The sequence below is a fragment of the Phyllostomus hastatus genome, unplaced genomic scaffold (assembly GCF_019186645.2).
Source record: "Phyllostomus hastatus isolate PE091 unplaced genomic scaffold, TTU_PhHast_1.1 phas_contig_34, whole genome shotgun sequence".
Taxonomy (NCBI): Eukaryota; Metazoa; Chordata; class Mammalia; order Chiroptera; family Phyllostomidae; genus Phyllostomus; species Phyllostomus hastatus.
The window spans coordinates 20,109,827-20,254,005 of NW_025333857.1; the positions used below are offsets into that span (position 1 = coordinate 20,109,827).

Below are 144,179 nucleotides of genomic sequence, written 5' to 3' on the forward strand. Positions count from 1 at the left end.
TTTTACTTATGGCATTTTTGTCGACGCAGACAGAGTCCTCTTTTTTACTAAATCTAATAGCCTTTATTGTTCACTATCTCCTTAAAACATCCCATTCATTTCCTGCTCTGGCAACAGCTTCCCTGGTGGTCTTATGTCTCTGCCTCCTCTTCCTAGATTTTCCTTCATGAAATATTATTTATCTACATACCATTAAGTATATTCATCTCCAGGGTTGCTTTTCACATCCTCTCATATTCATATCTCACACTCCATACAGTGATATTTACTCCCGTGCCTTCACATACCCATACATTAATTTGATTTAAGTGCACTTTTCCCATTATGACCTCTCTCTATGTCTTGTGTGGATGTGTGTGTGTGTGAATGTAACCACTGTTCTCCAAGCTTCACTCCTTGATTCTCTTTTACCTTGTATGGTCAACCAGTACCAGATATAATAAAGTATTTTTTTAATATGTTATTTTTATTTTTATTTATTTTTTTAGATTTTATTTATTTTTAGAGAGGGAAGGGAAGGAGAAAGAGAGAGAGAGAGAGAGAAACATCAATGTGTGCTTGCTGGGGGCTGTGGCCTGCAACCCAGGCATGTGCCCTGACTGGGAATCGAATCTGCGGCACTTTGGTTCGCAGCCCACGCTCAATCCACTGAGCTACGCCAGCCAGGGCCAGATATAATAAAGTATTTAATGATTCATGTATTCAGTTCCCTTCCTTTCTTCCTCATAACTATTTGTTCAGCTTAAGACTATATAAATTCCAATGTAGATGTTCGTATTTGCTTTGTTAATGGTCTTTCTTCCCCTACTTTTCCCCTCTTTACAAGTTGTTCTCCATACTGCTGCTAACATAGCCTTAGTAAAAGCAAATCTGACATCATCCTATTCCTAAATCCTTGGGCATCCCCTGACCTTCCCAATAAAATTCTCATTTTTCCACATAGCATAAAGTTTCTTATGATCTGGTTTCTGCCAAATTCTTCAACCTCATCATTTATAAGTCCTCCTTAAAATGCATGTTCTAGCCATGCAGTCATTTTTTACTTCTGAGCAAGAAAACCTTTTCTAAACATCCTTCCTTGAGGTCCTATAACTATTGCCTAGGATACAGTTTCCATTGCTCCCTGACCCCTGTTCTATCATCATTTATTCTTTCTAACCCTTTAGGAACCTTGCCCTGCTATACCTAATTGGGTTAGTTGTCATTACCCTTTGTTCTACTGTCTAGTGCAACCTTTGTAAGCATCTAGACTGTAAGCTTCCTGAGGACATGAATAGTGTCTAAGTAATACTTATATTCTTGACACCTATCACAATGTCTGCTGGTATATAGTAATTACTGCTAGTAGTTGTTGAAAAAACAAGCAGGGGAATTGAGACCTCTAATCAACAGTGACAAAAGACCCACAAAGCACTAATGGAAAAGATGATGAAATTCAAATAAAGTCTCTATTTTGGATAATAATATCATGCCAAGGCTATTTTTTTTTATTTTGATAAGTGTGCTATAGTTCTATAAGATATATCTGGGGAAACTGGTTAAAAAGTATACAAGACTTCCCTGCACTATTTTTGCAGCTCTTGTATAAAGCTAAAATTATCTAAAAATTAAAAAAAAATTCTCAAAACTGCAAAAGTATCCACTCCCTCTTGCCCATCTACTTTCCTGGATTCATAGAGAATCTTCACATTCTTCAATGAAATATTTATAAAACTAATGTTGCTGCTTGCAATCCTTTACCTTTGTACTATTTATTTGTCTTTTAATGATGTCACTTATTTATACCACTTTGGGAGTAATGTGAGTAAAATTATCATTATAAGTGACTTTCCTCAAGGCTGTGATCACTTAATTATCAATTCCCTCACTATTACCTTACAGTTCCTTCCTTTTGATTCTTTTCTGCTTATCAATAGCTCTCATTATAGCATTATGTAACTTTTGAGAAAGTGTTTTAGAAAACATAATTTTATTATGAATCTTTTCCAAATTATTTTTATACTAGATGAACACATCTCCTTCCTCAGTATAGCAATGACCCATGATATACAGCTCAATTAAAATTGTACTTTTTGGTAACATGGAACTCATAAGTGGGAAGAACCTGCAACTGTAACTTTTTCAACTTTCTGCTATTCTGTTAGAGAAAGATGCAGCTTTATAGAGTATGCTTGCTTTAAGTCATAGGTTGCCTGGTGAGGCCTACAAAAAGTGTACGCTTTATAGCAACCTAACACCCTTTATTCTGGTTTTCTGCAGGTACATCTTTCCGTTGTTTCTTGATTACTCACTGGTGGCAGGTGGGAGCTTCACAGCTCTTTGATTCAGTGGCTGATGTGTATATTCTTTGAGAACACAACTGGCAGCTTGGCAGTCAGCATTCTTCAATGATCAGTGGAGCTCAAACAGAATATCTTGTTTTATGCAGTTCTTTTGCGAAGACTTCAATATCTGTGCCAGCTGAAAAATATCATATATAATGAGCCCTAAACTTTAAATCTAGTGAAGCCTAATTGCCTCTCTTTGGAATACTGTCACCGCCAACTACAACAGCACTTTTGTAGTACCTTACATAAACTGAATGAATTTGAATTAGACTACCTTAATCACATTGAAAAACCAGAGTGGAGGGCATTTATATTCTTCTGGCAGACATATTACTTGCTACTCAAATTGAATGCCTGTTCCTTTTAAAATTTTCCTTTTTTTTCCTTTGGCAAGACCACAATTTCTGACAGTACCCTAACATCTCTAGCTATGACAGCTGTTGTATTTAGAATTGACAGGGTGTCTGAACAATTCAGAATTGCTCAGTGTGTACACAGAGCCAACATTGTAGCATGTAACCAATGTCACAACTCAGCTTTCTGGGTACCTCAGCAGCCTCATCTTTCACCCCTTTCAACACTAAGCCAGGCTCATGTTCAGCTCCTGACACACTGGCAAGAGAGTAGTTTCCTTTGGGGTGAAAAGTAGTCCTTTTGAGTGAGGCAGGAAAATGGAAAAGAAAACATGTGTTAGGCATAAGACTTTAGTACATAGAGCCCCACTACTTAGCTTTATTTCTGTGGATTAAGTCATTTTATGTTATCAGTTTCAGTTTTTTTCTTCGTAAAATGTTAATAAAAGGAACTATTCCCCCTACCTCATAGAGTTTTTCAGTAATGAATTTGGAAGAGCTGCTTTATAAAATGGACAGTTCCAAGCACATTTAAGTCAGTATTGCTAGTGTTTCGCTATGCACGTGATATGGCTCTGGGCTCTGGCTTCTACCTCTAAGTTCTCATTTTTGGCAGTTTTCACCAAAGGTTCCTGAATGTCCAAATTTTCTGTGGCAGTATTACTAGTTGGCATCAAATAAAATAATTTGTTTATTACTGAAATTAAATGCATGTGGAAGGCTACTGAGCAGAACAAACTTGTTTTCCCTCATTTAAAGCTGTGAGTGGATTTTCTCTAGGTTTCTTCCTTTCCTTTCCTTTCCTTTCCTTTCCTTTCCTTTCCTTTCCTTTCCTTTCCTTTCCTTTCCTTTCCTTTCCTTTCCTTTCCTTTCCCTTTCCCTTTCCTTTCCTTTCCCTTTCCTTTCCCTTTCCCTTTCCTTCCCTTCCCTTCCCTTCCCTTCCCTTCCCTTCCCTTCCCTTCCCTTCCCTTCCCTTCCCTTCCCTTCCCTTCCCTTCCCTTCCCCTCTTTTCCCTTCCCTTCCCTTTTCTTTCCTTTTCCTTTTCTTTTAATAAAAAAATAAGTGTGGACACAGGGAATGCACTGATAGATCTCAGAGGGCAGGAATGGATGAGGTGAGTAGAAGAACACACATGCATATACTCAGACATGCTGCAGCCCAGGGACGGGGCAATGATGTGGTCAAGATGGGGCAGCAGGAACTCATGGCTGGGGGACAGGGGAGAAAGGGAGGACATCTATAATAGTGTCGATAATGGAAAGATAAAAGAGAAAAAATAATTTTAAAGAATAAAATAACACTAGAGAATTTATTTGAATATTAAACTTAATGCTGACTTGCCATGATATTCATTTTAAGACTACACGTAGAAAGGAGAGAGTTCAACATATGTATCATCTTTGTTTTAGCAATTGTCTCCTCCTCTGGATCTGGACTTCAAAATCACCATCTCAATGAGATTTTCTCTGTGTATCTGTTCTAAAATCACAGTCCCTTTTCGCAACCCTGAAGCTATTTTTTTACTTGACTTTATTTTTCTCCTTGACACCTATAATTATCTTACTATGTGTTGTATTCATTTATATTCTTTAATGTCTGTCTGGCCCCTTAATATGTAAATACCAGGAAGTAAGATAGTTTTGTGTCTTCTTTACTGCTATGCATTCAGCAGCTAAAACAGTGCCTGACATACTAGTGTCTCAAACATATTTGTTAATTAAATGATAAAGTACTAAAAATTCAGATTAAAATATATTTTCTATCTTGAATAATTTAATAATATTTATTTGAAAACACCTCTTATTGTTAATTTGACTATAACATGAAATGGTGATTTTCTTCTAGATTGTGATTAATTTTATAATAGCATACTGATAATTAATCAAAATTAAGCCCAAAGTTCCATCTTATTGATTCTTCTAAAACCAGTGGTTTTCATCTGCTAATTAGAATCTGCTGGGGAGCTTTAGAAACAGAGATGTCAAAACTTTATCTTGGACAATTAAACCAGGATCTATCACTATGTGAGGACAAAGACCAGGTGTTTTTGTTTTTATTTGTTTGTCTGTTAGTTTCATCACTCCCTTGGAGATTCTAATGTGCTTCCAGGATTGTGAAGTATTAGTCCTCACCCTCTGGGTTAGATTTGTTAACAAAGTAATTAAGGGATATTTTCTTTTGTAATTTCAATTTAAAGGATGTCCAATATAAAAAAAGTTCCACTTTTCTCATATATCCTGCCATGTTTCCTAATCAGGATTAGAAACACATCAATATCTCATCTCACTGAAGTGGGAGATAAATGATATATTCTCAAAGATAACTTCCTTTTTCTTTAATTCCTTCAAATTGTTTCTTTCTTATTTTGCTGTCATCTTCAGCACTATTTACAAGTGACATGAAATTTAAGGTTGCTGAACTCTGCTAGGTGTGAGTGACTATGTAGATCACACCTTAATATGACAGTTTAGATTGCCATTGAATTCTCTGGAATTTTAAATTTGTGTGCATTTTATATGCATTATTTTTCTCTTGGGAAAGCAACTGTACATTTAATTAGGTAACAGTCTCCTGCATGGAGGCTGTGACCTTCAAAGAAGTGAATAATCATAGGACTAGGTGATCTTTGAATGTATTTTACTCCAGAAAGTTAGTTTTCTGACTCACAGAATGCTTACAAGGATCAAATGAGATAAATGTGTATGAAAGGAAATGTGAATGATAAATACTACACACATATATATCATGACAGCCATGGTTTCATGTGGGAGAAATCAATTATTAGAAATATATATATATATATTTATTGAATTAAAATAGAAACATTCTGGTCTTGGAAAAAAGTGTGTGGTATTGAAAAGAGCAAATTTGCTCAGCGGACACAGGAAGAAGCTGAGTTTCATGAGCAATGCTCCAAAGCTAATGATATAACTATTCTTTGTCTGCAGGAGGCTCTACCACTAAAAACAGGTTGCAGAAATATAAAAGTAAGGTTTATGTTTTAAGATAAATCTAAAACCTATTAGAATGGCTATTTTTTAAAAAATCTATCCTTTGCCATGTGAAAGAATTTACTACAAAAAGCTTCTTAATTAATGGAAAATAAAGCAGGAAAAGTGAAGTAGAATGTGGTGAACTTAACAAAGGGATGAAGAGAAATCTTCAAGAATGTTTAAAAATCAGATCTCATATTCAATTTACAAATGGGTTTATATTGCCCCTTTAATTATAGTGGCTGATGCATGAATTTAGAGTCAAGTTCACTTCTATTTAGCAATTATAAAGCAGTCACATAGGATTTGATAATTTAAAAAATGCATTTTAAAGATAGTTTTCAGAGTTCTGGCCAAGATGGAGGCCTAGGTAGAGACCCTTTGCTTCCTCGGATAACCAAAAGGAGAAAAACAATGAATCTGAAATCAATAAACAATAAAAAGTGCCATCAAATCAAACTGCATGGAACTCGGAGAACAAAGGAATTAAAGAAAAAAACAACCAGAACAACTAGGCCTGATAAGGCTGCCAACCACATGGGTTGACTCAGAAAAACCTCAGTGAAGCTTTGGGCCTTGGGGGCGGGGCTGGCTGCCTAGCTCAGAGGGCTGTGTGAGAGGGGCTGACTTAAGGGGAATTAGAGGTGGCTGTGGGCAATGTGCTAGGAGAAGCTCCCAGTCTCACATGAGAGTTCATTGAAAAGTGTGTTAGAGACAGACAGGCAAACTATATTTTTCCCTCTCTGGCCCCTCCCCCACAGGCAGCACAGCAAGGAGGGTTGCCCTGCCCAGCCCAGGTGAATACCTAAGGCTTTATCCCCTTACAATTTAACAGCTGCGCCAAGACAAAGAAATATGGCCCAAATGAAAGAACAGAGCAAAGCCTCAGAAAGAGATCTAAGTGAGGAGGAGATTGTCAACCTATCTGATGGAGAATTTAAAGCCCTGGTAATCAAAATGCTCACAGATCTGATTGAGCTTGGTCAAAAAAATGAATAAACAAATGAAGGATACCCAAAGTGAAATAAAGCGGAATATTCAGGGAACCAACAGTGACAGGAAGAAAACCAGGACTCAAACCAACACTTTGGAGCAAAAGGAAAAAAACAAAACAAAACAAAACAAAACAAAACAAAACAACATCCATCCAGAAGAAAATGAAGAAATAAGTATTGAAAAAAGTGAAGAGACACTTACAAACCTCTGGGACAACCTGAAATGTTCCAATATCCGAATTATAGGGGTGCTGAAAGGAGAAGAGGATGACCAAGAAATTGAAGACTTATTTGAACAAATAATGAAGGAAAACTTCCCCACTATGGCAAAGGAAATAGACTTCCTGGAAGTCCAGGAAGCCCAGAGAGTCCCAAAGAAGTTGAACCCAGAGAGGAACACACCAAGACACATCATCATCAAGTTACCCAAGATTAAATATAAAGAGAGAATCCTATAAGAAGCAAGAGGAAAGAAGAGAGTTACCTACAAAGGAGTTACCATTAGACTATGAGCGGATTTCTCAAAAGAAATCTTGTAGGCAAGAAGGGGCTAGAAAGAAATATTCGAAGTCATGAAAGGCAAGGACCTACATCCAAGATTACTCTATCCAGCAAAACTTTCATTTAGAATGGAAGGGCAGATAAAGTGCTTCCCAGATAAGGTCAAGTTAAGAAGTTCATCATCACCAAGCCATTATTATATGAAATGTTAAAGGGGATTGTCTAAGAAAAAAATAAAAAAATATGAATAGTAAAATGACAACAAAAACTCATAACTATCAACAAATGAACCTAAAAGAAAAGAAAAACAACAAAAATGAAAACAAAACTTAGCAAACAACTAGAGCAGGAACAGAATCAGAGAAATGAACATCACATGGAGGGAGTTCAGTGGGGAGGGGGAAGGGATGGGGGAAAGGGGGAAGGGATGGGGGAAAGAAGTGTAGATAGTCGGTATAAGTAGAATGGGAGAGATAAAAAATGGTATGGGAAACAGAGGACTCAAAAAATGTATATGTTCAACCCACAGACATGAACTAAGTAGGGGGTGCTGGAGGATTGGGTGGGGCAGGGCAGAGGGGGAGTAGAGGGAGAAAAATTGGGAAAACTGTAATAGCATAATCAATAAAAATATTTTTTAAAGTTTTCAAACACTTTAATATTCATTCAACAGCTCTGTAAAAATTAATAATCTAGACATTTTTCAGAAAAAAAAAGGAGCCCTGGTTGGTGTGGCTCAGTGGATCAAGTGCCAGCCTGCAAACCAAAGTCACCAGTTCGATTCCCAGTCAGGGCACATGCCTGAGTTGTGGGCTGGTACCCACTCGGGGACATGTGAGAGGCAACCACACATTGATGTTTTTCTCCCTCTCTTTCTCCCTTCCTTCTCCTCTCTCTAAAAATAAGTAAATAACAAATATTAAAGAAAGAAAAGAAAGAAAATGGCATCTCCTTAACCTGGCCATATATTTGGTAGTAACTGAGATTTTTAAAAGGTTTTATGCAGATTTCAAGAATGGTGGAGGCAAGTTGAATATATCATCTTTGGAACTTACTATCATATGCTTTGCTTTACTTTGTTCACCTGCTAGGCTATTATCGGGAAGTAATTATTTAAATTTATTGAGCCTCTTTTTGTTTAAAGGTAGACATTAGAATTTAAAGTGGCATGTTAGGTATCCAAAAAAATCATGTGTTGGTGCTCATTACAAACAGTATTCCTAAAGGGAGTTAAATGAAATCCACGGAACAGCTGAATGTTAATTGTAATATTGCTCTGTAGCCCATTTAGTTCAAATGGGTTATAAATTATTCATGAAGTGAGCACCACACTAGCAATATTTCTGTTAACTGAGCTTATGACCCTTCTCTTACCTAATCTTTTAGTGTGAAGGTAATAATAAAATGTCCAGTTATTAAGTAACATACTAGGTAAGCAATTCAGGGCATTGGTACATAATGATTCCCACATTACAATTTTAAACATTTTTTACTATTAATACTGTTTTATGGCCAATTATAAGAATGGGAATATTTTTATAAAGTACTGAATGTTAATCTTAGGATAAGAAATAATATAGAATAATAAACAAAATTAATTTTTGGTATTTGTCTTTCTGTCTTGTTTTGCCTTACTATAAGAGATGGGGGGTTCAAAAAACTCGGAATTTATTTATAAAAAAATAGTGTATTTCTTCTTAAATGTTTAAAAAACAGTCACCTTCAAAGTACTCTCCATTGTACTTGTCAAGTACAAGTCAAATACAACTATCAAGACATTTTTTCTACTGCTCAAAGCAGTTATTGAACTCATTACTTTCATGCATTTTAGTGCTTCTGTTCTTTCTGTTTCACATCTTCCACATCTGCAACGTGTTTCCCTTTGGGGACTTTTTCATATGGAGAAACAAAAAAAGAGTTGTTTGGGATGCGATGGGTTGAATAGGGTGGGTGGGGCATGGGTGTCATGCCATGTTTGGTCAAAAACTGCTGAACCCTCAGCATGGTGTGGGCAGGTGCACTTGCGAGTGACCCATACAATGAAATGGGCAAACACATTGAAAGAGTCTTTAGAAAAATTCACTGAAGCCAAATACAGCCTCTCCCAACAACACCAGCTGCTACACTGATACAGACGGGTTCCCAGAACACTCACCTAGTGAGGGAAACCTATATACTACAAGTGGCCCACCAACCAGAAAATAATTCTGTTATTTTTGAGCCCCCCTTCTATATGGCATGTGATGAAATTTACAGAAATGAATACAGGTATTTAAGATATTAATGTTTTGTATGCCAGCTATTCTTAAGGTTAAAACTAGCTTGAATAAATTAGTTGTTAAATAATGTTGACACTTCTTTTTCTACAAATTAATTTTCTAAAGCAAGCAGCATCTATCTTGGCCTGATGCAATGGATTGTGACGAGTGAAGTGTGTATTCAGACAATTTTATTGCTCTGTACTTAAATGTGCTTTTGACTTAATAGGAATTTCAGAGAATAGCTTAAAGTGCTTAATAAAAAAAAATTAAAGATTAAAAACACTCTGAATTTTATAGTCTTTAAAAAAAATGTGTTTTTTGGCATCATAGCTGTCACTAAAATTAAACTATGATACTGAGAAAATCATCAGCAATTATGAATATTTTTCTCAATGCAGTTATTAATATATATTATACACAAAAAACAGTTAAGTTTTATTGAGAATGTAACCAAGAATACACAATACTAAAATAAAAATCTGATAAAGTGAAAACTCAGCTAGACAGTCTGTGTTCTTTCCACACAGTATCAAAACCACGTTAACTATTTTTTTCCTAATCAAGGAATTAATTGATTAATAATACTCTTTTTAAACAAACCCAACTTCTGGGTGACATTCTATACCAATAAGTTGTAATTTTTCACATTTTAAATATTCTATACCAGAAATCAAGTTATATTTTAGTATTTATTATTTAAATTTATATTTATAGTTTATAGAAATTTTTCAGCCTTTATCTCTCTTTTTAGGAATCACATGTATTTCTAAGTATTTTAGAATATTTTTATTAATATTGAAAAATTTACCTCAATTATATAATTGCCTGAACTTAGACAATAAATACAATGCTTAGAGTAGTTCATCTTCACAGTCAAAGCTGTTAGAGTTTTCGGACATTATTATCACTGGGACAATTCTAAGCAGATCCTCCTCCTATAGAATAACAAAAGGTGGTATGGATTCATTGTAGGTGAGACATTCTCTTATCACCATAAATGTGACATCTGGAAGACCAGATTCTTCCTTAGCAACAGGAAATTTGTGAAATCACTATTGAAGTGAAGGTTCATACTTTTCAACTCTGGGTGGTTTCTGACTTGACTTTGAAGAAAAGAGACATTTCACTGGAAAAGTACACCAGTGCACTCTAATTCTAAGACATTGAGAATGTTTTAGAATTCTTGCTGGTTCCTGATAATCTATTCCATTTCTCGTAACCCTCTTTATGAGTGTACATTAAGAAACTGGAATATAGTGTCAAAGAAACTTCTTTCTTACTAAAAGATTATGAATTATTTTTCTTCTGAAAATGTATTCCAATCTTTAAAAATAGTTCAGTAATTCATTATAGTCATATTAAAAGGGTTGCAAATTAAGAGGTTATTTTAGTCTAATTTTCTTTATTTTTTAATTTTTTTAGATTTTATTTACCTTTAGAAAGAGGGGAGGGGAGGGAGAAAGAGAGGGAGAGAAACATCAATGTGTGTTTGCCTCTTATATGCCCCCAGCTGGGGACCTGGACCTCAACCCAGGCATGTGCCCTGATGGAGAATTGATCCAGCAACCCTTTGGTTCACAGGCCAGCACTCAATCCACTGAGCCACACCTGACACAGCACATTTTCTTTAAAAAAGTTACAGGGTACTGATGGCCACCTAGGTTGCTTCCAGCACTTGGCTATTGTAAATTGTGCTGCTCTGAACATTGGGGTGCAACCTAGGTGCCCATCCATAAATGAATGGATCAAGAAACTATGGTACATTTACACAATGGAATTCTATGCAGCAGAAAGAAGGAGCTCCTACCCTTCGAGACCCCATGGATAGAACTGGAGAGCATTATGCTAAGTGAAATAAGCCAGGCAGTGAAAGACAAATACCATATGATCTCACCTTTAACAGAAACCTAATCAATAAAACAAACAAACAAGCAAAATATAACCAAAGACACCAGAAATTGAGAACAAACTGACAGTGAACAGAGGGGAGAGGAGAGAGAATTTCAGGGGAAAAGGGGAAATACTTGTTAATACAAGTATAAATACTTTATACTTGTTTGTAGGAACAAGTATATAGGACACATGGACAATAACAAGGGGGGAGGTGGAAACAGGAGAGAGGTGGGGAGGGCTGGGGGGTTGGCTGGGATGGGGGTAAAAGGGAGAAAACTGTACTTGAATAACAAAATAAAAAAATTACAAAGTAGACAAAAAGAAGCTTAAAAATATTAATAGGTGTTTCTCACGTATGTAAAATTTACTTCACATTTTATTAATTATTTACATTGAATGAAAACAAAAGCATTAAACATATTTTAGGGCATATTTCTTGTCATTATGTAGACTTTATCAATAATTCCAATAAAACTTGAAAGCCAAATATATATTCTAACAATATGTAAATATGTCTCCTGGAATTTTTACAATAATATATGCTATAATTTGCCCAACCTAGAATCTTTTGGAAGTGAAATTATATGTTAATTTTACTATTCTGATGCACATTATTGGAATTTGATATTAAATATAAAATGATTAAAATAATTTGGAAATCATCAGATTCAGCAGTAACATTTTTGATCAAATGATATCTTATAGAGGCTGAAAGAGGCAGGCTAACCCTGGGGAGCCTTGGCTCTTATACAGAGCTGCCATCACCTCTAAGCAGGAAAGAACTGCCCCTTTCACACATATTGGCCCCTCACATGAAATGCACAGCTAATGCTAGAAACTATTCACTACTGGAAATAATCTTGGATAGAAAAAGATGTGTCATGCAAGAATGGGGGAACACACTGTCATCTTCCTTGAACAGCTTCTCCCAAGAGAGATCCAGGGCTCCCATCCTCCAGATTGCACCAGAATCCCTCTCAGAAACAGGTCAGCAGCTAGGCTAAGACTAATGGCAGGACTGCTGATAAGAGGCAGGTGCAGTGCTTTCAGTCATTAGGTGACCCACCCTGGGTCTTGTGTTGATAAAAAGCCAGCAGTATAGAGCAGCAAGGACCATCCCAGATGCAGCCAAGCTTGAAGGAGATAGCCACAGACTGTGGATTGCTTGTAGCTTCAAACAGGCTGCCTAGAGCTAGATGGGAACAGCATCTGACATTGGCTTCCACCAGACAACACCAGACTCATATCCAGAAGAAGAACCCAGCAGGCAAGCACTAAACTCTGCTGAACCAAATTCCACTTCATTCTTTTCCATTATTTGCATTATATTTTCTCTTGCATTGCTTTTCAACATTTTTCTTTTTCTTCAATACTGTTCCAGTTTTTCACTGTTTTTACTTTAAGTCTCATACTTTACTCTTCACTTTTCTTACCCCATTTTACCTTTTTCCGTCCCTTTCTTATTTTTCATTTCACATTCTATTTTTCCCTTTCTTTGACCTTTTGTAACGATTCCTTTTTTTCTATTCCTTACTCTTGTTATTTCTCCTCCCTCTATCCTCTCACAATCATGTTTCTTTCCTTTAGTCATCCTATATTATTTGTTTCTTATAATATTCTTATTCTCTTTATTAATGTTTGCTCATTTGTCATTACTATTGCTATTGTTGTTGGGTATTTTTGGTTCTGTGGGTTTTGTTTTCTGTGCTGTTTTGTTCTATCAGCAGCTGTACAACAGTGTACAAGAAGTACTGAGGGTTGAGCTCTTAATCAGCCAGCTGGAGGGGAGGACCAACCAATGTACAGGAAAACACCAGTCAAAATCCAAATACAATAGTAGAGCCCACATAAACTGCATAAAGGGCATCCCTATAGTATCCAAATCAGGAGATCAAGGAGACTGCACCACTGAGTCCCACAAGACTCCTACCCATAAACCCACCCTCAAAGACAGGGAGTCAAACAGATGAACATAATACATAGAAATAAACAAAAAAAGCCAGCTAACATGGGAAGACAAAGAAACAACCCCTAATTAAATGGAAGGGAGGGATCCCCAGAAAAAGAGCTAAATAAACTTGAGACAAGAAATTTATCAGACATAGAATTCAAAGTAATGATAATTTGAAAATATTTCTGCCCTGGCTGATGTAGCTCAGTGGATTGAGCACGGGCTGTGAACCAAATTGTTGCAGGTTCGATTCCCAGTCAGGGTACATGCCTGTGTTGCAGGCCATGACCCCCCAGCAACTGCACATTGATGTTTCTCTCTCTCTCTCCCTTTCTCCCTCCCTTCCCTCTCTAAAAATAAATAAATAAAATCTTTAAAAAAAAGAAAATATGTATAAATTTTACAGTTAACTGTATTCAATGACAGTATGTTAGAGTGGAAAGAACCTGGACTGGGAGAAAAAGACTGAAATCTGCTCTTATGTACAGCTGGAAAACAAAACAAAACTAAACTCTGATGAGCCTAGTAATTCTTACCTCCCAATCAAGTCACCTAAACTTTTTGAACCTGTTTACTTAGTGGTTAAATGTGAATGTTTAAAAAGATGATTAAGCCAAATTCTATGGAATAGTTAAAAATATATTAAAAAATTAAGTCTATACACATATAAGTTGTCTGATCATGTTGATAGTAATTAAAGTATCCCTGTTATGGACTTACATAAATGTTATAGACTTACATATCTACACATTTTTTCTTTTAAAATAAGTGCGTATACTTAGAGCATTTGATTTTATGTTCATGATAAGTGTTTTGATTAGGAAAAAAAGGAGAAAGAATTAAACTTCACCTTGATTTACTTTTGACTATCTTTAGGGGATACAGTTTATAAAAATGTAAGAAGAATGTATAATCTGGGTTTAAACTGAACTGATTATGTAAATATATTGAAAGTGAGTTGGAGGTATAAATCACAGATGTCGACTTGATGGAAAGTTTGTTAAGAGCAAAATCTACTGCTCCCAAATCCTAACATGTTAATTACAAGAAGGCATCTGGTATACAGATTTATGCTAAGAAACATACAGATTAATGTTGAATACAGTATGTCAAAGAGATATGTTACTGTCTCCTATAACTTGCTGGATGATTTGAGATGTCATTATTGCATTTGTGCGTGACAGAAACAGATTGTGGTTATTAAGGACAATTACTAGTATTATAGATAAGAGGTATGTTTGTGTGTATGTTGTACACTTCAAAAATAAACTTAAAGAATTGAGAGTTCAGGAAGAAGAAAAAAGATTTTAAATGTGAATCATACTCTTGGAAAGAAAATATTGTTAACTTTAAAAATAAAATAAAAATAATAATATCAGCATAGGAAGTATTGAGGCAATTTAATATTAGCCAAGCACAGTCCTCAACAATTGATCAAAAGCTTTTTAAAGAAAACCTATAAATGTTGTGCTGTATTCATCAGAAGCACTGCTTTCCCTCGAAAAATAAACCTTGATGTCTTTTTATGGGGCCTAATATTTTCTGTTTCTCTATTTATAGATCACCTATGTGGATATGTTATTACTTACCTGACTTGTCATAATTTATGCCATTTAAATATTTTTTTCTTGAATAATTCATATAGATTTGCAATGGAAAAGACAGCATTCCTACCCAAAGGTTCCATGTTAACTTTTATTTTCTCACTCTTCACAATCACTATTACAAAGTAAGTGACTTAAAAAAAATCTCAACAGAGGTCTAATCCTTATGTCTTAACTGATATAAAAATGCAAAATAAATTTAGAATTGTGCATTTTTAGTGGTAAGAAAGAATGTTCTATTAATTTTATGAAGTCAAAGCTAATTGTTTGTGATTATATGCCATAACCTCGATTGTGAGCATGAATCTTGTCAATATATCACCTTTGAGAATTATTTGTGACTACACATTTTTATGCACTCATTTATCAATTACTTGTTGAACACAGTATATGCTTGGTATGCTTAAATGTGTTGGGTACATAACAGTGAACAAGATATTCTCACTCGATTGCACTCAGGAAGCTTACAACCTAGTGAAAATACCAAGACAGTAAAGTATTTTCAGTCAGTATATGTATATAAAGCTGGTGATAGTTCTGTGCAGAATATTAATATAGGGGAATGTGAAAATAATACTAGGTAGGAGAAAAACACTTGTAATCTATGTTTTTCCATAACATACACATTAGGAGAAGTAGTGAAGTTTTAATAACTGACAAAAAGATATTAAAAAGCAGATCATGCTAAATGACAGATGATACATAAACAAAAGTTCCCTGGGACATCAAACCCAGCAGAAGTGTCTGCCTGAAATATATGAGGAAACATAAAAGTAACATGGTTTAGGCAGGGTGTTTTTGCATGGACAAAACTGAAGTGTCACAATTTGAAGACAAGAAGGAAAGCATAATTTATATAAGCAGATAATAGAAAAAATAACAAGTAAATTGGGGCCACTTTGTAGAATGACTTGAATGCCATTCCCCATCTCCCCTATTCCCGCATGCCAAATGGCTTAGGCAGATTAATCCAGTGGTTTGATACCTGATTGATTTGAGATGGGGGAGAGAAAACTGTCTATAATAACAGGGAGGTCATTGAAATATTAGGGAATAATGCAAGAACAGTATAATAACACTTTGCAATAGGATGATGGCAATGGTTGTCTTTATGGAAACTCTTTCTATAAAGTGAGATTTTTTTTGGTATTCCATTGTAGATTAATATATAGGTTGGAAAATATTTAAATAATCCATTATATATTTTTTAATGTCATCACATACTGCTTTCAGTTTTACCTAAAGAGTGTCCATAGTTTCCTAATACTCATTTTTCCTATCCAGTATTTAAGTTCCTTTGTAAAAAAGGAGGCTGATATAAATGAATATACACTAATAGATTGGTCATTTAGATAATTAGGTCTCCCTTAAATGTACATCTCTTCTTGACACTAACACCCATCATATCACATGGGTCATATCTATATATATTTGGTTGGATATGAGTATCTCAAATATGTAAACATGTGTAGGAAATATTATAGCACATGTTAAATTGCATATTTTAAACAGTTAATGATGACAATGAGAAACTATTAAGGAAATGATATTAGTAAAGTTAACCATAGTGACATAGAACTGCTTTATTCACAGTATAGCTATTAACAATTGGGGATCTGTCAGAGTTAGGTTAGCATTTGATAAAGAGAAAAATGGCAGGAAAGATGAAAAGACCTTTGCTAAAAATGGAATAATTTGAATATCAAATGCATTTTTGAAAAGCCTTTTAGAATACAAACAATATTTAGAATATTTTTGCAAAATTGAATGTGTTGTTAGAATTATATGTAAATAGTATATGACTAAATATAGGATTATTTGTAAGTATACATATATATATATAATTAATTATAAAATAATATTTAAGTAGGTACCATATACTGTTATCAGAAAATTGGGGCAAAAATCAACACTTAATATTTTAAAGGTCATGGGTTTACCATTACTATGATAAATTCCTATTACTTATTGGTGGATAGACCAACTTTCTTTTTATCTTTTGAGGACCTTTGTAAATTTTTTGTGATACGGCCTTATTTCTTTCTAATTAAAATAGTTAACATTTATTTATTTATTCTCTGTGTCAGTATGACTTATATTTTATTGCAGCAAGGTCTTTATTCTTAACAATTGCTTACTGTGTAAAAATATACCTGCTTATGCAATAAATAGCTTATGAAATAAAAATCTAATGAGTATTTAGTTGAAATTAGAACATAGTGCCAAGGAAATCTAAATAAATATTGGAGAGGATATAAAGTAGTCAACTGTGTACAATGCTGTTAAAAAATGAAATACAAGGAGGACTAAATTTGTCTCATTAATCTGCTTTACAAGAGGATAGAAAGCATTTAGTGACAGCAGCAGAAGCAATTTCCAAGGAGTTGGGAAGGAAAGGGGGACTATCCTCGGGTGGGATAAGGGTTAACGATAAAAGGCAAAGGAGGGTAATAGCAGCACACATACAGATTCCTTTCTATATAATTTTAGTTGTGAATGAGGCTAGGGAGAAATACTGATGATATGTTACAGTATTTTTTTAGTGTTGATGATATTTACTTGCTTTTGCTTTCTTCCTTGTTGCACTTGTTTCTTAACTTTGATCATACTGTTTTCTGCCTTAAAATCATTTATGTGTTTATATAATATTTTAAAAACATTTTTTAGATTTTCTTTTCATAAAATATGATGCAAAAGTTTTCCCCATAAAGAATATAAAATATTTTCTTATGATGTAGTTATGTCTTTGTTTTTGCATTTATAATTTTTTAACCATAACATTTTATTTTGATCTAACAAATGAGGAACAATTTTTAAGGTTAGAATTCATTGTATTTTTCCTTGTTGCCTTATACACAAGATGCATTTGGGTTCTTTGAAAAATCATCAAGTGTTTCATAGCAGCATGATGTAACAATTTAGGGTGGTTTTCACATATGTTTGAAAAGAAGGTGCATTTTCTATTTGAAGAATAGTTTGAAGATGAACCTTATTGATTAGATTATTCAGACCCTATATATAAAAATATGTTACATTTGATCTCTCCAGTTTGTTGAACCTAGCTACTACAACATTTACATAAAATTCTTAGTATTTATATCATTCTTTGTTTTGTTTTTAATTTTAGAGAAAGTGGAAGGGAGGGAAAAAGTGAGGGACAGAAAAATCAATGTGAGAGACTAACACCGATTGGCTGCCTGTTTGTATGGGCCCTGACTGGGACTGAACCTGCAATCTAGGCACCTAGACATGTGCGCTGACTTGAAATTGAACTGGTGACCTTTCAGTTTATGGGACCATGGCCAACCAACTGAGCCACATTGGCCAGGGCTATATCATTATTTGTATACAAGTATACTTTGTTATTTTATTTGACCTTTTTTTTAAACATAAAGTTTCATGGCTGGTAAAGTTTCAATTATTTGTTAAGTATCTTTGTCACATTTAAGATTTAAACTTTAAACTTTATCATTTACATTAACATTAATAACATCTTTCTCTTTGTACTTGTGTGGTACATAATTCATGCCCTTTTGTATTCCAGATTTTCCAGTTCACTTTTTTATACCTATAATTCTTCTCTGTAGCATATAGTGTTTTTTTCTTAACTCAAGTAATAACTTTATATTATTATTTATTTGTTTTGGTAAGTAGATTCTTTTTACATTTATTATAAAATAAATATAACTTATTTTTTTCTTTCTTTATTTTACTTTTTATTCATTTTTTCTTCTCTGGTTTTTTACTTCTTTGCTCTTACTTTTGTTCATGTCTTCTTTAATTTTGTCTGCCCCGCCCCCCCCGCCTCTGGAAATCTGGAAAGCATGAAGTCTATCTTTGAAATATAGTTTTGTTCCCTGTTAAAAATTAAGCTTATACTTAATTTTCCACTGCTGTACTTCAGAAGCAAGCAGAATCTGCGGGTTGCATTTTCTCTGACAGACTATAAGTGAAGCAGTGCAGTTACACTATTACAAGTCCTCACCCCAGCTCCACTGCTACTCTTTCTGGGAACTGTCTATGCTCTGTGCTTCTACCCCAGTGTGATATCATTAACAGACACTTACACTGCATATTATACCTATGAAAAGTTTTAACATTTAATGTTTATGGACTAAGTGTTCACCTTAGTTCATGTCTGTCATGGCTTATTCATTTATCCTCACGCTCCTATTCTTTGTTGAATTTATTTGTATAAATTTTAACTTCTCTGGTATGTGTCAGTCAATGAATTAAAGATATAACAGAAAAAGCAGACAAATCATTGTCTTTTTTAAGCACATCTGTGAGTCTTTTTGTGATTAATTTCACATTGCTCAAGTAAAGTCTTTCAGTAAGGATAAATAGATGACACACTTCCTGAGTCTGTCATATCTATGAATATTTTTTGTTACATTCAATATGAATAACAGATTACCTGTAATTTGAGTTGTATGCTTTTTCCCATGAAAACTCCAGTAAGATATTGTTTTGTAGCATCGAAATAAACTGTAGAGAATACTGAATACTGTTTTCCTCCCTGTATACTTTGTTTCCTTGTTTATATGTAGGACTTTTGCTTAAATGTCATGATTCAATGATGTCATTACAGTGTTTTACATTTGAATATATCTTACTAAAATTTCTTGAAATTTGTAGTAGGCCTATAAATCTTCAAATCATTTCTCTGTATCATGAAAGTTTTTTATCATTGTTATTATTCATTGTTATAGCTTTCAATAGAGGCTTTCTTTTTTTGTTTGTTTCACATATATAGTCTTTTAAACAGACACAGAAATGACCTATGTTTTGAATTTAATTTTGTATTTCAATATTCTTCTGAGTTTTTCAGTGTATTGATTTTGTTTTTTTCTATTAACTTACTCTTGCCTTCTCCAGCTTCTCTTCTATTCCTTAGTTCATCAGTTCACAGTGTACAATTGGGTGTTTTAAATCTAATTCTCCACTTGTATTAATTTTTTCTCAATTTATTTTTGTGATTTCTACCTCTATTTTTCATTTAATATACTCATTTTCCCCTTGTTTCTTTACAGTTCACATTTTAAAAACACTTTCCTATTTTGTTGTCATTGTACTTATTTACTATTTTCTTCTTGGAGAGACTGTTTTTCCAATTATCTATTTTTATTGTCCTCTGAATGCTATGTTGTCTTTTTCTTCCTTATTGCTTCAGGGGTTTAAAAAATATTGCTGTCTTCTATTTATTAATCTTTTTTTTTAAAGATTTTATTTATTTATTTTTAAGGAGGGAAGGGGGGGTGGGGGGAGAGAGAGAGAGAGAGAGACATCAATGTGCGGTTGCTGGGGGTTATGGCCTGCAACCCAGGAATGTACCCTAGCTGGGAATCGAACCTGGGACACTTTGGTTCCCAGCCCGAGCTCAATCCACTGAGCTACACCAGCCAGGGCTTAATCTTTAAATGTATCATAAAATTTGCCACTCAAGTAGTGTTTATAACATCACATTAATTCATTCCATAAAGTATATAAAATTTCCTATTTCATTCTCCTCTTAGTAATACCTGGACAGCGGGAATTTGATGGTTTCTAGTCTCTGCTCATCTTTCTCAGCTAACTGATAGAGGATGAATAGGACTTAGGTCCACTGAATCTCCACTGGAATCAATTCTATTATTTGCACTTATTTTTGGAAACTTTTGTACTCTGGCCACATCAGGCTGCACATGTAATGGTTTGGCATACAGGTTCATTTGCCAGTGGGTGGTAGAGTTGGATCTTACATCCTGGTTTTTACCTATACCTCCAGGAAAAGAGCATAAGTAGGTGGACTTTTGTTTACTGGAGTCCACTTTCATCTAAATGAAAACTCACTCATACATGTATTCTTGCCACCTCTTGCCTCAAGACTTGGGCCTTCTTTCAACCCCCCAGAAAGGCTTTGAGTTTTCTTCAGCATCTTGCCAAACACAGCCCCCTCAAACTGGAGTCTTGAGAGAGTCCTTAAGAATATTCTATATTATTCTCCACCACAACAGTTTCTTAATGGAGTTTTGAGTTGATTTCTCATGTCATGTTCAGCATTTTTCAAAATATACTCCATCTGCCTGTGATTCTTCAGAATTTGTGGTATAAGGTTAAAATTATGCCAAGTTAGAATGCAAATCAAGGTTTGGATTCACTTTATTTTTTTTTCACTATCTTTCACATTGTTTGTTTATATGCATCCCTTTGCCTCCATCTTTCCTGAAAGATGTGTGCTTGATTTAAAACTGGGAAATCTGTTTATTCTTTCCTTTATTTCTTTTGCTCTAGGAGACAATTGTATTTGAACAACAATAAGAAAATGTTAAAAAAAAATCTTGAAATCTGAAAGTTAGCCAGTGTCATCTCCATAACAGACCAGTAGTTGTAGTGATAGTTGTTCTATCCTTTGTGTGGATGCCCAGGACACAGATTCAGAATATGGCATGACAGGATGCTAATTTGAAGGCTGAAAAAACTGAGTCGTAAGTTCTTAGCATTTCAAGGACTCTAAGGCAGTGAGTATGCTATTCATTCCATTTATTTTAGCCTACTCAACATTCCATAAACAAAATTATTACCAGGAAGCTTTGTTTCTGATTTAATTACAAGGCATTTTTCCTGAAGTTCCTTTAAAATTTAAAAAGCATTTATTGGTTTCAATGGGGCTTTTAAAAACTCTTTGTCCTGTAAACTTAACTGATTACTTTAAGTAAACTTAAAGTGATTCATCCATTAATTTCAGAATTATATTTTAGGATCTTATTGTAAAATATTTTCCAATATTTTGTTCAATTTTCTTATTTGTTACATTGCTCTTATCATAAAGTAAATATAGCTTTTAAATCTATAGACAACAGAACTTATTTCTGAAATTTGCCTCAACTTGATTGAATGAATGCTTATTTGAAAGTTATTATGGAGATATGATAAGTGGCTTTTGATATGTATTTTAATTAAAAATGAACACCAAAAGTGATGAATGGAAGGTTAGTGTTTCTCTCAGCTAGAAAAGAAATCAACCTGAATAACTTCTGTAGTTCATTAATAAAATATGACTTGTATAATTTAATTTTCTATTCCTCAACTTTCTCATCTTTATAATAGGCACAGTGCAATGGAAACATAAATCTTGTAGGCAGGATGTAAATAGAAAGATTTTTATGGATAACTGTGGTGGATAATGGCCAGCAGTATCTATCTCTGCTGTGGATGCTTGTCGAAACACGAGAAAAACATATATAGAGACAACCAGGTCCTGTGGGGAAATAGGGACAGAATGGCCACTCTCTCTAGTGAAGAGCACCATGGCCACCTTCTCTAGTGGAGAGCGCCATGGCCACCCTCTCTAGTGGAGAATGTGGGCATTCTGTCCCTATTTCCCCACAGGACCTGGTTGTCTCTGTGTATGTTTTTCTCATGTTTCAATGAGCATCTGCAGCAGAGATGGATACTGCTAGCCAGTATCCACCACAGATAACATTCTTTAAAAAGTTTGAAGTGCTCTACAGATGTGAATATTCCCACAGTGTTCATATGTGAATGCTGTTTCTTGGGATATTGACATTGTTTGCCCAAGGTCACACAGTAACTGGCAGATTAGAATTAGAACTTTATATTTTGTACAACATTGGGTTATTTGTGATTAAAAGATAGTTTTTTCATTTCCTTGAATGTGTAACAATGTTTATTAGGTTTTAAATGGGTGATAATGACTAATTTACATGATTTAACTAGTTTAGTATACTGTAATTTTTAGTTAGTATTCTGATTAAAGTCTTGGATTGTTAAAATTTTCCCTTCAAGGAAATTACAATGTTGAATACAATAATAAGAAAAGCTGCTCACTTTACTCATTTTGTAGTGACAACAGCAATGATAGTTTATTATAATCTTTTCACAACTCTCAAGAATATTTAGTGTCCACTCATATCATATCTCTTGGAAATTTTTAAACATTAAGATCACTGAGCACTAATTTATTTTTTAATTATTTGTTTCCATTTGTCATAGGTGGTAAGATTTTTTAAAAAAGTGAATTTGTATAAAACAAAATGTCAATTAGAAATGATGCTACTGATAAAATAAGCAAACATTAAAATTTGTCATTTTATTTACAAAGTGAATAAATATAATGCATATGTGACATATATAACACACTGATACACATACACATATGTGCATGTATACATAATGTTATCTTTTTATTAATTTCTATATTACAAAAATGATTTTGTCAGATTACTTTTCTCCATATACTGTTGTAGATTAATAACATCATAATATCTCTAGATAAAAGTAATGTATGATGACATTAGAAGTCACAAAAACAGCCCTGGCTGGCATAGCTTAGTGCATTGAGCACGGACTGCAAACCAAAGTGTTGCAGGTTCGATTCCCAGTCAGGGTACATGCTTGGGTTGCAGTCCATAACCCCTAGCAACCGCACATTGATGTTTCTCTCTCTCTCTCTCTCTCTTTCTCCCTCCCTTCCCTCTCTAAAAAAATAAATAAATAAAATCTCTAAAAAAAGGTCACAAAAACATAACAAAGCTGCTATTCCAAGTTCACAAATCTTTATAGTAATTACTAAATTTACTCTTTGGTATGTGAATCTGAGAGAAACTTGGCTAGTTTCAAGGTGAATTTTTTCTGAATTATTACACCTTTTGTTGTCTATGATAAATTTACTATGTTCTGCTATTTTCAAATTTTTGTTTTCTTAAAAGCCAAAATTACCAAAAGCTGATTGAAATTAATATGATCACATGTATCAGATAAAGCTGATTGAAATTAATATTATCACATGTATCAGATAAATGGCTCCAAATTTTCATGTAGGGCAATTTGAAATGCTTAAATAAATTTTAGGTATTATAGAAGGCAATAACAATTTAAATTTCATATGGTCTTATACATTAAAATCATCTTCGTATATTAGATGCACTAAGTGCTCAATTTATTCATAATATAATCTCTTGATTTAGTCACATTTAATTATTGAAAATGTTAAACATATTTTACTTAAAATTTTTCTCCATGCATCTCTTTTTGAAATAATTTTAGATATAATTTTTGTTGTAAATATGATTATTTCCTTAATAGAAATAATATTTAGGTTTTCATTATCAGGTTGACATTTAATCTGAGTCACTTCTAGGATGTCATTGGTCTGTTCTTTATGTTTTTTCACTTCACTTCTATTGTTGACACTATTACAGATATTCCCCATTTTCCAGTCCTTTGTCTACCTCCATCCAGGCCCTGCCCTCCCATCCCTCTGGCCATCACACACTGTTGTCCCTGTTCATGAGTTATGCATATATGTTCTTTGACTAATCCTTTCACCTTCTTTCATACAGTCCCCCACTCTGACAGCTGTCAGTCTGTTTCACACATCCATGCTTCTGTTTCTGTTTTGTTTGTCAGTTTATTTTGTTCATTGGATTCCATATATAAGTGAGATCATAGGGTATTTATCTTTTCCTGGTGGCTTAACTCTAGCCACCTATGCACAGGAAAAATAAAAGGAAAAATAATATGTTCTTGAATATTTTGTGTTATTCCCAACATTGGGTAAGTAATGTTACAAAGAAGGTTGTTACTGTATATAGCACAGTTAGCCCTAATATTGCAAAGATGCCCAGCAGTTCTTGCTCAGCCTTGTCAAAACCACAGTATCCTGCAGATGATGGTTGCTGGTACTTCACTGCCACTGCTACACATCCCTCCCTGCCAGCCCACATACTCCTACCTGCTTAAAAAAATGTTTCTTTATTTTTTTAAATGTTAAGTAAGTTCCAGGTTTGCGGACCACAGTTTAAATTATTAAAAGCAAAATTCCCAATTTCTATAATGTGAATCTCAACAAAAACTTAATAGCACAGCCATCTAAGTTTAAGATGTCATTCTGGATTAAAAAATAATTACTACATTAGTGACTTAAGAAGTCAGGAACATGTATAAAGGACACATGGACAAAATTAAAGGGGGAGTAGGATCAAGGGTGGGAGATGGGGATGGCTGGGGTAGGAAGAAAGGTGGGGAGAAAATGGAGACAACTGTACTTGAACAACAGTAAAAAATAAAAATAAATGAAAAAGAAGTGTTGGAAAACAGGTTTATATTTATGGAGTGTGAAAATCAAACATTATTTTCATACTTTCCTTTTTCTAAACTTATTCTAACATCTAAATAAGGACTAATGAAAACCAGTTAACTTACCCTGTTCTCATTAAAGTTATGAATTCTGTAATTTAAAATATATGTTAAACATCCTTCATTTACTACCATGCAGCAAGATGTGTATATTTTATAATATTTCAAAAACTGTATAAAGTTTATTTTCAGGTGTGTTTAAAATTTTTATTATTGTTGATATACAATATTATATGAGATTCAAGTATATGGCATAGTTATTCATTTATATATTTAACAGAGTGATCACCACAATAAATCTAATAACTGTCATTGAACAAAGTTATTATGATACCATTGACTATATTCCCATGCTGTACACTGTATCCCTGTGACATTTTTTATAACTGGAAGTTTGTATTGCTTATTTTTCTTCACATTTTTCACCCATTCTCCCATCTCTCTAGCAATCATCAGTTTATTCTCTGTATTTATGAGTTTGTTTCTTTTTTGATTTGTTAATTTATGTTGTTTTTCATATTTTACTTATAAGTGAAATTATATGGTATTTGTGTTACTTCTATCTGATTTATTTCATGCAATACCAAAATCCGTGTTGTCACAAATGGCAATATATCATTCCTTTTTTATGGCTGAGTACTATTCTGTTGTATGCATAGACTATAACTTTTTATCCATTCAATGATCAATAGAACTTAGGTTACTTCCGTATCTTGACTGTTGTACATAATACTGCAATATACATAGGAGTACATATATAGTTTCATTTTCTTTAGATAAATACCCAGAAGTGTAATTACTGGGTCATATGCTAGTTCAACTTTTAGTTTTTGGGGAACCTTTATATTGTTTTCCACAGTGGCTGCACTAATTTGCAATCCAACCATCAGTGCACAGGTTTGTTTTATACACACCTTCACCAACACTTGTTATTCGTTGTCTTTTTTCATAACAGCCAACCTGGCAGGAGTGAGTTGATATGTCACTATGGCTCTGATTTGCTTTCCTTGATAATTCATGATGTGGAGCACCTTTTTGTGCATCTGACTTGTTGGCCATCTGTGTCTTCTTTGAAGCAATGTCTGTTCCAGTCCTCTGCCCATTTTTTTAATTTAATTTTTTGATGTTGGCTATATGAGTTCTTTGTATATTTTGGACATCAACCTTTTATTAGATACATCAATTGCAAATATATTCTCCCATTCAGTGAGTTGTCTTTTTGTGTAATTGATGGTTTCCTTCACCATGAAAAAGACTTTTAATTTGACATAATTTCATAGTTGTTTCTCCTTCTTCTTCCCCTTCTCCTCCTTTTCCTCCTCTGCCTTCTTCTTCTTTCTTCTTTCTTCTTTCTCATTCTCGTTCTTCTTTGCTTTTTTTGTCCTTGCTTGAGGAGACATAAAAATATATTTATCTTAGCATGATGTCAAAAAGTTTACTATTTATGTTTACTTCTAGGAGTTTTATGGCTTTGTGTTACATTTAAGTCTATTCCATTTTGAGTTTGTTTGTTTGCTTTTGATGAGGTATAGGAAAGTGGTCTAGTTTTTGTTTTTTTTTTCATGTAGCTGTTCACTTTTCCCAATATTTATTGAAGAGATTGTTTTTCTCCATTATTAAATTTTTCCAAACTTTGATGCAGATTAATTAATTATATATGCATGAGATTATTTGGGGGCTCTCTACTCTGCTCCATGGATCTATTTGTCTGTTTTTGTGCCAATACATACTATTTTGATTACAATATCTTGTAGTATAATTTGAAATCAGGGAATGTGATACCTCCACCTTTGTTCTTTTTCAGGATTGCTTTGGCTATTTGAGATCTTTTGAGATCTAGTGTGGTTCACACTAATTTTACAATTATTTGTTTTAGTTCTGTGAAAAATGTCATTGGTATTTTTATAGAGATTGCATTGAATCCATTAATTGTTTTGGGTAATATGGACATTTTTATCAACAGTAATTCTTCTGATCCATGAGCATAATGCATTCTTTCATTTATTTACATCATTTTCTACTTCTTTCATTAGTGTCTAGCAGCTTCCAGAGGTCTTTCACCTGTTTGGTTAACTTTACTCCTAAGTATTTTATTCTTGTTGATGCAGTTGTTAACGGAATTGTTTTCTTGATTTCTCTTTCAGATATTTTGTTATTAATCTATAATATTATCATCTTTAGTTCTGATTGGTTCTTTTTACATTTTCTCTGTTTGTTGAAGTTCTTTCTGCATATGTGTTTCTACTGAGTTTATTGAGCATTCTTATGATCATTACTTTGAATTTTTTACCTGGTAAATTGGTTATCTTAATTTTGTTTAATTCTTTTTCCGAGGTCAGATTTTTTTTTAATCTGGAATGTATTCTTTTTTCTCCTCATTTGTCCTAATTCTCTGTGTTTGGTTCTGTGTATAAGATGTGTCAGCTGTGTCTCACAATATTGAATGAGTGGCCTTATGTAGAAGGTGTACTGTAGGACCCAGTGGCTCAATCCCCCCAAATCATCATAGCCAGGTGCTTCAAGGGTGTATCCTGTGTGGGTTGAATGCACCTTCCTGTTGTGGTTGTGCCAAGACTCTTGTGAGGATGCTGTTGGGGGAGACTGGCCCTAGGCCTATCTGGCTGCAAGGTCAGGACATGACTTCTGCAGGTACACTGTTGTGTGAGGCACACCATTGGCTTGGCCATCTGTGGTGTTCAGCTGTGACTGCTACTGATGCTCTGGTGTGTGATATAGGCATCTGGTGGGGTGCCTGCAATGTCCAGTTTCCATTGTTGGTATGAGAGGACCAGCCCCATGAAATGGGGCACTGCTCTGGAGGGTCTCTGGCACCAACTTCTGGGTGATGCAGGATAAAGCGCCACTTTGGAATGGCTTTGATGCATGCTGTCCGGGATGGGAAGGTTGGGCTGAATGAGTTAACCAGGGAACACTGGTGGGGTGAATTTGTAGCAGGATAATGGAGAGTGTCAGAACTAGCTCCCACTAGTATGGGGCTCGCTAGGTAGAGGCAGAATAAAACAAAGTCAACCAAGAAAAATGGTTCCCATCATTAACTCCAACCTGAGAGAAAGTTCCAACAGATCCTCACCCCTCTGGCACATGTACCCAATTTAGTTAGTGTATCTGCTTTACATATAACCCAGGGGGCTCCTTTTCCTTGTGCATGTCCCACATCCCCCAGCTGCAGAGCCCAATCTGGGTCTCCAACACTATGCTCCTCAGGGGGAACTTAATGGCTGTGATATCACTCGCACTGTGGGACTGAATGTGTGGGTCCTGACCAGGCAGTGTTGCTGCCCCTCCTACCCACTGGGATGTGGAGTTTTATATTCTTTATATTCTCAGTTGTAGAGAATCTTTTCCTCTGGTCCTCAGGTCATTCTCATAGATAGTTGCTCTAAATATAGTTGTGTTTTTGTTGTGGTGTTGGGAGCAGGTGAACCAAAGGGCTTCCTATTTTGCCATCTTGACCCCACCTCCCAGGTGTGTCTTTCCTGAATTGAGGCACAAACCAAAAGAATCACAATGAAGATCATTCTTTGTCTAGTATGTGGCTTTTTCAATATTTAACCCCTGCTGATATTTTGTGTGCTATTTTTATCATATTTTTTCCATCAAATAACTCCTTTCTAGTTTATATTTTAAAGATAAATGACCATACAAAATGTTTTCAGGTATCTCTTTAATTAAGAAAAATATATTATGGTTATTTCTATACCTGTAACCATGATTTACCCATATATCATGAATGCTTCTGTAATGACCTTATAAACAAAGTAAATTAATTGAAATTGTAGGGGAACTTTGTTCTTTGTGTGTGTGTGTATATATATTTTTTGAGCATCTTCTATGTTATAGGCACTGTGCTATGACTGTCATAAGGGTTTTTACATTTAATTTTTACAGCTACCAGATCTGAAAACTGAAGCTTGGAAACAATAGGAAACTGGTAAAAAGTCATGAAAATGATAAAAACCAAGTCAGATTGCAAACTGAGACAGTCCTAAACTGATTTTTTTAAGAATAGGAGGGTTTGCTCTGGCTGGCATGGCTCTGTGGATTGAGCATTGACCTGAGAATTGACAGGTTGCTGGTTCTAATCCCAGTCAGAGCACATGCCTGTGTTGTGGGGCAGGTCCTCAGTTGGAGAAAAGCAACTAACTGATATATCTCTCACACATCAGTGTTTCTCTCCCTCCCTTTCTTCCTCTCTCCCCCTCTCCCCCAAAATAAATAAATACAATCTTAAATAAATAAAGCTATAGCAACATCCTTCTAAGGTCTAGGATGTGGGATGATGCTTCCTCATATAACTAAAATCCCAAGGCCTATGTAAAAAAAATAAAAATGTGTAAAAAGTTTTTAAATTGATATTGGTATTGATTTGTCAGATAATTTTTTTTACTATAGCTGTAAAATGAACATTTATACCTCACAGGTGAGTCCCCCCTTTCTTATTGCTATCTTGACTTTTTACTCTTCCATGAGCTTTAGCGTGAGCTATTTATGCTAGATAACAATCCCCTTGTGATTTTAAACATGTGCACTACATTATAGTTTAATTAACTTTTTGATTTCTTTAACTGCAGTGCTTCCAAACATTATTTTCTCAATTTATGCACATCTTTTTCTGTCCTTATACTGTATGTGGTAAATTTCTCTACCTTGTTAACTTTTGTGCCCAGTACTTTATTTCTTTGCTCCTTCTGTGTGAATGCTACCTTTCAAAGGTATTCTGTTTTTTAGTTATTGATATGCAGGAAAGCAAACTTAGTGAATATTCTTATTTGCTGAACATGCTTCAGAATCATTTAAATTTTCTGTGTGCACAACCACTTTATTTTTTGGTTGGTTGTTTCTCTTTTTATTGTTCTATCTCTTTTGTCCACTTTGAAATCAAGTATATTGTTAAATAGAAGCATGGATAGTGTACTGCCCTATCATTTCCCTATTTTTAAAAGGAATCATTTTCAATTTTACCATTAGTTTTGTATTATTATAGGATTTTAGTAACCATTACTAGGTTAGGGGACTTCTCTGCTATATACATTCCATATGTGAATATTAATTTTTGTCAAGTGACTTTTCTATATTTACTGTAAGGAACATATGGTTTTTCTTCTTTAATCTAATACCTTGAAAAATTAATGTATATATAAGATAATGTTCAACCACTTTTATATCCCTGAGATTAACTCTGTTTTATCATGAGGTGCTATTTATAAATGTATGGATATACATTTTGATCACTTATAAGTTCGTTTGCTATTGACAAGAGGCATTCCTTTAAGGGTTTTATTTTTGTTTTGTTTTGTTTGAATAAGAGTATTTTTCCCACTCTGGCTAGTTTTACTCTCTGCCTGTGGTGTTCTGCATTTACACTTGTATGTGTCAGGGTGTAGTTCTTCTTGTCAATTAGTCTGAAAGTTCAGTTTGAGAATGCACATCTTTCATTACCTCTGTGAAATTTCAGCCATTAGTTTTTTAATATTGCTTCTCCAATGCTATTTCCAGTTTTTCTCACTATAGCTAATATTAGGTAAATTTTGGATGTTCTTCCTTAATCTCACTTAACTCTTACATTTATATGCTAGGTGATTAAGACAGCTCCACAAATTCACAATCCACAAATTCTGTCTTCAAATATAATGAATTTTATTATAGTTATTATATATTTCATATTAAAAAGTTCTTATTTGGTTTTATTCCATTTTATCTTTTAATCATTATACTTGTGTTTTATCACTTTTAGTGTACTGTATTATTATTTTAGGCTTACAGGTTTCATTTTTTTTTCATCTGCTGATACTTAAGACAGATAGTTTTGTATCTCTGTAAATATTATATGCCCTGTTATATAAATTCCTCTATTATGGATGTATGTTTGCTTCTACCTGGTATCCTGGGAGAATGTCTGGGTCAACATTGAGTTATATGTTAGATTTTTGGCAGGTTGCTTTTCACATGAGAAAAGTAGTACCCAAGACAAGTAATGACTAATTTCTATACTGAGGCTGTCTTTTTTTTCAACCTAGAGACAAGGTACAAAAGTTTCTTTGTTTTATGGTCTTTCTGAGCCAGTGAGCACAATTTTCTATTCAGTTAAATGAGGATACTATCTTAAGTAGGAGTTTCTTTCAACTCCCAGCCTTGTATATACCTCATACTTATATCCTGTCCTTATATGGACACTATATCTGAAGGATACAGATCACTGGATCCACTTCCTCTTTTTCACCTATTTCAAAACAGCAGTTCATTCATTAATTGTTCCTGTTTTTATTTCTTTTCTTTCTTGCATCTGAGATTTCTTTTTTCATGGTTTGTGTGACCTTTAATGCTTTTTATTTTTTTATTTTTATTTTTCAGTTACAGTTGTCTCCACCCCCCCATTATTCTCCTGTGTCCTGCCCATCCCCCATCTTCTACTTTAACCCTCCCCCCTGTTGTCTTTCTCCATGGATCCTATATACATGTTCCTTGATGACCCTTCTCCTTCTTTCCCCTTTTATCCTCCTATACCCTCCCCTCTGGTCAGTGTTAGTTTGTTCTTAGTTCCATATCTCTGGTTCTATTTTGCTCACTTGTTTGTTTTGTTGATTAGGTTTCACTTATAGGTGAGATCATAAGGTATTTGTCTTTCAACGCCTGATGTATTTCACTTAGCATAATGCTCTCCTGTTCCATCCATGCTGTCTCAAGGGGCAGGAGCTCCTTCTTTCTTTCTGCTGCATAGAATTCCATTGTGTAAATGTACCACAGTTTTTTGATCCACTCATTTACTGATGGATACTTAGGCTGTTTCCAGCACTTGGCTATTGTACATTGTGCTGCTATGGACATTGGGGTGCATAGGTTCTTTTGAATTGGGATTTCTTTTTCTATCTTGTATTTAGCTATATGTATGTTGAAAAGTTAGTTACTTTTCCCCAGGCTGAAGGAATAGTTGGTTGGACAACAGAGCATCCTCCTGTGTACCAGAAGGTTACTAGTTTGATCCTTACTTGAGGCATGAATGGGAGGCAATTGATCTCTCTCTCTCTCTCTCTCTCTCTCTCTCTCAAAGCAACAAAAACCTATCTTTGGGTGAAGATTTAAAAAAAAGTTACTTTTATCCAACATTTCTATATGGTTGTGGTGAAAGTACTTCTTAGTTAGTTTTGTTCTTCAACTTTCTGGAACATGAACTCCATAAAAAGCAAACTAGAATTACTCCTTTGATCATGTATAATAACATAATAATATATAATAATAAATATTATTTTTAAAAATATAGTTACTGAAAAGAAAGTAGAATAATATAAAATACTTTTGTGAATTATGAAAACCCAGAATCCATTAATTATGTTGCTTTATGATATGTTTTACATAATTCCTTCCACATTATATCTAATTTATCAGAACTGCAATTGTAGTTCACATGGCAGTTTGTAGTGTGTTTTTTAACACTGTGCAAAATTTGCTCTCCTTCTCAAAAGTATATTTTAAAATCTACATCAAAAACAGTCACGGCATTTTTAGTAATTGGTTATATTATCATTTCTTAATGTTAAATTTTTAGTTTGCATCTGAAATTTGACATTACAGAAAATGCTGCAAAAACATCTTCAAACATATTATCATTTTCTGTTTAAATTTTTACCCTAAATAAAGTCCTAAAAATAATATTCTTTGTCAAAGGACATGTTCATTTCTTGTGGCTTTTCTTACATGTTGCCTATATTATATGTCTTCTAAAGCATGGTTCAGATATATACAGCATTCCTGAATAGCTATTCAATTTTAATACATTACTTTCAAAACTTATTTTATGTTTTTGACTTTAACCATTACAAAACATTAGATTTATTTATAATTTTCATTTTTTCCTCATATAAATATTTTATGCATGCTTTCCTTCTATATATCATTTCTGTGTTCCCTGCTCCTCCTCTTCCTTCCCTTCCTTCACCTTATTTTCTAGTACAATTTGTTTGTCCAGCTTTGTTCATTATATACTCATATGCATTATTCATTTATTTTTGGAGTTGATGTTTTTGTCATCTATTCATATGTTGATGTAATTGGTGACCATTTTCAATCCCAATTATTGTTCTTTTATTTCAGCCCATGCACATATGCATCTATATTTTATTTTTTCTTTTTATTTTCCATATAAGAAATAAATTTATTTGCATTTATTTTCCATGTTTCAAATGGAAAATTGTGGATTTTATTAAGATCTGTGATCTATTTACAGTATTGGCAATATGGAGAGGATGCTGAGTATGAGGGGAAGAGTGCTGTGGAAAAAGAGTTGTTTCCTGAGTAGGTAGAGGTAACATCAAAGAGACTGATGCAAAGACTCTGCTCTTGGTTGCTTCCAGTAAGAAGGAAGCAGGAAGTAAGTATTTTAGGGAACAGAGTCACTAAAGGACTGGAGGCCAAGAGTATTTCTGGCAGCAATTACATCTGCTTACTATGTAAAAGATGATAAAATATTCTTAAAGTCCCTTGTCAGAATTTGCTACTCTCATCACATCTTGCTGATCAGCATTCTTTTATATTGCCACTGTATCACATTATCTCTAAAAGCGCTTCTCCCTTTTCTTGGACTTTTCCAATAATAAAGAGTTTGATCATCATTATATAATAAAATCATAAGAACAAAGGGCTGTTCCAGGAATTTTGCAGATACTTTACATGGAAATTGCTTCTGATTCTTAAAACAACACAATAAATTTGGCAATATTATCACCTTTGTGCAGATGCAGGCTCTAAGACTGGGATCCACAATAACTCATAGTAGATCCAAGTTTTTAGTCCACTTTTGTGCTGCTAAAATCGTGTGCTCTTTTCCCCACTCTCCAATATTGACATTAGCATTGCACAATAGAATAGCACCTTTTCTTGGATTTCCTCATAGTTCTTGGGCAGGGCAGACATGAGAGTGATTGGCCATTCGTTCTGAGTGAGGACAGATAGGTAATGTCTGGGCACTGGCCGGGTGCATAGGGCAGAAGGTGAACCTTTCAATGGTAGACTTGTGCCACCATCCATGAATCTCCAAAACTGTAGTCCTTTCTATCATACTACATACTCTCATAGTTTTCTTTTCCTTTTTTCACCAAAAGTGCATCTTTGGACACTCAAAATCTACACTATTCACACCTGCTTTCTAGTAAGTTTTGATGTTAAATGTGAACACTATTTTAAAGCTTTCTATGAATTATGCTTCTAATTTCCCCCTTTCTCTGAATTGCTATGGGTTGTCATAATACTATCTATCTTTAACAAAGCTCACTTTCCCATTTTAATAATTGTATGTGTGGTTTTCAAATACCTGACCTGCATTGTGTTTTACATATCTGATATTTTGCTTACAGCCAGGCCCACAATGTCAGGAAGATTTTTCTCTGATAGGATTTATTATTCACTTACAAATAATTGAGCAGCAGTGGTGTCTATCTGCCTTCATTTAAACATTGACTTCAGTATTCCTCCTGTGTTTTTTCAGGCAAGATATTAAACTTCACAAGCATCAGGTTTTTTTTTTTTTCATATAATTTTAAGAAGAGCCATAGTAGCCCTGATTGGTGTGGCTGAGTGGATTAAAGGCTCACCTGCAAAACAAAAGGTCCCGAGTTGATTCTCAGTCACAGCACATGCCTGGGCTGTGGGCCAGGTCCACAGTAGGGGGTGCACAAGAGGCAACCACACGTTGATGTTTCCCTCTCTCCTTTCCTCTCTCTCTAAAAATAAATAAATAAAAAATTTAAAAAAGGAAGTGCCATAGTAAAAATAGTATGCTCCTCGTCGGATTTTTGGAGGACTAAAACAAATACTGTGAGGAAAAGATCTATCATTCAACAACTCAGAGGCTGATGCCATCATAGTGTTTGTATTATTATCAACAACAATGGCACAATGAATGACCATTATGTTTAAAGTTTCACTCAATATTTTTTCCATGTGTATTTTTCAATAAATAATCATAGTTTCAAAAACTATATTTTGAATATATTTAGAATTATGCTATACCTATATATTTATTACATCTACATAGTTTCTATTATTTGGAATTATGTAGCAATTAGTCTATAGTATTTAGAGTCTACATATAGTTTTTAGTTTTTGGAATTTTGTTAGCCTGTTTATTTACCACTTTTGTATCATATTAATTGGAGGATCCAGGTCCATTATACATATTTCCATCTTCTTCTAAATCTCAATAAAATGTTATCAGTAGCCTCTTTTTTATGTGTAAAAACTTTGTTGCTGCTAATGTGAGGTGTGCCTAAGATTTTGCCATCATCAAATTTGCTCTTGTGATATTTTCTGTTGTCATTTGTCTTTTCTTAATGGTCTTTGCTGAAGTACATGGATGCTGGATTATATATCATTTACAAGGATTGATTATTAAGCCTTTTTTATTATTACTAGTAGGAATTTAGCTGAATCTTTCCCATGTTTTCAGGGTTATCTATAAATAATAGTATTCATCTCTGTAACGAGTAGCTCTATTCAGTCTCCTACTTGATTTAACAAGAGCCTCTCTAATACTGAACAGTATTAACAGCAGTAGGTAGCCATGTTTGTTATTGAACTAGAAGAGTTATTACCATCACTTTGTCATTATTATGGTTTGGGGGTTGTGGTTATTACTAAAAGGAATTCTTCTCTTCTTTGAAAGTATTTATTGGGTGATATATTAATTTTTTCATTCAATAAAAAAAATGATCTACAGCTTAAATTTAATGACCAACAATTTAATTTTTTTTACACATTGACATATTAACATTGTTCCCTGAATTATGCTTTCATTTCTGTGGTAAATGACACCATTAATTTGTTGTTACATTTTTAATATTCAGTTAACTAATAAAGTTAATCCTTGATTTTATTTGATTTTGAATATGGAATCATAACTAATTCACAAGGAATATTTCTTGTGGTAGGGGGTACATGTCTTTCTGTGTGGTTTGTCCCCTCACAGCATTTATAATGATCAAAAATATTTCCTATTTCTAATGTTTAAATTGTATATATTTATAACTATATATCTAGTTCATAATGACAAATACTCATCTTTTATTTTTTAACAAAGAGTTATTTCCCAATCTTTGTGTAATCAACTTCCAGGTCCAGAGATCTCTCATTTATTATTTTATGTTATTTTTAACCTCTGCAGAATAGAAGGGGTGGCTGCGTGGTTAATTTTATGAAAGTTTGCAGTTATGAAATTGTCTTTATCTCATCTTCATATATAAATGACAGCTTGCTTGGGTAGAGCAGAGTTCTTGAATGACATTTTTTTTTGTGACTCTGAAGTCATCTATTACCTTCTGATATTGATTGTTACTTCAGAGAACCCTGTAAAATAATGCTTTGCCTTCTTTGAAATATATTTGCTTTTATCCTTTTAGAGACATAGGGGAAAATTTCCCCTTTCCTTGAAATCTGAGTTTCCTTGGTAATTTTCTTGAGGTCATTGTGAACTAAATCTCAATTCTTTGTAAAGTTCTGGAAAATTTTGTTTAATTTTGTACTTCCACCTTAAGTTCTTTTGTGAAGAGATATAAACAAAATGAATTTCAATAAGCAACTTATTCTTGAATATTAATTCAATTCTATCTTTTCTGTGTTCTATATTCTGTCATTTCATGTGTTCTTGTCTTGCTATTAAATTGGGTTTTATTTTATATGCATTTTCAGCTTAGCTTCTGATTTACTAATACATATTTGTCTAACATAAATTCTAATATATGCTTCTCTGAATGACTTTTCAAGTAAATGTATTTTTAAATTATAACAACACCTGTAAAACCAGCATTCCAAAACATTAATGAATATACAATATTCATAAGTATAAAAATACATGCAGATATAACATCTACATTGTAATGCCTTAGAGTTCTGCATTCACTTTTGACTCAGCATTATGTCACAGACATTATTTACAGCATCGCAAAAAGTGTTGAAATTTTATAAAAGCAAGAGGAAAATATCTATGTGATGACATTAAACAAAGACAAAGACTACTATTCAGTTGATAATCACCAATGAGAATATACCTAAATTTATATGGTATTCCTATAGTCTGTTGATTTTATTGATCCAACATATTTTATTTTTATAATTTTATACTTTAATCATTTTCATGGATTTAATAAAACATTGCATTGATCTGAGTGGCCCTGTTAATATGAAGCCTCTGTTAATATAATGTTTGATGTATTAGTGTCTCTTTTTACCTATTTCTATATGCACGTATAAATGTATGACTATATGCGTATGTGGATGAATCTATGTGTGTGTATAAAATGAATAATGCTGCAAAAGACCTTACTAAACAGAAATCCATGCAAGCATTTCTACCCATTCTCTTAGGAAAGCTATTTAGAAATGACACGTGCATCTCCCTTGTGTATTTTTTCATAGCTATAGTGTTTCTCTGTCTCTCTGTCTCTGTCTCTGTCTCTCTCTTTCTTTCTCCCTATCTCTCTGAATCTAGGAGTGGATGATTGTACTTTCTAATAAATTCTACTTCATTTGATTGCTAACAGAGTGAACTATCTAAGTTTATTATCATATGATAGTGGACAAGCCATTGCTGTACAGCTAACCCAAAGTACCTTGAACACTGACCATAGGGGAGAATGAGAACCTACTTTCCTGTGCCTGTGAAAGTTCCAAGCCTCTACTGCTCAGGAATTTGGATGTTGGCAGTATTTTTTGCACTGAGGAAGCAGGCTGTAGTGCTGCCTTTACACTTTTCTTTCTAAGACCATGACACAGTTCGTCATTCCATTAACCATGTCTACACCATGAATTCTAAATGTAACTTGTCCTGAACCAGTATTGCAGGCATGCATTTGTTGTTACTTCCCATTTCCCACTGGAATGGTATTTTGTATCAATGCTTATAAGAATCTGGATTTTTGTTTTAAGGATTTTTATTTATTTCAGCATATGCTGCATATTTCTGTGTGCATGCTAGTGGATGTGAATTTACTTATATCTCATAGATTTCCACTGTGTATCAGGGAACAGGAATGATCAAAAGGAAAAAGAGACGCTATTTTCCATGGCATGCTAGTTTTCACAAACTCTTAATAGGTGCTCCTTGGAAAAGTATTCTCTTATCAAATAATTTAGAAATGATGGATTGTACAAATTTAAGAGGAATCTATAGAGGATTTAATACACTAAAATGCATTTTGAATTTTTAGAATTCATTTTAACAGCATTCACTACTTTTCCCAGAACAGCAAAAAGTATTTCCTGTAACTAGTGTTCCTTGAGGCACCGTTTACCCATATTGACTTTTTTCCCCTAGATACCTTGCCCCATCTCAATGAACTACTTCCAGATAGCCCACTGCCACTATATTGAGGGGAAACTGGTGGAAATGAGGACAACTCACAAATGTGTTCTAAAGAGAGATGTTTCTGATGTCTCATTCCTCCCCCCACCACAGTTTGCCACATACCCTGCTTATAGCATATCATGTACTGAACACTGTAAGATGTGCTGAAGGGGACAGGCTTTTGCATGAGACAGTCTTAACCCTGTTTCTTCTACCATTTACTAGATGTGTGAGATTTGGTGAATTATTTTACCTCTCAGGATCTCATTTTAATCCTTATTAAAGTGGAGATTATAGTATTTTTCTCAAAAGTCACTAAGATAGAGAAGACCCATTTCTAGATTATAAAAAGTACTCCTACAAACATACATTTAAAAGAAAGGCTATCTAGACACCTAATGCTTACATAAAACCTTTTTCAACATATAATTTCTTCAAGAGGGAAGTGCAAATTTAAAGTATAACGAGATATTATGACAATGTACCCAATAGCATGACTACTGACAATATTAAATTTTGGCAAGATCATACAGAAACGGAACCTATACTGTTTTTCTGGTGGGAATGAAAATTGCTACAACCATTTCGGAAAACTCTCTGGCAGTATCCACTAAAAGTAAATTACTAGTAACTCTTACTCTAGGAGAACAACCCAACAATTATACTCCTAGAATATTAAGCATTCATAGCAGTTTTAGCTATAGATAAAATCAACAAGAAATGGGTTAATATGGCATGTCCCTAAAATGGAAAGCTACACTACTGATACATGTAGGAACTTTGAAGGATCTTTCAGAAAGAACCCAGACTTGATAGACTATATGATGTATAACTTTATTGATATTAGGTTCATGAGCAAGAAAAACTAAGCTGTGGCAACAGACGTACAAAGAATAGTTACTTCCACAGAACTGGATCTGGATGGGCATTGAGTAAAAGGCAAAAGGGAACTTTCTGAGGTAACAGAAATATTCAATATATGAATCCAAGCAACCATTGTATTGATGTATATACACATAAAAATGTATTCAGCTGTAAATTTAAGATAAGAGTGCTTTAATAATTTTCTAACTATGCATTAGTTTAATTAAAAACCAAAACAATGATTAGATTAACAATGAGATACAATATGTGTAGTATACAATACTGACATTTAGTGGATTCTCAGTAAATCAAGCCTTTTGGCTTTTTAAGTTAATCTGAGATGAATATAAGGTATGTAAAGTCATTTTGAAGAGACAATGTACTTGGTATTCTTAGGTACTAGTTCGTTTTTGGACCACTATTAATTGGAATCAATGCATATATATACTGATGCACCTTGTCTCCCCCTCATAGTTTGCCATATACCCCAGTCATATTATACTTAACAGTGTAAAATGCTTTGAAGCTGACAGACTTTTGAGTGAGAGTCCTAGAGGTGGAAATGTATTGTATTGTTTCATCTGCAAGCTATTTGATAAAAATTAAGGTAGAATACAATAGAAAGGATTTGTTTTTATGGCATTGCTTGCAAAGTTGAGTAGTAGGGAAAGATGGCAAACAGGCTTCTCTGGGACATATCTGGTGGGTCTGAGTCTGCATCAAATCCCATTTCACTATTCTGTCAGAGTTTATGTCTTTTTCACAGAAAAGTGCTCACTACTTGATGACTGCACCATAATAGTTGTTCATGAAAACAACCAAACAACTAAGAAAAAACTAAGAATTGATACTTTGTTAAGGTATAGTTTGAATCTCTGGATTTAATGTATCTGAAAAGAAATTCTACCCTTGATCTTAAAAAATTTAATATAAATGAATTTAAGTGCTTCCACATTTAAAAATTTTTTTTAATTTTTTTATTTTTTTTAATTTTATTTTAATCATGCTTCCACATTTGATAGCACCAACCAAAGCTGTCGTGCTCAGTGGTTGTATGGTATGTGCAGCACACACTATGCAGAGGCTTTGATTCACTTTTTTATGGGGCCTTAAAAATGGTTATCAGGTTTTTAAAAATGGTAGCTATGAAATAGTGTTTGAAAACAGCACTTCAAAACTATAACCCTCTAGTTTGTTCTATTTTTCTGTTATGTTTTTATAGGTTTCCATTTGTCCTGATGCTGAAGTTGATTAGCTTTATCAAGTTTTATGAATGGAGAAACAATCTCAAGTAGCTTATTTAATGAGTCCAGTCTATCTGTGCATTTCATCTTTATGTAATAGACAAAGTCTACAAGCTATTCTCTCTCATGGTTCTAGTGAGCCTGAGGCATAAACAAATTTTAGTGGGCTTATAACAAACAAAGCTACATAATAAGAGTATTCAAAGAAAACATAGACAGGACCAGAGATTAGAAACAAAATTCTATATATTTTTTATAACTATGCATTAAATATTCTGTGATTTCCTAGCAGTCCAAGCCAAAAAAAAAAACAAAACCAAAACCCTACGCAATTAGTCATATATTTTTTATAATCTACTTTAAGTAATCAAATTTAATCATATTCATTAGGAATAATAGGTACTTTTTTCTTATAAATGGATGCTGGAAAAGAATTTATAACATAGCAATGCTAAACAAAACAGTGAACAAAGCTTTATTGGCCCTCAATAAAGATGAATGCTTCTCATGAAGTATCTACTTAAATTGGATGCTGAAGGGTAGTAGAAGGAAAAGGAGAGAGGGGAAGGAGGGGGAAAGGGAAGGGAGGGAGGGGGAAAGAGAGGGGAGGGAGGGGGAAAGGGAGGGGAAGGAGGGGAAAAGGGAAGGGAAGAGGCAGGCAGGCTGAGCTCACAGGAGGAATAAAAACTACAGCGAGGTAAAGACATTTGCCTAGGTGATTGTAGGGTTGCATTGTTGACGTTAATCAGAAAGCATGACTGGGGCACTGCATGAATATATGAATGTATCCAAAGTCACAGAGCTTTGAACTTGCAAGTATGATTTTAAAAGCGAGCTCAAGACAAGAAATGTAGGAATAGGTGTTTCTGCTTAAGGGGGCAATTGAGTGCATTAGATTTATAAAGGGGGGATAATAAAAAGATAGAAGTAAACACTGAAGTTAATAATTTAAAAAAAATGTTTTAAGAGTCAAAAAAAAAGAGAAAATAGAAAAATAGAAGAATTACAAGAGTTACTTCATCCAAGCTGCAGGAGAGTGTTTTAATAAAGCTGTGGTCAGCTATGCTACATAAGTTCTGAGGGAAACTGGAAAAATTAGACTGTCAATTTCTGTCAAGAGGAACATTCGTTAGCTTTGAGGGAGGAGTTTTATTCAATGTAAGACTAAACCAATGACAAAGAGATAAGGGTTAGCTGGATAATGAGAAGGCATAGAAAATTTTTAAACAATTTAAAAACCTCAGATACACTATTGTGCCTCTCTGAAAAAATACTTTAAAAATTCTGTCTTGCTTTTGACCTGTTTTTTATACTATGGAATTTTGTTTTATTTAATCCTCACAACAACTCTCTCTCCTCCCATATACATATATGGAAGGAAATAAGATCAATGTGAAGATTTTTAGAATTAAAAAACAAACAACCTGCATGAATGCTTTGATTATAGGGAGATGAGTAAATAAACTAAGACTCCAAAGGAGAAAGTAATAAATTGAGACAAATTATGAATGAAGTTAGAAATCAAAACATAAAAAAAAGAAAGCCTCATGATGAACAAATATGCTAAGATGGGAACCTTGGGAGAGAAGAAATTAAGAACATGCATACAGCTCAGGTGGGAGAGGGAGAGGTGGCCACGTAAAGGTTGTATCTTTGTGGCAAAGTGGGAAGCGTGCTCTACTGTAACAGTGGTGGGGGGGCATGGAAAGGGGCATTGAGAATAATTTCTCCTGGCATAGGTACATTTTACAGTGAAAAAATAGAAAATCAATTTTAGATTAAAAAAGTATTTTAGGAGTGTCTAGACCCATGGATCTTTGAGAACATGCATTTTCATGATCTGAATATAAAATCCTGTGGTATTTTCTCCAAAATCATCCACAGCCAAGGGTATGAGGAAGGAACAAAGAGGGACAGTTACTGACAGGTGGCGGGTAGTCAGGAAAGTGGGGAAATATATGGCTTTTGTTACTAAATAACTGAAATGATAAAACAGAAATTCAGGTAACTAGATCCCGGATATTGAGGAATGGAATTTTGTTTGATAAACATAGTTTGCTAATTTTTCATAAAACAGACTCAAATGACTTACGATTTTCACTATTATAGGGCACTAATGACTGGTGGGTAAGGTCCTGCCTTATGTTACTTTTTGGAAAATACTCCATGAGTGGTACTTTAGGGACAAGCCTTTTAGGAAGCATACCTCCTAGAGTGGTTAAATAATTATGTATGCAAGTCTAGTGAACTTCCTTAACCATTTTTGATTTTGGCTTTCATAAGACTTATTTCCAAAACACCAACAAAGCCCTGGCTGGTGTGGCTGAGTGGATTGAATGCTGGCCTGAGAACCAGAAGGCTTATTTCCTTAGGCATCTGTAGCAAACCAGTAGAAAGAATGCAAGTTGAGTCAGGAAACTATGAACAACAAGACAGAAGGTAGGTCTTGATTTGGAAAATGAACAGAGGACAGAGATCACTAGGGAATTTATGATAAGTTATGTTATGCTTACTTATTTCTTCACTGCCTACTCGTACTTTTAAATTCAAATTGATTTTTCCCCAATGCTACAATAAAATTGCTCTTTTGAAGTTCACTAATGACCTTGTTTTCATTTTGTTAGTTGAACTTTTAATAATCTTTTGCATTCATTTCTATTTTCCCTTCCCTTTTTGAAACACTACCCTGCCACTGCTGTAAAAACGTGCTCTCCTTGAAGTCTTCTTATGTTTGTGAATATTTGGATATTCCCTCTAGATTCTATGGGGACCTATTCATGTCCTTCTTTGTAAGTGTAGTCACTGCAAAAAGCCTTTTTACCAAACTTAGGCACTTTCATCCTCTTTTAGTGTTTAAATATCTCTTGGTTGTGCTAAATATATCTGTAAGCAAAAAAAAGAGAATTCACATTATAGTTTTTATAGTAGGCATTGCACCTTACCTAATTCTAATATATGAAAACTTCATGTTATTAGTAATTTGTAGCATAGAATTTTTAGAGGCATCATACTTGGTAAGTTAAATGCAAAGATACCTAACTATTATAAGGTTTAAGACTGGACAATCAATGAGAAGATGTTAACTAATAAAAAATTCACACCCTATGGATTAGAGGCTTTGTTTTAATGTATTCTATTTGAAAATAATAACTTAATAATAAGGGTTCTTCAAATGACTTTAAAAATGCTCTTGAACTAGTAGTTCCTTACACTAATCTCACTGATGAAATCTAAATTGTAAATTAGAAAATACATAAAAAAGATACAAGAGATTTTGAATTCAAAAGTTTATAGGAAAGGACAACTTTATTCTTTGGTATGCTTTTATTTCTGTTTCTCTTTATTCTCATAGAAGAAATAATTAAGTATTAATTATAAAATAATACCTTGAAATGTTACTGTGAAATTCCTATTCTATTCAACACAAAATGAGGGTCAAGTTCAGTTTTGTTTTATTTTAATCAAATGAATGTTCTCATTGCCATTGGATAATAGTCTAGAAAGACAATCCTTAAACCTTAAAATAAGTATTAAGAAAGAATTGATACTAAGAATAAGTAATTAAAATGGGCCTAAATTTCAATGGGAAAATACACATAAATCCTTTAAAAGCCATTATGTTAATGAAAAACTTTTGTTGACTTAAACAATAGCAACATAATATCACTTACATTGTGCCACACACTGATCTAAGTTCTGAACGTATCATATTAATTCAGTCCTTTAAACAATACTATGAGGTAGCAGCTATTTTAGTCACCAGTTCACATATGATAAACTGTGGTTGACACGTGCTCAAATTCATGCAAGTGGGAATTGAAAATCCAAGACTCAAATACAGGAGCTCTGGTGAAAGTTCTCATCCATGCTGCTAACCTCTATTTCAGTTTTAAAAAAGGAAAGTTGAGGGATTGACTTTATCATGTACTAAAAAATGATAACCTGTTATAGACCAAGGCATTTCATAAACTAAATATCTTGTAAACTAAGGAAATAAGAAAATGTAATTAAACAAACAATGACTTATTCTTCTCCTTGACCCCAGAGCACCTTAAAACAGGTTTTTATCAGTAACAGAGTTCCAAGTTGGCATTTATTAAATTAATGCATATTTTGCTCTTTGAGATGCTTAAAGTGTGTAATGAGTCAAATTGACCAGAAAAAAATATAAATATGCTTAAATGCTTTTAAAACCAATTGAATGTGGTGGATTAAAAACATTAAAAAGCCACACTTGAATAAAGTGTCAAAATTATTTACCAGGTATTGTTAAGTGGCACTTGTAAAACCCTGTAGGGCAAGGGTGTCAAACTCATTTTCATCGGGGGCCACATCAGCCTTGAGGTTGCCTTCAAAGGGCCAAACGTAATTTTAGGACTGTATAAATGTAACTACTCCTTAACTAGGGGCAAAGAGCTCGGTGCTGTGAACAGGTAGAAACAAGGTGCTGGGCCTGATGAAATGAGGTGGAGGGCTGGATTCGGCCCTCAGGCCTTGTGTTTGCCGCCTGTGCCTTAGGGAATTAAATGTGTGTCAAGAATATACATCTTGATCTTTCAAAGTACTCATAGATTTTTATAAATTAAATGTGTTAACCAGTACAAAAATTTTGGAAACCTAAATAAATAACCATTATGTTCCTATCAAAGAATGTTAAATACTCCCCAAACAATATCAGCCACAATTGAGGAAACCTTAATGGTAAGGCAGTGGTCAACATTTAGAGAGATCTTTGAAAGTGTTCTGAATCAAACATTTTCATACCAACTAATGCCAAAAAAGTGGTTTTAAATAATGATTATAAACTGATCAGTGCATGGACTGAGAAAAGTACATTAGCCAAAAGACCTGACAGCAAAATATATGATCATCCTTTAATAATACAATTCTTTCCAAGGGCAATAGCTTGATCTGAAATAGAATTGGGCTCCTCTTTTAGTTTATACATACTTAAGAATTCATAAAAGATATACTATGGATTAGGGACTATTAATTCTGGAAGGCTTTGAATAAAGCAATAAATGTTATGGTGCATATTCTTAAAGTCTCTCTGAATTATTGACAAATTGCATGACTTCAAGAATACAGATCCATTTCAGTTCCAAACAGCAAGCTAATGTGACAATTAGATAAAGGAATTAAGCCTATAGTCTATCATGTGACAGACATATGAGGCATTTTAAAGTCATGTTGGTTTTCCTTTAAGTTTAATAAGAGATGAGTGAACAGTATTTTCATTAAGTAGAAAGATTACTAAGTTAATGAAACATTTAGCAAAGATTCTAAATTTAGGAAAGCATGGAATATTAGTAAGAGATACTAATGTGCTTAGAGGATCCCTTCTCCCTTTACTTGGAGAGAATGAGCTTCCTTCTGTATGCAAGGTGCCCATGGGTGTGATTTGATGCCTTGAGCAGAGCATAGGATTGGGGGGGGGGCAGATATTGACTCTGCCAGTTATTAGGCAGCTTCCTTGGCCAAGTTAATTAAACTTTCTTAGCTCTAACTTCCTCCTATGTGAAACAGAAATAAAAGTAATTCTCATTTTAGTAGATAGTTATGAAGACGAAATCAAACTGTACACATAAAGCTTGTACCACAATGTAAGGTAGATTTAAGGTGTCCAGTAACTTACTACCTTACCCCCTTCCTTTCATTTATATTATCTATGTCTCAGGTAAACCACCATTTACCAAATATTATACTTTGTGTTTATCTGATTTATATGATATCACGAGAGAATATGACAACACAAGTGTCCATAGGACCCTTGTAGTAGGTATTTGCTGTCACTTTTGTCTGTGCAGAGAAAAGTGAATGGTGCCAAGCTTTCTGTACCCACAGAAACACACATCTGCATCATTTTCCATCTGGCAGTACCCCAAGGTCCAGAGTATCCCCAATGCTCTAATTATAGATTATTTGTCATGCAAGGCCAACAATTTCCAGGACTCAGGACATTAAGGCAGGGATTTCTTTACAGGGCTTTGTTAAAATAGAGTATGCAGTATAAGCAGTGTGGTCGTAGGAGTCAAAGAGACTTGAATTTGTAGCCCCAAATCTGTATGTAATGCCCAAATGAGTTAAAATAGTTCAGCCTCTGTTTATTCATACACACATACACAACTATATATACATACCTTATATGTAATATAATTTTATTTTTGTATATATTTATAGACATTCTTATTTCTTTATAAGCGGTCAGAAAAACTATGTGCGTCACTCTGAAATTGCTGTGCAGCATGAACATTCTCACCACTCTAAGAACCCAGCTTGTGCTTGATCTTAATTTTCCCTGTTAATGTGTCATCTGAACTACCTAACTGACCTTTTCCATAGTCTGATGTATGACCAAGCATGTTACTTATACTGCTTTACTTAAAGTAAAAGAGCAGAAAGGGATAGTCACAGAGCAATACATCCAACTTTCTCACCTGAGGAGTGAAAAGGCAAATTCTGTCAGGGAGGTCAAAAGCTCATGTCACATGCTTACTAGTATGGAGCTCTCCTGCTTTCCAGTCCTGTACCTTTGCTTGTACTTTCTGTATTCTTCTCTGTCCTTGTAAGATAAAAACAAGTTAATGTTTGTATGTCATGTGATGTTGCATTGTTGCTTCTCGATGCTCCAAAATGTGAAATGTGAAAAGCTATGGAATGAAGCTGGGAATAGTGGATGATCATTTATAAAGGATTAGATTTAAAAAAACATACCTGACAGCAGACGTACATGTTTCCTTCAAACCCCACAGAAGTCAGAACATTCAGAGGGAAGTGTAGGTAAGTGAAAAATGAAGGTTTACATTGACATACGAGTGGCTACAGTTACCTTCAACCAAAGTTGATAACAGCACAGGACCTGATAAGGAATGTGATTTGCCTAACTTAGAATTTTCTCGTCAATTTACCCTGTAGTTGTTTTTCGGCATACCAAGTGCTCATGAAGAGACCGCTATTTTAGCTAATAAGAGCAATAAATTGTATAGCCACACAAGCTCAGATGGATCTCTTCTTTTTATCTAACAGTGAAAAGCAAATCACTTGTTGAGTGTCAGAAAATCTATAATGGAGTATCTTGTTCCTAAAAGCTGCTACCACTACAGAAATCACCCTGCTGGCATACATGGGATTGAAGTTGGAAAGAATTTTCTCTCTGAACCTCTATTTCTCAACTCCTTTGTAAGCAATATGTTACTATATTGTTCTGAAGTGCTTATGTCACAGGTGGGGACAGGTAACCAGGTTATTGGTGATCGGGACAAAGAATTGAACCCAACACCCAGAGTTTATAGAAGAGAACATGGGAGCAGGCCAACTCCAAGCAGACATTGACCTCATGGGCTGGAGGGACTCTATTCTTAAAGAGTGGATCCTTCCTGGCTAGTTTTGGTGGGCTTTTACTGCACATGTACAAGTAGTTGAATTACTTTAAAGCTACTGCAAATGTGGTCTCCCATGATTTTCCCTGACTGGCCTCCAGAAAAGAGGGTCCTACAATGCAATCAAATTGACCCCCTCCTTCTCCTGGGGTCCCTCTGTACTAGGTTCACTTTTCCCTTCACCAGAGAATTATAGCTCTCCATGTTAGAGATTGGTGAAAAGGAAAGGAGTTATTTATTCAAGTTATACAGACTTAAGAGTAATGACTTAATGTCTTCATCAAAGTCTCAAAGTCCCTTAAAATACCCGCAAACACACACAGTCCTTCCTTCTCCCCTTTGCCCAGTCTGGGGTACTGTATTTCAGGAAAAGAAATAGAAGTCTGTGGCTCAGACAGTCCCTGGTTCCCAGCACCATCAGCTGTGTTACTGGGATCTCCAGCTAAAGCTGCGTGGTGGTTCTCTGCTAAAGCCAAGTGGTGGTTCTTCTCATGGCTGCAGGGGGGTCCCCACTCTGGCCAAAGCCATGTGGTTCTCCTTACATGGCTGCAGCCATGTGCTTCTCTCTTCGCTGCCATAGCTGGGTGACTCTCTTCAATGGCTGCCACATCTGGGTTTAAATCCCCGCACCCATCATCCTTTGAAGCTCTATGTCCAACTCCTCCCACAATTGGCTACACTTGCCAGGACTCCCATATCCTTCTAGCTTTACCGGGCTGCCATAGTAAGTCCAGGCAGGCATGGCCCCATGGCATGGAGCCAATCATCTCCAAGCTCCCACCCAGGCGCTGTAACTAGGGGGAGTTGCCTCCCAGTTACATGTTGGGTGGAAGTCACTTCCATTCCCCTGGCTCAAAGCATGGCCACAGCTATTTAACATATCTATGAAACCAGTTAAAGGTTATAGATACATTAAATGACCACACCAGAGGTTAGCTGCAAAGCCATTGCTATTCAAAACAGCTTTCACTGGCCCTGCTCCATGTGTCCCTTCCCCCAACTCATACCTGTTGTGGGGGGTGAGGACATCCTATATATCTTTCTAATATTTCCTGGACACCTTGAGTTCTGGACCCCATTATAAACCCTTCTTTTGGGCCACCCTGGCTGCACCCTCCTACACTTACACTTAACAAAAAGTATATTTAGACAAATAATCTTACTTTATAATTATGTGAAGCATTCTGCAAATGAATCTTTGCTTGTGCATGTATAAATTTCTCCCAATATTCAATAGAACTGAAAGTATATAATTGTGGCCAATATGTTCTGGCATAAACATAGGCCTCATCATTTCTAAACATATTTTTAGTTATTTTCAAAGTAATTACTCTCTCCATAGATTCACAGAAATTATTTTAAAATACACATAATATTGAAACAATTTGTCTCCTTGATGTGCAAGTCTCCTGAGGCTAATGGGTAATTAGGCCAGCAGGTTTTTTTGCAAATGAATCAAACATCAAGTGCAATGGCTTCCTGCCATGTACATGAAATGTCTAAGAACTTCACTCAGGCACACTCAGATCACATTTTATTTAATGATGTCTTGAGCCTCAGTTTGAAAGGAAAACTTTTTATGATTTTTTAGAAAATCTGGAGTATAGTACTTTTACTACACTATTTGATTTTTTTAAAGTCTTTGGGAAGAATATTGGGTCCCACTAAAAGAGGACAATTTCAAAATACTTCATCTTTTAGCTCGGTAATGGTTGTCACAGCAAAGGAATTGTTTTAATAAAAAGTTCACCCAAACCAGTACCACTGTTCAATAGTACTTACATTCATCTCTTCTTGAAGCCCTGGAACATTCCACAAAGCTGCAGTTCCAGACCCTTTACAGTTTCTTAAAAACACCATCTCCTCCTTCACCTTGTTACCCTCAATATATATATTTTTATTGTTGTTCGACTATAATTGTTCCCATTTCCCCCCACTTCTCACCCCTACCCTACCCACCGGTATATTAAAAAGATGATATGATCTGCCATATTATTTGGTCAAAGCTGTCAAATGTGACTCTTGGTTCCCTGTATTGCCTTCCTGCAAATCCTTGTATCTTCACCTTATTCCTCCTCTTTTTATTCCAAAACAAGAAAAAAAAAGGACTTTTGTGACTCTGAAGGCTTACCTGGTTGGCTTGGAGTTGGATACCTCAACCTCTAAACATTGTGTCATTAGTAATCCTTATTAAATCCTTGATATTACTGTCCCTATTTGGCCCTTTTTACTTTTGAGTAAATCCATTTTGAGGTTCCTGCTCCTAACTCAAAATGAAAAATAAGCAAGCTGATTAAGACCCTGCACCCAGTTCAAAATACCTTATTTTTGTTCTTTTCTTTCACACTAAAACTGTGAAAAGTAGACCTCACTTTTACTTTACTTTTTTTTAACCTCCTCTCACTTCTCATCTTGTCTTGATGTTGCCTGTTCCTCTGGTCCCTGCACTCATCATTAGGCATGATGTTCTTGTTTGTTGTATTAGTACTTTCCAAACTGTGTTCCCTTGAGTTCAACCCCTGCCCTCAAGCAACCCCTTGCCCATGATTTACTCTATTTTAATTGTACCATTGTATTTCCAATTACACAAAATTCTAATATATGTCAACTTTCTCTCCCACCCCATTTCTAATTGTATACTGAATTCAGTGTGGATAGTCTATATATTTTTCAAAGGTATTTCTTCCCTTTCATTTCTGTTGCCACAGCAGGAGCTTAGCCTTCCTTTAATTCATTGCTCCTACTGCAGACATCTCTTCATTAGTTTCCTTGTTTCTAGCCCCTCTCTACACCTGCCTCAAAAAGTAACTTTAAGTATTCCTCTTCTGTTCAAATTCTTTAAAATAAACCATTGCAACTCAGATATTCTGACTCATTCTCAATCAACAAAGCTTTCTGTGATATGGTGTAATTTCTCTTTGTGGGTTTAGATAACACTACTTCCCTGTAATTAATCTCTACTCCAACCATAAGAACTTCTTGTTTTCAGGCGTTTTTTCCCCCTCTATCTTGTCCTCTCTCTCTCTCTTTTGTTTCTTTTCTTAACAAGAAATGCCTTTCACCAAGGCACCTAACTTTTCTATAACTGGATATCCTGATGCCTTTTACTCTTTACTTATCTCAGCTGAGCTCTACTTTTTACTCTTCCAGGCAAATAGCTTTGCACTCCTCTTAAGAAAATATGTGCCTTTTGTTTTATTCACCTATCTACAATTGCAATTTCTTTTACTCTATTATAATTTCTGTGAGAGAAATGACATTATAGTTGATGTTTAATATAGGGGAAATATTTATTTAAGGAAAAATCTATTAATTTGAGACAAACAAAAGTATTTTACTTAGAAAGATGCCTCAGCATTGTGCTTCCAAAATCACCAGATAACTTCATTTCACTTAACTGTATTGGATTTAGAAGTTTCTTTTAATTCATTCTTGTGTTTTGTCTTTGTTCTTATTTTTCATCGTGTCATCTTCTACTTCATTGCTTTCTCAAACAAACTTTAGCATCAGTCTTCCTTTACATTCTTTGCATTTGCCATAGTTGACATGTATCTTGTCTCTAGTAAAGTAATCATTTTATACATGCTACCACATGTCCTTGAATGCTGGATATAAAAATATAATAATATCATGTCCTAAAATATTTGTGTAAAGATAATTAACAAAAATCAACCTGTTAATATGAACTCAGAAGAGTTGAAAAATTCTGACTATATTTTTAAAATATTTACATCTATAAAGTTTTTTAAAATCTACTAACCATTATGGAACTATGTATTATTCATTTGGCCATATTCCCTTTGGTAAGTTGTTAGATATCTTTATTTTATTATTTAAAACTATCATCTTGTCTATTTTGAAAATATTTAAATTGCATGTGAATTAAATCTCACAGAAAATAACATATTTTACAATAAAACAGAATAGAGGTAAATAAACTAAGGGTTTACAGTAGATAATACCAAGTACCTAGATGAACTGATGACTTTCATTGATTCTTATTTGTTTTCGAAGTATACTGGCAAGTGAAGAAAATATATCAGCATATTTGGTTAAATGCTCACTGGACAATTACTGACCCTTGACTTCAGTTTATATAATCTAAACTTGGAAGGAATGTGAGGTTCAATTAACTGGTTTAAAGAAAGCCACAATCAGGACGCAATATTATCAATTAATATAAACAGAGTAAAACAATGCGGAGGGGATAACAACACAGGAACTGATAAAAATGCAAACTCTAGGATTTCTTATAAGAGGTTGAGGAAATACTATTCATGGGTCTTGTAGTAAATAGCTCTATGTAGTTCTAAGTTGTTTTTAATCTTCTGAAGTCAGGCACTTAATAAAATAGCATTGCATTTAGCAGTAATGGACGCTGATATTGAATAGAAATCTGAAGTGAAAGGCAAGTACGCCTCACTGAAAAGCTCTTTAGTAATAAATCTTATTTGATTTGGAAATATTTATCTGTATTCCAAGTAAAAAAAGTGCATGAATCATCAAGTAACACAACTTAAAGGTGTAAATAGATACATATTGAAGTAAGGGAATGTGTTTGAAAGAGAATCTCAATGACCTTACTCAGACTATTTGTTTTTTACTATTATTGTGAACTCTCTGTGACCTCATATAAAAGAAAATGTTACAGGGGGTACTAATATGTCAAATGGAGTTTGATCCAAGAGATAGTTGATGAACACTGCATTGAGTATGGCTTGCAGGATAAGGGAAGTTAGTTTAGAAGATTTACTACCAGAGACTGAATCTTGCATCCCACTTTGTCATTATGCATTGCTTTATCAGATTGTTCCACCAGGTAGAAGAATTATGCTTCAGGTTTCATCCAGTTTTTGGCACATGTGACTGGATTCTAAGAATATATAGCTTCAATGTGAACGTTTTATTATAAACTGACTTTATTTCCATGAATTCACATAAACACTGGACTATATCTCTAATAAAAACACAAATATCATCCAGTACAGTATATTATTCTCTTTCTTAAATTGCTCATATTGGAAGACAGACTTCAATTACTCTGTCCTCTTTCTTAGTTATCTTAAAGTGAAGAATTATGTGCCAAAGGAGGAAATTTTACTTGATTTTTATGTTTTTTATTTTTAATTTGTATCCCCATAAATTTAATTAGAGGTAAGATGCCATTTCTCATAAAGACAGAATACTTACTCTGACTCCACTCTTTAGAAAACATGGATGTATTTGAATACTGGAACTATTATCACAAAATTTCAGACCTGAATTCATTCAGTTTTATTCTCCTCCTTCCAAATAAGACTTTTCTTGATAACAGGGTCAGATTTACTAAGTGTATACTGTTAAACATTATTTTAAGTGCCTAACACATATTAAATCATTTAATCCTCAAAAATAAGCCTGTGGCGAAAGTACTGTTATTCTCAATTTAAACAGTTTTCTTGTGACTTCTATTTCTGTGATTCTGTTACTGTTCTAGTTGTTTGCTTTGTTTTTGTTTTTATCCCATGGAGGGTTACCAGAGGGGATGGGGCAGAGGAGAATCCAGGAAAAGGTATAGGGAATAAGAAGCATAAATGGTAGGTACAAAATAGGGGGAAATAAAGAGTAGTATAGAAAATGGAGAAGCCCAAGAACTTATATGTATGACCCATGGACATGAAATAAGGGGGCAGGGAATGCTGGAGGGAAGGTGGTACAGTGCAGAGGTGGATAAAGGGGAGAAAAAAAATGGGACAATTGTAATAGCATAATCAATGAAATATACTTACAGAAGTTTTCAAAACATATCCATTATCTCATATACCTTCTTTTTAACCTGATGCTTCGTATAAATACATTAACAGGTATTTTTAAATGTAACCAGAGACATTGAAATTAAGAACAAACTGAATGGTTATATCCATTCATTTCTAGCACATACAGCAATTGCATAATACATATCAAGATAGGCTAACTTATCAGTTCAACAAAAAGTGTAGGGAAAATGTAGGTGTCACTCTATGTACTATATTCTGATAATTAGTATATAAAATTAAGGCCATGATGCCACTAATTTTACTGCTTATTTAACAATTGTTTTAAGCAGAACTAATGGCTTATTAATATTCACCTTGATTTTTCCCTTTTAAATTTACTCTTACTGCCTTTCAACTCAACAATTCCACTGCTGGGATTATACAGTAAGAACCCTGAAACACCAATTCAAAAGAACCTATACACCCCAAAGTTCATAGCAGCACAATTTACAATAGCTAAGTTCTAGAAACAACATAAGTGCCCATCAATAAATGAGTGGATTAGAAAACTATGGTACATTTACATGATGAAATACTACACAGCAGGAAGAAAATAGGAGGCTCTACCCTTTGCAACAGCATGGATGGATCTGGAGAGCATTATGCTAAGTGAAACAAGCCAGGCAGTGAAAGAAAAATACCATATGATCTCGCCTATAAGTAGGACCTAATCAACAAAACAAACAAGCAAGCAATATATAACCAGAAACAGTGAAATTAAGAACAAACTGACAGTAACCAGAGAGGTGGTAGGAGGGGATAAAAGGGGGAAAAGGGGGAGGGTTTTTCAGGAATATGTATAAAGGACACAGGGACAAAACCAAAAGGGGGTAGGATGGAGGGTGGGAGGTGGGGATGGCCAGGGTTGGGGGGAATGGTGGGGGAGAAATGGAGACAACTGTACTCGAACAACAATTAAAAAAAGAAAAGAAAAACAAAACCATAACTTTTATATTTTTAACTGTAGGAAATATCTCCATCTTTTGTTAGCAGCTAGTTGGTATTTGGTTCATCCTGCCCATTGTTAGATCAAAGATATCTTATCTTATTACAGTTTACCAAAATTATTGAGTCACAGGTATTTTTAAATGTAACCAGAGACATTGAAATTAAAAACAAACTGACAGTAACCAGAGGGGAAGAGGGAGGGGAGAATGGGAGAGGAGAAGAGGGAAGGATTGTCAAGGAACATGTATAAAGGACACATGGGCAAAACCAAAGTGGGGGTAGGATCAAGGGTGGGAAGTGGGGATGGGTGGGATGGGAGGAGTGGTGGAGGAAAAATGGAGACAATTGTACTTGAACAGCAATTTAAAAAATGTAAAAACTTAAAATTTTAAAAAAGGAAAAAAAATGAAAAAGAGTATAAATTTAAAGTAGATGGATAATTTTTGTGAGAATCCTGAAGAGCTACTAATCTCATTTTTCTATTAGCTTCCAACTTCCTTTCTCTATTAATGCTTATTGTGCTATATTACTTGTTTGGAAGAAAAACAGGAGCAAATTTTAGATCCCTTGCTAAACTTTCTATGTCTTTAGAGTCATCTTTCAAAATATATTGGATTACCTTTTCCCTATGCTTTCTTGAAAACTGAGAACAGACTAAATTTATCTTTGTTGGTCAAACCAATAGGAAAAGTCACTTACCCATTACTCATGTTACCCATTATATATATATTCCTATTGTTTAGAACTAATCATATTAAATTAGAAAGCACAGCTCAAATCTATATAACTAGGGCAATCTTTTTTATTCTGTTTAATATCCTTTCTCTGTAGTCCCATTAACAAAAGAATGGTGACTTTGCCAAAGAATAATTAAATTTGATAGGAAAGTAGATTGAATAAACATTTTTTCTTTTTTAAAATTTTGTTCCAGTGCAGTTTTGTCTTCATTTTCTTCCTATTATTCTCCCCTGCCCTACTCACCCTCCACATTCAATCCTCCCCCACTTGTCTTTGTCCATGGGTCCTTTATACATGTTCCTTTTCTTGACACTTCCCCTTCTTTCCCCGCATTATCCCCCTCCCTCATCCCTTCTAGTCACTGTCAGTTTGTTCTTTATTTCCATGGCTAGGGTTCTATTTTGCTTTGCTGTTTGTTTTGCTGATTAGTTTCCACTGATGTGAGATCATGTGGTATTTGTCCTTCACTGCCTGACCTATTGCACTTAGCATAATCCTCTCCAGATGCATCCATGCTATTTCAAAGGGAAGGAGTTCCTTCTTTCTTTCTGTTGCATAGTGTGTAAATGTACCACAATCCTTTTTTAAGGCTTTATTTATTTATTTTCAGAGAGACAGGAAGGGAGAGAGAAAGAGAGGGAAGGAAACATCAACCTGTGGCTGCTTCTGTGCACTCCCTACTGGGGACATGGCCTGCAATCCAGGCATGTGCCCTGACTGAGAATCGAACTGGTGACCCTTTGGTTCACAGACCCACACTCAATCTACTGAGCCACACCAACCAGAGCCATACCACACTTTTTCAATCCACTTATTAACATTTCTGACTACATTTACTCCATAATCAATAAATGACTATACATTCAAGGTATTTCAGCTAAGGACACTAACTCAAATCAATTGGATTTGACCAAACTCAAGAATTGTATATTTTAGAATTCTATTGGAGAATCAGCTAGTGTCAGCGATTTCATTGGTTCCTTGAACATTAATATTTAGCCTATACTAAAATAAAGAAAAATAACTTTTTTCAATTTTTCAACTTTTCTTCTAATTTTCTTCTCAATCAGCAAAACAATTTGTCTTGTGTAAACAGGTGGATTTACACAACTGGGTAACCAGTTGGGAACCAACTGGTTCCAAATGGGAACCAATGATTGTAATTGGCTAATATATATGGCACTGCATAGGCAAACATTAACAAATAAACTAGAGAATATGTCTCTTTATAATAAATATTATATTACTAATATGCTTACTTGACTATTTTTCTTATGTTTATTTAACTCTTACTACTCATATATTTATGCATTCTGATTTATTAACTTTCTTTTAAATGTAGTGGATATGGCTTAGTAGTGCAAAGATTTTTAGGATATTAATGCCATTCATTGGTGGTTAACTGGAAATATGAACTCATGAACAGATGATTATGAAGACTGTTAAATCTGATAATAAGGATAAATCAAGGTGTGATGGGAACACAAAGTAACAAATGCTTTCTTGGAAAGGATGGAAAGTTTCCTGAGAAATGATGACATTTAAACTGGGGCTTGAAATATAATTATAGTAAGTCTGTTAGATGGCAAATAAAAAAAGTTTTCTGAGTAGAAAAAAAAATTCATTTGAAAAGTAGAGTAACCATACAACCTGGAACTCCTAAGAAAATTCAAAATATCCAGGATGCCTAGACCTCCTGGTGCATAGGAGAGAAAAGGGAGAGATCATTCTGGCCTCATAGCACTTGTACAGAGGTAACCAGAGATCAAACCAAGAAGGTCTTTCACCCTGCATTCCAGACATGCACTTGTATGTGTGAAAAACGAGGGAATGATTGTAAGGTAACTGATATAAAAGACTTTCATTTAAGTGCATTACTCTAGTAGCATTATGGATGCTAAGCTAGTGGGAAGCAAATTTAGAATGCCTAAAAACAGAAATATGGATTGGAAATGATGAAGTCCTGAACTAGATTATGATATTAGAAAGATGTGGACATGTGCATATTTTCGATTCTTCAAAATGTTTTTGGTCTTTCTTTGAATTTAAGCCTAAAAATGATTTTCTTAAAAATAAAGGTAATAAATGTGTGAACAAAGTGATTCAGAACTCAGGGGTTTTATCTCCATGTGTCTATATTTGGTACCTCTGGACCCTTCTGGTCCTAAATTATACTTGGAACAACTCATGGGCCTGGTGATTGGGGGTAAAGTAAATAGACTCAGAGAGACTGTCTGTTTTCTGCAACCTTAATATTTGCTTTAAGTTCAGAAATCATCCCCTTTTCAGAAAGATAATCTATTAAAATTGGCTATTTTTCATATTATTGGTCTTTTGGGTGAAAAAGCCTACCTGACCTTGATTTCTCATTGTCCATTGCTTTGGAGTTTGACCTACAATTCTACAACATCATTTATGAATTTACTACTCTACTCTTTGAATTTTAGCTTTATTGTCACTAATTCATTTGCTACTATCTTGCCCTACCTTTCTTTTTATATTCTCTCCTGTTTTTTTTCTTTTTCATTCAATTGTACACTCCACTCTGTTTTTACACAAAAATTACCAGCAAGTTTCCAGCCGTTGCTTAAAGTATATTTCTCTGGGCTTTTCATATCTATACTGACATAATTTAAATAGCAGAACTGTATATTTTATAACAAATTATATTGTAAAGAAATTCTCTTTAAAAATTTACAGCAGTAACTTTAAAACCTAACTCAATTGACAACAAAAATAAAGCTTCCGCAGTCTTGGGAAATATCGTTTGAACTTAATTGAGTATTTGAGTCAACCTCTGATGCTACAAACCAAATATATTTATTTTTTATAGTTTTCTAAGTTACACTCAATATTAGTTATTTTAGTAAAAACATATCTATTATGTCACCAAAGCATAGTTATTGTTGTTGTTATTGAGTATAATAGCTGTAGATTTTTCACTATTTGAGCAAAACCTTGATTAGGACATTTTATTTAGTAGACTCAAAATTTATATTTGAAACTATTACATTATCTTTCTAACTTTTTGCTGAAGCTATTTGAACACAAAGTCACACAAACACACACACAAAGAAAGGAGTACTTTGAAAAATTTTTTAAAATATTTTATTTATTTTTAGAGAGGGAAGGGTGGGAGAAAGAGAGAAAGAGAAACATCAATGTGTGGTTGCTGGGGGTCAGGCCTGCAACCCAGGCATGTACCCTGATTGGGAATCAAACCTGTGACACTTTGGTTCACAGCCTGCGCTCAATCCACTGAGCTACACCAGCTAGGGCAGTACTTTGAAATTTGCAACCGAATTAATAGGGTAAGATAGTTTAAAAATAAGCAGTACAATGTAAGTACATATACCAAGCAAGAAATATTTGTGAAAGAATGTACATGTCTACCACCACTCCCTTCACCTGCCCTCTTTTTCACTCCCACAACACCACAGAGTTTTTTAAAAGGGGATGAGAGAATAGAGGAGAATAAAAAAGAGAAGAGAAAACAATAGTTGAATTTTTTTTCTGAAGTCTGTGTGTTTTCATATTTTTCTTTTCTGTTTGTTTTGTTGTTATTTTGTTCTTTTTCTTTTAATTTTTAAAAGATTTTATTTACTTATTTATTTTTAGAGAGGGAGAAAGGGAGGGAGAGAAATATCAGTGTGTGGTTGCCTCTTAAACACCCTTTACTGGAGACCTGGACTACAACCCGGGCATGTGCCCTGACTGGGAGTCAAACTGGTGACTCTTTGGTTCACAGACCCGCACTCAATCTACTGAACCACACAACCAGGGCTTTTTCTTTTTCAAACTCAGTTTATAGTTTGCACAAAACACCCCACATTTGTTTTTGCCCCTGGTCCTAGTAAGTTTCTGCAGTTTAACTAGATATTGAAGTAGCTTTTTGCATTGAAAGTGAAAGCATTGAGGTAGCTATTTCACATCCTATTCTTAACCTTTAAATGTGTCCAAGTCCACTACATAGTGAACTGATATTTCATTGAGACTTCAGTGATAACAGTCCTATGTTTTGTCTTTTTATGATAGCACTTTTTTCTTGAATTAATTATAATTTACTCAGAGTAATCTAGATGTAGGGTTTTTGTTTGTTTGTTCACAGCTTATTATAACCAAGACATCAGTTGCTCAGTCTTAGTAGCAACAATGCTTGGGACATACTATTTCTCCCTAGTTGGGCCATGAAATCTTTGTAGGGAAAACATTCAAATATATTACTGCCACAAAACATGCTGAGCCAGGCCAAAGCCTCTGTATCAGTTGTTTATTGCTGTGACATAAATGAGATGGTTTAAAATGTACTGTGAGCTGAGAACTTGAGTTGGGTGGCAGTGTCCAGCATCAAGAGAGGGTGAATTACAATAAGTAAGCTCTTTTCAAATCTGTGAATGTGTCATATTTGTTAATGTCCTATTTAGCAGGCAAGTCACTTGGTCTATGTTGTTGAACCAGCATCTACAATGGAAGAGACTACAAAAGTCATGGATACAGAGAAATAGATGTCATGGGGCCATTCTACCATGGTTTCTGGCCTCCCATCTATTCCAGCTTGGTTAAGGAGAATGTGGCCATGAAGTAGTGACAACTATCCAGCAAACACCGAGATGGTAGATAAACCTTTCATACATGTGACAACAATCTATGTTCTCTATTATATGTAGACTCTGAGTTAATGAGCTTTATAATGGAAATATTCCAAAAGCATTTATCTTGGAATCTTTATGCCAACCACTGTACAAAACTGTGAATATGGGGATCTTCAAAGAGATCCAGCCCTGCCTGGTGTGGGCTCAGTGGGTTGAGTGTTGGCCTGTGAACCGAAAGGTCACTGGTTCTATTTCCAGTCTAGAGCACATGCCTGGGGTGCCAGCCAGGTCCCCAGTAGGAACCACGAGAAGCAACAGCACATTGATGTTTCCCTCCCTCTCTTTCTCCCTCCTTTCCACTCTCTCTAAAATAAATAAATAAAAAAACTTAAAAAAAGAGATCCATGTAGATTGCTGAAATAGGAATTAGTAAATAAGTAGAAATAATAATTGGTAAACAAAGAAAACCAAATAAGAACTGTTGCCTTAATGGAATGTGAAATTAGCAAATTCCCAGAAAACCTAGAAATGATATTGACCTGGGGTCCCAAGTCCCATAAGTTTCTTGAGATTGAGGTCCAACTTGGAGCCCCCTTAGTTTTCTCAATGCCTAGAGTAGTGTCTGTTACAATATAGGCTCCTGGTAATTGTGAAATTAATTACCAATGAATCATAAAAGCAAGTAAAAAAGGATGACTTAAATATGAAATACCGTTGGTGAATGTTGACCCTAATACTTAATCAATATGCTACTTTGAATAAATCATACTTTTTTCCTGAACCTTAGTTTTATATTAATAAAATAGGCTGTGTGAATTTACCTGGTAAAATAAAAATGGGATAATCTGTTTCATGGATGGAAGTTCTCAAAGAGAAACCATGACACTCCTCCTTGAAAATAACTACTGCTCAGCATGATGCCTTGCATTTAGATGCCCTCAAAAATAGGTAGAGGGAAACAGATTTAAAAACAGACACACAAGTATTAAGGCATTCATTAAACTTTAAACCTTAAAGGAAAATCATAAACCCTGAAGGATAATTAGATGTTAGTCACACATAATCTAGTATCCTTTATGTAACTTCTGATACCCAGCTGTGTTAATTTTTGGATTAGAATTTTCATGCTGATTTTGTACTACATGATCTGAAAATAAGACTGGAAATACTACATTAGTGCTGATCAGATTTAATTGGCAACACCTTAAATAGTATCTGGAAATTCAGAAAAAGAACTATCAATTTGGAATACTTTGAATATATTTATTTGTTCATTGTAATTTGTGTGAAAATTTTAAATCTGACACATTGAATTTTTTAGCTCACTTTTTTTAGTACATTTTATATTTGCAGAGTGACAGACATTTTCTTTTCTCTCTGATTTTTCTTTAATAGGCTTTCATTTTTCGAGTGCTTTTAGGTTCACAGCAGAACTAACGGAAGAGACTGCCTCTGCTCCCTCCGCCACAGCACACTCAAAGCTCCCCCATCGTTGACATCTCTCACTAGGATGGTACCTTTGTTACAACTGAGGAACCTCCACTGACACATGATCATCATCCAGTCTAACTAAGGGATGACTTTTGGTGTTGCATGTCCTATTGGTTTGGACAAATATGTAATGTCATGTGTCTACCATGATACTATCATACAGAGTGGTTTCACTAACGTAAAAGTCCTCTGTCCTCTGCTTATTCAACTCCCTTCACCCCAACCAACCCTGAGAATGACTGATATTTTTACTGTTTCCATAGTTTTGCCTTTCTGGAATGTCATAGAGTTGGACTCATATAATCTGTAGCCTTTTCTGATTGGTTTCTATCATTTGATAATATATATTTAAGGTTGTTTTCATGTCTTTTCATGGCTTGACAGCAGATTGTTTTCAGTGCTAATTAATATCCCATTGCCTGCATGTTCCTCAGTTTATTTATCCACTCACCTATTGGATGACATCTTGGTTGCTTCCAAGTTTTGGCAGTTACAAATAAAGCTGCATAAATATCCAAGTGCAGGATTAATCCAAATTTGTTTGGATAGAAGTTTTCAGATAATTAGAGTTCAGCATGTGTATTAAAATGAACTTATAAAAATTCTGTCTTTTGAAAGAGATTGACTATCTATAATTGAAGTGTGGATTTCGAAGTGTATTTCAAATTTCAGAAAGTCCCATAAGGATCACTAATGATGAAAGAAAGCAATTATATAGGGATAGTAGGTCCAGGAAGTTTTCTAGTCTTTAGGAAAACACAAGAACTTATAAAATTAAGTCAGAGTGCTGTGCGGAGGGAGTGGTTACTGCACAGCTAGTTAAGAAACTGCTTCCAAAATGCCTACCCAGTTAAGCTCAACTGACACATTGGAATTTAAGTGACAAGTTGGCACATATAAGTGGACATTTTTCAACCACATTTAGCGCATGTTTAGTTCTCTGAGTATATTGGCTCTTAAACTTTATTTCCAGGACTCTCCTGAACCAAGCCTCAGGCGGTAGTAGTTTTCATTCCTACATAGCACGCTTGAATGCTGGACAAGCTCACAGACAGAAAGCCTCTCTGTCAGCACTTGTGACAGAGAATCAGCCAGAATTCTCTGGCTGATTCAACAAGAAACACAAGAGATAATATGAGAAATAAAATTTTAAATAATTCATTTTTTCTTAAATTGGTTATTCATGTGTTAGGCATTGGAAGAGGTTATAGTTAGTCAATTCATAATTGATATATATAAGACAAAATATGTTGAATGCTAACTCCTAATGATTTGGTCTATTTCCAAAATGGTACATAATAAATCCTGTCTTATATGTTGTGGCACAAAGTGGAGTATGATATTTGATTGCAAAGAGTCAGAGCAGAACACACTTTCTTTTCTGTTAATTTTTATGTTATTAATTTTATTGGTTTACTAAATTATATAGGTTTCCAGTGTACAATTTTATAATACATAATCTGTATATTGAATTATGTGTGTAACACCCAGAGTCATATTGCTTTCCCTCAACATATATTTGACTTCCTTTTTCCATTACTATCCCCTTTCTCTTGGTAACCAACATAGTGTTGTCTTTGTCTGTATGAGTTTTGTTGTTTATTTGTCTTGTTCATTTGTTGTTTTCAGTTTTATATCTCACATGTGAGTGAAATGACATGGTTCTGTAAATTTTAACCTAAGTGAGAACACAAAAGATGTATGTGCATGATTTACATATGTTTATACACACACACACACACTCAGATAGATATAGATAAGAATTAATCCTATATTGTGACCATAGACTCACCTTTTCAAGAAATAGCACTACATTCGTTCTTTTGATGTTTTTTCACTGTCAGAGGTGTCCTGAATGAGCAGTTTATTGAAAGTGTATAGCCCTTTCATTATCTTAAAAGGTAGATCATCCAGAAATGGCTTATTCTCACTATATAGAATATGTGTGTGCATACAATTTATAAATAAGATATATGTAATGTTAAAGGTTTGAACATATGGAAACATCCTGTAGGAGTCACACAAAAAATCAGTCACTTTCAAACACCTGATTTATTTTTGTACATTGAATTTTAGAATTCATCTTTTTCTCTCTTCGTTTTGACTATTAAGTGTGTGAGAGTCAAAATGTGTAACTCTCATCAAGTAATTAATTATATAAGATAATAAAATATATTGTATGTATGATAGTCTATTTATGTCCATACAGTTATCCATTTTTCCTACTATACTATAAATATTTCTTTAAGCATCTTCAAATATTTTTGGAACGAACAAAATAGAACATAAATAAGAATAATTTAAAGGGGTTATTTATAATAGATTTCTGATGCAATGATGAAAAATTTGACATAACAGAAAGATAAAAGCAGCAGGAACAAGGCAAATTTGGACTGAAAACTTGCCTCTGTCCATCATTAGCCATAAAACCATGGGCAAATCACTTTACCTGTCTGTCCTTCAGTTTCTTTCTTTAAACTTGATGCTACTGGGCAATTAGATAAATGAGCATGAAAGTCTTTGAGAAACTCAACACTCTATGTGAATGGTGTAAAGTGCTCTTTGGATTCCTTATTACGTTGTTTTACAGGCAGCACTTGATGGAAGATATGGATTTGCAGCTGGATCCTGTTCATTTGCACTGTTGCCATTGGCTAAAACTGAAGGAACAATCATTAATGTTCAGTTTACACAGCTTGTACTTTTGAACTTTAGCTTCACATATTGCAAGTTTTCATTGGCTTCCTTGGATCCTTGAAGCAATAATGCCTCTTATGGAGGAAATACTGAGCAAAACTGCCCTTCAAAAAGATCCTAATTCTAGTGTTCAATTAAGTTGTATAATAGACACTTTCCTTTTTGATATTTGCTCTCTAGTTTTTCCTTCTCAAACCCTTGTCCAGCTCTTGGAAGAAAGCCTAGGGTTTGTGCATCACTCAAAAACTCAGAGATGAAGTGTAAATACTAATGTGCACTAAAGTAGTGCAAAAACCAGCATGATTTTACTGGGACTCATAATCTAGCCAGATTTACACAATTCAGAAACGTAAAATATCAATGACTTCAACTGCATGTATTGAAGTTCTGATGCAGAACAAGAATAAAATTTTTCAAAATAAATTGTATGCAGAGAAAAAAGGTTTCTTCACCAATAAAAACCATGAGGGAAAAATGTTTCTATTTCAAATAGCAATTACTAAACCCCTGAAGTTTCAATCAATTACTTTAAGCATAGGGTTTGTTATGATTCTGTTAGCATTTAGTCTGAATGAGGACATATTGTAATAAATAATGCTAATCAGCATATTCAAATAAAAAGGGTCACCATTATGTCTGATACATTTAAATTATTGAATTTTAAATAAAAAAATGTGCTAATATTTTCAGTTATTTATTTATAAGTACAAACAAAAGGAAATAGTTAAGAAAACCAGTGATCATTATTCTCCAATTTAGATCATTTAACTTATTGTCTTAAGATTACTACTAATTATAGTTATTAAAGAGCAGTACTAAATTTTTGTGGCCTAGATGCTATCATATAATATATTGACACCATACTTGCTAGCTTAAAAAGTACCTTGAGGTACATTTTTATTTTGAAATCATACAAAATTTTGTTACATTTTATGGAAGATTGAGATTCAGAAGGAATTTATTTGAACATATTTTAGGTAGACTGAGGACTCAATGCTAAAAGATTCTTACTGAAATATTTTTAATTTATTATGTAACATAATGGGGAATCACAATAGCTGCAATACATGGTGATTTTATTCATGAAATTTATATATTTTAAAGTAAACATGGCAAGAGTCATGTATTTAATAGCATTTCAAAACAATTCCTTAATATTACATCCCAACCCTACATTAGATGTTTAATTAAATATAGAAAGTCAATTAAATTTGAAATAACAGAGGTAATTATTGTCTAGCATGATTATAAACATATTTTTTGTGGGCTACATGATGTAGTTAAGGGTCTTAATATGTCTCTTTTCTATCTTGACATTTAAAATGTATTCTTGAGATTAAAATTTGCATACTAATTGTTTTATCATTTTCTGAACTACCAGAGGCATCTTTGAAATTATGAACACATTTTCTAAAAATTTAACTTATTCAATAAATTGCCAGTCAGCCTCTAAATAAGTATGTAATAGATTAAAATATTGTATTCTGACCAATTAACAGCTTAAAATAGCTCATAGTTATTTTTATTTATTCTACCAATAGTTTTTAGATTCTTAAAGAGGTTTTTAATTATCTATTTTAAAGGTATTTGTTAACATAAATGTCATTACTACTATGGTTTGTTAGCTCCTAAACACAGAATTGGGGAGCCAACTTTTAGTTTTGTGCATTAAGTGATTATAAGGTTATCATCTTTTTTCCTATACTGTTTTTTAACTTTATTTTAATTGTTGACACTATAGATGCCCCCATTCCTGCCCCCACTTTGCCCACTGGCATCTTACCCCCGTCTTCAAATTATACTGCATCGCAGCAATAATCAAAACAGCAGAAAAACAGACACACAGACCAATAGAACAGAGTTGATAGAACAGAAATAAACCCACAGGTATATGGGCAAATAATTTTTAGCAAAGGAGCCAAAGACATACAATGGTGAAAAGAAAGCCTCTTCAATGAATGGTGTTGAGAGAATTGCAAAGTCACATGCAAAAGAATGAAACAATTGTTTATCCTCATATATAAAAATTAAAATTGATCAAAGATGACCTGAAACAATATGTTACAGAAAAGACAACATAGATAATAAATTTATGGACTTAGGTCTTAGAGAGGATTTTATTAATTTGACCCTAAAGACAAGGGTGGTAAAAGCAAAAATAAATAAATGAGAGATGGTATCTAATTAAAAAGCTTCTGCACAGCCAAAGAAATCACCCACAAAACAAAAAGGCAACCGATGAATGGGAGAAGATATTAACAAACATTTCTCACAAAGGTTATTATCCAAAATATATAAAGAATGCATATATCTGAATACAAAATAAACAATCCAACTAAAAAATGGGCAGAGGATCTGAACAGACACTTACCCTGAAAAGACATAAAGATGACCAATGGATGTATGAAAAGATGCTCAACTTCACTAGTTATTAGGGTGATACAAATTAAATAAGTGTTTTCAATTGAGGGACACTTATATTTTATCAGTTTAATAAAATTATCAGCTTTGAAGTTTAAAGAAACCATTTGAGTCACATTGTGAAGAATGGATTGAAGAACTGAAAAGTGGGATCACTGATGGTTTCATTAGTCCTGTTCTGATCTGAGAAGTAGTTGGCATAGCGAGGAAAAAAAGAATACAATAGGCATTTAAGGAGCTAGAGATGACAGCAACTGGTGAGGACTGGTGTGGGAGGAAAAGGAGGAAGACTAGGATAAATTAGTTGAGAAACTGAAGTTGGAAAGAAATCTTTCAACAGTGATTGTAAACTGAGGAAATTTAGGATATAAGGAAAGGGATGGAAGAGAAACAGTAAAAAGGAGGCTTTTAGAGCTCTTTTGGGGGGGCTTATATTGATGGAATTGAGAAATTCATGAACTATTATTTTAAATATTATTCACTCATACTTTTGTGTATGCTTATAGTTTGTTTAATCTGCAAGAGTTGGTTAAATGGCATTGAAGAGTTAATTTCTTATCTATGTATCAATGAGTGTACATATATATGCACATACACATTTATATATACATGCATACTCATATATCTTATTTGTATATATATGAATGCATAGATATATATACACACACATACATGTACACTCATATATACATATATGCATATGTAAATTTGGGTGGCTAACACAATTTAATTTTTCAAAAGCATAAAAGATATCCACATAATCAAAACCTTTTCAACTTTTCTTCATCAAGTTTTGTTAACTTTCAATTAATACCAAGGATAAAGAGTGATGTGGTGGCTTCTTGTACCTCCTAAAATATAAAACTGCTTTCTGAATTATAGGTATTTACAGGTTATATTTCAAATAAAATTTGTTCATTTATTTTCTGGCAGAGTGAATAATTTTACATGTCATATTGTATATTTTTATATACATATATAAAGTCAGAAACAGAGGCAGAGACAGAGGAAGAGGGATACACACATATATAAAATTATTTAACTATTTTAAAATGATAAATGATGGAAAGTATCATTTGTAGGTTTATATTAACCTGAATTTTATTTTTTTATTTTTATTATTAAACTATAAAGTAATATTGCAATAAAATACCAACATTTGTCTACACTTAGAAATGTTGAAGACTGTGTTCAACATTTTATAAGAATTATAAAATGTTCTGAATTTCTTGTTCTGAACCATAAAATAGTTTGACCATCTAGTATATCTTTTATGGAGAGAACTACATTGTGATTATTGTATTCATTCAGGTGAAGTTATCTATATAGCACTTCACTCTTACTAGGCCATAAACTGTTATGTAATTGGGTACATAACAGTAGCATATAGATTAATTAGTATCAGCACAGGGAGCTGGTAAGAAGAGAGCCATAGGGAATAGGATAATCTTTGTCAATTAAGGCAAGTTCCTTCACAACTCTGAGCCTGAATTACTTCATTTGAGAAAGGGGAGTAGTGCCCTACTTACTTCATAGTGTTTTAAGGAAAATTTAATAAAATGTATAAAAATTTTTATTATATACTTTAAGTACACTATCATGTTAAGCATTATTTTACTGATACAAATTATATAAGAGTAAACAGAAATGTTTTATTTCCAGAAAAAATGGGAGCCCTGGATGAGCTAGATGGTAATGATAATCATTAGATAATCATACCTAGAACTTACTGAAGATTGACATCCCGAGCATTTGTTTACTTAACCCCATGAGACAGATACTATTATCATCCTTATATTATTTTAAATATTTTATTTATTTATTTTTAGAGGGAGGGAGAGGGAGAAAAAGAGGAAGAGAAAATCAACGTACAATAGATACATTGATAGGTAGCCTCTCGCATAGGTTTCCAACCGAAGACCTGGCCCACAACCTAGGTATGTACCATGACTGGGAACCAAACTGGTGGCAGTTTAGTTCAGAGGCTGGCACCTAATCCACTCAGCCACACCAACCAGGGCCCATTATCATCCTTATATTATAAACAAGGCCCTAAGGGAGTTGTCCAAGGCCATGCATACATAGTAGGTGGCAAGGTTACAGATATCTAACTCCAGACCCTTAAATAGTGTATACCAGAGTGCATGTCCTCACATCAAGAGCAATGCTATTATCAAAGCACTTCAGGATTTTCATGTTTCTTTCCCTCTCCCTTACTATGACAGGAAGTGTGATAGACCATAGACCTGATAGATTCTAAAATCTATACTTGTATAGATTTTAATAAATAATGTTTGGCTTAACAATTTTTTCCTGACTTATTTTGACTGATCATATGTTGACCATTTAATACTAGTCTGTTAAAAATAAAATCCTTTTAGAGCCTATATTTGTCATGAGACAAGGATCTTAAGAAAGTTGAGTCTTCAAGGCTTCTTCCACACAATTTTCTTACTCTCTAATACTCTCTAAAACGTAAAAGTAGACAGCTATCAAACAGCACTTAAATTTTAAAAGTTACAATCACTGTTTGCTATTAAAATCTAAAAAGTAGGAATAGCTGTGACACTTTCTTAACTAGGAATGGAAAAGACATTTGGAAAAGAGGTGGACATATACTGATGATTTTAAAACAAAGTAGCACTGACCATTTTTTCAAGAAAACCCCTAACATTTCCATTTGGGGGAAAACCACAGAGTTCTCTTAGGAAAATGGCACAGAGTTATACAGTTAAGTCCTTTGAAGACTTACGATTTTAAAGAAAATGAGTGCAAGAAACTGATAGAGCAAGAGTAGGGACTTCATGAAGGAAAATTGAAATAAATTTGAGCAATGAGGTTACTCATGAAGTGAGAATTGATTATCTTAAACTTGGAATTTATTCAATGACCTTTTGTAAAGATTAATTTTACCATTTTTTTAAAAAGTATCTGATTTTAGTAGTAATGCCAAACTAAAATATGGAAAGCAATATCCACACGAAAGGTGAGGTATATGTGTTTATCTCTTATGTTGTAGCTTTAGCATTAAATTATTTTCTGTTACAAGAATGCACACAGTGGGATAAACCATATCCAAAATACTCATATTTCATATATAGTAGCATTTATAATTTTATATGTATATATATTTACATGTATGCATGCATTTTATATATTCATGTGTGTATACATGCATATATATTGTTCAAATTTATGTATTAAATATCTGCAAAGAAATAGCACTACTTAATAAGATGAGCAAAAATTAACTAAAAATTGTTTATAAGTAATTATTGTAATCACATGTACAGCATGTGTTTTAATATACTTTAGAATAATTGAGTCAGACTGCTATTAGTTTAATTAAATTTTTTACACCTTCTTGATTAGACAGCTAGTTTAATGACATCTTCCACACTTTGAGCTGTGAAGTGTGGCTCATTTTAAAGTTCTGTAATGAGAAGGAAAATGTAAATCTGATGAACATCTCAAAGGAATAAAAAAGTTGAGTTTTTACTTGTGGAAAAACAACAGAATCCAGAGTTAATTAGTATTTTGGCTAAAACAAGTTTAGTATGAGCATGATGTAATTGGCCATTAATGGGTGAAAATCTCTTTAAGGTATTGTATTCTATAGGGACATACCTCAGTGCCTAGAGAGCAAAGCAGCACATTACAGATGCAATTTGTGTTTGTGTGTGTGTCTGTGTTGCTGTATATATAGGCAAATAACATTCTAAAGGTGAACAAAGAGAAAGATGAACAAACACTTGGTGATTGATAGGTAATATAAGAAGAAAATACTTTAAATGTGTTATGAGGTATATAGGGTGGGTCAAAAGTAGGTTTATAGTTGTTCATATGCAAACTAATACAATCATTAATAAACATTCTCCATATTTCACATAAAACTGTAAACCTACCTTTGCCCCCCCATATATAACTCTCAGAAAAAAAGAGGTTGGATTTTCCTTAATTTAGCCCTTTAATATTTTAGTTATTTTTTATAAAGCAAATACAAGGTGGGGCAAAAGTAGGTTTACACTTGTATTATTTTCCGTATGAACAACTGTAAGCCCACTTTTGCCCCACCTCGTATATGGATAACTCTACCAAGTTGACTATAAATTGCTAGTGAACTCAGTAGCCATTTTATATTTACTAGAAAATAAGCATTGTTTTCTGGAGCTGATTGTTTATACTATGTAAAGATACAAACCCTATATATAGATACTCTCTTTTCACTTTTATTAAGCAAAAGAAAGTGAAGAAATCACTACAGTTTGCATTTTAACTTGGAATGCAAGACTAAATTACTATATAACAGAGAAATCCCTACTATTTTGGATAGGGTAAGACTATTCAGTTAATTATTCATATTATGTTAGAAGTAATTATTAGGAAAGCAGGACCAGCATGCTACTTAATAACAACTAAAACAGTATAGTAATACCTCTTACACTTTTATTTATTTCCAACAGGGTGTTTTAGTTTTTAAAAGGAAATACAGCAGTGATTATTTAGCACAAAAAAAAATCATTCAACCAGTGGCCATTTACCATTTGTAAACCTTAGAAACTCTGTGACTGCAAGTGCCCAGCCCCCTTTGCTTCTTCCTGCTTATATGTGCCTGTGTCATGTTTCCCTCACACTATCATTCACTCACCCTTTTTGTAAGAGAGGTAACAGTGAGAGCATCTACATTGAGACTCCCTGTCTGATGGCTGATGGCTTATTTTTGGACAAATTTGCAGTTTAACCCTACTGGTCAAATTGTAAATGAAGGTTTCTATGATGGATCATTGTTACAGAGGCACATTTATGAATAGTATTGTTGTTGTGGGAATAATAGATTAACTAAAAATACAGTAATGGATCTCATAATGCTTAATAATGAGGGAAAAAGGAAAACAAAACTATACTATTACTATTACTATTACAAACCAATACTATTAAGCTTTATTTATGGCCATTTTTATTTAGATACCCTATTTTGCCAACCCTTAATACTTAATTACAATACGTAATGGCCTCATAACTTAATTAGTATAATATATACTACTTTCAATGAATACTAATTATTCTTTATAAAGTCCCTGTATATAATCATGATGTTACTATCAGATCTGAACTCTCCACTGTAGGCTTTTAACTCAAACAGAATTTTTGAAATGCAATCTATTTTTATGCTTCTAAAACAAACAAGGCTTTTCTAGTGACTGAAGTAGCTTCATTAAATTAATTTATCAAATTATGCAAAAGAATACAACCTGCACTAGAAAATCTTAATGAGAGGTCCAGACTTGAGAATTAAACCATTTGTTAATGTCTGGAGGAAAAGAAAAGATAAAATGAAAAAATCTATATAAAACTATAGATTTCAACTCCTTTCTAAAATTAAGAAGATACCTGGCTGGCGTAGCTCAGTGGATTGAGCGCGGGCTGGGAACCAAAGTGTCCCAGGTTCGATTCCCAGCTAGGGTACATTCCTGGGTTGCAGGCTATAACCCCCAGCAACCGCACATTGAGGTCTCTCTCTCTCTCTCCCTCCCTCCCTTCCCTCCCTAAAAATAAATAAATGAAATCTTCAAAAAAAAAATAAATAAAATAAAATAAAATTAAGAAGATGTGTTCCAATCCTAAAATCATACATTACAACTCACCATGTATATACCCCCACTGTAGACTTAAAACAGATTTTAAGGATGACTTTAAAATATAAGTACACTTACTTTTAGGTATTTTAACATTTAATTTCCATTCCATTTATTTTTTGCCATAACATATCACTCTGAACATATTATGGCTTTATATTTTGGGGAGAATCTTTGAAAAATGTCTTCCTACCACCACATACAATGTTGCTACTTTTAACACTTGCAATTATAAATTTGCTTTGAATGCTACTAGAGACTACCTTAGAGAAACCTACTAATAAAGTGAAATAAAAGATGTTAGTGTGTCTTTATGTAGGAAGTGTGACCATGATCTTCTTTAGGAGGAGGACTGAGTCACCTTTCAATCATAGTGTGAGGAGCATAGTAGGTCCACCATGAATATGGCTGTGATGAATAGATGTTTTGTATTTCCTGACTAATTGTCCATACTAAACTACCACATTGTACCTGGATCAACCTTTTTGCATTTCCACTGAGTTTTTTTGAACAATGATAAAGAGCTTGTTTATTGGCAAGATGAAAGTAGTTAACCAAAGTAAGAAAAATTAAAACAGAGGGATGCTAAATAAGATTATAGCTAAAATAAAGCAACAGCTGGGAATGAAAAGAGAAATTAAGTGAAAGAAAATTGCAACACTCTACAAAAGAGGTGACTGCTGAGTCTGGTCCAGAAACTAAATCTGTGAACATTGACAATGTAAAATGGAACAGCCCTGATGTATGATGCAAAGTTTCTTGTGAAGTTAATGCATAGAAACTCAAGTAGACTACAGCATGAAGTAAACTGGACAGGAAGCTCTATTGTTATAATTTACCATCAGCTTTGTAAAATGCCTCAGTAAAAATAGAAGTGGAATTTTCTTTTCTTTGTTGATTGTAGTCAACAGAAGTGGCTAAAGAATTTACAAAGAAATATAGTTCATGACTCTTCTATCTAGATATGGTTGCCATCTCAATAAAATCTTGCTCTTTATAATTTAAGCTGGCCAATATTACCTGTAAGTATTAGAATAGAAACAAATGTAGACAATGAGAAAGATGAAGGAGGGAAAAGGAAAGGGAATGCCCTTCCTTTTGTAACTGAATTATAATTCAGTTTGAGATTTAAAAGTCCTGAATACCTTGCTAAGAAATTTTTCCACTAATCTGTGGTATAGAACTTACTTCATGAAGTAGTGAGTTTTCTTGTCAATTGGAAATGCAAGTTGACCTGCTAGATAAAGAAGAGATGAAATAAATCCTATAACAGAGGAAAATGTAAAACCCATAGAAAGGGAACACTAAATTAAATAATATCCATTCAGTATCATAACTGATAAAAAAATAAAATGAGGATGGCATTTAACTCAGACCATACCAGAAGTACACTGAGAACTTTTTCTTTTTTGTTTAACTTTATTTATATTGTTAACACTATTACAGATGTCCCCATTTTCCCTCCCTCTGCTCATTCCCACCCAGTCCCTACCCCATCTTCCTTCTGTCCATCACCTTACTGATGTCTGTGTCTGTGGGCTATGCATGTATGTTCTTTGGCTAATCCCTTCACCTTCTTTCATCCAGTTCTAAAAGTATGCTTCAGTAATAGGGAACATATAATTAAGAAAAGACTAGAAAGTGTAGCTTAAAATTTTAAGTGCTGTTTGATTAAATTTAAAACATGAAATAAACAAAGATATTTGAATTTATTGAGCCTGGGGAATATGAGTTCATTTATTTCTTCAACATAAGAAAAGGACCAGAGGATGTGCTCACTTTATGGAGAATACAGTACTTTACTCCTGACCATTTAGCTGGCCCAGCCTATCTATCATTTATACCTTGAATGACCAATAAAAACAAGATGCAAAGCAAAACAGAGTATATTCTCAGTTTATTTCTAATTCACAGTCACTCTCAGTCTTAGTTGAGGATCTCTGTGTCTTTACTAATTTAATTATACTCTCTAAATTTAGGTGGATTGCATTTCATGATAATGAAAGAATTTGAAGAATTATTTAGCCCATGTCAATATTAACTGAGAAATCCTAAAAAAAATCAAAGGGCAAGAAATGCCCTTTTCATCTGAATATTAAGGGAGTGTAAATTCTGTCTGAGAGTAAACTCAATGTTAATTCATGAAAAAGTATAAAATTGATTATGAACTGTGTTGTGAAAATTGCAACATTTATTGGTCTGTAAAATCTAATGTATGTTGATTAAAATGTCATGCAAGTTATTAATATTGTTTTCATTACTCAGAACTACATTTTACAATTACATTAAGGACTCGTATATTATATAATAACAGACCTAATTCCTATTAAATTGTAATGTTCTAAATTGTTGATTCTTGTTATGTTGAATTACACCACTATGATGTTAAACCTTTCTCATTGTTAAGCCTTGGGACTCCACAAGATCCCTGTAATACAGTTCTCAAATTTAGTTCACATGAAATGCACTAGACTTTTGTTTAAGCTATCAACTCCCATTTCCTCTTCTAGAGATTTTAATTCAATTTATCTTTCATCAACATTTCAGGTTATTAGGATGCACATGATTCTTGAACCTTATTCTGAGAAATACTGACTCTAGCTTGAGTCAGGAAAACAAAAGGCAAAGATCTAAACACTAAGGAATGTTATAATTAGAAAAACAATCTCTAAATTTAGAAGCCAACAACTGAAGAAGTGTGAAATGCTTTGTATTGGGGTTCAGAAAGATTATATTAGAACTCATATTTATTTCTGTTTCCACTTAAAACATTTTTTTTAAAATAAGTTCTAATAGTAATTACCGACCATGTCACCTCTGGTACTCTTGTTGACTCTCATGCTAGAGAGCCCCATGTAGTGGAAGAAATATAAAAAATACTCCATTTGGTGATTAAAGGTTTGGACTCTGTAGCTTTACCTCATGTATTTGAATCTCAGCTACTGACATTAATGGGCAAGTGCATTGAGCTCCTTATGCCTCATTTTTTCTCATTTATGAAATAGAAATTATAATATCACCTATTCGTGGGGTTGATAAGAAGTCTAAATAGGTTAATACATCTAAATTGTTTAGAACAATTTCTGGCATATAATAAATTCCAAAAAATTAGCTTCTGATATTTTTATTTCTTCTCCTCTTTAATCATTTTACTTTTCATATTACTATTATTTTAGCATAATTTTCATTTTTTAGGGGATAATGGAAATTAAACAATGCTAAGGTATTGAGAGCATTATGCTATTTTTGTTTATAATTAGTACATTGCAATACATATCAGATTAACTATGCCTGGTTAAATTAAGCAATTATGAAGTGAACATTCTAGTGTGGGAGTGAGAGTAATTGGGAGCAAACCTTAACCAAATAAATAAAACCGAATATTAAAAGTAGGCTTAAACCTGAATTATTTAGTCTTAACTAAAATATCCCTTGCTAAGTGGAAATACAGCTTTAAAATATTAATGCAAATAAATTTTGGGGTATATATAATAATATTGCATGTACAGAAAAATAACAAGAAAATGGTAGAGTAGAACTTTTTATGAATCATAATTGGTCCTCTTGATTGGTACTTGATAAAAAATCAAGAGAGCAGTCTAATTTTTTTAAAAAAATTATCAAGAAGTCTATTTTGAAATTGTCATTTTAATTATTATTAACAATATAGCTTGCCCAAAATGTATATTCAGTCTTTTTCTATTTATTAATGACTAATATAAAAATATTGCAACTAGACAGCACTTAAAATAGTCACTTTATTTTTATCTCAATCTTTTAAATTTTATTTTTGTATAGCATTTATAATGTTGGTTATTAGTTATGAAATCACTACAGAAGCCCACTCAAGTGTTTTTTAGTGGATAGAATATTAGATTTCTTTAAAAGATGTGTCATCCACTAATTTAGATCCCTGATAGTATAGTAAACATCAGTAAAGTTCAAAAAAAGAAGAGACCAGAAGAGCAGGAATAATACAACAGAGTGTCGGAGCTATGGAAGACAAAATAACAGGAGGCTTAACAGGAAACTAGGTCACCTTTGTTGAGTACTGATGAGATATCCCGTAATCTGAGGCCTAAAAATTGTCTGCTGAATTTGCAATATGGAAGTCATTGGTGATTTTTGCACATGTAGCTTCTTTATTGTTATGAAATTTTGTCCCTAGACCATTATAGACCCCTCATTAAACCATCTTTTGTGTAGACAAAACTAAGAAAAATTCATAAATATAACCAGACTTAATCTGGTCAAGATGATGGCATAGGTAAATGTGGTGCTTGAATCTTCCCACAATCATGTCAAATTTATGACTGAACTACAGAGTAACCACCATTCAGAACCATCTGAAATGTAACTGAGCAGAAGTCCTGCAAAAAATCACTGGGGAGAGGGATCTGCTTCTACACAGTCCTCAAATTCTAATGTTAATATCATCCAGAAACAATCTCACAGACACACCCAAAATGTTGTTTAACTAAATATCTCTGAAGTTGACATGTAAAATTGACCATCACAATCCTCATATAAATCATCCTAATGTAATGAGAGTACAGGGAAAAGTATGCCAAAAAAAAGTGAGTGAGAGGAGAGGTTACTACCAGGAGGGGTCCAGCCGTAGGTCCTCTTCTGTCATCAGCATGGTGGGACAAAAGTGAAATAGGAAATCACTTCCAAGGGGCTTATAAATCTAACAGTGACCTTCTGCCATGTAGCTCTGTTGTCTAATTACTGACTTACCCTTAGTAGTATTTTTTTCCTTTATTCTTCCAGCAATTTCTTTCTTCTCCCTTTCCTACAATTAATATTGATGTTTACCTACTATGTGGTAGGCACTCTCCTGGGCCCTGGGAATAAAGCTAGAATAAAATAGTGTTCCTGTGATTATGGAGCTGAGCATTATAGGGTGGGAGTGGGAGGGAGAAATCCTTAACCAAATAAATAGTTGTCATTTAAAATTAACAGATGTGCCAGATAGTGATGAATGCTATGGAAATACATGAAGCAGAAAAGAGGGATGAGAATTGTGTGTGTGTGTGTGTGTTGAAGAAGGCTGAATTTTAAATAGTATGATAGAAAAGGCCACACTATGTGGTGAGAGCCCTCACAAATGAATGCTCCTTTCTATTTAATTAACCAAGGGCAGAGGGACACAAAAATTAATCAAGGGCAGAGCATATATTTTTATTTATAGTGTTTTAAAGTATACCACTGTAAAATATATCATGCTAATATATTTGAGCACAATCATGCTGCATTAATAGATTTAGTGCTTTTAGAGACTGAAGAACTTTAGTGATTTATAATTATACCATTATTAGGCTTTCTTCATTTCCAGTGTCTTTTAAAACAATAGCAAGTGCCATATATTTTATCCTGCCTTGTAGATTTAATAGAAAACAATCTACATTACTTAATCATTTGTCTTCTATGGTTTATTTCCCATTTCTTCTCTCTTTTGTCTGTTCAAAGAGGTATCATTAACTAATCTCTTTAACTCCAAAAATAAAATGATTTATTCATAGTGTAAATATTTTAAAAGTTGAGAAAAAGAAAAGCATCTAGAGTTATTTAAGGAAGTCCTGAAGATATGTAAAAATTGAAGTGCTGTTAGCAAACAGGTGGAAGATTTGAATATTCTAACAGTAAATATTAGAATGCTTCTCTAATTGGGATTCAGTTCATGGTGGCTATCCTCAGAGCTGCTTGTCTTAGGTCCCAGTTATCCCCACGTTTCCCCATGAGCAAGGGTCTTCTTGGACACTATTGTTCTCCAATTTTAATTTGAAATCTTTTTTGAAAAATATTAACTAATAGTATTCATTACCAAGTGCTTATAATCTAAATTCGTTTTTCATGCATCATACTTTTTTCTCATATATCATTCTTGATATATAGTTATTATAAGGCACATACATATCATGTTTATTATAAGTTACTTTTCAGCTAAAATGTTCAAATCTTAGTAACTTAGCAAAAAGATAGAATACTTATATATTTATTAGTTGTACCCACATTCTAAATGTTTCAAGATTATAAAGAAAGAGCTAGGGGTAGCCAGCCAAGTCAAAGGATCCTACTGGGATCCCTTTAAAACACAGGTGGCAAACACAAGGCCCATGGGCCAAATCCAGCCCTCCACCTTGTTTTATCCAGCCTGGCACCTTATTTCTACTGAGCAGCAGCACCAAGCTCCTTGCCCCAAGTTAAGGAGTGGTTACATTTAAACAGTCCTAAAATTACATTCAGTCCCTGGAAGACAACTGCAAGGCTGATGTGGCCCCTGGTGAAAATGAGTTTGACACCCCTACTTTAAAATCTCAAAAATGAGGAAAATAGCAAATTCCAAATAAAATAACAAGGAATAATTCTTAAAATCATTAAAAATATTTTCAGTTTATATAAAAAGATATCTAAACTTGTGGATTATCAGATTATAATGTGCTCCAAATATTTCTAATAGTCAAGTTCTTAGTAGAACTTGATTGATTAGGGCTGAACTGTCTACATCATAGCAACATTATCTGTTCCTAGGAAAGGGATTAATTCTTGCTGTATATGTGAAACATTTCTATTGTAGTTTTGCATAAAAACAAGTACACAAACCCAGAAATATCTACACTCACACTGTTTACTGTCTTTACTAACACAAAATATAATTCTACCTTTTTTTATCAACATAACTTTATTATTCAAGGAAAATCTTACCCAGGAAGATAAAGGTTGTGATAATCTTGTTTATTTCAGGAACTTCTGGGAAAACACTTAAATGAGCATCAGGCTGTACAAGTTACTGATAGCACCAAATGATTGTTTATTTTTTAAGCTTCTTTGAACCCTCATATCAAAACTCTCCTTTTGCTTTGTTCATGGATCCTAAACTAGTATACCAGAATCCTTGCCCCATGTGAATTTAGGCTGTATATGGAAAGACCCACCTAAGCCAGATCTGCAAACTTAATAAATATCCTTACCTTGGCTTCCTGCTGAGACATTTTTAAATGTCTGTGAAGGATGGATGGGATTGCTTTAGTAGGTAAAATTAAACTTATTTTTGCCATATGAGCTTGTAATTGGCAGGGATAAATCAGAATTATTTGTTTACTCATTAACATCTTCTTTTAACTTAAGATGTTCTTTTTCTCATCACCCACCTCATTTTAAATGAGATATCATTGACATCTAACATTATATAAGGTTAAAGTGTACAATATAATGGTTTGATGTATGTATATATTGTGTATGGAGGAAGTGCTGTGACTGATCGAATGTGTCAAAAGTGGTTTGTAAAGTTTTATGCTGCAGATTTCATGCTGAATGATAGTCCACAATAGGGTAGACCAGTTGAAGTTGAGAGCAATCAAATTGAGACATTAATTGAGAATAATCAACATTATACTGCATGGAAGATAGCCGACATATTCAAAATATCCAAATCAAAGTTATTGGTGGAAATGAAAAATGTATCTTTTGTTTTACAGAAAAAAACCCACAAAATTTTTGGCCAATCCAATATTTATGTATGTATTTTTGAGAAATGGATTGGTATGGTAAAAATTCTACTATAAGATAATTAATGTAACCTTGATACGAAGGATGAATTGGAGAAGGAAGAATCTACAGGAAAGAATAGAAGTTTATTAAAGTTATACAAGTGGCTACTAAAATTTTTAAACTTTCATAATGCACTAATTCATACAAGAGACTAATGAAGTTTTCTAATATTTATTTTCTCAAAAGATATTTCTATAATTTTAACTGAAGTCATATTATTTAGATTATTTATAATAGGGTTTAACAAACTTTCTGTAAAGGGCTCAATAGTAAATATTTTAGGTCTTGTGGCCCAAATATAATATCACATATTCTTTGTGTTTTGTTTTTGTTATAAGCCCTTAAAAATTTGAAAATCATACTTCCTGGCAGTACAATCCAGGCAACATGCCAGATTTGGACATATGCCTACAATTTGATATTCTCCAATTTATAGTCTTACATTTAATTTAGTTTTATATCAACGATCTGCATATATTTATTGAGGAGCTTTACTGTCAGAGCATCTTCTAAATGTTAATGAGCATAATAATAACAATATCTAACATATATTGAAAACTAAAGTGTACTATGCACCTTTCAAGGAATTTAACATTTCTGTAAGTTCCACAATGGCCTAAATTGCAGGAACTCAAAAGTCTAAATGAGTCTTACAAAGATTAAGGAACTTCCATAATGGGGGGAGCCAAAGATTAAACCCAAGTCTTTAGGCAATAAATTCTGTACCACTAGCCTACAAAGAAGAGTAAAAACCACTGCTTTTCTTCATGTGACCTATGTATTCTGTAACAGAAAACAAATACCAATGGAACTGCTTTAATTAGTCAAGAAGCTAGAAATGCAGTTGTACAGGTGCACTTTATATTTTGTGGGGAGGATGAAATTTAATCATTCTAATTAGCTTAGCTTTCTCAGTCTAGCCCCAGTTCCTAGCTGAATAAAATGTGGAATCATTAAAATTTGCTAAGATTCCATTACATCATCTTTGACATGCACACTCTTATTTAAGATACTCTTTAGTACAAGTCACCAGCTCTTTACCTCTTCGTGGACATAATAAAAAAGATAATGGTCTCATATGGTGGGCTCAGCTCCAAAATTCACCTGACATTCTTCTATGGAAATAGAATCTGAGACAAGCAGAATTCAGCCCATAACCAAGAGAGAGAAAGAGAGATAGATAGATGATAGAGATAGAGAGAGAGAGAGAGGCATGGAGATCAAGAGAAAGGCCAAAAGTGCCTACCTTTGGAAGGCTTCATTCCTGGGCCAGATTTCATTCTCAAAATTTATTCATTTGTTCCAAACCAGCCCATTTGGTTGGATGTCACAGGTCTGAGAAAAGTTGGCATCACAAGAGAGGTGGAAAAAACCTGAAACAACATCACCAGGGCAAGGAAGTGCAGTGCCTATTTGTAAAATTTTAAGTCTTTTTTTGTGGCAAGAAATGTGGTAGTGGAAAAGAAGAGTAGGGCAGAGCTGAAGATGCTTACTCATATTATGTGTATCCCTCCGTTTTAGCAAAAACTCTCAGAAAGCCACTTTGATCAATATAATTAACTACCTTCTTCATGCCAGGGCAATTTTAGAAAAACAGTTCCATGTAACTTCAGACTGAGTGGTGATTTTCTTATTCCTTCTCTTTCAGGGTGTTTGTGGTATGTGTGTGAGATACAGGTGAGAGCAAAAGTAGGTTTACAGTTGTGAGTATGCAAAACTGTGTACTCTTATATTATTATTTTAATTATTGCATTATTTTCCATACAAACAACTATAATCCTACTTTTCACCACCCCATATATGTACACATATAACATGTCAGAGCTGTAATATAGCACATTAGATAAAGCAATCTTTTAAGAAATCATCAGCCTCTTCCATAAATTCCCACATCATGAAGGTGTACTATGAGTAGATGATCAGTTAGAACTATTCACATTTTGCTAACACTTAAAGAAATGAATCATTTGCAAGGTATAGTTTTCTAGCATAAAACATGGTTTCCTATCCTTTATAGCAGAGTATTACCATTTTATAAGAAAAATTTATGTATATGTGAGTGCCATCATTATGAAAATAGGTCATACATGTGTACCCACTGGTTTAGAAACCCCATCATCAATAAACCAAGTTCACTAAACAGATTTCTGTAAGCAGATCTTTGAGCATTTCTAACATCTTTCTTAAAAGGTGTAAACATAATGAACTTAGAGGTGAACTTTTTTTAAATCTAAGGAAAAGTCTTTGATGACCTGAAGGGATTAAACTGTTTGCAACTGCCAACTACTTGGAATTGTACAAACCTAATAGATGGACTGTATGTTTTAATCTATTTTTCTTTTATTCTGATATTTTTTAATAAGTGAAAGCTTATTTGTAATAGAATAAAATTTAAGAGCATATGAATTCTGAAGGACATGGAGACATTCTGTTACAGAGAGAGACTCAAGTCAGGAGGCCCCCTTTCCCACCACAGTTCTTGTCTCCCCACAAGAAACAAGTTCAATCAGGAGACAATGCTTATGGTGGAAACAAGACAGCAAATTTGTGAAACGCACACAAGCACAAAGCTGCAGGCAGGCACCCAGCTAGTCTAAATGCCCCACGTATAGAGGAAATAAAGTTGTTAGTTTGTTCTGTACACTTGAGCTGAGGATACAGGTGGGCACACAGCTAATCTGAGTGCACTGACTATTGGGGTTCAGGAGTTGTACATTTTAGTCAGCTTCTAGGTACTCCTCTTGCTTCCCCTTCTAAATCTGAGGAATAATGTACAACTACAAAGGCTTCTTTCTCAGTCAGTAAAGGCTCTTTGTCTTAGTGAAATTGTTACAGAGGCCCCCTTTCCTAGCATAGAATCTCAAGGAACCACCTCCTCCTGTGCTATTCCTGCTTGTGATGTTCAAGACACTTGGCAATCTTAGTGAGATTGTGACAACAGCTTATATAAGCAACCCCCACCACCCTTCTCAGCATGGTCTCAAGGACCCTTTCTCCTGCACTATTTTTGCCTGGCATCTTAGGATACCTGGCAATCATATCAAACCAAGCCTAGGACTGCTGAGTTAATAGGTGAGACACATCTCCCCTCTGCTTCTAGCCTTCTGTATTAAGTTCTTTGTTAGACTGTAATGGTGAGGGCCCTGCTTTATGTCTCCTCTGGCCACTCATTCCTACTTGATACCTAATAGTTCTAACACATTTGCTTAGGTCTGTGTGAATGACATTCTTCATATATGCATTTAAAATTTATATTGTATGCATTTAAAATTTATATTCTAAGAGACCTTATTGTATATAAAACATATAAAACAATATTTTAATTTTAATTTTATGATTATAAATTAAAATTTCAAACTACCTTCAATAATGAAGCTTCCCCCTATCTGGATAAGAGATGTCTGCCATGTGAACAATATTTTTTGTTTGTTTGCTTTGTGAGGAGGGGATAGGTGTTGAAATGTTTGTTTTGACAGATATTGTAAGTTAACATTAAGAAATATCTTGATAGATAATAATGGTTATGTTCTGATGATTCTGGCAAAAAGATAATTGAGCACCGTCCACTTATTTTACCTGCTTTAAAGCCATTGAAGAAGACCTACTATTTTTCTGGGAAATCAATAGCTAGGACAGCACTTATCTCTTGCCATTTCCACTCATCATGGGGAACCTGTGAGACCAAGAGACAGAATGGATTCTACGAACATCTTTAAACTAATAACTTTCAAAATCTTTCCGACATTCCTTTTCTTTGCTCATCCATGCTGATGTGTGAACGCTCGATCTCACCTATGATTTTCTGTTGGTTAAAATGACTTAGAAAAAATTAAAACGCACACACTAAGAGTGAAAATTCTCCAATTGTAGATATTTGCTGAGGACATGTAGACCTCTACATATCAGCAATGTGTTTCATATCAGTTGAAGATAATTTGTTTTGAATTTCTTCTTTTTCTTATGACAAAATAGTACTGGTAGAAATGGCATTCCATGTAGGATGGTTGGACTTTTCTAGTTTTTAAAATGAGAAAATTGTTTGGATTTCATACAGGACACATACAATCTATGACCATTTTATTTACTCAAATGAAGACTATGAAACATATGTAGATATGATATAACCATTTTTACTCTTTCTACAATTTTCCATTTTACTCCACTATAATATTTTATACTTTATGTAAATGTGAAATTATCTAGTTTTATGATTGAATTAAATTATATCATAGCTTAAAGAACTGCTAAATTTTTCACAAGCAAGAAAGTATGTAATGAATTTTAATTTTATAAGATTGTACATCTGCCCTGGCTAATGTAGTGCAGTTAGTTGGAGTGTCCTTCCATCAACTAAAGGGTTGCAGGTTCGATCCCTGGTCAGAGCATATACTTAGGTTGCAGATTCTGTCCTCCAGGTTGGGGCATGTACCAGAGGCATCCAATAGATAGGTTTCTCTCTCTTGCTCACTCTCTTGCTCACTCTCTCACTCCCCCCTTCCTCTCTCTCTAAAAGCAACTCAAAAAGCAATGAAAAAATGTTCTGAGGTGAAGATTAAAAAATCATTGTACATATGTAACTTATACTGTATAATTTTATTAACCAAGGTCACCCCAATAAATTTAATCAATTGTTTTTTAAAAGATTGTTATGAGAACTGCTGAGATTACACATTTCTTTACCACATATAAGTACCAATTATGATTCTTATATCAATTTTTATTTTATTCAAGATTTACTAATTAAGGAAAACAGTATATCATATAGTAGAAAATTTTTTAAATGATAAGGTTTGTTATGATAATATTCACATATTAATATAAGTCGATACATTAATGGCATTAATATGCTGTGGTATACAACAGGTGAGGAAGTGCTATCTTTAATTATGTATTTTATATTCTTATTTATTATATTATTTGTTTTTATTCTCAAGCAATTGTATTAACATTAACTTGAATAAAATCTTAACACCAATCAACTATTCTGAATTGCTATAATTATTACCAAACCATATTATTGTTGAGTTCATTTTTATTTACTAGTTGAACTTATTCTATTGGGTGAGATTAAAATATTGAGTTTCTATTTTATTGCATTCATTTGTAGATATATACCTTCTATTGGATAGCTATAATTTTGTTTTATATACCCTCTTAATATTTACATATAGTTGTATAAACTAATATAAGTGATTGAGGAGGTTCTGAAAGTGATAGGAGAGTTGAAAAATTTTAACATTGGTTGCTTTATTTTATTTTCTTATTTAATGAATTAATTATATTCTATCCTTTGTGCTGTATGAGCTGTAATTTTCTCTAATGCCTGCTCTGCTATTCTGGTTATAATATTATTATCTGTTTATTTTCTCCCTTCCAGGTTTTGAAAATTTACTTTCCTTGTTAATAGATTTGTAGCAAGTAAAATTAAAAATCCTAAGGAACTGTCACATAAAAGAGGGTTATTTTTAATTAAAAAGCTTCTCATTATAATGCCATCATCAGAAAAAGATGCATCACCGATTTTGAAGACCGTAGAAGTGAGCCAAGGTCTCACAATTAAAATAGTGATTTGACATGTTAACATGAATACTCTTAGCACTGACCCCAATTTCTTTTTTGGAAGGTTGGTTTTATAGTTTCTTCAGCACTTGCTTGACAACCATATGCCTCTGGCCAGTTAATCACTGGTTAATCCAAGGATGTAATATAATTTATCTTCTCATTCTTCACAAGCAAGGAAAGGGCATAAAGTTAGGTCCACCTCAGATTGGCTCATGCTGTGAATTCAGCATTTGGTGGATTTTACCCATGGGTGTGGAGGATGAAATTGAAGTGTCATCTCACAATACTGTTCTCTCATTTAGTCCAGCTAACTCTCCTCAGTACCTCAGAGGGCTAAGGAAGAGAGTCATAACCTAGCTTACTATGTCAAAACACGAAGTATTCTTTACAGGGACCTAACTGGCAAATGTATATTTGGCCAAGACTATGCATCTGAGATTGGCTTGTGAAATCTGGGTTTTTTCCTGCCTTCTGATATTTAGATATCTTGTTACTAATATTTAATAGTTATTTCAGATATTTATAATATCCCAAATGAAGAGCTAAAACATAAAATAATAATTTATGCAACTTTATACTCAATATTTAACACTTGTCATTGATGTTCATTAGTTGATTTTTGATACATAAACCCTTCAAGTTTAAAGTCAAGCTGCATTTGTCAATGAGTATCTTTTGAGTACTATGACTGTCTTAATTGTTGAATTAATATAACTAATTAAGCAAAAATATATTATTTTGAGAAAATAGATATAGACAAAAAATAAAAATAATCAAAATACAAATTCATGCAATAACTCTTGATTAACTTAGTATGAAACTTTACTGTTTTGAAAGAAAAATCACAAAGTTTGAACTTTCTCTTCAAATGTTAACACATAAATATCTATATTACACAACTTCACCAAGAATATGCTGGTTCCTGCAACCTAAAAAGTGTTGTGATGCAGCTATAGGATTACCTTAACTTCTCTGCCCCTGCTTGATAACAGCAGCTCCACCTGCTAAAATTATTTAAAATTTAAAATAAAAAAAATGTTTATAAAGTCCCTGTCTGGTGTGGCTCAGTGGATTGGGTGCTGGCCTGCAAAGCAAGGGTTCACCGTTTTGATTCCCAGGCAGGGCACATGCCTGGTTTGATTTGAAGGCCAGGTCCCCAGTAGGGGGTACTTGAGAAGCAACCACATTCATTGATGTTTCCCTCTCTCAATTATGTCCCCTCTAAAAATAAAATTTTAAAAAAATTTTTATTTATTTATTTTTAGAGAAGGAAGGGAGGGAGATACAGAGAGAGAAACATCAATGTGCGGTTGCTGGGGTCACGGCCTGCAACCCAGGCATGTACCCTGGCTGGGAATCGAACCTGCGATACTTTGGTTCGCAGCCCACGCTCAATCCACTGAGCTACGCCAGCCAGGGATTAAAAATAAAATTTAAAAATAGGTAAGTAAATAAATAAATATAATATTAAAAACCTTTTTAAAAATATTTAAAGTGAGTAAACTTTTAAAGTAAATTATGATTTAACTATTCCTGTCTGTGTGCTTAAATTTTCATTTGATCTTTTCAACTTTCCTACTTAAAACATTAAGATGAACCTTCTTAGCAAACTTGCCTTTCAGCAATTTTTCTGATACACATACACATACATACACACATATATTGGCTTCATGTTTTGTTCTTTTGTTTTTCTGTTGTTAAAAATTGTAAGTTTATCTCCATGTATATGGGCATGCATAAAAGTTTTTAGATTGATTGGTGAACTTAGCCTGGGAATTAAGTTTTAGACTGGTTTTCCTCAGTAGTAGTACCTAAGGATTGAATCACTGACCTGCTATGAGGAAATGGGCCATTAATGCAGTCAAAGAAGCACACCAATACAAATAGATCTGATGGCTACATGGAGACATTATAAATGTCTAGAAGCCTACTGCTCCTCAGGCTCTAAGGCTGTCAAGTCAGTCTCAGTTTCGAAGGAAAGAGAGACCTTGGTATTCTCCCTACATTGGTTCACTGGAGACCTTAGAAAATTCAGTCTCAATAAAATGAGATAAGTTTAAGTTATATTGGAAACTGTCAGAAATAGGCTATATGGGGTTGTTAAAATGATTTATTTCAGTTAACAAGTACAGTATTTTTATTTATTTGGTTTACGTTATTTATGTAAATTAAGGGTAGGGGATAACTATATTCTTGCCAGAGGTAATATTATTTACAACTTTTATGTTCATGTAAACTGAAGTTAATAAAAAGATATTTTAGTGTCACTTTTTACCACAAGGGGCGTTTTCAAAATCTTCAGGTACTGGATAATACTTTGCATCAGTTTATGGAGCTGCTATTTTCCCATCTAAAAAGTTAATTTTAATTTGATGCCTAATAGATATGAAAACATATCTGTGAATGTGTTCATGTTGTGATCACAGAGCTCATGTTCAATTTTCCATTTAAAGTATACCTTAGGGTTGGTGATATGCTTTTCCTTAGAATTCCAATGAAATCATTAGAGAAGTGTAAGAGATGTAAGTAATTTTCATCAGTTTTACAATGTCAAGATATTTTTATATATCCCCATCCAATTATTTATTTCCTGGGCTTCTCTGTTAGCTAACCTGAATATACCTGTTATATTTAAGATTTACTATTTTACAAAACATTGCTGGCCAATGATATGTTCTGTAATGAATAGATATGCTTTTTAAATTTCATACCCTTTTGCTTTTGATTATTTTCTTTCAAACCACAGTCATTTCATATCTGTGACTTTAGAATTAAAGCATACTTTGAAATTTCACATTGGATGTATTTCTTAGAGGATAGTTAATTTTAGTGCTGTGTCTCTGGAATATGCTCAATTTTTAGAACTAAATTTTATATTTATGGCAACTAGATAAATTTGAAAATATGATTATTAGAAATATATTAGAGTGAGGTTCGATTTAAACTCAGGGCCCTAGAATAATTGGCAAATGTCCCATATTTACATATATCCTTATCAAGTTTGGACATATGGGAATTTTATTTTATTGATTACTCTGAGTACCCCTTTATAGGTATATACAAAAAATAAATTATGGAGATGACTATACTTGAATAATGATAACAATTAAAACAAATAAATAAATAAATTCTACAGGATAAATTATCTAAGATCTGTGCTTCTCATTCTTCTATTTTTATTATTAACCACAAAAGGAATCTTTTTTTGATCATCCCAATACCTGTGAAATTTAAATCTAAAAATATACTGCTATATCACAGATATACAGTATATATCTGTATATATAATGTGGTTCTCTGGATGGCCACAAACCATTCTAATATCTAAGATTTCTTGCCCCAGGAACCAACATGATTCCTTTGTGGATGATGTTGTCCTCATTGGGAATACATGTCCTTGACTATGTCTCAAGAGCTTTCTTTTTTTTTAATTAATGTCTACTTGATAGATTTACCCATTGAGGGATTGCTGCAGATAAATTACTGCAGGTAAAATAGAACCTAGCCCTAGACCTTGAGAAATTTATTATTTCTAGACATGATGCTTTTGCATTAAATAAAATAAAGTAGCATAGCTACAAGTGCAAAGTAAGATGGTTCAGAAAAAAATTGAAGAACAAATGACCGTCATTTTAAGTAGAGAGTTAAAGCTTCCTGAAATATGAGAGTCTGGAGTTGGATTTCAAAGTACGTTATAGCTCAAAATTATTGATGATAGGAGTCCTCATGGGAGGAAGAATAGGAAATAAAATGCCCTAATAATTAAGTAGGATATAACATTAAGCATATTGGCAGGAGTGTAAGAGAAATCAGTGTATAGAGTAAGGGATCTAATTGATGGCTAATCTTAAATGCTATGTAGAGTGTTTTATATTTACTATATGAGCTAAATATCTAGACCTAATAAGTGAACAATATTATGTTTTTATTGAGTCTTGACCGAATTGGAAATTGCTTTGGGGCGGGGGGGATAAATATAGCTGTGGTGTATTGACTTGGGTATGCATAAGTATGCATATGGAGTGAAGACAGGTACTAGAGGAAGGAATGGGAGTACAAAGAAATATACATATTTGCATCACAGAAGAAACATTTAGCCCCTAATTAAACTATCAGATCATCATTTATGAGGGATGAAAGATACAACTATCTTAAATATAACATTAGTTAAAAAAAGAACTAGGAAAAACACATCTGTAATTTTCAGTTATTTTTACTGTTATTATTGTTTAATGCTCACCCACAGGCATGCTCATTGACTTTAGAGATAGGGAAAGGGAGAGGGAGAGAGAGAGGCAGAGAAACACTGATGGATCAGTAGCCTCTAGTACAGGCCCTACCAGGACACTCTTGTGGGAGCTCCAACAAGGAACCAAACCCGCTACCTGGGTATGTGCCCTGACCAGGAATCAAACCCATAACCTTTCAGTTTATGGGATGACTTTCCAACCAAGAGAGCCACACCAGCCAGGGCTAATTTTTAATTATTTTAATAAGGGCAAGTTTAAAAATATTTTAATTTAGAAATCCAATTAAAATTTTAGGGAAGTTTTGAGCACTAATTCTTTCAAACTTGCTAAATTTTCAGCACTATTTCATTGATGTCTATTATTCTGCCTCAAGTGATACAAACTCAAAAGAAATTTTTTACAGATTTATTTAATTTTTTTTTACTTTGATCCCCCATGAGTACAATTTGAAGTAACTTTTTAACTTATACTGTTGGCATTGCCTTATCTATTATTAGTGTATTAAAACAAGGAGTTAAATTAGTAAAAAGAAAAAATCAGTTAAATGAGAAATTATATTTGTTTTAAAATTTAAAATACCCTTACTATTGAATAGCAAAAATATTATCATAACCACATTAAAAGTGAACATTTATTAAAAAAAACTTTCTCTGTTCAAAGTATTTAATCTGTGTTATCTCCCTGAATCTTTACAACTGTCTTATTAGGGAGAACTAGTCTTATCCTTCTTTTAGAAATGAGACAACCTAATATCAGACTTTAATTGATCTGCCCAAGGACACAGCTAGTACATAAGTGGAGGAGACAAGAATTTAATTCATTCCCTCTGGCTTCCTTGAACACACACTTACATTAGAGTTCTGTTTTATAAAATAGAGGTAATTGAGTTTTTCCTCTAAAATGTAATTTTTGAGAGAATGATATTTTTAAAATAAAAATCTAATGTCACTTTCCTACTTGTAATGATTTAGGGGCATTTATTGCTGACAAGATAAATCTAAGCTCCTTAAACTTTCATACAAGGTCTTATATGTTCTAATCTTACATGTTTCTTTAGCTATATGTTCTCCTGCTCAAACACTCTAAGTCCTTCTACTGCTGGTAGGTTTTACCATAGAAACACTGAAGTATTTTCAGTTCCTTGAACATGACATGGTTTTTCTTATATTCTCAGTGCCTGGAATAGCTTTCTCCCACATATTGTCTGTCTAAATATTCCTAATCGGTCTTCAAAACTATTTCAGATATCACTTCTTATCTAAAATTTTCCTTGAACCAGACCCCACCCAGGCATTTAATCTCTTCTTCTTATTCCCCATATATCACTACCTAATGAATTATATCAATAGATAGTTACCTCAGACATATATATGCCTTCATGAATCCTCTTAATGATAGTTTTATGCTATTCTTTCTTTATTTATACTCTCAGTATGTACAGTATTGTCTGAGCATATTGTGGAAGCAATCATATTGGTAGTATTGAGTATTAATTTTGAAAATGTTTATGGTTCTTTTAAAAATAAAAAATATATATACTTCTATTTTAATGTCTTATTTTTGCTTAAGATCACTACTATGTTCTTTTGAATAACAACCTACAAATTTCAAACCTTTTGATATAAAGGTGCTTAACAGTAGAAGTTGAAGGCACCCATACACCCCTAAGTTCATCACAGCATTATTTACAATAGCCTAGTGCTGGAAACAGCCTAAGTGCCCATCAGCAAATGAGTGGATGAAAAAAGGTGGCATATTTACATAATGGAATACTATGCAGCATAAAGTAAGAAGGAACTCCTACCTTTCATGTTGGGAACCTCCCTGCCTGGTTTCAGAAGCTATAACCCCCCTTGGCTAAGGCTGAGTGAGCAACCTTTGGACCAGAAACTACTAAGGAGACAAAGCTTATCTCTCTGGCAGGGGTGCCACTTCTGCTCCTTTTTCTATAACTGGCCCCCAATGCTTGATCAGTTAGCCAATGATGGGTAAGATTCCCCAAGGGGGGAACCACCTAAGACAGGCATGATCACACAGAGGCCCCAGGGAAGGACTTGGGGGGCTTTGGAGAAAGGGGGCGATGGACCCTCGCCCCTCAGCTTTGACAAGGCCTGAGTCCTCATGCTGTCTATGAGAAGTCTCCTAATCTCTTGGCTTCCTTGCTTCCTCTGCCTGACTTAATCCTGAAACAATGACAGGGTGGTACAGCCCTGTACTGGAAAGGGCAGGCTCCCCGGGCAATCAGGCCTGAGAAAGAATATATAAACTCCTGTGAAACCTGCTTTGCTAAGAATGCTCTTAATTAAATGATAAAGGCCTGGGCAGGAAAAGAGTTTGGTCCCCTAAGTTTTGTAGCCTTTTAGGTGAGAGACCCTGACTCAGAATGAGCCCTAATAGTTCTTTGCTTCCTATCTATCATTTGATCCTTACTATGTGACATGATTAATGAGCCTTACCTGTATTCCTGTGCAAACAAACCCAATAAAAGACCTTTGAAGGCAAGGATCAGCCTGCTCTCCTCTTGAGAGAGTTGCCAGGCCACTCCGAGGCATCCTCCCCTTGAGAGGGTAGCTGTGCCGTCCCTTTTCCTCCACAGGACTGGGTAGTTCATCTGAATGTCTCATGTCTCATCCATGTCGCCACAGGCCGGTGTCTGGGTCACCTTCACAACAGCATGGATGCAAATGGATAGTATTATGCTAAGTGAAATAAGCTGGGCAGTGAAAGACAAACACCATATGATCTTACCTATAAGTGGAACCTAATCAACAAAACAAACAAATGAGCAAAAAAGAACCAAAGACATTGAACTAAAGAACAAACTGACAGTGAGCAGAGGGGAAGGGGAAGGGGATTACCAGGGAAAGAAGAAGAAGGGTCAAGTCAAGGCACAAGTACAAAGGACAAGGCACATGGACAAGGACAATGAGAGAGGAATGTCCTTAGGCATGGGGGTTGGATAGGGCATGGGAGAGCAATGGAGGGAAAATCTGGACAGCTGTAACTGAACAACAATAAAAAATATTAAGATGGAAAAGTGTGTATCTAACCTTTTCACACAATAAATCCAGCTTTATCAATTGATTCATGCTTGAATATTGTTTTCTAATTTATAAATCTCAGGTTATTTCAATATCTTACTGTACAGGTCTTGATGAGTATATTTGATTTATTTCTTTTTTTTTTAAAGTAGATTTTTTTTAAAGATTTTATTTATTTATTTTTAGAGAGAGAGAGAGAGAGAGAGAGAGACATTGATGTGCGGTTGCTGGGGGTTATGGCCTGCAACCCAGGAATGTACCCTGGCTGGGAATCGAACCTGGGACACTTTGGTTCCCAGCCCGTGCTCAATCCACTGAGCTACGCCAGCCAGGGTGATTTATTTCTTGATATCCCATTCTTTAACAAGCATTCTTTGTTTCGGATGAAGACATCAATGCTGTAGGTCGCCATCCACTTGCACCCTCACTAGACATCATGTTCTGGGGAAGTCCTGCAGAAGAGAAGATAACTGAAAGTTATTGAGTGTTATCCTTGTGCCAAACACCATGTTAGGAGATTTTCTTGTGTGAGATAATACGGACTATGGGTAAGAACACAACTTTTGGCTCAGACAGTCTAACTCCCATTTTCATAATTTCCTATCATTGTTACCTTAGACAAGCTATTCCCCTATTCCTCAGTTTTCTCATCACCAAAATGAGGGTAATAGTACTATCCTCTTCATAAAATTTTTTTGAGAATTACACAATAGCTCTCTGACAAACTCTTCATAATAAAGGCATGAGATGCATCAGTGACTGCCATTGTGATTGTCACCATTAAAAAAGATTATGATCATCAATAATAGAAATTACTTTCTCTGATTTAACTGTGAAGTTGCTTGAAAGCAGGCTATTACATTTAATTCTAAGCATCATCATGGATGAAAATTTTTTTAACCCTCACCCAAGCACATTTTCTCATTGCCTTTAGAGAGAGTGGAAAGGAGAAAAAGAAACATTGATGTGAGAGAGAAATGTTGATTGGCTAGTTGTCTTCCACACACACCCAGACCAGGGATCGAACACACAACCTACATATGTGCCCTGACAGGGAATTAAACTCACAATCTTTTGGTTATGGGGTACCACTCCAACTGAGCCAAGCCAGCCAGGGAAAAATATTTTCATTAATCTATATAGCCCTGTGTAAGGCACATGGTGCTTATAATGACTGCCCTCACTTCTTATACCATCTGCAAGTTTGGGGGTCCCTAACATTATCTTCATGCTTGATAATGCACTATAAGGATTGGCAGAACTCATTGAAAGCTGTTATGCTTATGATTGTGATTTATTACAGCAAAAGGATATAGACTGAAGTCATCTGAGCAAAAAAAAAAAAACACTTGGAGCAGAAACCAGGGAAGTTCCAGTTGTAAAGCTGCCAGTTGTCTCTCCCAGTGGAGTTATATACCCTGCTAATTTCTCCAGCAATGGTGCATAACAATATATTTGGAGTATTGCCAACCAAGGAAGCACACCCAGGCCTTGAGGTCCAGGGTTGTTATCTGGGCCTGATGACATAGATATGGTTGACTGCCTGAAGTTTCTAGCCCCACTAGAATATGAACTGATATTATATGGCTCAAAGCTCCCACCATAAATCCCATTGTAGCATAGACTATCCAGTGCTGTCCAAAGGTCCCAAATATAAAAAGATATCCTTCAGGCAGGACATTCCAAGACTTAGAGATGACCTTGTAGGAGCTAAGAGCAAAAGCCATACCTCTCTTTGGAGTAAGATTAATACTTTACTGCACACTGTTGAAAAATAACTTTGAATTAATGAAACAGACTTTTGAGTTCAGACAAGCAAAAGGAGAAAGGGAATCGGATCTCCCAAGGCTTAACACTGACTTCAGGCTCCACTGATCTTGATGTTGAGAGATTATAACAGGAGATAGAATAGGGCAGTGAATCCAAGAATCCCTGTTAGTGAGTTATGTTTAATGCTATGATCTATAAAGGACTTTTGTGCTAATAAGTTGATATAGAAAAATGTTATAGAAATGCATCTTTTTAAATTTTTTTTTGTTTTTTAAAACACTTGCCATGTTTTCTGTCAGCATCTCTAGGCTGATTCATCAAAAGCACAAGAAATTAGAACACAAGTTATGCCTGTGGCCCACTCTTCCATATCATCTCAGCTTACAAGGAGAGAATTGATGAAAACAGAAATGGGATTCTGAATTGTGATGAACTATTTCTGAATTTTCCCAGCTTGACTCAAAGGGTGATTCTGTAAGCCATTCCTGAAAACTAAATCCAACATCTCAGGGAAGGTCACACTTAGGAACCTCTGTTTTCACCTAATGATTCAGTTCTGCTCTAAACAGAATCAGAGAGAAGTTGGGAAGTATACATCTTAATTTTCTCACTGAATAGATGCTCACTTTTTTCATGAACCTCCACACATACTTGTTTTTACAACTGTAACATGCACAAATGTACAATGGTAATATATTGTATATATTTCTAGGCAAACAGAGAACTGTCAGAAAAATACTGTTTTGACTTGAGGGATGTAAGAATAATGTAAAATCTCTTCTAGTTCAGTGAATATTTAAAATCTTACCTGCTGCTAATTAATACATATAGTTTCAAAACTGTGCCAGTTATGATTAATTCTTACTTTTTCTTTGTTCCTTCTTCAATAACAAAAGACCTGAGGTCAGAATTATGATAGGCTGTAATAGCAAAAACAACAATAATAATGCCAAGTATCAAGTACAGAGCTTTTATACTCTAGGTACTTGCTGAGACATTTATAGCACAATAAACACGTGACAAATGTACTGTTACTATACCCATTATGCAGCTAAGAATACTGGAATACAGAGAGAGTAACTTGACTTAAGTTACACAAAATATTAACTGGTAGAGGTACAGCAGTTCTTGTCAATCTTTTCATTTGTTTCTGTTTATGTTTGTGGCCTTGTATAGAAAGATAGTAAACTATTATTCCTGTAAAAGAAGAATGTGTTCTGGACTACAGTTAGCCATTGTAGTGCTGGGAGAAGTGGTATACATTTCTAAGCTACCTGCAAGGTTGCCCTATACCAGCCTGTGGTTTCCCCTGGAGCATGCTAGACGTGTAACCTGCAATTGTCAGAGAGATTATTTGTCTGTATGTATCAACAGCCTGATTCCAGTGTCTCAAGTATGGAGGAGGTTCCTATAGTGTTAGCTATGTAATTTCATTCTCAGTTCCCTTCAATCTATGCTTGCCTCCCCACTGGGCCAATTTATACTGCAGTGTAAAGTAATGAACAGTTATGGTGTCCCTGGGGAAAATCAGCAAGTTTTACTCAGTATTGCATTACAGACAATTGTTATGTAAACTTCTCCATTAGTCAGATTGATCAAACATAAATGACATCCACAGATATTTCCCGGATCTCATTAAGACATCACTTTACCCTTATTTCCACCAAATCTTTTACTAGGTGGCTAAGAGATAACCATATACATTGATTTTAGTTTTACTGTCTTTTTCATTCTTTTTCCAGAATCTGGCAGAGGGATTAATAGGATTAAAGTTCATTTTGAGAGCATTGGCAGCAGAATAAAACTAAGAGGCAAATAGGAAATATGATGAATAATTTAGATAGTTAGGTCTTAAATACTCAACATGTTTCACATCCTTTCCCAAAAGTTTGATTCCAATATTCTGAGAGATCTTGAAGAATTCCATGAGTATCACTCCAACCATCTTCCTCAGACTCCTCCAGCATCCTCCCTGCTCAAAGCACAGTTAATTTCTCCATTTTACCTGTGGTCATAAGAATTCAGGGAAATTAAAATAATATTGCTATTTCTAGGATAAAGTTTAGAAACTCCTGTGATTCTTATTAGATCACATTTATTTTAATTGAAACTATTGTTTTTAAGTAAAAAAATAATAATTTGACCTTGCATTACCTGGAGTAAAAAGGGAGGAAGATGTACTAATCTGAAAACTTTTCATGGATAAGGATGCTGTCCTGCTCATAAGGGATTGAAACACAAGATCTGGGAAGTCTGGAGGGGCTAGGATGTTATTTACTCTCCTTCTCTCCCTCTCCTCATCTCCATCTCCCTTTGTCTCTCTGGAACCATAGTGTTTCCAGGTCCAGTTCAATACGTAGCTAGTTCATTGATTATATGTTTGTAATAATCATGTTGATGACTAAACTATTAAACATTACTCAAGTATTTAATTTTTAAAGATCTATATTGGGAGTTTATTTAGCTAACCAGAAAGTCAATAAAATATTCAATAATTTTAAATAGTTATATATTTATTTTCAAGAAGGTAAATATAGTTGTACTTTAGGTGTTACAAAAGGCTCTTTTGATAAAGATTATTAATCCCTTGACACTCATGTTTGGACTGTGCATGTTTCTGGTTCAAGGAACTGTTGGATAGGTTATCTGGTTTTGGAAATATATTGGATCATGATTGTTCACGGTGTTCATTGTGTCCATTCTGTTTTGTGCAGTCTCATTTACTTCATGAGGCAATTGGTTTTACGGATGAGGGAAGTTCATCTTAGAGGTGTTAGATGCCTTCGACAACATTATATAGTTCCTAAGTAAGAGTGAAGCAAGGTTAAGAAATATATACTTTTTTTGGTTTGGGAAGGAAATACAGACATTTGAAGATTCAGAGAATCCCTCACTGACATATTTTTCTGGAATATGTACAATTTCTTATGATCCATTTCATTATGAGCTTAATAAATTAGGTCCATTTCCTTCAGGGTTTGGGGAGAAGTTCCCTAATCTGGCAAAGGGAATAGACTTCCAGGAAGTCCAGAAAGCTCAGTGAGTCCCAAAGAAGTTGGACCCAAGGAGGAACACACCAAGGCACATCACAATTACATTACCCAAGATGAAAGATAAGGAGAGAATCTTAAAAGCAGCAAGAAAAAAGAAAACAGTTACCTACAAAGGATTTCCCATAAGATGATCAGCTGATTTCTCAAAAGAAACCTTACAGGGAAAAAGGAGTTGGAGAGAAGTATTCCAAGTCACAAAAGGCAAGGACCTACATCCAAGATTGCTCTATCCAGCAAAGCTATCATTTGGAATAGGAGGGCAGATAAAGTGCTTCCCAGAAAAGGTCAAGTTAAAGGAGTTCATCATTACCCATTATCATTTATTATGTGAAATGTTAAAGTGACTTATCTAAGAAAAAGAAGATAAAAAATATGAACAGTAAAATGACAGCAAACTCACAATTATCAACAACCAAACAAAAAAATACAAAAACAGAAACAATAATGAACTAAGCAAATAACTAGAATAGCAACAGAATCACAGAAATGGAGATCACTTGGAGGGTTAGCAGTGGGGAAGGGGAGGGGGGATGGAGGTACTGGTAATAAGTAGCATAACTGGTAGGTGCAAAATAGATGTGGGGGTTAAATATAGGATGGGAAGTAGAGAAGCCAAAGAACTTATATGTACGACCCATGGACAGGAACTAAGGTGGAGGAATGTGGGTGGGACAGGTGTGCAGGCTAGAGAGGAACAAAGGAGTGAAATTAGGACAACTGTAATGGCATAATCAATAACATATCTTAAAAAAAGAAATAAATACATATGCATAGCTTCTGTTATCTGTGGTTCTGGCCAAAAAAAAGAAAAAAAAAAGAAAAGACCAGTTGTTATTTCTTTTTTAATATATGTTTAATAAATAATCAGGTTTTTTCTCCTAAATGCTTCATCACTTGGGATTTTCATTTTCATCTTTATATGTAAATGTTTTGTAATGAGTGTATTGAGCATAAAGACAGAATAGCACTTCACTATTGTGAAGGTAGAAGGTGGGCATCAGGGATCCGGTGTGAGCATTGATATAGCTGGTGTATGACTCAGTGGAAGGTTCAGACTTTTAAAGCTCCAACATTGCTTTGCTACTTGGAGTGCTCAGAATCCAGACCTCACTGTATTATAGGACCTATTACATCAGGTCCTGTCTCCTCTGCTGTAGGCCTTGGGAATCTGCTCCATTCTTGCTAACCCAGCAAATGTCTGTACTTCTTTCCCAAACAAAATATGCTTCTTGCATAGTCAGGGTTTTCCCTTCTACCTGGCACTCTTTCCAGTCCTTTGTCTGCTTCTCTGGTGAACTCCTATTCATTCATAAAGCCTCAAGTTAGACATCACATCCTGGAAGAATTCAGAGAATCCTTCCTTGACCACCATAAAACACTTTCTGTAAATTCATGATGGCATTTTCTTCCTGTTATATTTTTTGTATCTATATTCACTCAGTATTTTCTTTGAAGGAAGAATCTTGCTTTACTCATCTTTATATTCACTGTATTTCACAAAGGGTAGAGATGATAAATTCTAAATAAATGTTAAATGAAAGAGTGAATAAAGGCATTGCTGAGATACAATTAATGTAGTACAGATTTTGTTGCTCAAGTTGGTCTGGTTTGAAGTGGGGTTGACTTCCTTTTATACATAGTGATGAGGAATTCTTATCTACTCAGGTGATATGAAATAGCTAATACTTAACAGTCTTCACTTGCAGAAACCATTATTTCAAATAGTTCATATAATACCACTTAATCATAGAATTACCCTGATTCTTATGTGGTTAGTGACCAAATACATGCTGTGGATGTAGATTTAATCATGATTAAGTGTTTACTAATTGCTAGGAAATGTTCTAAGCTCTGGGGAATACAGCTGCGGCCAAATTATTGTAGCTCCAATTCTTGTTGAATTTGCATTTAGGATGAAGATACAGAAAAGAATACCCAAATAAATAATTTAAATTCAGTAGTGAAAAATGCTATGAAGAAGAAAAAAAACATGATAGGGAAAATAACAGGTGGAAAGAATAGTGTTGGAGAAAGACTTTCCCAACAGGTGAAAGTCTGAACAGAGATTTATGTTTAGTATGGGGGTGAGCTCTGTGCTGACCTGGAGAAAAGAAAATGCACTCTTGGTAGAAGATACAGCAATTGCACAAAACCCAAGACGGCTTGTGTGACAACAACAAAAAAGCCTAAGAAATAGCCAAGAGTGACATCATGGTAAGGATTTTGGATAGTGGCCCCAGGGGGGTGGGAAACCATTGGAGTTTGTGCACAGGAGACTTACATGGTCTGATTTATATTGGGAGAGATCACTCCAGCTGTTAAGTGGCAAGGAAACATTAGGAGACAGGAAAACCCACTACAAACAGAGATACAAATTGTTTTAGCAATAAGAAGTTTGAGAAATGGTCAGATTCAGGGTGTATTTTAAGGCCTTGCTAACAGATATTTGCTGTTGATTGTACAATCATTCATATCTGTCTCAGCTGTGGAAAAAAGAAGCAGCTAGTGACAGACGGGAATAGTCCTGGTGTTGTCAGCTATGCCTCAGGGAAGCGTGGAGTTTCCCTGCCATTCAATGCTAGGCAGATGTTTTCATGCTGAGCATAAACAAGGTAACAGAAGACTCACATCACAATGGGGTATTCTGTGCTTATGATGGATCAAGACAAATGTAAGACCATTCTTTTATTATGTCTTACAAGTATTTATTTTGTGTATTTAAGAGTTAGAAACTGTAGAAAAGCATCCAAGTGGCACATTGATATATACAAAGTGTTTGGGAGCATATTTTGCATATTTTAAATTGAAAATGTAAGGGAAAATATTCCTAGTGTATATAATTTTTATTGGATTTATTGGGGTGACACATCCAAATGCAGATAAATGCAGGATTGTCGTCAAACTACTAAAATGACAAAATGTCCCCCAATTACTCTGTGGTGCTACTTTAACAATTACAGCTTTAGTCTTGTTTTGTTCCTTCTTTCCTGCTAATAAGAATTATTCATATACCTGAGTAGAATCACTCCTTTTCTAACTAAATCCAATCCAGAGAAAAAGCATATACTTTCCCCAAATAATTTGACACCAGTCCCATACTATTGAAAGTGTATTTGCCCAAGCCTCTTATTGAGATAGCCCACAGTTCCACATAGTGAACATTCTGCTGCATTGCAGAGGCAATAAAGCAAACTGTGTTTATCTATATTATTTCTGGTGCCCTTTTGACTGGGGGCTTTAAGAGATATTGATAGTAGACCAATCATTTTTACAACACATTGGGAAATTTTATTTTCTATTTTTAAGCCTGAAAAATTACAGCAAGATCCATGTTCAATCTTATAGAAAAATATTTAATTTCACCCCTTGCCAGATAGTTTAGTCAGTTATAGCATTGTCCCCATACTCCAAGGTTGTGGGTTCAAACCCCAGTCAGGGCACCTATAAAACTCAACCAGTGAATGCAGAAATAGGTGGAACAATAAATTAATTTTTCTCTCTCTCTCCCAATCAATCAATAAATATAATTTTTAAAAAACTGATTTCAGGCTTAAGTCTAGATCCTGCACACATGAATCATATGAATAAATAAGATGGAAACAGGCCTGGGGTACAAATATACTCCAAGGAATCTGCTGTATTCCTACAAGTATTTAGTCCTAAAAACCCTACTTTTCACTTATTTTCATACCCTACATAGAAAATTTTTCTCATTTCAGAGATCAGGCCCCCCAAATAAGTGCCCTTCAATTATTATTTTTCCAAGGATTCCCTTAAACTTCATAGTCAAACACTCATTAATTGTTAAGATTACCTTAGGTTTTACACACACTGTTTGCATTCTCTAGAAAATGCCTATTGTTCTGGCAAACAAGGTCCTATCAACAGTCTTCTTTTTAATTTAATTTAATTTAATTTATTTACTTTTAGAGGGAGGGGAAGGGAGGGACAAAGAGAGGGAGAGAAACATCATTGTGTGAGAGAGAAACAGTGGTCCTCTTGCACGCCCCCAACTGGGGACTTGGCTGGCAACCCAGGCTTGTGCCCTGACTGAGAATGGAACTGCCAACCTTTCAATGCACAGGCTGGCCCTCAGTTCACTGAGGCACACCATCCAGGGCTGAATTTCTGTGAAGTGTGTTGTTCAATTGTTTTTACCCACCCAGGGAACCAAAATCTTTACAGGGTAATCCAGAGAAGGAGAGATGAGGCTGGTCTCTTCCAGCTGGTTATAATGCAGATTTCAAATATGTCAATGTGGTACATGGACTATATTTAAGTGGAGTTAATGTGGTAAATGTCAAGGTCTTGACAGAGTGTAAGAACACAGTCTGTGATTTTAGGTATGTCTTTCAACCATTATAAATGATGATGTCCTACCTGTAATGCAAGATAATTAAATGAAGTATATAGCATATAAAATAATATATGAAATTATGCAGTATTTAAACTGTACTGTATATGTATCCCTTATAGTTAGAACTACATTCAGCTTTCATGTTGTTCCTAGTGGTTAATTTATCTAAAATGTAATTTTAATTGTGAGCTACATAAAATTATCTAAAGGAAAAAAGATAATTAACTCAAACTCATAGAATATTAGCTATGCATTGACTGTAAAATATATGAATCCTCTAAATTAAAAAGTAAATCATTAAATCAAAATAGACCTTGTGAGCAATGATGGTAAGCTCTACCTGTTTTCTTCTTCCAAAGGTGTTCTCAAAGACCAATGAAATTAGACGAAAAATGGATCTGAAACTTGCCACCAACTTAAAGTTAGATGGAGAAAATTAAAAATGAATATGCATGAATGACTTCACACACTATTTCATGATGTGTTGATTAGAATGAGGTGGAGGTGAAAACAATGATATGTAATGTAGAGAAAGTCAAGGGTGCAGAGTCAGAACAGACTTCGAAGCTCTGTCTGTGTTCTGATTTGGGCTCATGTCTTTTAACCATATGAATGTTGACTTCTTTATCAGTGCTGCAGAGATAAGTAAACACAGTAAAAAGATTATTAAATGATATATATGAGAGAAATATTTTGTCTATATGTGTTTATTGTAGGGTTTTAGGCTGTGTCCTCAAGGGAGCAGCTAAGCATGATGCCAAGTTGTTCTGTGTGGATTTTGCCAGTGGAAGTGTTTGGCTTGAAAAGATTTTAGTTGAATTGGATGTTTTGAAAAAATAGTTTGTAATGTTATGTTAAAACAGTACTCTGACAGAAAGTAAGAGATCTAATATTCAAAATGTCAGGTCTATTTCTAAGGAGTAATTCACACACTGGGAGAATCTCATTGTGTCAATAATATTGAAATGATTCACTGTTATTTGTAAACCTTTAATTGTGATAGCTAGCACAAAACAATATGTGAAAAACATGATTGTATGGTTATCACTCTGTTTAATAGGGTTTACAGCCTCTATGTACACATAGCAGCTGCTGGAGCAAGCCCACAATTAATTTTACATAACAGGAGCAATTTTACACAATTACTTGAAAATCCTTGGCCACGTTCCATTATTGTGACATAAACATATGGGCCAAAATCACAAGAAATGATTACTCCAATGAGATCTCTTTTAATAATAGTTATATTGTGGTTTATATTTTTCCAGGTTAAATCTTTCACCTCCTATGCCATCTCACTTAATGCTGAAAAGTCATATTCATATGGATAATACTTATTATTTTTTATTATTAGAGATAACTTTTATTGTGTTCTTACTGAATTATATACTCTCTGCTAATCAATTCAAATGCAATCCCTCCTCTAATCCTCAGGCTTCCTAAAGAATTTGTTCCAAAGTTCTGCTTTCTGTTAGGAGGAAACAAATCTTTAGCAAGGTTAAGTAGCCTGCCAAGGTCACGGTGGCAATAAGAAAAATAGGTAAGATTCTAACACCATGTTGGCTGGTGTCTAAAGCTAATTTCCATAACCACAAAGCATCTAGTTTCTTTTAGTCACTATTCAATATGCTATTTGTCAAAGGTAAATTCAATACAATTTTTTTCTAATTTGTATAATTACAAATTACTTCAAAATGCACATGTTTATTAGCAGTGACAATTAGTAACATCATTTAGGTATCATCAGCTATTTTTTGCTAATTATCCATTTAGACATTTATTCCACAAGTATTCATTAAGTACCTACTATAGTGAAGCCTCTGTACTTGAATTGACATATTCAGCTGTTTCTCCCGCCAAGAAATACAGACGTGTATTCTCTAGTCAGGAAGCATGTTTTTATCCTAATCGTTTCATCTCATAATGTACTTCCTTCCCATTTGAAAAGAGAATGATTATAGTTGAGTACACATTGTACATATAGCTAAAATCTATGAGTCTTTTAATCATACGTCTTTGTGTTATCTTTCTATTCCCTTACATGAAAAATGCCCATATTATAGCACATATCATATTACATTGTGATTTCTACTTATTTACCCACTTGCCCTTTTAATCCATGAATTCCTCAAGGAGAGATATATGTTATTTATTTTTATGTTTTTGGCATGTAGATTATAATCATGTCTTTAATGAATTGCATTGTCTGAAAGAACAAATGAATAAACAAACATATGAGTGAGATTCTAATGTACTCCAGAGAATTTAGGATCAATATCTAAGAGAATTCTAAAAAGAAGATACAATTCTAATATCACTGTATTCAGTAATAGCTACCTCAGCTGGAAATGACAGAAATTGCCTCAAATGGGCTTAGGCAGTCATGCAAGGTGAGTCCTTTCTGAGGCTTCCACCTGCATGTGCCAGGGCTCAGAGTGAACTACACAATAACACAAACTATGGTTAAAATAATAGCCTTTACTGAGACAATGTGCCATTCAGGGGACAGTAAGAGGAGAAAACCTGATTACTCTAATCTTCAATATCATTTCCCAAGAAGGTAAGATGAGGCCAGGTCCCTCCGTGGAACACCTGTTCATATTGTGTGCCCAGTTAGCCCTAGGAAGGCTCACAATGGAAAGTCAGTGAGAATAAGGGGACCCAGGCCTTCTGTTATGACTGAATCCTGGCATGTATACTTTCCCAATAAAGTCTGCTCCTTACTCCTTATTTATAGCCAAAGCGCCTAACTGGTAAACTACAGCACACTAACCATAGATGCTGTAAGAAAAAAAGTAGAAGTATGGCTCATCTCACTAAAAGTATAGTAGGCATATTGGAGAATTTATAGAAAGAGCACGGTGTTTCCTATGGCTGCTATGATAAATTACTACAAACTTAGTGGCTTAAAACAATGCAGAGTTCTTATTTATCTGGAGGTCAGAAGTCTGAAATGGGTTTCACTGGGTTAAAATTAAGTTATGGGTATGACTGCATGTCTTTCTAGAGGCTCTTGGGAACCATCTGCTTTTTTTTTTTGTCTTTTTCAGTCTGTAAAGGCCATCCACATTCCTTAGCTTGTTGCCCTCTTCCATCTTCAAACCGAGCAATGGCTGATGAAGTCATCCCCATCACGAATCATTCTGAAACAGACTCTCCTGCATCCCATTTTCATCTTTTAAGGACCCTTCTATTTACATTGAGCCCACCGGGATAAACTCTATTTTAAGGTCAACTGATAAGCAACCTTAATTTCATATGCAGTCCTAAATCCCGCTTTCACTAACATTACATATCCACTGGTTCTGGGGATTTTAATATGGATATCTTTGGGGATCATTTTTTCTGCTTACCCCAGAGGTGCCTCTCTCTTTTCATCTCCTTTTAGCCCTCTTCCATTATTTTAGGGCTTTATTATTAAGATCTACAAGGCAGCAGGATGGCTTCTGTCTGCTAATAGGCTACATAGCCTTCTAGGTTTAGCTTCCACCAGGAAAGGAGAAGTTTTCCTTCCTCCACTAGTGTGAACTTGTTCCTGGGCCTGTAGTTGTCTCAGTTTTTCATGTGCACAGCCTCTGTGGGCAGAAGAATGAGATGCTCTTTATCCCCAGACCTCAGTTACCCCTTCATCTCCATGTGATGTAGACTTCTGACCTGGAGAAGGAAGACATAGCGAAAGGGATGTTCCCCAACATGCCAGTTAGACTGAAAAATATGGAAACCAGGAGATGAAAATCGCTACTTTACAGCAATGAGAGGGAGGAAAATCCTATTCCTGTAGGAAAACATGTCTATTTGGAGTAATGTCTCCCTGCATATCTGTGTTGGGGGTCTGTTCACCCAGGGTAACTGAGAAATATAGACTCACTATAAAACTTGGATCTTAGCTTATGTCCATATGTTTCATTATACATAATATATTTTAAATCCTGCATAATAAAAAATCTTTTGCTAAAATTAAATTTCATATTCCTTCTTTCTTTCTGCTGCATAGAATTCCATTTGTGTAAATGTGCCATAGTTTTTTGATCCAATCACTTACTGATGGGCATCTAGGTTGCTTCCAACACTTGGCTATTGTAAACTGTGCTGCTATGAACATTGGGGTGCATAGATTCTTTTGGGTTGGTGCCAGGCAATGAAAGACAAATACCATGTGATCTCACCTTTGACAGGAACCTAAACAACAAAACAAAGAAACAAGCAAAATATAACCAAATATATTGAAATAAAGAACAGACTAACAGAGTTCAGAGGAGAAAAGAGAGGGAATTTCAGGGGAAAAGGGAGAAGGATTTACAGGAACGAGTATAAAGGACAAATGGATAAAAACTAGGGGTGGGTGGAAATGGGAGGGAGGGGGAAGGATGGGTGGGTGGGTTAGGATGAAAGTAAAAGAAAATTGTACTTCAACAACAATTAAAATAAAATTTTAAAAAATTAAATTTCATGCTTTAAGTTTTTAAATTAAAACAAAGTTCAAAAATTAGGTCAGTTTACTTTTGTATTTTTCAAAGAAACATAAAAAATAGTCCCAAAGGTAAGTATTATGCTGACTTAGATGGGTAAATAATTGAAAGGTACTATTTTAAGAACATGTAATATGTGTTCTCCCTGTCAGTTTTCATGTGTAAAAACTTAATTTTCTCTTGTAATCATAAGAGAGTAGTGTCCTAGGGTTTACTTTAAAGAAAACAAATTAATGTTCACCTTATTGGCTATCAACCAATCACAAGGGAATTTCATGATAACCATCTGTGCCAGGCACCAGACTAAACACTTCTCATGTATTGGCCATTTGTCCTTTACAATAAACTGTAAGCTAAGTGTTTCTGTATTTTATAAGTGAATGAACTAAAGCTTGAAGAGATTAATTCCTTCCCATTACATAGCATTAGAGTAGAAGCTAGGTCTCTCTGACCAAAAAAAACCCAAAATTCTCCATATTCTGCAATAACAATATCCCTTAATTTTAGGTAAAATGATGCATTGAATATAAACACAAAGCTTGAATTCTCCTAATTTAAATTAACAGTCAGTAAAATATACCCTCTTTGTACCTGGACCCTCAGCACATAGATAAATATTTTTGAAATAAATGAATGAGTTGTGTTATGTTTCCATCACTCACAGATTTGAGCACCCCTCTGTGCGGGGCACACACTAGAGGTGACAGGAGAAAATAACTGTTAACTTGATTTTTCTTCTTTTTGAAGATTTTAAACTTCAGTGGAAATGATAACACACACACAGATATATTACCAGTACATGAGAGTGTGTATTATATTTTCCCAGAGAAAAGCACAAAGAATTTTAAAAGAGAGAGAAAGAGAATGGATCCACTTTTGGCTATAGTGATGACCTTTTTGGAAAAAAAAAAGGGTATTGGTTGTTAATTTTGAAGGACACCAAATACTCCAATGAAATTCAAGATTGAAAATCAGCTCACAAGACAAAATCAGCCTCATAAGATCAGGGCTGGTGAACAATGCAGGTGAGGAAGGAGACAGCATTGTGAGCCATTGTGAACAGAAACAGGAGAAGCCAAGGAAGTGGGTCTTTGAGACAAGGCTGAGTTAAAACCAAGGGAGACTCTACATTTAAAATTTAAAATAGAAGTTCAAATTATGGTTGAAGAAACAAAAGCAGCACTTTAGCACTTCAATAAAAGGTTATATTTTAAAATTGTTTTTAATTTACCTCTTTAAGAAGGTAAAGCAGCCCTTCTGACAAATTTGGAGGCTATTTCTCCATTTTTCAAAGCTAATAAATTTATGTCATGCATGCTTAGAAGGGCTTTGCTTTTAAAATTTGCCTTGTTAAATTTTCTTTTTTTATATATTATTATTTTACTAATTATTCCTTTGGTCCTGCCCCTCCCCCCGCCCCGCCCTAAGCAAATGGTGTGGTCTTCTATTTTATTGAATAGGATCAAGGTCTTCTTTTCTCCCTATTTAACTTCATAGGGGTGTAAATTTGGTTCTCGATATTTCCCTTACAATTGTACTATAATATATTTTTGAAAAACATGATTTTACTCAAAATATGCATTATTGATCCTATTACTATTTTGTTTCTATCTTTTTTAATCACATAGTATGAGAAAGCTGTAAGGAATCCTAGATAATTACCTGATCCAGAATAATAAGAATTATATCCACCCTCTTTACTGAAGGCTTAGAAATGATATTTTAAAACCTCCTTGGTAGGCTAATCCTGTGGTTAATATTCTTAAGAGAGGTAGTCTCTCTTTTCCTTATGCTGTGATTATTATTTGCTGATGTTCCCATTTCCAAAATGATAATAGCTAATGTGTATTCTTATAGTACAATTCTTTCTATTATTTTAACTTCTGATTACAGCCAGACAGTTGAATGCCTATGTACCTTTCAAAGCCTATAGAATGACTAGTTCCCAAATCTTATTACTAAAGACTTTGTCTTCTCATTTTCAGTGAATTGTGACCCATATATTGCACAGATGAAACACGTGTGACACTGTAACTGCTGCACTGTGCTTTGATAATCTGATGTCATCCATTTTCAACATGTGACAAAAAAAGAAAATTGACTTAAACTGAGAGCAGATGAAAATGTAGACTAGATTGTGTTACAAAAACATGGATCTTCTTATTTGAAGTGAAGCATTAGCCTTAGCCATCATTTACATGGGACTTATTGTCAAGGAACTCTACAGAGGCAGGAGTACAGGAAACTTGAAGTGAAGTCACATCCCTTTAAATACCTTTTAAATGAGAAAAGAAAATCAGGACATAAGCATATGGAGATTAATAAAAATGAACTTATTGAAAAATCCCTTTCACCTAAAATTGCTTAGTTATCAGGAATATTAAGTCTTTTATGTTTGACAAATGTTTTTAAAATGACAGTAACATTTTATCTGATATTGTTATTTTTAAAACAGGCAAACTTACAGGCCTTAATTAAGAGACATTTTACCTGACAAGAATGTCTTTTAAAATAACTGAATAAGCAGAGGGTATTTAGGTTAAAAAAAAACTGTCTGGTGGCCAAATAGAAAGCCCAGAATTTTACCATATGTAAAGTAACTAAATATATATAAATCTAAACTAAGTGAGTGTGTTCACAATGTTTGCATGTACCCTTTTTGTTTGACATTTAATTAAAAATATAACCTATGCCTTGAGTCATTACCAGTTTGCTAATACAAATGTGATCACTCTAACAATAATGCAAATATCACTGTTACTTGCCATCTCCAATTTATTAAAAAAATCATCGTTGCTGGGACAACTGGACAAATTGTCCTTCTTCCTATTTCATACCACATGTCCATACTGGAGGCCCATATCAGATCCTCTTAGAGGACTTTATGGTGGGGGGAAGCCACATTATAAGCACTTGGCATTCTGTGTAGGGGCCATCATCCTTGACAAAAGGATATTCTGGTTTTTTAGAGCATGTTAATCAATGGATAGAAATAGACATCTTAAGCTTGCCTAAAATACTACTTTCCCAGACATACTTGTCTCAATTTCGTTTTAATTTGAGACCACATTCTGCCATGTATACTAGTATGATGGTCAATGTCTGTCCCATGGAATACTAGCCATGAGTATAAGGTGGTGAGCAAGTCATAATCTCTTTCTTATACTGTCTTACTGCATGAAAGCAGCAATGCCCAACTTAGATTCTCACTCAAGTATTCTTCATACACAAGGTGATGTTTCATTTGTGGAATTAAAAGTGGTAATGGCTACTCAGTTCTTGTGAAATCTCTAAGTTCCAGGTACATAATTACAATGAAGAGATGCTGGAATGAGAAGGAAATCATGAATTATTAAAGTAACTAGAATTAATTCAGTGTAGCTAGATTGATGTGTGTGTTTGGTTGTTAGCCTACAGGAGGAAGAACACAGCCAAAGCTTGGCAGAGATGGGCTTTGAATGTCTTATTAGAAACGTGAAGATTTATGTGGAGTCACTGAAATTAAATGACAGGGTCAGATTTTGGGTATTAGAGAGATCAATCTGCCATCATTGCAGAGAATTGAAGCACCCCAAACTGAGACTTAGAGACCAATAAATACTAGTTTTAGAAATGACAGTGCTAGTGGAGTAGAGAGATTAAGTGACTTACTGGGTTTGAATGATGAGGAGAGAGAGAACTAGTAATAATTAGGTTTCTTATTTGTGAACAATGAAGATGGTAACACTATTTTATGAGATAAAAAATGTAGAATAGATAATTTATATAAATTAAATATAATACAGTAACCTTTGGATTTAGGTCTTATTTCCATCATATTCTAGACTTCACCAGAAAGATTTCTAGCTTCTATAATAAATCACTTGTGTATGACCTAAACCCTACCATTTTTCCTCCAAATCAATGCTATTCTGATATAATAGACAAAAATCAAACAGAGCCATCACATCTATAGAGCTTCACTCTGTGTATGATAAACAGTATCCTAGTTTCCAGAAGGGGTTAATTACTTACAAAAAATGAGAAGAGCATAGTGATTCCTCTCCAGTGCTAATATGTGCTTTTGTAGGTGAGATAACAGATTAGATTAACAACACTGAAAATAGACACTTGGTTTCACAGACTTTATAATCTCAAGGAAATGATGCTGCAGATCATATTAAAGTCCATAATTCTGTGCTTTAATTCTCTGTAAATGTTTGGCCCATTTCACTATACTTTCACTATAATGAAAGTGTGATATAGTGACAACCCAATTGGCTGCAGTTAAGTGTTCTGTTGAAGGCTTCTTTGATATAATAATAATTTGGCTTATAGAAGGAATTTGGTGGTTAAATGAATTCCTGCTATTGCAGTAAAACATATGCTCATTTCTGATGCAGCTAAATACCTCAGAAATGGTGGCAGGTTAAGTGAGACAGTGCTTTACAACTAAAATAAAAATACATTTTTTAAAAAAAAGGTGATGTGTGCCCAGACAATACTAAAATGAAAAAATAAAAAGGAGTAATTTTATTGAGTGAACAATTGTCCATGATGTGCAATTGAAAGCATTATTAAAAGTAATACAGATTTAGAGTGACTGCATTTTTTTAATTTTAATTTTTTAATCAGTAGATTTAATATTCTATATTTCACAATTATCAAGTTAATCTTTCTATCAATCTCTTTCTATTTTAAGCAGCTTGTGAATTTTTAAAATTCTCTACCATCTGTCAATTCTCTTTGGGATAACTGTCTTTGTGTGAAACCTACCTGTGAAAAACTATTTTCAATGTGTGAAGTGAATCTTTAAAACTGATAAAGATGATAAAACTATTCTGATCATAGCACAATGGACCTGCCCCAATTGAATTCAAATATACTTGGCACAGAATATCTGGAAGTCAAACTAGGAAAAAAAAGGAAGTTTGTTGGAATATTTGAGTTAGGATAACAAAAGTCCTAGAAATAATTTTACCATATTTATGCTTATTATTTTTTAAGTATTTATATTTCTTTTTTTACTTTTGTTTTTTTAATATTTTTAACATTTTTAATTATTGTTCAAGTAGAGTTTTCTGCCTTTCCCCCCACCCATCCCCACTGTCCCAACCCTCCCCACATCCGTCCCCTGTTCATCCCTTTTCTTATTGGCCATATGTCCTTTATAATTGTTCCTATAAACCCTTCACCATTTTCCCCCATTATTTTCTCCCCTCTCCCCTCTGGTTACTGTCAGCCTGTTCTTGATGTCAATGCCTGCTATACTTTGCTTGCTTATTCATTTTGTTGATTAGGTTCCTGTTAAAGGTGAGATCATATGGGATTTGTTTTTCACTGCCTGGCTTATTTCACTTAGCATAATGCTCTCCAGATCCATCCATGCTATTGCAAAGAGTAGAAACTCCTTTCTTTCTGCTGCATAGTATTTCATTGTGTAAATGTACCATAGTTTTTTGATCATTCATTTACAGGAGGGCATTTAGGTTGCCTCAAGCACTTGGCTATTGTAAATTTTGCTGCTATGAAGACTGTGGTGCCTAGATTCTTTTGGATTGATGTTTCAGGGTTCTTAGGATATAATCCTAGCAGTAGAATTACCGCATCAAAAGGCAGTTCCATTTTTAGCTTTCTGAGGAAATTCTCTACTGTTTTTCCATAGTGGTTGTTCATTATTCATCTTCAAACTTTTCTTTATCAGAAATCAGTAGGGTGTTTTGTTTCAATGAATTTCAGAACAGTTCAGTAATTCCTCAATATCATAAAAAAACTACATTAAATTAGATTAAACACAGCTTTCTTTATGAATAAAGGCTGCAAGACACATGATGACATTTTTTTTTCTCTTAGGTGATAGTAGAGACACATTGTAGTGATTGGTGAAGGATATCTTTCTCAAGCTGCTTTGTTTTAAGAGAGCTCCTAAACCTTTGTACGTAAGATAGCTAGAAATATGTCTGAAGTCCAAGTGGGTACAGCATATTTGAAAACCATAATCAAAACCATTTCATCTCACCTTTTGATGTTTGGTGTTTACATTGACCCAGAACCCAGTGCATATGCTCTGCCCTCGTGGAGCACTGATTCCCATAAAGTGTCTGTGAAATCTCATCTTTGCAGAGCAAAGCTTTGTCAAGAAAGATGGTGTTTTCATTATTGATATCATGCTTTAAAAAATATGCAAACTCTCCAACTGTTTCTTCATGGTTCTCTTTAAATTAAAAATTAATTAGAAATCAAATTGTCAAAATAGCTCTACCCCCAAAAAAAGAGAAAAAAAAAGAAAGAAAATGATTCTTATATTTTCTACCAATATTTTTCCCATTTAAATAGAAGCACTGTGACTAAAAAATAATCAGGTATACAATATGTTCTCAGTAACGACACAAAGGTTATTTGGAAATTTCTATATGGATTTATGTGAAATTTTTCATGAAGTTTAAACCACATTGCATTCTTGTAACATTCCTTTTAGTAAACAAGCTAGAAACAGAAAAGTTTTAAGGAACAACTCTTAAAGAAATGCAGAGAAACAATTTATGGTGTTTAAGCAACTACTCTAATTTGAACTCAGATACATTTTTAATACAACACCAATTGACTGGGCATAAAAATGCCTTAATTTCTATAAACATTTCAAGTAGAATTTTATACGGACAATATATTTAAAAGTTGGAATATTTGCAGGTTGTTGACAAGTTCCCATAAAATAAGCAATAAATGAAACCTGACCTAACTGAACCTCAAGAAAAATCATTTTTGAGGATTTACATAATCAAAGTAAATTTGAGAAACATCTCCTCTGACAGAAACAGTGCATGGCCCTGCATTTAAATGGCATCAAGAATAAATCACCTCATCAGGTCATGTTGCTCTGTCTGAGAAAATTAAGGGAAAAGTTTCTGTCTATCTTAACATCAACGATAGGTGTTTCACCCAATCGACTGGTTTATTTTTGTATTATGGACACAAAAGATAACCGATTGTGGTTTTGTTTTATACTGACTTCTTAACACTTCACAATTAATTATGAGGCCTACCTATACAAATAATTAGGACATCAAGGCATACATTTAATGTATTAACATTGCTTTTTAAATAATCTTATCTGTTCTATAATGTTCCCTTTGCTCTGATTTCCTTATACTGTGTATGTTAGTTCCTGTATTAATTAAGATAGTCCATAGTAGCTTCCCTGTCCAGACCCAGAACTCCCAAGATTGATGTAGTAGTGGAAGAAAGAGTACATATAGTAAGTGACATGAGGGACATGGCTGAGATATCCCTCCTCATGTCCCTTCCTCATGTCCCTTCCTCAACAAAAAATTGTCATTCATCCACACACAAAAGTGCCTTTGTGACAGCTATGGGATTCAGCACCATATGCCAAGGTCCTGGGGAAGAGTCTCACTTGCCTTTGTGTTAAGTGGTAGGCATACAGAACTCAGTTCTGGCTTTAAGCCCTGCATTGACCCATGAAACATCTATAGCCCCTCTCAGCTGTGATACAGGAGACACTGGAAAACTTCATCCTAGTAATCACACACAGACAAGAGAGCCTTCATAGAAGTTCAAGTTTCCAGTAGAGAAGTTCCAACATATCCTTGGAAGCAAACAAACAAACAATGAGTTTGGACATATGGAGAGAGTAAGACAGATAATTTGACATTACACCTCTCTCCAAAGCAGTACAGCTCAGGGACAGCATTGATCTTATGGGCCTGTGATTTCTCCAAGGTTAGTGAAAGCAAGTGTGTGAGCACTCAGCTTCCCCAACTGCGAGTGATGAAACCAAAAAAAAACACCCTATTTTCTCCTTCCCTTTCCAGAGTACTGAATCATGAGCTATGTGACTAGAGGTAAGGGAAAAGGCTGGACAAGCAGTAGATAGGACTCTCAGAGAGAATTGAAGGGATATAGAGCCTAACCATGTTGTGGACTCCATCAAGAAGCCCACCCATGAGCTTCTGAGGACAACTAGCTTGTGGATTCCCATATTAGCCTATGTGTACCCCCAGTGGTGTCCCCCTCTACACACATACACACACACACACACACACACACCATGTGGCTGGCTTCTCAAATTTATTCTTGATGGAAGTGAGAATGAGCTTCAGCAGGTGGGTAGTGAGCATGTGCAGAAAGCCTGCCAGAATATAAGGGTTATGTAGAGACCACAAACTTGAACTTTATTGCCACTCTTAGGAAAACAAAGAGAAGGCACTCAGAATGCTATGTTGCAGGTTCAAGAAAAGGCATACAAGCTTAAGAATTCTACCACAAAAGTGAGCAAGAAGCATGCATCAGATATACCCAGAGAAGGTCTGAAAAAGCTTCAGAATCCCTAGCAGAGCTGATGGTAGGTGTTTCTCCCTTAAAGGAAGTTAGTGAAGACAAGAGGAGGTGACTGTTATTTCAAATACAAGACAGCAATGCACAATCTCATAGAACATGAAAAATCAAGGAATCATGGTACTGCAAAAGAATCAGAATACTCTTCTAGTAACTGATTCCAATGACATGGATCTACAATTTATCTAATAAAGAATTAAAAATAGCTACTTCATGGAAGCCCAATAAGCTATAAGAAAAAAAAATTAGGAAAATATATGACCAAAATGAGAAGTTTGACAAAGAGATAAAAATAAAAAACACAGAACCAAAAAAGAAATTCTGGAACTGAGTAATACAGTAAATAGAATAAAAAAATGAAATAGAAGCATCAACAAAAAAAATGGATTAAGCAGAAGAAAAGAATTTGTAGGAGACCTGTGGAATACCCTCAGAAGAAATAATTGGAATATAAAGAAGTTACAAAAGAAAAAGGGAGGAAGAAGGGGGAATAAATATTATTAGAAAATAATGGCCAAGAACTTCCCAAATCTGGGGAGAGATTTGAAATCCACGTTCATGAAGCTAATAGGTAACCAAACACATTTAACATGATTAGGTCTTCTCCAAGACACATTATAAAAAAAAACAAAACTGTCAATAATAAAAGACAAGGAACACATTTTTAAAGTGGCAAGAGAGAAACTTATCATTTATAAGGGAACTCCTATAAGGCTGTCATTGAATTTCTCAGCAGAAACTTCACTGGACTGAAGAGAATGTGATGATCTATTCAAAGTCCTGAAATAAAAAAACAAAAACAAAACTGCAGGCAGAGAATACTTTACCTGGCAAAGCTGTCCTCAGAATGAGGGATAGACTTTTCAAGACAAACAAAATCTAATCGAATTTATCACCACTAGACCTGTCTTAAATGAAATATGAAAAGAAGCTATTCAACTTGCAATGAAAGGAATCTAATTAGTAATATAAAACCATATGAAAATATGCAAGATGCTGATAGAGATAAATATAGAGTCAAATTGAAAATACTCTAATACTGTAACATGGTATGGTAATCACTTCAGTCTAGAATAAGGTTAAAGGACAATAATATTAAAAGTAATTACATCTATAGTAATTTATGACTAGATATACAATATAAAGAGATAAACTGTGTCATCAAAACATAAGTATAAGTGTAGAGTTTTTGTATGCAATCAAAGTTAAGTTGTTATCAGCCTAAAATGCAAAGTTACATCTATAAGATATTTTATGTAAGTCTCATGGTAAACACAAAACAAAACTAGTAATAGATTCACATGCAATAAAGAGAAGGGAATCAAAACATATTACTGTAGAAAATCATCAGTTCACAAAGAATGGAATTAAGAGTGAGAGAAAGGAACAGAGAACTACAAAACAGCCAGGAAGCAACTAATAAAATGGCAAGAACTAAGTCCTTTTCAATCAATAACTACTCAAAATATAAATGGATTAAATTCTTTAGTGGAAAAGTAGAGTGGCTAAATGGATGTAAAACAACATCCAACTATGTGCTGCCTACAAGAGACTCACTTTAGTTTTAAGGACACACAAAAACTCAAAGTGAAGGAAAAGATAATTATTCAAATGGAAAGCAAAAGAGAACAATGATAGCTATATTTATAAAAAACAAAATAAACTTTAAGCTAAAAATTGTTATGAAGATACAAAATAGACCATTATATAATGATAAAGGGGGCAATCCATCATGTGGATATAACAATCATAAATCTATATGTATCCAACATCAAAGCACCTAAATATATTAAATACTGACAGATCTGAAGGGAGAATTAGGAAACAACACAGTAATAGTAGAGGGCTTTAAAATCTTATTTTCAGCAATGGATAAATTACCCAGACAAAAAAATCAAAAGCGAACATTGGACTTAAACTATGTCCAACCCACAGCCCACAGGCCACATGCAGCCCAGGACAACTATCAATGTGGCCAACACAAGATCATAAATTTACTTAAAACTTTTTTTGCACATCAGTTTTTGTTAGTGCTTTTGTATTTAATGTGTGGTCCAAGACAACTCTTCTTCTTCCAGGGTGGCCCGGAGACACCAAAAGTTTGGACACCCCTGCTAGACTAAATGGACCCAACAGACAGATACAGAACATTTCATTCAACAACAGCAAAACACAGATTCTTTTCATATCTACATGGAAAATTCTTCAGATAGATTGTGTTAGGCCAATAAGTCTTAATAAATCTAAGAATGAAATCATATCAAGCATCCATTTCAACAACAGTGGTTTGAAACTAGAAATGAGTAACAGGAGGAAAGGTAGAAAATCCACATATTTATGAAATTTTTAAAAAATGCCTGAACAACTAGTGGGTCAAAGAAGAAATTTTAAAAAAGTAAAATGGCACAATAATATACAAAATATATGGAATGCAGCAAAACCGGTTTTTAAGGGAAACAATTTATAGCTATACATGCCTATCTTTAAAAAATTCTGAAATAAGCAATCTAACTTACACTTCAAGGAACTAGAAAAAGAAAGACAAACTAAGCCCCAAGTTCACAGGAGGAAGTAAATAACAAAGTTCAGAGTGAAAATATATGAAATAGACACAGAAAAACAATGGCAAGTTCAAAAAAACCAAGAGCTGTCATACAGATTATATAATATTATACATAGGAAATCTTAAAGACCACCCAAAAACTGTTAGAACTAATCAATAAATTAAAGTTGCAAGATGCAAAATCAACATACAGAAATCATTTGTGTTTCTATACAATAACAACAAAATATCTTAAAAAAGCAATGAAGAGAACAATTCTATTCATAATACCATTAAATATTCAGGAATAAATGTAACTAAGGAGGTTAAAAATCTGTATATGGAAAAGTGTAAGTTTTTGATTTAAAAAATAAAAAGGCAAAAGCAAATGGACAAGTACCTGTATTAATGGATCAGAAGAATTAATATTGTTAAAATTTTCATACTACCTGAAGCCATCTATGGATTCAGTGTAATTTCTATGAGGATTACAGTGGCATTTTTCAGAGTAAAAAAATAATTTTTCTAAAATTTTAATGGAACCACAAAAGGCCCTGAATAGCCAAACAATCCTGAGAAAAAACAAAGCTGGAGGGTCATATTTTCTGATTTCAAATTATACGACAAAGCTACAGTAATCAAAACAGTATGATTCTGATGTAAAATTGGACACAAAGACCAAAGAAATAAAATAGGGAGCCTGGAAGTAAACTCTCACATATACTGTAAACTGTTTGGTAAAGGAGCCAATGGTACTCAATAGGGAAAGGACAGTCAACAAATGGTGTTGGGAAAACTGGATAACCACATACCCAAGAAAGAAATTGGTATCCTAATTTACAACACTCATGAAAATTATCTTGAAATAGATTAAAAACTGAAATATAAGACCCAAATCCCTCCCCCCAAAAACCTGAAGAAAACATAGAGAAAAAAATTATTGACATTAGTCTTGTCAGTGTCTTTTTTAGTTATAACAACAAAAGCGCAGGTAACAAAAACAAATATCAACAAGTGGCATTACATCAAAGCTTCTGTACAACAAAATAAACAATCAGTGCAATGAAAAGGCAACCTGTGGAATGAAAGAAAGTATCTGCAATCCATATATTGGACAAAGGCTTAGTATCCAAAATATATACAGAACTCATACAACTTAACAACTGAAAAAATAGGCAATCTGATTTAAAAAATGGACGACACTGAATATTTATTTTTCCAAAAATGCCATTTTTAAAAATAGCCAACAGATACATGAAAAAATGTTCAACATCACTAATTATTAGAGAAATGCAATTCAAAATCACTCTAAGCTACCATGTCATACCTATTAGAATGACTGTTGTCAAAAAGAGAAGAGATAACAGTTGTTAGCAAGGATGTGGGGGAAAGGAACTGTCAATGCACTATTGGTAGGAATGTAAATTGGTACATTTACCATAAAAAATAGTGTGGATATTCCTCAAGAAATTAAAAAGAAATACCATATAATCCAGCAATTTCACTTCTGGCTATATATCCAGAAAAAATAAATCAGGATCTTGAAGATTATGTTAAATAAATATATGAGTATATACATGCAAACATACATGCAATGGATTATATTATTCAGCCACAGAAAGAAGGAAATTCTCCCATTTGTCTAGGTCAACATGGATGGATTTTTAGGGTTTTGTGTTAAGTGAAATTAGTTGGAGAACGACATATACTGTATGATATAATTTGTATATGGAATCTACAGAAGCCGTACTCATAGAAACACAATAAACTGGCAATTACTGGGGGCTAAGGGGTGGGGGAAATAAAGAGAAGTTGGTTAAAGGGTACAATAAGCATAATAAGATTAATAAGTTTGGGGTATCAAATGCAGCAAGGTGATTGCAGTTAACAATGCTCCCTATTATATACTTGAAATTTGGGAAGGCAGTATATCTTAAAAGTTCTCACAACAAAAGAGAAATGGTAATTATAGGTAGGGATATGTGTTAACTAAACCTACACTGATAATAGTTTTGCAGTGTATAAGTATATCAAATCAACAACTTATATACGTTAAATTTCCACAATGTTAAAGTCAATTATATTTTAATAAAGCTGGAGAAAAACAGGGAATATAGTTTACACATATATGTATAATCTGATAAGCACAATAAGAGAGTACCAAAATTAACTAACAATAAAGTAGAAACATTAAAATAGTATACTGTCATAAAAGTTATATGAATGATTTGGAGGGCATTATTAAGTAAAATAAGGTTTCATTAAACACAGGCCCTGAGGTACCATGACAGTTAATATGAAAGACATTAAGAAATTCATTTTGGCTTATCACACACTAGCCATAACTAGTCTCGTAACCTCTACATAACTGCAACATATTCTGAGAAATGTAGAAAAGCAAATGCAATATTTGGTGAGCATTGCTTTCTCTGTCATAGTAGGTACTCAATAAAGAGTCTTTGGTGAAACCATTGTGCAAATAAGAGTGTGACATTGTAACAAAAGGCAGAGAGCTGATATTAATGAAGGAATCCTAGAGACTTAAGGTTAATTAATATGCAAGAGATTTGATACAAATAAAGTGATAAAAATGCAAATTCAAAAGAGGGTATGATAAGCTAATCTCAATATTTAGAGAATTTTGACAAATAATTGCTTCACATTTTGAACACTATCTCTTAATGTCCTGAGAATACCCAAGATTTTCAGAGTCACTTTATAGAGAATCTCAAAGGTTTTCTAGAGAGTCTATCATCACACATAACTTCACATACTCTTCTCCTTGAAGGGAAAGTAACAAAGCAGAATTATTCATTGGGGATTATGGTGATAAAATATTCACAGTTCCTATTAAAGTAATAATGTGCTAGTTTTTAAATTACTGAACTATTCTGCTTGTTATTTCCAAGGGAATCTTATTAGCAAAGATAAAACATGCTAACACAGTTATGCTTTGGGATTCATCACATGTCTGATCGGAGAGTATTTAAAAATACATTTTGGTTTCTCCTCACTTGCAATAAACAGGTTGAGATGGCAATCAAGTAGTGTCAGGGTTATACAATTTGGATAACATGAAGGAATATTGTAACTTGTGAAATTGTACCACAGTATACATAATAATGTAGACAGTAAAAAGAAATAAAGGTATAATTCTGTCTACAGAAATAGGTGTAATTTTATATGCATTGACTTACCCCCAAAAACATTCTGTACATATTTTTAGCACACAGCATCACTTTGTTACAACAACATGGTAATACAAGTTCAGAGTTCTACTTAGAATGAAAACTTAGTCACTTGCCCAGGAAATACCTCAGTCAACTGTGATCTGGCAATATCTGTCTTGTCAAGCAGAAAAACATAGTAGTATGTATTGTTTTTTACATTTTTGAACTTCAGTTATTGATTCTTCTAATTTACATAAAGAACCCAATTAATATAAGGAACCCATATCTTTAAATCTGTACTTCCAAACATTAAAAAATGGTCTAACTAGTTCAATATTTCTTTAGTTTAAAATAATTACATAAAATAAATTGCCCATGTTGCTTCAACCCAATATTTTACAGCATTTTGCAATAGCTGGGCACAGAGTGAATTTTCAGATCTGAAAATTTAGTAACTTTTATATTTAGTAAAAGCTCACAAATTACTTTAGTAATGACTTCAGATAGTCATATATACCAAGACATATATCAACTGATTATAAAATACAGATGCCCTAGTTATTAACTATAGAGAGGTTCCTTTTTTAATCAAGTGGGACCTAACACAAGGAATGTGGAACTAGAAGATATTTGGGGGGCGGGATCACAATATATTACCACCTCCCTATTTTTTAAACAAGGAGGAAGGAGAGGGTTCTGAGCTCTGGTGGGATTAAGAGTTTTATGTCTTCCTAGACCAGGTATTCATCCAGCAGCCTGTAAGGCCTTGGGGAATCTTTGGTCTGGCTTATCTGGTCAAGGGAGTGGCAGTCACTCTGTGGGCAGATTTTAGCAGGTGGGGTAGCATGAGTGTGGACCAGGATACTTGTGTTGAATTAGTCTTCCTCTGAAAGGGGTCATTTTTATGTAGCTAACTTGTCTGTCCAGTCACAATGTTTATCAGGAGCAAACCCATATTTATGTGTACAATGAACCTAGTAAAGCAATGCCACTAAAACTAACTGCAGTCATAACTCCTATTGCATTTGCCCACAAATTCAAACATCTATATTATAACACAATTGTACCACCTTGTTATGACTTGGAGGCAATAGTATCAACTAACCCCCACCACCCCATCTTAGCTATTATCCTGTTCTAAAAAGGAAAAGGAACTCATGGACATAGACGGCAGTGTGGTGATTGCAGGGGTGGGGGGAGGGAGTTATAAGGGGACTAAATGGTAATGGAAAAAAATATATAATAATTAAAAAAAAGAAGCCTGGTCACCAGAAAGAGAAACTATTTTAGCTGCTCAAGAGTTAGTTGTATTTTCTTTCCTCTCCAGACAAGATGGTATTTTGTGAGGCTAGTGTGACTTTGGTACAGCCGCATCTTTCTCATCAGAATCTCGCCACCTTAGATGTTACCAAGTTGAGTCCACTTTCACAGGAAGTTATCAGCAGACAAGCCACAATTAACATAGGTACAATTGGTCATGTTGCTCATGGAAAATCTACAATTGTCAAGGCTATTTCTGGAGTCCACACTGTCAGGTTTAAAAATGAGTTAGAAAGAAATATCACAATCAGACTTGGGTATGCTAATGCTAAGATTTATAAACTTGATGGTGCAAGTTGTCTTTGATCAAAATGTTATAAATCACAGGCCTGCAGGCTGAATCTGGCCCTCTACCTTGTTTTATCTGGCCCAGCACCTTGTTTCTACATGGTGGCAGCTCCGAGCTCTTTGTAGCTACTTGAGCAGTAGTTACATTTATACAGCCCTAAAATTACATTTGGCCCTTTGAAGGCAACCTAGAGGCTGATGTGTCCCTGGTGAAAATGAGTTTGACACCCCTGCTATAGATCCTGTGGAAGCCGTACACCTGATGAGTTTCCTACAGACATTCCAGGGTAATCAGACATGTTTCCTTTGTTGCCTGTCCTGGTCATGGCATGTTGATACCTACTGTTCTGAATTGTTCTAGAGTTCTTTTGTTGATAGCTGGTACTGAGTCTTGTCCTCAACCTCAGACTCCCGATCACCTGGCTGCCATAGAAATTATGAAAGTGCATAGAAATTATGAAAGTGCATAGAAATTATGAAAGTGAAACATTTTTTGATTCTATAAAATAAAATTGATTTGGTAAAAGAAAGTCAGACTAAAGAACAATATGAACAAATCCTTGCATTTATAAAAGGTACAGCAGCAGAAGGATCCCCTATTATTCCAATTTCTGCTCAGCCAAAATATAATATTGAAGTTGTCTGTGAATATAGTGTAAAGAAAATTCCAGTGCCTATAAGGGACTTTATATTAGAACCCCAACTTATTATTATTAAGTCATTTGATGTCAATAAACCTGGCTGTGAGGTTGATGACCTTAAAGGTGGTGTGGCAGGTGGTACTATTATAAAAGGAGTATTAAAGTTGGGCCAGGAGATCGAAGTCCAACCTGGTATTGTTTCCAAGGATAGTGAAGGAAAATTTATGTATAAACCAATAGTTTCCAAGAATGAATCACTATTTACTGAGCATAATAATCTTCAATATGCTGCTCCAGGGGGTCTTATTGGAGTTGGAATGAAAATTGACCCTACTTTGTGCCGGGCTGACAGAATGGTGGGACAGGTGGCTGGTACAGTTGGAGCATCACCAGAGATCTTCACAGAACTGGAAATCTCCTATTTCCTACTTAGACAGCTTCTTGGTGTACGCATGGAAGGAGGCAAAAAAGCAGCAAAGGTGCAAACGCTGTTTAAGAGTAAAGTGCTATGGTATACATAGGATCCTTGTCTACAGGAGGAAGAGTTTGTACAGTCAAGGCTGATTTTGGCAAAATAGTTCTCACTAATCCTGTGTGCACAGAAGAAGGATTAAAAATTGCCCTTGGCCGAAAAGTTGAAAAACACTGGCATTTAATTGGTTGGGGTCAGGTAAGAAGAGGAGTAACCATCAAGCCGACAGTACATGGTGACTGAAGAATATCAGTTTGGATGAAGTTAGATTTCTCTTGCCAACCTAAGGGTATCATTTCAAAGTAGCCCTGGAGAATACACTTCACAGCTTGCTATCTTAGGAGATTAAGGTTATTCTAATTTTTTTTGTGTGTGTGAAGAAAACTTAGTCCCCACTACTAGAATAAAAATAGGATTTACAATAAATATCAAATTAGTATATAGATGAATTCAACCTATATTTTAGCAGAAACTGATTATTGCTAAACAGTATCAAATTAGTACATCAATTCAGGTTTGAAATAAAACTGTTAGAACAAGCCTTTGCTTATGGCACACATACAACTGAACCTGTTTAAAGTTTTTCTTATTTTTTTCATGATTTGTCTTTGAATTACAAACAGCCTTTGTTTATAGCACATGTACCACTGAACCTGTTTGAAATAAAGTTTTTCTTCATAAAAAATAGTTGTATTGAAATATACTATAATCTGTAAATTAGATGAAATAAAACTTGTAAAAGTGCCCAAAACAGGGGAGTTATTTAAAAACATGAATTTTCTGTAGAGACTAAATTCACATCAGTACACCAAATGGAATCTCATATTTGAATCTGTGAAGTTGAGTGCTTCAATCAAGTTTACTCAGTCTAAGTTGGTTAACCTCATTTTTAACTTAGTAGATATATACTATTTTACACTTGATTTGTATAAAATATATCAATTTTAAGTGATGACAGTAAACATTATGTAAGCATTCAGTTCTACCTGGAGGTCTGTATCTACTCATTTTGTGTAATGAGATTTTATTTACATAAACATTAATGTTAATATTAGCTTATTGAAAATTCATGAAATGACTCAAACTTTCATTCATTCATTTTGTAACATGCTGTCTGTGTAATCACTATGAGCCAGGCAATGTGCTGGGTCCTGAGTATTTAATGGAACATGTAAAGGCTTAGAGTAAAAGGGTAGTCAGCAAAGGAAAAGGCACAAGGAAAATGGCACAGGGATGAAGAGTATTAAGGAGACAAAGTTGAATTCAAGGTAAAAAATACAAACAGCAACAAGCAGGTTTCCTTTACTAATAAGTGGTATGACTACAATTCAGATAGGTATCATTAGCTAACAAAATTAGATTTCATTAAAAATAGGTAAAATTACTAAAAACAAAAGAAAGGATGAATAGAAACATGAGGATATATAAGACACTTTACACACTTATCAATAGCTGTCAATAGTGTAAACAATAGAAGGACTGAGGACAATGACCTGAATAGCTTAACATTCAACACATTGCTATCACTAATAAGTATACATGGATATCTATTCTCCAAGCAGAGAAGAAAATATGTTTATTACATTTTTTAAAATGGTTTGTACATTAGGGCACAAAGAAATCACCATAAAATTCCCAAAGGACAAAAAATGAATAAATTTTTAAATATGTTTTTTAAAAAGCAAATATCATCTACTAAATGTGTTAAAATTTGTATGTGTTATGCTAAGCAATATTCAGTAAAAAAGGAATTTATTTATACATTCATTCATTCATCCATTCACTCACAAGCTATCTAGCAAAAAGAACATTAATGCTACTACTCCATATCAAACAAAGCTTCTAGGGTGCACCCAAGGTTGGATACAAGCCAATTATAGTAAGCATTTTTCAATGCCAAGTAAAAAATAAATATAAGCAAATTTCTACTAAAGAAACCAAAAATAAGTGGATAGACAATTTGAATAAAGCAGATGCATTAGTGCATTTTAAAGTGGAAAAAAAACATGAGTAGAATGTGTTAAGATTAGTTTTTCCAGTAAATAGTAAATTTAAAAATAAAGCTCTAGGTAAACCTTAAATCTTAAGTATTGAAAATGTAGGAGATTTACATTTATAAAGCAATTGAAAATTTTGCCCCAAATGTGCATGCACCCACATACACCTATGCAATGAATTTCCAAAAGCTGCCAAACTGTCTCAAATTGGTTTTTACCCCAAATATCCTGCTCCTAATAATTTCTCAAATACTTCCTTTCCTCATTAATCTGATAGTTGCAAAGACTATTTTTTTCCTCAATAAGGTGTCTATCTTGTAAATTACTGTTTAATGTACTTTTAAATATTAATGTAGGTTCTTTCTAACTGAAATAACTAGCACTCAGCTGAAACTAGCTTAACTGATAACAAAAAAAGGGAGGGCACACATCTGGGCTGATGGGTTGCACACTTTGCTTTAGGAAAGGCTATACCCAGGACTTCAAACTGAACAGTTTGGTCATCTTTTTTTTTTTTTCCTTGTTCTCTTCTCTTCTCTTCTCTTCTCTTCTCTTCTCTTCTCTTCTCTTCTCTTCTCTTCTCTTCTCTTCTCTTTTCTTTCTTTCCTTTTTTCCATCTTTCGTTCTTTCCTTTTCAGTTCTGCTTTTGATTTTGTATTGGCCATATCTTCTCCTACCACAATCCAAACCCCTCTCCCTGACCACCACTCTTCACAGTGAATGTGGTTGATGAAATGGCTGCTAAGCCATTAGTGTCATATCTTCCGACAAAGAGATAGTTGGGTCATATTTATGACTCAGGAGATAAAGTAGGTAATACAACAGGGTCAGTAAACAAATGGAGTCACACATTTCACCAGCAACATGGAGAGGCACAAAGCAGCAGGTATATAATTCTGAATGGACACCATGTGCTCTGGAAATGTTCCAAGGAAATGTTTTCTATCTAAAAAGGAAAAAAGTGGATGATCAAGGGAGTTTTAAGTGATATCAAAAAATATGAGGCCAATTTATATTTCTAAATAAGATATAAAAAGCAGGGCGAAGCAGAAAGGAAAATGTCATATAAAAAAGAAGTACAAATATAGTATGCAGTCTGGTTCAATTGTGAGCAATGTTTGGCCAACTAATGGTATAAACACTGAATAGTCACCTGGCATTATTATATCATGATACTGTATTGTTTGAGTGGAGGAGATATATATATATATGGGTGAGACTATATATGATACTTAAATATTTATTTTTATGCTTAATATTCATTATATAATATTTAACATTAAAAATTAGAAGAGTATAAGCTTCTCACTTAGAAATGTGGATATGGAGATATATATGTATGTTTATATAGATGAATATGTATATTTATTATATATGCACTAAAAACATTGAAAAGTGTGGTCACTGGGAAGCATGATTTATGTTAGATAGTTGGCTTGGAGGACTGCTCTTTTTCAGTATAAGTTTTATTATTAATTTAATTTTTAAAAGTTTACGTATTTTACTTTAATAAAAATAATTAACTAGTGCATATTTTAAAAACAGGTAACTTTTCTTCTAGCTCCATCAGACAAAAACAACGCCAGCAAAGATCACATGCCCAAATCCTCTGTGAACACACACTCTGACCAGGAGGAGAACTTATTGATTAGGGAAAAACTCATTACATGTCTGTATTTGTGATCGAAGAGGAGAGATCTTTTATTGAAAGACAGCAGTAAGGTGGGAGATGAGTTCTTCTTACTTGAAATAGAGGTGCATATAGGTGGAATATGTTTGCTATTTAAAAAAAAACATGTTAGCTTCTTAATATAATAAACATTATTTAAGCATAGAATACTTCCAAGGAGTTACAATACAGTTAGATAAGTAAACCCTATTCTGTGTACAGAAATTTTATAAGAGAGACTTCAATGCAAATTTATTCTTGTTTAATTATTGGTCTGATTAGTCCAAATTTAACATAATTTAAAATTCTGCATAAATATTTCCCAAAGCTAAACATGAAGAAGTTTAGTAAAGAACTATTTGGTTTTTAGGTTGACATGGAATAATAAGCATTGTAGTATGTCAGTGAATAATAACACTAAAAATAGAATAGCCCTGGAAAAGTATTGGGTTGGGCAAAAAGTCTTTTCTATTTTTTTCCTTTACAATGGCTCTAATGGTGCTTAGTTGTCTTTAACTTCATTTGAAACAATTTTGTTAGATTGTATTGTGACAGCTGTCATATCAGCATGCATTAAAAATAATCAAAATTGGTAAATTTTTATGCAGCCATTTTAATATTGAAGATGGAAGAAAATAAGGAGCATATTTTGGCATGTTATACTTTATTATTTCAAGAAAGGTAAAAATGCAACTGAAATGAAACAAAAGATTTGTTCAGTGTATGTAAAAGGTGCCGTGATTGATCAAACATATCAAAAGTGGTTTGTGAATTTGCTTGGTACTATTAACATTTTGGCCAATAATTCTTTGCTGTGCGTCTGTCTTATGCATTGTAAGATGTTTAGCAGCATCCTGACCTCTACCCACTAGAATCCAATAGCAGAAGATAGCCGACATACTCAAAATATCCAAATCAATGAAGTTATTGGTGAAAATGAGAAATATATATTTATTTTATGGAAAAAACATAATGGACTTTTTGGGCAACCCAATAATATATATCATGGTATTAGTAGTTTCCATTAAAAATTAAATTAACACATTAACTCTCAGTTAACATTTTTAGTGAAAATGATTATATTCTTGCTAGTGAACATGTGTTGTGAATCTTCCTCTCATTGATTACTCTAATTTTTTGTAATGGGAAGAAAAAATAAGTCAGAGGCTATAGAACATATGAATAACAATGAAAATAAAAATGTTTTGAAATATGTGACTTGACAGCACTCTGCTGAGAAGCAGCATGGTATGATTGTTGGACTCTCTTATTCAAGTCCTTCCTTTGCCATTCTGAGCTGTAGGACCTCAGTCACTGTGCTTGATCTCTCTTCACTCATTTCCACACATGTAAAGCAGGGATTATGTTACTGTCTGTCACAGTGTGGCTATGAATATTGAGAAAATAATATATACGAAGTGTTAGGACAGTACTTGGCACATAATTAAGCCCTAGTTGCTAGTGGTTATCATTACTGCTCTTTTCTTCATCCTTTTGATATAACTTGCTAAGTGTGCTTTCTTATGGCTTAATGCAATTTTTGTTGTTGTTGAATATTTGAAAAGATTGTGAAGTACTGTGTAGCTCACTTAATGCTGTTTTTGGATGGTGTTGATGATTAACTTTCCATGTTTAATGTCTGATCCAGAACCTTTTATTCCTGTGAAATATTAAGTTCATACAAACAGAATGGGGGTGGTTAGGCATCAGTTAGTTGTTAGTTGGCAGTAGTTACTTAATTGTTAGCAAATTAAAGGAGCTGATACTCAGAAGAGATGAGTTGCTCTGAAGTATGTGTCTTAATCATTCCCACTACGTTCATTCTTAAATCAGTAAACTTGGCATTCAAAGGCATTTTTAGGTGTTTTTTACTACAATCACAGTCCTTCATGGACATAACAGCTGAATCTCACCTGCTTGCTTGCTTTCTTCCTTCCTTCCTTCCTTCCTTCCTTCCTTCCTTCCTTCCTTCTCTTCCTTCCTTCCTTCCTTCCTTCCTTCCTTTCTTTCTTTCTTTCTTTCTTTCTTTCTCTCTCTCTCTCTCTCCAGTCAGCCCCCTTAGCTGCCAGCACACCACCAAGGCAAGGACATGGAATTCCATGCTACTGAAATTGAAACATACCTGTCATTTTAGTTTGACCATTTAGAAAAATAGATGCAATGTGCTATTTGAATATAGCACAAAAGATAACAGGATCCTAAAATATTAAAATTGCTAAGAATTTTAAATATTATTTGCTCTTGCCCAAATGCTTTCCAAAAGGCAAAAAGAGTTTGCCATGGTTTGAATACCTAGTAAATAACAAAACCAGAAACAGTCTATGGATATTTTGAATCCAACTTGAGCACAGTTTTCTAGCATGTTGCACACCAAAGTTGAGACATAGAGTACTATAGCTTTGTTTTAATTTTAAATGTAGCAACAAAAAAAAACACACAATTCTCTACAACAAATATTGCATAAGCCACTAACGTGAGTAATATAACCCTGTCTTTTTGTGTTTTATTATTTAATCATACCCTTCTGGCTACTTATTTCTTTTAATAATCAAGAGAATCACTAATTGAATCAGGTAACCTAATGTTGGTGAAAGTTCCTTCCATGAGTCTGTAATTTTTTGTATCATACATCTCACATACCTTTTCCTTGCCATTTCAAACAGGTCTAAGTTATGCCCAGGCTCTGTTCTCTAACTGGAGCATGACCGTGTCTGTACAGGGATTTGTCCAAGCTTAACTATAATGGTGTTTTCAGTTTCTGAAAGATGAAATTATCTAGTGATCACAATCTAACTTTAAGAGAGCAAAAAATCTCTAACACTACTGAATTACAACACTTTTTGCTCTTTCTAATATATCTCTGTTCTGAATTAAAACCATATTACTTTAATCATATTGCTTTCATAGAATCACCTCTAATTGATTAGTTCAAGTAAAATCTATTGGATTGAATTTATTTCCTGGAAAGGTGAGAGTACAGTTTGCTGTCAATTATGTGTTATTTGAATTTTGGTAGTTGAACTTAGAAAAGAAATAGAGGGAAGATTGTTATTGTATCTATAGGGGACAAATCATCTCTATGTCTCCCATTAGATATTTGTAGAAGGTACTGTAACATCTCGTACATCTGAGCTAAGTGATTTCTTTTTGAATTATACTTACTGTTCTTCATTCTTAGTGAAATGTAAAATGAGTCATTATTAGCCATATACATTAATAGAACATTATATGTAGCAGAAAACTCATACTTTTATCTTAAATATTTTAGAGAAGACATATGTGTCAAAGACAGCATTTATAGTTTCTAAGGCTATTTTTGTTTATACTCAAACCACATTTTTCTATACAGCTGAAAATATATTTATGAACACTTACTATAGCCTTTGGTTTATTTCCAAGTACAGAGATAATACCAACAAATAAAATAATAATAATAATAAATAATAAATAATAATAATAATAACTGATTGATCACAGCAGTGTGCTTTTATATTACATATTTTATCTCTAATAATTGAAATATCCCTGTAAAATAGTCATTCTTCTCTTCATTTTACAAATATGTGAGCTAAAACAAGAAGGTTAAGTACATTCCTCAAAGTTTCAGTCAAGACCTGTCAGAATTTAAAGCAGGTATTCTCTTCACTCCATTATATCTTTCTTGACATAATAATTCTGTGAGCCCTCTGGATGTTCAGAGGAGAGAATATATGGGGTGGTAAAGGAAGGTTTCTGAGGTCGGTGAGAAAAGCTTTTTATATATTTTGATCTCCCCACCTTCTCATTTTCTTTTGTTCTTAAGGACTTATCTCCTTTATTTCTTCCTACTTTTTCAGTGATCACACTTTTATGTTCCTTTGACTTATTACTTATTCTCCTGTTGGGTTTCCAAGGGGTAGAACTTCCATGATTATTTCACTTCAGTGTCCCTGAAAGTTGCATGCCACTCCAGTGCAAGAGGCAGGCTCAAAGGGGGGCATAGTAGATAAAGGTGTAGGCAAATGGGTGTCATGCTCTTTGTTTATCTTAATCTATGTCCCATTTAAAGAAAGATCAAGATGATAACTTTCTGAACCTTCAAGTGCTTTTCATGAGGTAAATGTCAAAGATCTCTGTGTAGGGCTTTGGTGCAATTGAATTTTCTCCTTAATTTCTCCCTAAATTTTGCAATTCAATTAAATGTTCCCATCATTCCTCTATATAATCCCAATTGTCAATAAGCAGGAGCTTAAGCCTATTTCTGTCAAGAGGCCACAACTTACAAGATCTGTGCCCCTTTGCTGCTTGCTTTTTTCCTCTTTCTTGAAAATAAAATATCCATATATAAAAATATACAAATTATAAGCCTATTTCTTGATAAATTGTAGCAAAGAGATATCTATGTATTCCTACCTAGTTCAATAAATAGGTCCAAGAAGATACCCTCTGCTTCTTACTACACAGTACACCTTTAGCCTTCCCTTCAAAGGATAATATCTATATAAATATTTTAAAAAGTTATTTTGTTAAATTATGAGGTTTTTAATACATTTACATATGTGGCATCAAAGCATGTCTCAGGTAGGTGGGCATGAACATGAACATGATAGGCCATGTGTTCATAATTGCTCAAGCTGTGTTATGAAAATATGGAGATGCATTACATCACATACTTTTGAAATTATTTAAATTTCCATAATTATAATTATTCAAATATCAATGATATAAATTATAGTTATTATATGTATTATCTCAGCATATATCAGTCACACCACCATTCAATGTTATATAAGTACAGTCATTCACTAGTTCACATTACAGTTCTCAAACTTTGCTCAGTTCAAAACATGTAATAGATTTTCTTCCACTTTGTCTGGAATAGGGGCTCATTGGAAAATTTCTGGCTGTCTTGGGGAAGAATGTAGTTGAAGTACACATGTCAAACTTGTGCTGCATCCCCATCTACAGGTCAAGATGATAACTGCAAACTTCCTCACTTCAGTGAGCCTTTGAAATACAAGCTTTCAAATCTGAATATACATAGCTGTTTATGTGAATGTAGAAAAATTGTTTGCTATTGTTTTCTATACAGTTGAGTATCCAGAAAGACATTATAGCACAAAGCAGGAACCACTGTATTTACAGATGGCCTGGGGAAGCATAAATCATAGAGTCATGTACCAGCAGCGCTACAGCATGCTTCTACCAAATCGAGCCTCCAGTGTGTCAGACAAGCCACCTACAGGAGGACCACACAGTAGTGTCAGTGTTTTTTAGCACATTCTTGATAATGACATCTATGTTAAACTGAACACGAATGGCTTTTAATTTCTCTTGGCACTCAACTTCCTATACCAATTTGTATTTTGCTGTTTAGCTTATTCTCTTCTCTGGGTAGGCACTACCATGGGAATAGAGTAGAAAATATTCTTGGGGTTTATGAAACTATAATATTTTTTACTCCCATTGTTATGCTAGCTACATATAACATCCTTTTTCATAAAAACAGAGAAATCATTGACATAGGGTATGTAAGATGAAATGTTATACTATTATTTAGTTATATAATTAATATTACATATTTAATTATTCAATTATTTATGCCCCAAAATATGAAATATATTATAAATGTAAAATCATTGGTTAGGCCCAATTATTTATTTTTACCTTTTTTATTCAGTAAATGTATACTGAACTCTTTCTATGTACCAAAAATTGTGAGAGAATTTCTTACCTGTTAGAAAGCCCTAATTTAGAGTGACTCATACAAAGTAGATTTAAAGTATAATTGAAAGTAGAGTGATAGAGTTTATTCTTCTTGGGAAGGTAGGAAAAAGTTTTGTGTATAATGCATCACCTTGATAGATAAATACAAGTTGTCAAGGTAAAATGTAGACAAGGACTTCTGGACAGAACAAAAACATTTATTAAGAAGATTTTAAGGCATTGTTTGTTGAAATAAGAAGCTTAGGTACCTGACTGAAAAATAAAATAGTTGATACTGGTTAGAAACATAGGGTTAAATTAGAAATAGTTTCACATACGTCACTAAGTAGTTTGGGCTTAAATCTATAATCAGAAAGTGGCAAACATAGGCCTTTAAACTAGCAAGTAGTAAGACTATTTACATGTGCTTTAGAAAAGGAGTTTTGAGGGTATTATCAAAGAATAATTGGAGAAGTGAAAGTCGTGGGAAGTTAGGAAGGTACTGCCTTAGTACAAAGGGGAGATGATGAGGGCTATAGCTGGCATTGCATACTGACATACAATTAATATTAGTTGGTGTAAAATTAAATATAATATGGAAAAAAGAGATGATTGTTGAGAAAGTCTTTGGAGTTCCTAATATATTAATGAGGAGATGAGAATATCATTATCCAACACAGGACTTCAGGAGAAGGAACATTTTTGTACAGGATTTTTGACATATTTGCTTTCCATTACCACTGTCCACTATATTTTCATATATATATGAATGTATATATATGAAATTCCAGGGACCTACAAAATATAGAGATATCATCCAATGAGAGAGGTGAGGTAGTAGATTGGTTTATTGTGGCAGAGTATGCTCGTGCTAAGTAACGTGAATCCAAGAGACTACACTGAAGAAGAAACCCAGCCCTTCTTTGTTAATACCATGCCCTGCCCCTTTGCCACTCTGAAGCCCTAATAATTCTTTATCTTAATTGAGTATGTATTTGCCACTTTCTGTTGGTGATACTGTAAGTTTCTAGAATAAGTATGATTCTTGTAAATAATTGAAAATATATTTCATGAAAATACTTTAAGCCTTTGTAAATTGTATATATTTTCCCTTAGAAATTCATAATGGGAGGCAGTTTGATGCAGTGGTTAAAAGCACAGATTTTGAGGCCAAACTGCCTGGGTTTGAATCCTGGTTACTCTATCAAATAAATGTGATAACTTGGGTGACAAATTTAGTTTAGCTATGACTTGGTTTTATCACCTATGAAAGAAATAATAAGAGTACTTATTCATTGAGATGTTTGCAATATTAAGCAAGCTAATACTCATATAACACAGAACAGTGTTTGGAACAAATTAAGTGTAATAAGGGCATTTGCTAAATAAATACTGTTCATTTTATTGTAACTTTCCATAGCCTCTGTCAACATGTATGAAAAGAAGGGAATCACTCTGACATTTTCATTGCAAAAATATAAAGGATCACTTTTGTGATTAATTTATTTTGACAATTTTTATCTCTTTAAATCCTGGAATGGTAAATGAATCTCCAAAATCAAAAATCATGTGGATGTGTCTGCATCCTTCATTCTAATTTAACTGTATGATAGCTGGCCTTTTAAAATTGTTAAATTTGTGTTTGTGTTTAATCCATAGGAAGGTCATAAAAAAAACATTGACAGTTGGAGACATCCAAACAAAGTGTCTCAGTATGTCCCCAGTAAAGCTTGAAGAATTTAGCATCCCATGTGACAATCATTCCAGTAGCAGTGAGAAATGTCACTTTTCAGTTTGCCCTAAAATAATGGCAACAGTGTAAATAAGAAGGGGGAGGTGTAAAAAAATAGAATCATGATGTACATGATGGTTGTATTCCTTGTTCCTTGTTATTGCTGTTAAATCACTTTACTGACTTAAATCTGAAAGACATGCCTATCAGGTGCTTAAAAGACCTGGCTTCTCAAAGAGTGGTCCTTAGTCCAATAGTCTTGGCCTCAACAGGCTTCAGCCCAGGTCCTCTGAATTAAAATCTGCATTTTAACAAGATTCCCAAGAGATTTTTATAACTACTAAACTTTGAGAGAAACTGAATAAGGACACCTGGAAATCACTAATAGATTAACAGTACATAAAGTTGTTGGAGAATAAACACAAAACAAACCACTCTCCCCCTGGTTGGCATAGCTCAGTGGATCGAGCATGGGCTGTGAACCAAAGTGTTGCAGGTTCGATTCCCAGTCAGGGTACATGCTTGGGCTGCAGGCCATAACCCCCAGCAACCTCACATTGGTGTTTCTCTCTCTCTCTCTCTATCTCCCTCCCTTCCCTCTCTAAAAATAAATAAATAAATCTTAAAAAAAAACACCTTCTAGCTAGCTCCACTTCACAGAATTTCAGAAAAAACATACTTTATACGTATAAAATTTATACTTAATTTTATTCCACAAATATTTGTTAAGGCCCTATTTTGTGCTAGGCACATTTTATGGGCTCTAAAGATACAGTGTAGAACTAAATCAGCAAAGGTTAACAGTTTAATGCTTTCCAAGAGAGGTAGAGATAATTTTTATTTAAGAACAAGAATTTAAAAATGTAGGCTTCTCCAGACATGTAGAATTTTCCCTGAAAAACTTTCATAATTTTGTTTTCTGTACAGAATTGCTTAGATTCAATTACTGCTCAGATCTTGCTCAGATTCTGGGACCAACTGCCTGGGTTCAAATTCTTGCTCCCTGACTTGTGGGAAAAGACTCAAACTTTCTGTTCCTCATTTTCCTCACCTGAACAGTGGAGGAAATGGTAATGTCTACATTAGGGGACTGTTGGGAGGATCGACAGGATTAATGTGCACACAGTACTCAAGGCAATTCCTGGTATTTGGGGAGACTGTGAGTGCCAGAGATTATTTACTGTTGTAGTTACTGAAAAACTAATAGTGGCACCTTTCTCATCTCTGAATATGAGTTTTAAGAAATTAGTTCAAATTTTGGAATTTCTGCAAAGTATGTGGTAAAAACTAGTCACCAGTGGATTTTGAAACATTTCCTTTAGTTCAGCAGAGGTCAGGGCTGACTAGATGTCAATGGAGGAGACAAACTTCCACAGATTTTATCCTGGGCTGAAAACCTGAACAAGATACTGACTTTCAAACCCTTACATTTTCCTTCATTGTCTTCAGTATATATGGTGGGTTGATTTTGGGCTCTGCACAAAGAAAGTGAATGTGCCCATTTGATTTTCTTGGAGCCTCACTCATGTGTTCAAGCTCTTATTCTTTAAATCAGCTTCCCCACTGGTACAGTTTGTTGGAAAATGAGCAGAAAGTTAGTTCTTGCTTACCTTGGTTTCTTTTCTTATCTTCCCATGTGCTTTCGTGAGATCTCTCCAAGTGATGATTTTTTTCCTGTTAAGTAGCATAGTAATCAAAACCTAACAAAATTGGTGAGGCCATTTAAGCAACCACATAATGATTCCATACATAAGAATTGTGTGTTCTTCTTGTACAAGGAGAAATAGGATTTCTGTCAATTGATTCACTTTCCTTATTTATTCTTCAAATATTTAGAATATTTATTTCTGATGTAGCTTTTGCTTGAAATCAATAACTTAAAGAATAACATGAACCAGGTATATAGTATATACAACTGTATGTATACAAGTCCACCTGGTCAGGGTTTGGCAAACCTGCCCCCCATTCCTGGTCCCACTTCCACCTGGTCACTGTGATACTCAAAACCCAGCATTTTGTGTCTTATCCCCATACTTTTGTCTGTACCAGTGGCTCTCAGAAGTGCAGTTTGGGGATGAAATCTTTTCAGGATACCTACGAGGTCACACTGTTTTCATGACACTAGGGAGCTGTGCGCCTTTCTCAATCTAATTTCCGTATGAGTGTCCAGTGAAGTTTTCAGGAGGCTACATGTCACAGTAGATCAAAAGCAGATATAAGAATCCACTTGAATACCATTAAATCAAACATAAATTTTTAAAATGTAAAATAATGCCACTCTCTTCATTTCTTTTTCTTTAAAACGTTCTTCAGTGAACATGTTTTTATATTAGTATTTAATGAGATTATTTAATGAGGTAATAAAATTAAATGTTTTTAAAATTCTCTTGGTTTTCATTTATATAGCCCAGTAAATATCATTAAATAAAAATAAAATATGTAAACAAAAGCTTTTGGGGGGTCTTTGGTAATTTCTAAGAGTGCAAAGGGTCCAAGTGACTAGAAATGACTAGAAACTTCTCATTTACACTATTTCCTTGGCGTGGGTGGGACAAGGGAGCAGGTGGTGCTTGGCATGTAGGCTCTACTCTCTGGCAGTTATCTATCCTACCTAAAGTTTTGCCTTTTCAGGGTAGAAGGAAGGGAGAACAATAGAGTGAGCCAAAGAAAATATGAGATGCTATGCAGATACAGCTCCTTTCTAGATAATCAGGTGTCTACAGTATGGCACACAATGACATGGCCAATTTTTCTTGATTCAGTAAAAATAAATAGAGTAACTCAGCTAATTGAGTATGATTGTGACTGATTCTGTGAAATATTTAAAGGAACCTCTTTGAATTGTAATGAGTCCAAATCCATTGCATTTTATGGCAAAGAAACGAGCCAGTTTTGACAATAGGACCTCCTCTGAGTCACTATCTCTTAGTGACCAAATCAAGAATCCAAAATCAAATTTTTAGTCCCTAGTTTTATGATACTGCTATGTACCTCACAGAAGTGAATATTTATCCATGTTTTCAATCAGGACAAATTATGTCTATAGTTACAGAGAACTGCATGCATAATACTATTTCTCTAAGTAAAAGACTAAAATATGAACTAATAAATCTGGAAAGGAACATTGGGAAAATACAAATGCTGGTATTAGTCAAAAGGTTAGGTACAGAGGATCAACTTCAACTTTCAAAATAACATGCAATTCTCCCTTGTAATTTTGACAAATTATTCCATTAGCCTATACCACTGTCATTTGGGGATCTTTAGGGTCTTATAATTATACCTCAACTTTTAAAACCATATCATTATCCATTCAGATAATAGATTGCATTGATAAAAATCACAGTATTCTCTGTTGTACACTAAAATAGGGAAGCAAGATAATTTAAGCAAATTACTTATAAATTTAATATGTGTTAAATATGTTTAATTACACTGTAGAACTTAGCTGCAACACACACAATTATTTTTAATTATAAAAACATATTTTGGAGATTTATGTTTGACCCATTGCACTGCTAGTTAATACCACTTTTCTTCATTGTTTCCAGAAATAAGCTAAAGAAAACATATTAATTATTTGTGCCACAATAGTCCCCTTTCTGAAAAGCTCATGTATATTTTAATGTTACCATCCTCCAGGATTTAAAAGCTACCAAATGCTTTTTGGGCCTTATTTAAAATGCATACTTATTACCAAGAGATGGTAAGGAAACTAACAAAAGAATCAGATTAAAGATGCAATAATATTTACCTCTCAGGAGCAAAACTAGAGGGATAAAGAGGAAAACAACTTTTGTTTTATTGTAAGCTTTTCTTTTTAAAAAAAGATTTTACTTATTTACTTTTAGAGAGAGGAAGGGAAGGAGAAAGAGATGGAGAGGACCATTAATGTGTGATTGCCTCTTGTGTATCCCCTACTAGGGGACCTGGCCCACCACCCAGGCATGTGACCTACACTGGGAATCCAACTGGTGACCCTTTGGTTCCCAGGCTGGTGCAGAATCCTTTGAGCCATACCAGCCAGGGCTAAGCTTTTCTTTATTACTTGGTTTTTAGTCATATTAATATTACTTTGATTAAGAAAATAAATATAAGAAAATGCAAATGTACATACATAATAGTAAGGAACAGTCTTCACCCATAATCTTTCTGGTACAACATATTTCTGTTATTTTGATTTGGGTGTAGAAAAGATGGCTGAAGAATGAATGTTCAAATATTGAAGACCTGTCTATTAATATAAATAAATATAAGAATTTCCAGAGTCTAGAAAAAAGTTCTCTTTTCATTGGTTATTTTTTCACATTTGACATTAATACCAGTTTTATAATATATAAACTCATGTGGCCAACAATATCACATTTTAGCCAGCACATTTCAATAATAATAAAGCATTAAAGTGATTGTTCTGGCAAAGTGCAAGTTTACCAGTGGCCTATGCATCTGCCTTGTGTACACCAAACCTCAGTCCTCTGAGTGGCAAGTCCTAGTACTATACTTATACAGAACACAATAGATCTGAACTGAAACATATTTGCAGAAATAATGGCTCAAACTCCTCAAATTTGTTGAAAGATATAAACGTATAGATTCAAGAAACTGAGTATACCCCAAACAATAAACTTTATGGAATTGATACACAGACACATAATCAAACTTGTGAAAATGAAAAACAAGGGAAAACTTTTGAAAACATAGAAATACAATCAATTACCAATTTGGGAATAATGATTCAAATAACAACAAATTTCTTCTCAGAAATTTGAGGGACAAAAGAAACAGGCAAACGTTTTCCAAGTCTTGAAAGAAAAGTATTATCAACTCAGAATTTTTTATCTAGTAAAAAATACTTTTCAGGAAAGAGGTGAAGAAATACTAGTAGAATTTGTCACCAACAGATCTCTAAAAAAAAAGGCTAAAAGAAGTTGTTCAGACACACACACACACACAAAAAGGATAATGAAAGGACATTTGGAACATCACAAATGCAAAAAACAGTGAAATTGCATAGATTGCATATTGTATAACATTATCTAAGTGACAAAATTATAGTGTTGGAATATAGATCAGTGGTGCAGGGGGTTAGGGTTGGAAGCAAGCATAATTATTAAAATGTAACCCAAAGGGAAAAAATTAAAAATATTTTTTTTCAGATTGCTATATTGAGCATGATGTTAATACACACAAAGTTTTCAAAATTAACCCACAGACATTGCAACCACTAACTAAGGAATTTTACACATAAAAGAATGTGAAACTAAAGTAAATGTGCAATTTAATTCAATGTAAAAAAGCTTACAGATTGCTTCAGTGATCAATGAAAGCATAATCCTACTACAAGAAGATTGTAAAAATAATACTACTAACACATTATTTATTTATTGTCTTTATCTACAAACAGATTTACCCTGATTTCTATTTATTCTACTTTGCATGATTAAAGGTTGTTGATTTTTCTGTTTGAAGAATTTCTGAACAAAACTATGATCTTTTGATGAGGACGAATCTGTATTAATCTGTTTTGTGAAATCTCATCATCCTATTACTCTCTTTTGTTTTCTCCCCTATTCATTCCATTTGTTGACTTGTATCCATTCAATTTTTAACCAGGTTTTTTTCTCATCTAATTCTCCATTGTAGTTGAGGCTTTTGACTATAGAGCATCTGGAAATGATTTATTGTTATTTGTGTCAATTGGTTGATATTACTGTGAAAGTGGTTTTTGCACGGAAATGTCTTCCTAAATTCTCTTCACAAAATTATCTTTTTTAAAATATAATTAAACACTAAACATGAACCTCTGATTAATGGAAAAGTCCCCAGTAATCTCATCAACCTCTATTAAATTATGCTATTTTAATGTCAGAGAACTTTCTTTTTATTCTTGTATGCACTAAATACTTGCCTCAGTGTTTTGTGTGTAATAGGCATTTTTTAGTTATTTGAAAACAACTTCCTCTTTCCAATTGTCACAAAATGATGTAATAATCCTATTATTAGTAATAACAAATATATTTGTAGCACTTACTATGTCAAGCTCTGCTTTAAACACTTTTCATATATGTTAGCTGATTTAATCCTCACAACTCCCTAATGTAGATATTAATCTAATCACATTTTATAGTAACTGAGCAAAGAGAATACATAATTTGATCAGATGCAGACAGCAAGTAACAGCAATATTTTGAAATCCATCCACTGGACACCACAATTTATCTTATGTAATACTGCCCATTTTGATTGAGGAATGAATTGTCCTAAAAATATGTACCTCTAGCAGAGAGCTCTCAAAAACTTGGTTTTGCAATGGTTAAGTAAAATCTAACACACACATACACACCCAATAAAATGTGCATAAACCCTCAAAGCAGTGTTCTCAAAAATGACTGGTATACAGTTCAGAGATACATTAAGATGAACCACTGAGGATGGAGGAAAAATATTAGTATTTCTTTTTTAATTACATTTGTTGGTTCTGTCTTTTTAATTTGGGGGATATTTTCATTTTTTAAAAAAGGTAAAACATAATATAGTATAGTAGTATATGTACATGACTCATAAATAAGTAATATACAAGCATGTGGTAACTTTATACTTTTAAAATATTTTATTAATATATTAGCTATAAAGTTTGGCAATAATCATCTTAAAGAAACTACCTAGAATTTAGAGAAAAATAATGTTTACGGGAATAAGGCATGTCAGTCAGTCTTTGGTAGAGTATGTAAGAGTAGTTTTTTGTTTTCTGTTTTGACTTTTCTGTTTCTCATCTATGTAATGAGAATAAGTACTTTCTAGTTTTATTGTGATGACTAAATGAATAAAATGTAAATTTTTTAAAAGCATAAATCTACACAATGGCTAATTACTCAATTATTACTCACCAACACTTTGAAATGGCATTGTGAGTTTCTGGAACAAGCCCATATGAGAGGGATTTTTACACCAGGAGGCTTCTGGGCCTCTTTATGGTAAAGTCAGACAATTTCTAGGAGACAAATAATCTAGAGGCATTGTTTCTTCCATTTTGCTTCCTGATGCTGGTATTTCTGAAGTGCATTAATAGGCTTTTAGGAAGCCACACTAGCCTCTGGCCAGGCAGATTTTGAGCTTGGTTCAAACAAATTTTTTAAAAATCTAAAAAGGAATAAAGTAGTTTTTTTCTCTTTTCTTTAAAGGCCCATCTTTGAAAATCAAAAAGAGAAATAAATTGAATTCACAATTTGACATGTGAGTATATCCAGGTACTTGATATTATATTTTTTTCTGAAAGTACCCACACAATTCCCAATACATTTATTTTATTTTATTATTGTTCAAGTACAGTTTGCCTTTTCTCCCCTCAACCCCCCCAACCCCAGTCAAACATTTTTAATGTATTCTCTAATACCACTTTAGTTATAGTTTAGTAAGCATAATCAGTAAATTTCTACTAACAATATTAACCTATATTTTAATATCTCAAATCAACATATTAATAGTTAAGTAGGTATATAATAGAGTTTCTTCTATTTTTATACTTTTTATAGTTTAATATGTTCATATTAACATATTATTGAACCTGAGAAATCTGAGTATTTTGAATATTTCCCAAGTTTATTTGACTAAAAAACATTTTGGGTTTTGCTTTTTTCCTAACACAGCAAGGAACTAAATTTTACTAAATGGGATGGGAAATGTCAAGGTACACATTTCTCATTCCAAAGTTCTTCAATAACTGAAATCAGATTATTAGAAAATGCAAAAATGGAAATATTGCAGATTTATATTTTGCAAAAATAACTTTGTGATTTTACCCAAAAATATTATCACAATATAAATATACAATTATATTTAATTCTAAGATGACTGTAATTGTTTACTGGATTATTTAACTAATAGAGATAATGAATATATTTGTAAGCTTTTCAAAAGAAAGTATACATCAGTTTAATTAACAATTTTTTTAAATTGATCTTATCATACCCCCACTTCATAACAATGAGATATATGTTAAGGTCAGAGGAATGTACTATGACCTCAGGCAAAATTATGATACCTCTGTACGTACAAATCTCACACAGTACACATCACTCTCATGCATCCCATTCCTCAGTAAAAACATGAAAATGTGGTTGGTGAAAGAAAAGAAGGCATAACGTCAAACAACTTGTAGCCTCATATTTCATCAGATGAAGATTCACGAGTTCTTCTAGCAATAGGACAAACAAGGTATCTCAGGCCACCTTCCCAATACAAACTGGATACAAAACAATTGCTGAGTGAAATACAATAAATGTTCTCGTAAAGTCATAGTTGAGAGTCAAAGAATTTAAGGAAAATCTCTGAAGAAGAGAAATCAAATGTGGCTATTCTGTGCACATTTGTCAACACCAGGAATCTAGAGACTTTGGGTTCTAAAGGTTATAAAGAGGGTAAGAGACAATAACTGTGGTATTTGGGCATTTCAATCCAAAGGTAGATGGACTCATATATACTCATACAAAAAAGGACATATGCATACTTTAGCATTTTAATAGTCAAAACGGAGACATTCTAAACACAACTTAAGTGTCTATCAACAGTATATTCATATTGATATACACAAATATATATCATTAGATGAACTCCAGAAACATAAGGATAAATAAATTGAAAAGTATTCATAAAAATTATACTATTTATAAATAGTATTAAAACAGCTAGATAATACTATTTCTTGTTGGGAGATATTTATATATGTAGTTAGGGCATGGGAATCCTGGTAACTAATTAGGTAGCTAATAAATTCAGGGGCTGAGAGGATAATGTAGTTTAAAAACATAATATAGCCAGTTTCAATTTTATTGGTAAGGTTTTAGTTTTAAATTAGACTGTAAGTATGCTGAAGTTCACTTCATTATTTTTGTTATGTTTTATATATTTAATAATATGTAAATATATAATTCAATTCATCCCTGAAAAATTCTAGTTCTTTTAATTTTAATAGGCATCAATTGTGTTTTGAGGGTAACTTTCCAATATAATACAAAAAAAATACCTGTATCCAAATCATATTTTCTGGCAAGCGATAACAATTTTCTGTTTTGGACATGAGTTTAAAATAAATAAATTAAGAATTTGATCAATGATAATGTGATATCATGAGGTTGTCACAAATTTTAATTTTAAGGAACTTGCTCTCATTTTGTGAGAGCAGAAAAAGTCTTGATTTTTAAACAGTATAAAGTTTACGTGGACTTTTTATTCTTCTTTCTTTATTTATTTAGATCGTATTTTTTCTATTACCATTTATCCTGTTTATATCCCCCTCCACCCCCAAAGTCACCACACTATTGTCCATGTCTACAAGTCCTTTTTTCCTTTTTAATCAATCCCTCTACCCTCTACCCTCCACACCCGACCCCCCTTAGCTGTCATACTGTTCTCTATGAGTCTATTTCTATTTTGCTTGTTAGTTCAGTTTGTTCATTAGATTCCACATATGGATGAAATCATATGGTATTTGTCTTTCTCTGACTGGTTTATTTCACTTAATGTTCTCCAAATCCATCCATGCTGCTGTGAAGGGTAAAATTTTCTTTTTTACAGCAGAGTTGTATTCCATTGTGTGAATGTCCCATAGTTGCTTTATCCGCTCATCTATTGATGGACACTTGGCTGCTTCCATGTCTTAGTGATGGTAAATAACACTGCAGTGAACATAGGGATGCATATGTTTTGGAATTAGTGCTTTGGTTTCCTTCAGCTATATTCCCAGAAGTTTGATTGCTGGATCAAAAGGCAGCTCCATCTTTAATTTATGGAGGTATCTCCATAGTGTTTCCACCTGGGCTACACCAGTATTCATTCCCAGCCACAGTGCAGAAACATTCCCCTTTCTCCACATTCCTCACCAGCACTTGTTGAGTTATTGAGGTAGTCATTCTGACAGGTGTGAGGTGATACCTCATTGTGGTTTTAATTTGCATTTTTCTGATGATTAGCGATGTTGAGCATCTTTTCCTGTGTCTATTGGCCATCGGTATGTCTTCTTTGGAGAAGTGTGTATTCAGGTCCTTTGCCCATTTTTTAATTGGATTGTTTGATTTTTTGGTGTTGAATTTTATCAGTTCTT

At 34.0% G+C, this 144,179-nt stretch overlaps 1 pseudogene; it reads left to right on the top strand.

The window, feature by feature from the left end:
- The first annotated feature begins 121,608 nt into the window (after positions 1-121,608).
- Positions 121,609-123,240, top strand: LOC123820083 (annotated as a pseudogene).
- The last annotated feature ends 20,939 nt before the right edge of the window (positions 123,241-144,179 follow it).